Below are 144,179 nucleotides of genomic sequence, written 5' to 3' on the forward strand. Positions count from 1 at the left end.
ATAATCGTCTTCCATAATTGCCACTAGAGGTCATCCAATTACTTTCGAAGATTTCCCGTTATAATTAGGTCTAATCACGTACAACTACATCATGGTGCCGGTTGATATATATATATATATATATATATATATATATATATATATATATATATATATATATATATATATATATATATATATATATATATATATATCGATTCAAATGTGTTAGCGTGTAATTATGTCCTTATCGTGTCTGTAATTTTATAGATTGTTTTCTTCCTCTGTGTTTTGATACATTCCGCACGTTCCTTATATTAATTTCAAATTCAGGACAAATACGTATCGTGTTGGTGTCTATTAAATTGAAAGTGGAAGAAAGAACCCTATTGATATAATGATCTACGGGTTAAGAAAAGTGGACACGCTTGTTTATAGCATGAAATACAATATTCCAGTTCAAGCTCTGGGCGCTATCAAATTTCCTTGTTCATATTTGTAAAATCTTAGATTCGATTATCATTCTGCCCAAACGATCCTCTTTCTTACCAAAGCTCGACGAAGGGAATGACTATAATTTCCATCCTGCTTCTATTCCCTGGTGAATGTGAGTATGAAGTTCGGACCTACAGGATCGTGAGGTGATTGGGAAACCGAACAGGGGCGGATGTGAATCCTGTACTATTTTGTTTGTTTTGTACAGTTTGCTGTTGCTAAATTAACGTCAAGTGCACTGACCAACATGTATTTTAATACCAACAAATTTAAGAACGGCGATACTGACATATCGACGTCGATAATATCGATATCGAATATCAATATAGACATATCGACGTCGATATGTTCGATATGGAATATCTACATATCAAATACCGACATATGGATGTCGATCGAAACAATATCGACGCTTACATACATTTAAAACATCGACTCGATATAGAAATATCGCAGAGTACTAGTTGCAGCTGCACTTACGACACGACTCGCATAATAGTGACATGTTTGAAATTGGAAGGCACAAAACTCATAACTGCCACATCGGACTATAAACGGTTCTTACAGAGGGTTCTTCCATTATGTCAAAAGCAAAACTTGTTTGAAGTCCACTTTATGCTCCGATAGGCCAATCGAGACTGGACCTACAGTTTACATTTAAATCGTCTTGCTTCAAACCTTTTTGGTCACACCACACAGTGGCGGACGATGAGCGTGACAAGAAAAACCCTGGCATTTAACGCTAGAGGTGCTTTCTATTAATATTTCAACGTTAATTAATAGCGGACACGACAGAGAGGAAAAGATAAGAATTAATGGAAAGTAAAGAAACTTATCACTTTCATCTTAAACGTAAAATTTGTTTTTATACCAGATAGGCTAATCATTTCAAAGTGCAATCCGAGCCACGGTACAATATGCCCCACTCTTAATTACAAGGCGACACTGTTAGCCACTACCCTATCTAAGAGGCTTCTTCATGATTGTTATTATTATTTTCGCTGATCATATAGTTATTTTTAAAATTTCAATTTTGGCAAGTCAAATATACCGATGACGACCTTGGTAGCGGATGGTAACGTTACGTATATATTGTGTTATTACTAGACCTCGGATGTTAGGTTTTTAACCTATTTTTTCCTTTACATGTATGTAAGAGATAATAAGTAATGTCAGCGTTTCGTTAAAAAACGCAACGACTGATGAAGTTTTATAGCGCCTAAAAAAACTATTTTGCTTGTTAGAACCTATTTTAGGTTTATGCGCCTAAATCAAGCCTTTTTTAAAAGGTTTTTATATATTTTTAAAAGTTTTACAGGATTTTTATGTCACACAGAGGCATCTGCTTTGTTTGGTCACGAAAGAATTCAATGACGAACGTGTTTGAAACGTACTCTGTCGATTTCCCTTCCTCCAAGCGCATGGTGATTTTTCAAAGCTCTAAACAAAGCAAAATGTCTGGTGTCACTGTTACCTGTGCAATCCAAAGTGGTTTGATCTGTGTGGTCTTGCTCACTTTCGCGTCACTTCGGTGCTTTGTGGCATTCACGCCTTGCAAACTAACATTACAGCACTGACTATGCTTTTGTTGAAAGATTGTTTTCAGCATATAAGATGATCCTCACACACAAAATTGCGGAGTATGACTGTGGATAACATGAAAAAGGATTGTTGCCTAACTATACGGCGAAGAGTGGATTTTAATAGCAAATTTGCAAGGGAAAGTTCTGCCATCGCTGCAGGGTTAAGCAACACACATAACGTTGTGCAAGATAGTGTGTATTTCAGGATATAGGTACCCCATTTTCACAGTATCATTCACGAATTCTGAACTATTTTAAGAACTTTTGAACCTACTTCAGGATTATTCGAGCCTAACTTAAGATGTTTAGGACCTATTTTAGGATTTTTAGAACCTATTTTAGAATTTTAGGACCTATTATAGGATTTTTAGGACCTATTCTAGGATTTTTAGAGCCTATTTTAGGAAACTAAAAGCACACTTTTTAGAACCTAAAAATCCGAGGTCTAATTTAGTTATTACATACGTAGTAAACACTGCCTTGGTCAGCATTTTTAGTATTTTGGCGGAATAGTTAGCACAGCGCGTTACGACGCCATCGGACCCGGGTTCGAATCTCGGTCTGGGAATGGGTGTTCTTTGTGACTGTCCCTTCATCAATCATCCTCATCGTCGCGATCAATCAAAATTAACATAAACGTGACGCAAAGTTATTTTATGCAAGTTGTTAAATCACATTTAATTTGCAGAAGTAGTGTTTATTTTAAGTTCCCTTTATGCTCGGATAGGCTAATTCTAACTGGGCCTACAGTTTAAAGTGGAATCCGAACCACTGTGAAATATACGTTTCACCACCGGGAATCAAATCCTGGAGCACTTGATTGTTAGGCGGCGGCCCGATATTTGTCTTTTGTGTAATTATCATCAAAACTCGTTACTATTGCATTATTGTTACTATTCTATCCACGATGTCTGTCGGATATTTGCATTTTTATTTATTTTTTTGATGAGTCGTGTTTCTTCCACTTTTGTCTAATCACAACGATGAAGATGAGTGATGATATGATGAAATTGATGACGGGACACTCACAAAGGACACCCGTGCCCATGCCAGGATTTGAATCCGGGAACTTCGGTGTCGAGATCGACCACTTATCGAGCTCATCCACCGAACCAGCATGATTCTGTCAGTCCTGAATTTATAAATGACTATGCTGGGCAAGTGCCCAGGCCTTAAACTCTTGAAACTGTGTGTATTCGCTTGATACGTGTACTATATGGTGCGTAACGGTGGTAGCGTCGATGTAAAACAGGGCCTGATTCATCCTCACAGTCGCGATTAACAAGAAGTGGCAGAAAAGCGACGCAAAATCAGAAAAAAAATATGCAAGAAGGTGAATTTGATAATACATCATATTCCAAACACTGCTATATCCAGCTGTTAGCTCTGCTATTTAAATTAAGCCGTTACAGGCAACCAGCTACTGTAATTGAAATGTCAAGTGGTCTTATCACGAAAGATATATACGTCTACACATGGCGTGCACTGTAGCACATGAAGTATGCACATTTCGTTACGCCCGAGTTGAAAAACGTGACCTCGGGCATGCGCATTAGGAAAAACTGTTAGCCACGTAAGGTGCACGTAAATCACGGTAATATGTCGTAGCAAAGCTTTGGTTCGTTGTTCGTGCTGTAGGTGGCAGTGCAGTTCTGCACCTGGGCAGTCATTTTTTTAAAAATAGAAATTAACTTATAAAGACATTAAAGATGATTTCTTGTTGAGGTGCTAGGTACTTGTGTACATTCCGCGAACGGAAAAATGGGAAAAGTAAGCATCCATAAGCACCCACGTTCCCTCGGGATATAAAAATATTATTACTTACTTCCTCAAGTCGTGCTTTTATTGGTAACTCCTTAAGAATTTCATTTCTCTTTTTCTTTACTTGTATCCTAACTCTAGCTTTACATTTTTTTTCTCGATTTCAGTGTATCTTTGTTCGGGCTCACTCTATCTTCGTAAAAGATAACAGTGTGTTGTAGACGAATTTGTTAATTTGAAATTACATTGATTTTTGCTACGAATTCTTTGCACGGCTTAATTGGGTCGAAGAGTTGCTGTTTGCAAACAAATATGACAAAGGGGAGCAAATAAGGATAATAATAACAGCATTTGCATACAACAAGAAAGTAGGCACGAAATCGATTCTCACCCCAGGCGTAGAAATCTCGGAGCTACGACTCTGCAGAACCTTGCTGCGTTCCTGCAGTGTGTGAATTAAACTTTTTCTTTCGGCCGGGGGGGAAGGGGGTGCCGGGGAGATATCATTCATTAATAATATAAAAATTGCATTTTCATATTCACACACAAAATATCTTACAAAATTATTTACTCTTTCGTTGCTTTCTTGTACTAAATTTTAATTCTTCGCGATTGGTTATCGTATTTTTCACACATTAGAAATTTTCTCGACCTTCAGAAAAATTATCTGCCTGTTTATACAATCCAATATTTAAAATATATTAACATTTGTATGTTCTACATAGGCAAGTAGTGGGGTTGGTGCTATAACCAGGACCACTTACAAGTGTAGAAAAGAAGAGGCTATTTGATTGAACAATCAGATTTGCCCACACTTAAAACAATGCCAAGAGGGGCTTATACCCCAATTTTTTAAGTGTGATATGCTTTTAATTTTAAGAAATTTTGAATTCTAGTGTAGAAAAGATGAACCCCCTCAGACAGATTTGCCCACACTTAAAACAATGCCCAGAAGGGCTTATACCCCAATTTTTTAAGTGTGATATGCTTTTAATTTTAAGAAATTTTGAATTCTAGTGTAGAAAAGATGAACCCCCTCAGACAGATTTGCCTACACTTAAAACTATGCCAAGTTCCCATATGATTTTATTGTTTACAGTGTGTTTTTCTGTCAAAATCCCAGGAATCTTGAATTGATATAAAGCTCATAGCTACTGGGTTCTGAGACCCAGTAGAGTGTGGTGCATAGCCCCATGGTCTTTATTGCCTTGTAATCAGGAGGCTTCTGGTTGTGAGTTCTGATAAAATGTGAAGCCTCCCCTGATGGCAAAATGTTAATATTGTTGCCTTGTAAACAAGAGGCTCGGGTTTGAGTCCTGATAAAATGTGTAAGATTGAAATACATGTGGCAAAATAATATGTCCACACGTGAGATTTTGAGAATAATTATTGCTAGTTGATATACAACTGATAGCTCCCAGATCTGAACCCCCCCCTCCTCTCCTCAGACAGATTCGGCCATGTGTGTAAAAGCTATATCTGTGTGATTGTTGTTCATAAACTTGTCAAAAATATGGCCCTTTTGATATTGTTTTTGGCCATATTCCTATGCTCTACAACTTACAGATCTAATTCAATACAAAATGCAAGCAAAATTTGAGCTGGTGCCTGCTTTTTTTCTAATCTCTGATCAATTCCATTGCTCGGGGTAAGCAATTATTTAGCTCGGAAATGCATGAATTGATATTAATCTATCAAAAGACTAATGTTTTGCTTGCATGCCTTGCCGGCACACAAGAGATATAATCTACACAGCTAGAAGGGAGCATTAATGATATTTCTGTGTAATTCACTGAAGGGGCCATTAATCTTTCTGTGCGACAGGGGAAAAATTCTTAGTCATGCAAGACAACATGTAAAAGTGTAACAAAGATCATTGAGATAAAGATACAAATTTTCTGACACAGTGGCAATGAACTGCCTTGCATGCTGAAACCAATTCTAGTTTTGCATTATTCTGATAATACGAGCACAGGCAAGGCTTAGAAAATAATTCATTGTACAGTTCAAAATCCAATTTTGTCTGTATTAGCTTCTGGGTCTCAGAACCCAGTAAAATGTGGATATATTCCATATGGAGAAGTGTTAATATTGCTGCCTTGTAATCAGGGGCTCTGGGTTTGAGTCCTGATAAAATGTGTAAGATTGAAATACATACAACAAAATAATATGCCCACACATGAGATATTCACTGCTAGCTGATATACAGTTGAGGTTTGAAACCTGGCAAAGTGTGTTGTACAACAGCATAATAGAGCAAATATCTTCTAGAATTGCTCCGTGACTCTCTCATTTCTTACATCATAAACATATGATTTTTCACCTATGAGAATAACACTACATATGGTGTCATCGGGGAGTGTATCGTGGAATTCACAGATAATTTTAATATTTGTCCTGTCATTAACCACAACTTGTTTCCTTTTTGAAGTGTTGATTACAAACATGGGTCTCTGTGCTTTGAATTCATCTGGTGTGTAATACATGTCAGTATTGCCAGTAGTGACTCTTTTGTATGATGAAAATGCCTCATATAATTTAAGGAAATCATCCTTGGACATGTCTAAATTATAATTTTCTCTAGGGAATACCTCATTTCTGCCATTTTTAAGATATATGTTCTTGATGTTGCAGCTATCAAATTTACTTGATTTTTTTTCCTGATTGTTGTTTCTTCCAGTCTGAAACAGTACCACCACAAAATCTGGCATGTCATATTGTATACTGGAGAATGAATTTGTAGCATCAAACTCATAATAGGTACCAGATGCGGGCTTCTGTACACATTGATATGTATAACATTGTAAAGGAATCTGTGGATTTTTTAGGATATCTGCTTTGTATTTAAGAGCATAACTGGCTTCATACTCAACAACCGGGATTCTTAGCTCCATAGTCTGAATAATGCACTTGCCCTCATCAGGTAGGGTATTAGGCAGAGCTTCCCCTGTAGAGTTTAATGTACTGTACCTCATCAAAGCATTATTATCATTTGCAGCTCTTCTAAATGTGATTCTTAAACCACCCTTCCACATAATATCTTTGTAATCTGAGAAGAATCCTGGCAACAGGCGCATGGGGAACAGCACTGTGTGGCTTTTAGATATTATTTTAACACGTACTCAACGTGTGCCAGTACACACTATGGGAGTTTCGTCGCCTTGATGAATAGGTATGCTAAATGGAAACTACCACATTACGAACAATCCCATTTAGATGAACACTGAAATTAGTTTAATTCTGCCCACAATTTCAATGTAACCCATTACTCTGGTAGCGCTGGTTGCTGTGTCCGATAATCTACAGGATTACGTATCAATAGGCATACTAAGCAATAAAGTAAAAATTTGCATACATGTTCACTTCATTCAATTACATGAAATTCGTAGAGAAACAAGTAAGTTACACCCAACTGAAATTGTATTTTCTGTGATTGAAGTGCCAATTTACATCAGTTCACCCTATATGTGAAACTGAATAACTCGCATACTATTTACGGTTCATGAAAAACTGAATAGTAAACAACAATTCCCATTCCAATAGATAAAATTTTGATTCACCATACAATTTTACCCTCTCTCTTGGACCTGACTCGCTTGTGTTAATATCAGCTGATGTACAGAAAACTGGGTCTCAAGAAAAGTTACCCAAGGGAGGCTGTGTGCATAGATTATGATCTGAACTTCAGTGAACATAACCCTTTAGCCTGACCTAATTGATAACCCAACTGTCAAAATATTACTGGGCATTATTCATACTTAAGTGACCAGCACAAAATGAACTTCTTCCTGAAAAGCAACATTTACATTAATTCATATATGTATATTCATAATGCACAGAAGGAGCCTTTGTTTTGATAAATGTCAACACAATGAAATGAGATATTAATATATTTTATTATTACTAGAGAGGAAAATAAACCAATAAACTAATTTTCAGTACTTATGGCATTCAAATTACCTACTGTGCCCTATAGCAGGTTACATATTGTTTCATTCAACTTGAAGAAAATTATTACTCCCTGTGACTAAAATAACAAAAGAAAATGCGATACAATGAATCAGCTGTTTTAGGCTGTCATCTCATGACCTAATAATCCAGCACAATTAATTCGACAAGTTCTATCGATTACTTTTGTGGATATAATTAAAGAAATTCAATAACAGAACTTTGTTTATACCTCGCTTGAACCTACATTAATTATTTAGTCCTTAATAGATCGTGTATTCAATATTGAAACACTTCTACAAACTTCAACTTTTCGTGCTTACAGCAGGCATAGTTATATCTATATGCAGCACAATGTTTTACCCTCGTTCAGCTAACAAAACTCTGACAACATAGTAATAATATGAACTGTGTGCATTAAGTAGAATATTCAACGAATATTTACATTTAACGATTTACAGTTTGCAATTGCTGATCAGCTGTATTTTTACGCCAATATGGCTACCCCACGCGCTGCTTTCCCGCTCAAACTAACGGTGCGATGCATACTGATTAATGGCCAATAACGACGCACACGAATGCTAGCATATTTTGCGAAGTAGAAATCTTTAATGCAGTTATTCTTCCAAACGTCTGGGTGCACTTAATATATAAAGTTTGGTACTTACAGCCAATGCCCGAACCACGATCCGTAGATCACTTGCACAACAAAGTTCTCAAATATCGGCTGTATCCTTACTTGGTGAACCGATATTCTTTGCGTTGCATGTTTCCTGAACCTTTATGGATCATTTACGCCATATGGATTGCATGGCAAATTTCCAGATGTTCGGATATTCCTTGATATTCTTGTCCGAACAAAACCTTATGGGCTTTCCATCTTCCTTTTCCCGGACGAACGAACGTACTGAATCGATCTTTTACCCGTTCGTCAACAAACGAGTCCGCTCTTCGATTCGCCGTAATAAGTTCAATGTTTCGAACTCCGCTGCTTCAAATTCAATCGTTAAGTTAGAGTTTTCACTTAAATCCACTTATTAGAATATCACATTACTCACATAATCAACACAACATTTTTTCTGTCCAGAATCGGCCCGGAAACCGTAATCCCGCATGGTATGTGAACCGATTATATGAATCATTCCTTTAACCGTTCCTTACACTGTTGTCTTTTCGTGTACAAGATTTAAACTAGAAAGTCCACCAACAAAATGATGAACGTAGTGTGGCAGCTTTGATGAAATTTACCAAAAGTAAACGTGAATTATTGAAGTACACTAAAATAAGTACATACAAATATGTTCATTATAACATTTCTTGTTATACTAAGAAGCCTCGGTTTTGGATAATTTTAGTGTGGCCAAAGCTGTGGAGGTAATGCCGGGATAATCTACTCTGTTTATAACAACACCATGTTTTCTGATCTCAATTTCAGAGAATAGATGCGGCACAAAATTGTCCACCAATCTTATATTTGAATTTGCCGGATAATCGGTACCATCGAGCTTTACAACATCAAATTTGATGTATAGATCTTCTCTGTGGGGGTGTATAAAGCCATCCCCTACATCAAGATCAACCTCAATCTCTGTGTTGGGTTGATTTAAATTTGCAAATGTCCTCCTGTTTGGAGGGAATGATTGTAGCTCATAACTCTCAATATTTTCCATTTTCTTCTTGTATGTATTTTTATTTAAATATTAATCTCTATGATAGCAGTTGTTGTGGCTCCAGCAAAATCAACTAATTCTTCTTTTTCATTAGTGACCATCAATTCAATGTTATCTATTCTATAATGGCACACAGGAAAATATAATGTTGGGGATGGATTGTAGATGATGGGCTCCATGAATTCAGAGTTAGGTTTGAATGTTGCAATGATGCCGGTTTGTTTGTGAGTGCCTATGCCATTTGATTTGGTGATCATACCCTCGGCCACATTACAGTGAATATTCAGAGTCTCTATGGCTAAGAATTTAGGTATGTTAATAGCAGTGTGTTTGATGCCTGGTTCAAGTTTTGTGTTGTTCTCAAAGCCTAACAGCTCTCCTATAGTACCCAGATTCACTGTTTCTGTAGCAGATACAATCTCTACTCTGTGAGTGACAGAATTTTGACTTAACACTATACCTCTGGGTAATTGAGCATTTAGAGTGGACAGATTATACTGCCCTGGAGTGATGACAATTTTTTGATTCCCTACTGCAATTGTGTTGTTGTGGTGTGTAATATTAGGGATCAAGTACATGCCATAAAATGCTCTGAGAGCTATTGTTTTGGAATACACTATATCATCATGTAATTTGAGTTTCAATATTGAATTTTGGCTGGTGAGATGGAATACTCCCATGATGTTTTAAATACCACAAGGCTTTTTGAAAATCTTCAATTGATGGTTTATTTATTTGAGACATATATCTAAGAACAGATAAACACAAATGTCCGCAATTAACATCTTTGAAATTTTGAACACGGGTATTATTGTAATAAAGATTAGTTGAATTTAGATATTTTATTAAATTTTCAGGTGGAATACCTCCAAATGAATCAAACACAAATGCCTCATTTTTTAAATATTTAAGATAACAGATCCAGTGAGTGCCCTGATTTTTGTACTTATCCAAATTAACAATGCCACACTCTTTGTTGAGTGGTTGTTCTGGTAAAGAATCAGACATGTACACACCTCTAAAATGTTTGATCCCCAGTGGCTTGATTAAAGCTTCAATATCTTGGTTTGTAAGCGGCTCTTGTTTTTTTTTAAACTTATTCATGGCTCTCTTAACACCTTTGCCTTGTTTCTCCATGGCCAGGTTATGGCGCCTCTGCTCATCTAATTCTGCCTTATTCTTTTTGGCATCTATTACTGTTTTTGCTATGGCGGCTGATCCCCCGGCCAAGCTCCCCACAGCCCCGAGAGCAGCTAAGATGGCAGGGATGGTAAATATAAATCCCCAACATGTGATTTTTTTTCTTGATTGCTGTAATTTTTTTAATTGGGGGGTACTAAGCAACAATTTCATACCATGCCCCTTTGCAAGACAAGAATTTTTTTTCTTGCGCTGCTTTTTGGTCAAAAGGCTATCAATAATTTTAAGAGATTTAAGACCTGCATAAGGTATTTGATACATAACACCCTTGGCCTTCATTGTAGGTTTATTATATATATATTCACAGCCCCCACCCCAATTTTTGTTTGGTATTCATAGCTATGGTGGTCCCCAATGCTGCTATTTTTTCACTTAAAGAAGCATCTTTGCTTACAAATCTACCAAATGCAGCCTCTTCTAATTTCTTGTCTTCAACATGTCTCTTGTCAAGATCAGAATATGTGTTGTATGCTATGTCATGGTCTCTACAAGCAGCATCTAGGGGATTAACACCAGGATCACCTCTGTTTAATCTATGGTCCAATTTTGTGCCTGGACCACAATACTGATAGCCTGGAATGTGTAGTTCAAATGGCAGCTTGTTTATAATGTCATTAACCAAGCCCCGACCCTCAGAAATATTCCAAAATTTAGGTGGTAGAGTATTAATAATTTTTATAAGATATCCAATCCCCTTAGTGTCATTTACTATAAAATTAGACAATTTGGTGCTTATCATGTCCATAATTCCAACTTTTTCATTGTAAAAATTGTGGTTGCCAGCATTTTCCTTCCCAGCTATCACCAATAACCTATCTACAAGTTTCCTGACATCATCAACCCACACAAATTCTTTGGGCAGGGTGTTGTATTGTTTGATTTCACTGCCAGTCTTGATCTGTGACCATATGGGCTTGATTAAATTGTTGTATTTTGCTCCACTGCTAGACTTGACTCTTTTTTGTGTGGGATCATTGTTCTGGTATAGAGCATCTGATTTTATTAATATTTCTTTGTAATTTTCATAATCTTGATCTGTATAGCTGCCAGGCCTTTTCCTAGTCATCAGTTCCCACAATCCAGGTGTTCCAGGATACTTAACAAAAGCACCTTTTTCTCCAAGATGAGATTCTGAATATACAATCAGATCATCTCCCATAAATGTTACTCTGAAATTGTCAATTCTATGTATGATGCTACCATGACGCTCTGTGTCAGCATATAAGCCAAAGACCTCATCTTTATTGTCTTTAGGTGTGCTTAAATATTTTTGAGCAAGAAGACCCAATTCAATAGGATCCTGAGTAGCTTCAATTCTTCGAGGAGCAATAGGACTAGGTGTATGAATACTGGAAAGTGGGGTGAATGGATAATCTAATATGTTCCTAGCAGCTACAGGTACAAGCTCTGTGATCAAATTTTGATTTTGCTCTGTAACAGTTTTGATATTTTTACCTAATTCACCAATAGCGTCAATAATAGGCTGTTCTGTTTGTTTGTGTTTTTCATAAATTCCACGGTTCTCTGATTTCCATCCCTTAAATCTTTTTACAAGATAATCTCTTAATTTAAGATCATCAATAATTGGCCTTTTCATGGTTATTTATTTATGTTTCGATGTCTAGAAAATTGTTGATTTTATTTCTATATTTGCCACTATTGGGTTTTCTTGTCATATCAATTGTAACAAACCCATAACTGTCCTGGTTCCAGCACCTGCTGCAAATCTTGGAAAAATCATTGTAGCTCAAGTCCCCACCTACATATTCATCATGTATGTGTTTGAGGTTGGTATGGTCTTGATGAAACACACATATAAAATTGCTGTTGTCTCGGATCAGCTGCTTGGGTATTTTTGAAAAAGTCTGTGCCAGGTAGAAGCAATCAATGTTTTTGTGTCGGCCCTGTGTAAAGAAATTTCTAATCTTGTTTTGATTATCCAGTATAATATCATCAAACACAACAACAGAATTATCGAGACAGTCATGGAGTGGCTTAACATCTGGTTCAAAAGTGGCAATATCCAGTCCATCATATAGCTTCATCAGCTGCTGATATTTTAATTGTTCCAAGCTCTTAGAGAAAACATACAAGTGCCTGTTTTTCCAGTCTAACCAGTTGGGTGCCAATAAAAAATTATCAACCATTAGTGTAGTTTTACCACAAGCAGATGGCCCAACAATAAGACATCTAATATTATCAGGCAGCAATTTTCCATTTCTCTTATTCTGCTGTTCAGGTTCTGGCAGCCTTTTTATAACATCCCATGTGTTCATATTATTATTTTGTTTGCATCGATCCAGCTGTGTTCTGGAAGTCCTAGCCATTTGACAAGTAACTTGTTGCCTTTTCTGCGGATGATTTTTTTCTATGAGATATGTGTCAGGCTGTTTAGTTTTGCTGAGCTCTTCTTCATAAAACCTGCCTTTGAGAATTTCTCCTCGGTGGTCTTTTATTATATATGTGTTAAGGGTCCCAGGTTTAACTTGAACCACTGTAAATAATTCAGTGCTCCAGTTTCTTGTAAAGCCTCTTTTGAATAAGTGCTTATATTTGCTGATTCTTACTTGATCACCCACCCTGTATTTGGCTTTTCTTGTTGTTGGCTGGTATCTAGGAAAATAAACAGTGCTGATCAATTTTTGCTCATCAGATGAAGACACTTCAGAGGGTTTCATGTTGATTGTGGAATGGACCGAGTTGCTATATTTATGTAGAAGTTCTGGAAGAATATTAATCCATTTATAATTACCTTGCAGGGTAAATTGCTTATACATATGATTTTTTAGAGTTCTGTTGAATCTCTCTACAATTGAGGCCTTGAGATCACTGTAACTCGAATAATGTTGTATTGACTGGCTTTTAATAAATTGTTGAAACACTGAATTATAAAATTCTTTGCCATTATCTGTTTGCAAATAGCGCGGTGATCTTCCACTCTGATTGATGATTGTCCTGATGGCTTCTGTAACACATTTTCCAGTCTTGGATTTGAGTGGCACAGCCCAGGCAAATTTTGAAAATGTGTCTATTACAGTGAGTAGATACTTGTAGCCCTTGTTGATTTTGTCTAAGTTTTTCAGCTGTCCACTTGCCATTTCAATCAAGTCGCTCTGCCATAAATCATCTATGCCTTTTGTGACTACTGGCAGTCTCTTAAAATTATGTCTGGCTTGTCTGTGTAATTCATCAACAATAATTTGTCTAGACATAATATGTAAACAAGAATATTGCAACTATAGGGTGTTCAGCAGCTGATACTGCAGGATTTTCAAAATATAATTTGTCCCCTATTTGTATTTTAAATTCCAGAGAGCCATCATCTTCAGCATAGGCTGTTTCTAATGTATTGGGATCTGTAAAATCCTCCAATTCTACACTGGTGATTTTCACTTTGTTATCAGCATTTGTTATTGATAAGGTAGGGTAGTGGTGTGCCTGTGGTTGAAGCCAATATTTGATCTTGATTGGTCTCAATGTGCCCCCAACAAAAAATTGGTAATAAAATTGTGCAGGGAACAGCATATATATTTTGCCACCTGGTGTAAATAGTGAATCATATTCTTTGTTGGGGATGCTGTACAATTCAAGAATTACTGTATGTTTTGGATTCTCGATTATGCCTGTTATTTCTTTTTCTGCTGTAAGCAATCTGCTTGTTACAGATTCAAGGTGCTCATTGATAGTCCTAACAACATCATCATGGCCTGGCTTGATTTTTATGTCAACAACAAGTTTTTTGTATTGTTGCACAATTTCTTGTAGCTGGGTGGCAAAAACAGACAAAGCATTTGCTTGATTGGATTCCATGGTCCCTAGCTGTTGCTTGATATTGGCTACAATTTGCTGTAAATTTTCAACAACTGCCAATTTTGAATTTTGAGCAGTAAGATCATGGACCTGTCTTCTGATATCCTCAAACAGGGCATGCAATTCATTAATATGTTGATTGGTTGGAAGAGTGGCCACTGTCTGAGTGAGATGTTTGATCTCTGCCTGGATATTCTTGATATCTTCTGATTTCAATATGCGATTCACTGCTCTCTTAATATTTTTAAGTTCCTGTGATGTAGGCAGATTTGATACTGTATTTTGCAAAGTTTCAAGTGCCAATTTTACATTGTTTAATTCAGAAGCATCAGCCACATTTTGCATAGCATTTTGGAGCAGGGCTATATCTGCCTGAGAGGGTGTTGATTGTTGTAAAATTTCAAGCTTTGTTTGGATATCATCAATCAAGTGATGAAAATGAGATAGCTCAGATTCAGTGTTGAGGTTTTCAAGCTTTGTGATCTGTTGCTGGACACTAACAAGAGTATCTACAATACCGGGCAGGCGGGATTCTTGTACATTTGCCAAATCACTTTGCACTGCTGCTATTGTACCTTCAAGATGGGTTATGGTACTTTGAATTTTTCCAAAATCTTCATATGTTTCAAGTTGCAGCTTAATATTGGCTACACTCCGAGTTATTGCACTCAAAGCATCAGAAGATGGCAAATTGTTCATAAAATTTTCAAGTGTCTCAATTTTTTCTTTAACCTCAGCTATGGCATTGTTCAGAGGGTCCAGATTAGGTATCTGCAATGATTGAATCTGTTCCTTTAGAGTGGAAATCACTAGATCAAAATCTTCTTGTGATTTTATGTTTTTGACAATTGTTTGGAGCTGTGCCTGGACATTATTTATTTGCTCTTCCAATTGTTGTTTCAATTGCTCAGAGTTGTTAGCCTGGGTCTTAAATTTGACTTGAAGAGCTGCTACAGCCTCTTCTAAACTTTGAAAATTATCCAATGTGGCCAAATCAGTATATTTCTGAAGCAATAATTTGAGTTCAGAATCAATTTTAAGAAGAGGGTCCATGCATTGTGATTGCAAATTTGTAATTTCTAATTGAAGACTGGCATTGAGTGTGGTTTGTAAAGCTTGTAAATCACTTCTTAATTTCTTGACTCTGACATCAAGCATCAGAATCTCATCACTGTGATCTTCATGCCTTGTATGGCCAAATATATCATTAGGCATTTTTGTTTTAGTGGTTATTTATTATTGAATATCTAATTCTTAATTCTATAAAAAAGGGTATAAGCTTGTCATAGGATCCAGGGACCTCAATATATAAGCAGTCACCAGCAGAAACAGTATAAACAGTGCCAGAAATCATGTTTGAGTGCTTAATTCTATAAATATTTTTCCCTATTGAAATCTTGACATTACCCTCAGGGGTTGTAATAAATTGCAATTGTCCACCTACAGGTAATTGGTAATGATTTAAATTATTGTTAAATATGTACAATGTTTTACCTGTTTTATCATCAACATCTGTAAGTATGCTGTTCAGATGAATAATTAACAAACCACTCAGTTTAGATATTATATCAGAAGAGGGTTGTGGTGTTGGCAGCTCCATAATAGCCTGTTTTTTGAACCCAAATAAGTTCATAAGCATGTTTATTTATTTCAAATCATGCTCTGTAATTGGGCATTGATTGCCATTTTTCAAATCACAATGACCCCATGGTAAAGTATGTATGCCACATGATAAAATGCATCTCTTATCATCATGTGGGTCCAGAGCCACTTTTCTTACAATATTTGTAGTCAACAAGTGATCCACACTCTGAATTCTGGATTCTGATGTTCTGATGGTGCTACATGATTTGAGGCAATTTTTGTAATCTTCAAATTCAAGCTCTTTTTCAACAGTCACTCTGCCAATGCCCTTGGCTTTTTTGGCAACAACACCACTACATGTTTCAAAACTGTACATCTTGGCCCTTAAGCCAGCAAATCCCACAATAACATCACCAAGTGTCTCATCTTTTAACTTGCCAGGCACCTTTTTGTTGTGGGGTTGAATCTTTGTATGTTTACTGGTATCAAAATATTCAAGCAATGCAGGCTGGGACATATCTTGATAAACATCTTCTGTTTGAATATCAAGAACAAAACTATCTGTGTCCATGTACATCAATTTTACACAATTACCATAAAAAGGTTTCAACACATCATAATACAATTTTAACATGTGTAATTTGGCCAATTCCAATATTACAGCCCCTACATAAATAGGTTTATCAAACTTAATCTTTGTTTTTTTCATGTTGAAAAGTGCCATATTTTCATCATAAATTCTTCTATAATTGAAATTAGGCTTTGCAACCAATTTTTTGCTCAGGCTGGGGTCAGTAATTATTTTAACATCGGTATGTTTTCTGACATTTTCAATAGTTTTGCCATACACAGAATTGACCATCAATTTAAACAAGGCCTTATCAAATTGGCTCATTGCAGATGTTCGAAGCTCTGTGTTTGTATCAATATATGGCTTCAACCATTTTAAGTGCCTGAACCTCAAAACTTTGCCAACTTTGCTCACTTGGACACCATGATGCATCAGGAACTGGAGGTTTTTGTAATATATGACATAACCCTGTTTTGGCTCTAGAGTCATCATCAATTTCTTTTGTTTAGAGCCAGGTGAGCACTGAACCTCAGGAATTGGGGGCAGATCAGAAAATGTGTTGTGTAAATTATCAGGAATTGTCAGATCAACCTCTAAGAACAGGCCATACTTACTGTCATCAAAATCCTTAAGATCTTCAATATTAAAATCTTCAACCCACTCAAGCCCTGCATATGGCAGTTTATCCATCATAGCATAACCATACAGGCTGTTTGCATCCACATACAATATATAATTTGATGGCCGTGCTGGATCATAATCAGGAATATATTTGTTATTAGCTCTGGCATATCTCTGAGAACATTGCACCATGCCTCCTCTTATACATTCCTCCATAAACAGATACATGTCTTGATCTTGGATCAGATCCAATTGCATTTTAGGGGTTCAAAAACATTGCAGACCATGCTAGACCTGGGGCACTGTAAAAATAAATTGGATCTAGTTTATAATTTTGCATGGAAGATTTTCTGAATGCCTGCAATATATCAGCTAAGAGGGTCACATCAAGTTTTAAATATGCATTGTGATAATCACCAAATGTCTGGCATTTTAAATTGTTCCACATCAACTGGGCATGGTGATAATAATCATCAGTGATTCCAGATCCTCTGATTTTGCTGTAAAACTCTTGTTGTGGTGGCAGAGCACACTCATCAAATTTAGAAAAATCTGTAACATAGTCATATGGATATACACTCTTCCGCCTAATTAATTTCAGGTCCTGATTTGGAAACAAAGCACATGTGATTTTGAATTGATCATCAGATAATTGAGTGGCCAGTGTAGCCAGGCTAGCAGATAAAATTCTGTAGGAATCAAGAAATCTTAAGTGAATAGGAATACCATTAACTTTAATTATTTTGCTAATAGCAATATATTTCTCATCATTTTCAGCTAAAATATTTAAATTCTGCTTGTCAAACCCCTCATACCTGATCAGATGATGGAAACCATATGAGAATGGTGTTTCACCTTGATATTTGTATCTGAAAATTCAGAATCACATACCGGGCATTTTTCTGCATTGTTGAAATCTTCCATCTGTTTCTCTGTTAAAGGCAACATGGGTTTTGATTTTAATAAGATATTAGATGCTATGTCATGGCACTCATTTTCTATTCTATGTGCAAATTTTTTGATAGCATCTGGTCCCTTGTATAAGTATGGTTCACTAGCTACACCATCCCTTATAATTATAAAACAAAAGCTGGAAGGTTCATGTAGCTGGTATGGTGTAATTGAAGATTCTTCAGGATCTGGATTGCAGAATGCAAGAGGTTTGAGATTTGATTCAAAATCACAGACTATATATGCTGGGTGTTCCAACAAGGCTTCAAACTTTTTGAATTTTGCATTTTCACTTGGCATTGGCATCACCATATGAACAGGTTTATAGTTGCCACAGTATTTCAGATGCTCAATTAACTTGTTTTTAGCAATTTCTGCATTCACTTCCCGAACCCCATTCACCATTTTTCTACCATCAAATACAGTTAAACATCTTCTGCACAACTTAAATATTCTATTAAATTTGTCTAGTTGTGTTCTGACTAAAGCTTCAAGATTATGTATCAGAGTATAATGATATGTGCCATCCCCTTCAATTAAGAGCAAATCAATCGGAATAGCAGAATCATCATCAAATATACTGATTCTGAGAGGTGCTATCAAGCAATTGCCACGGCCAGTGGAACAAATAAATACATTAATAGATAATTGTTTAGCATTAATATCCCGGGCCTTTTTTTCAAATTTATCAATATTCTGAACAGACGTTGGATATTCTAAGCCCTTCATTGCTTCATCGAAATTGTGTTCATATTGTTTATAATAAGTTATTCTCTCAGGATGCCTTGAAACTGGATACAAAGCAGCTAAAATACACCACAAAAAGCATTTCTCATCATTATTTTTTATATTAACCACGGCTGTTTTGTTTTTAATATTGGCAGGTAATGGCAAATATGTAGAACCTTGTAATGGGCTGAATTCAGAAATATTAACATAGAGCTTGTGTGGAGATCCGCATAGGCTCCATCCAGACTCTTTTCCAGCAAATTCAGAGTGTTTAATATTCAATTGATCTATCAAACTGCTTATTATTTTGTCTAAATTTGCATTTGAATATACCGGTACAGTTTCTGTTATGTGGGGCTGTGTAAATTTTGTGCCATTTGGTTTCTTATATTGTGTAAACAATTTGAGGGACAGCTTATAAGAGCCATTTTGTGCATTTAGAATTGCCTGCACATCAGGATTTATACTGTTCAAAAAATTCTTAATACCACATCTTGGCTCTGATACAAACCGATAATCCCTTAATTGGCCATTAAAACTGCTATGGATAGGTGGTTCATAGCGTGGCTGCTTTGATGGTCCAGCATTAACAGGTGTTTCATGCTTTCTTTTCACACCAGATGTAGATGGTTGTGGGGGCAATATTGATGACTGTACATAAGAATTACACTTATGCCATTTGTAATATGCCTTGCTTAATATTTTATGGCATCTTGGGCACAATTTAGTAGCTTTTCTGCATTTCTTAGGCTCACAAATATGCCGGTGCCTAGACAAATTAGAACTAGATATATTTTTATTACACTGATTGCAATATTTTTGTTTTGGCATTTTTATTGTTTATTTATATAAAATTTCCTGGTCCAAAAAAACAGAACTATGGACTATATGCCAAAACAATTATAACAGCAATAACTAGGCTCTGGTGATCCCCAATATAAAATAATTTTGCTCTTTTATGCTGTTGTATAACACTTTTTACCAGGTTTCAGATCTGGGAGCTATCAGTTGTATATCAACTAGCAATAATTATTCTCAAAATCTCACGTGTGGACATATTATTTTGCCACATGTATTTCAATCTTACACATTTTATCAGGACTCAAACCCGAGCCTCTTGTTTACAAGGCAACAATATTAACATTTTGCCATCAGGGGAGGCTTCACATTTTATCAGAACTCACAACCAGAAGCCTCCTGATTACAAGGCAATAAAGACCATGGGGCTATGCACCACACTCTACTGGGTCTCAGAACCCAGTAGCTATGAGCTTTATATCAATTCAAGATTCCTGGGATTTTGACAGAAAAACACACTGTAAACAATAAAATCATATGGGAACTTGGCATAGTTTTAAGTGTAGGCAAATCTGTCTGAGGGGGTTCATCTTTTCTACACTAGAATTCAAAATTTCTTAAAATTAAAAGCATATCACACTTAAAAAATTGGGGTATAAGCCCCTCTGGGCATTGTTTTAAGTGTGGGCAAATCTGTCTGAGGGGGTTCATCTTTTCTACACTAGAATTCAAAATTTCTTAAAATTAAAAGCATATCACACTTAAAAAATTGGGGTATAAGCCCCTCTTGGCATTGTTTTAAGTGTGGGCAAATCTGATTGTTCAATCAAATAGCCTCTTCTTTTCTACACTTGTAAGTGGTCCTGGTTATAGCACCAACCCCACTACTTAGGCATTTTCGGAAACTTCGGTATCATGTGCAAGAGATAATAAAGAAGCAAGAACCTTGCAAAATTGTGTTGGCTTTAACTCGTAGTTCTCTGAATGTTAGTGACAATGGTTCTACATTAGTATGCAATGTTAATTGTACATTAACCACTGACTAGTGCTTTAAACTATACTTTCTCCAAATTTCAAATGAAGACGAGAGAAGAGTTTTCTCTCGAAACGCAGTGTTAGAATAAGTATAGTTTAAAGCACTAGACAATGGATAATTAACATTGCATGCTAATGCTGAGTTCACTTTGTCTTGTTATGTAGATACTTCCCCATTCTGTTTATTATATAATTACTCCCTTTTGGCCGAAATTAAGAATTACTTTAAAATATTGTTCAGTATTTTTGATAATAACTTGGTATATCGTAGTCAGATATGTTGTCAATGCCATCTGTTGCAATGATTACATTTGGAAAAGCATAAAGCGATATTTGTATCATGAACAAGTAAAAAGCCTCCGGCAATTATAATGGGACACCTCTAGATCCTCAGATACTCGCTCTCCTGCAAGGCGTTGTGTGTGTTGCCTAACTCCACGGCGATAAGTGGATTCTAATAGCAAATTTTCAATTACAACTTCTACTACCGCCAAACAATTAGGTAACATATAGGCTATAACGCCTTGCAGGGAAACGAGTATTTCAGGATCTATATATCTCATTTCTTTTGCCGCTGATTGTACATTTTTAAAAAACCTAATTTATGTTACGGTATTACTATGGTATCTCTAGCGGTGATGCCGGGGAGGGGTTTTCTAAATAACCCCCCCCCCCCCCACACCTAGTTAATTTACATTCTGTAACGTTCCTTTCTCAGATTGCTTCCTTAGACGGAATAGCAATATGGCAAGCAAGACAGTCTTGCTTGTAATTATTACTGTGATAAATGAAATTACATGTGCGAAATATATAATTTTAGGGAGATCTCTTTGGCCCCAACCTCTCCGGACACCCATGGCATTTGGGGAGAAAATCACACATGCCTCTTTACCTTGTAATACAGTAAAAAAAATCAAACTTGTCAGCTCACTGCAAGAGTCATATATGTTGCCTATTTCATAATCCAATTAGAACGTGTATATTCCTTACTTCTGAGTGGCAGGACATCAAGAATGTTCCCCCGGATAATATTTCATGGTGTGCAGTCACAATTGACAAAAGGTAAGCTGTTGAGGGGAAAAAATGCTAAATTGTGCTTGGTCATGTTGCTGACGGGAACACTGAAGCTAAATGAAAAAGGCATTGTGTTCAACAACATTTATACGGCTACCGTTGTTCATGTCTCTCAGTTATCTGTTCTGAAGACATCCAACCTTTATGTTTTCGTGGTCGAGGACTGCGTGAAGCAACCGATAGGGTGTTCGTGGTGATATACGTACAATAGCTACTGGGTGGCCAATTTTAACCTCGGTTTTTCGTCAACAATCAGGTTTGAAGGATGGACGAACAATGGTGACAAAGAGATAGAATGGAAGACTGGAGATTGTTACTGCTAGAAGGTGAAAAATCTGCTTTTATGACGTAGGTCAGGGAATGTACAAATTTCCGTTGATAGAGAAGCAGAAGGTTATTCACGTAATCTTGAACACAATATCTTCTATTTCAGCATTGTCAGGCGATGTAATGGGTCTGTGTTCTACGAAGCGTTCATAAGTAGCTTTTAGTTCGATCGATACGATTTTCACTGCAACTAATTTTACTCGAACCTAGCAAGGAGAAATAACTTTTAAGCACTTATCTGTCAAGGGCGTAGCTAGGCCGGTACAGCCGGGGCACCGCTCCGGGGCCACCGAAAGACCAGAATATTGATTGACTGAGTTGTTGTCTTAAATCCACTTTATGCACAGTATGGCTAATCGGGACTGGACCTACAGTTTAAAGTGAGATCCGAACCACTATGTGCCTCCATTGGGTATCGAACCCGGGACCCCTTGATTACAAGGCGACGACGCTACCGAAGGACCGGAATACTATTATTGATTTGGTTTATTTTACTTCGCTTTTCTGCCACTTTTGGTTAATTGCGAAGATGAGGATGAATGATGATATGATGAAGGGACACTCACAAATAACACTCGTGGCCGGGATTCGAACCCGGGACCTCTAGCGTCGTAGCTCGCTATGCTAACCAATCCTCCACGGAGACCGGCGGAAAGATTATTACGTTTTCTCCTGACTTAAGGCTGGAGTGGACCTTTGGCCGACAGCAGGGCAGCTGTTTTCGAAATTTCCACTCTTTTCGAAAAATCCCTATGATATTCCAAAATCTGAAAAATTACATGTGCTTAAAATTTATTTTAGGGCATTCACGTCAATCTTCATGTGGTTTGCTTTCGCTGTTGCCTAGATATCCTCAATATAATTATAAAGTATTGATAAGTGGAAGTTCCGCAAGGAAGAGAGTGTCTATTTTTTTTATTTATGTATATTTTTAATGAATATAAGTTCTAATGAAAACGAATTTGCATCGTAGGTATTTAATGATAAAGTACATTTTTTTCAGTGGCACAGGAACGGGAGGCACAGTGGTACTACATTGTATTCCACAAATTTCTGGGAGGGGATAAAGTATCCCTCTAAATTATTGTTTCGATTTGTACCCCTTGTACACCCAACGGCAAAAGAAATAGTAGGTTAATTGTCCACCACCGTTTTCATTCAGTCAGTTTTCCACAATGTGATGATAATGAATTGAAATAAAAACGTCAATGGGTAGAGGACAACATCTTCTTTACATCAACAGAAATTCATTCCTTAAAATAACACAGGATGTGGAATAAAGAGTAATGGAGATAGTGATGGACAATTTACCTACTATTATCTTTGCCGTTAACTGTACCTCCTCAAATAATTTGACAGAAGGAAGATGCTGCCGTTCAAAGAATCAAGTTTTTAATAGATAAACGCAAAGAAAAAGATATTTTGCCTGCACTATCTCTCTAAACACTATAATTAAAACCAGCACAAACCTATTATACTGCATTGCGATACATGTACCTCACTTGATCATTGCTCTCTGAAAATTTTACAAGAAACTAAAAACTGTTTAAAATGAGTGCAAAACGATTGAATGAGTTTCATCGTTTAAGAATTGTATACTTAATTTTAACACTTGTTAAGAACTGTCTTGAAAATAACCGTAACATTTCTTTTTAAAATATGCAAAATTATTTTGTGAATACTGAATATTGCTTATTTTTTATTTGGCATTACCAGTTAGGCAAATTTTATGTGAAACCTTGAGAGTTTTGTTCTAAAATAGAATTGCTCGTATTTATTTATGTAATAGATCGGAGTAAAAACTTGATAACCCAATGAAACCGATAAAAACACAAGTGAAAGTTCGTCCATTGCATTGTGGCTTGTATATTATTATGTGTCATTGCCAGGTATGCGCGAGGGAGGGGGGGACCGTCTTCCCTGCAGGGCATAAACAGAGGTTTTCGAACACCTGTGCTTGAAAATTTTACTCTCAGAAACACTCCACAGACGAAACATTAACCAAGTAAACAAATATATTTTAAAAAAACTATCAATTTAATGATTTTTTTCACGTAATATGCATTTATATGCGCTTACGCAGTAAATATGCACGAACACCTTAAATATGCACTATAAAACCCCCTACTTCGGTTCGGAATGCTCTGAAACAACTTTAGAGCCCGGTTGCATATTAATTAGAGGACCGGAATAAAATATGCAAATATGCAAAATCCGCACTCTAATTATTACCCATATATTCCCGTTTTTTTTTCCGTTACCGGCTATTGAATAGACCTTAATCACTAATAGGTGAGCAACAGGTGACTGTGCAGCAACTATACCTACACGTAAAGTGGTTGGAAGAAGCTACAAACCAGATCTACACTTCGCAGCAGTGGCGGCGATATGGTTCCAAAACTGGGGCCAATGACAGCTTATTTTCCCTTGGTAGTCAAGAGCCACAATGCGGGGGCAAGACAATGCTGAAATGATCGAGCTAGAGTTTTCAAACATATTGAATTCTGAAATTTGAGCGAAACGGGTTTAATTCTAGCAGCTCATCTTCGACCCCTTCATTTTCACTTCTGCTGTCCTCTTTCCGGTGCTGTTCCTGGATCAGACTGAAAATTTTCTTGTGATTGTCCCAAAATTCCCAATGGTAACACTGTTAAGCCTTGTTTCCATGTTAATAAAACATTCAAATGCTGACAAAGGCAAATTTATTGCATAAAAAATATACGCTCCTATTACAGGGTTACGTTATGCTTTTAGTGTATATATTTTATACAATAAATTTGCCTTGTTCAGCATTTGAATGTTTTATTTTTTACCAAAATTCCCGTTCCAACTTTTTAATTCCCTGTTCGATAAGAGTTTCAAACCTAGGATATCGAGCTACTTAGCGCGCTACATTCACTATCCTTCACCCAGCCGTTGATATAGTATATACATTTAACCTATATGATGTCCCATAAAACGCATGTGGTTTTATATAATGCTGTTTGGTAAGTATAGGAACAATATGAGCGTCGGAAAGTGGGATCGAACTGGTCCATAGACACCCCCCCCCCTTTGACATCGTTTATTGCAAGTTACAAAATAGCAGAGCGTTTGTTAGTTTTATTGTTAATAGCGAAACTAAAGTTCAGTAGTTAGTATTCGAACAGAATAAACAAGGACAAACGGCGTTAGATCAAAAAATTGAGGTTACAATACAGGCAAAGAATATCTAACTGGTTCCACAGTTTCAAAATTCCAAAAATTAAGTTTTATGTGAATGGTCAAAGAACATAAACTTTATGACTAAAATTTCACTCTTACTTTTAAAGCTTTTTCTTGAAGGTATCTAAAATTTAATAACAAAATATAATAACTGTGCATTTCAGTACACACTGCATGAAACGTAATAATAATAATAATAATAAAATTTGTGCTGCATATTTACACTTCTGATGGATAGAGTAGAAAAGTCTCCTCAAGGATAAGGACAGCAATAATAATAATAATAATAATAGTAAAAATAAGTTTGGAATAAATTAGTTAATTGTTATGAAATTTTAATTATTATTATTATTATTTAATAATAATTATTATTATTTCTATTATTAACATTTCTTGCGACGCACATGGGAACAATTATGAGTGAACCCCCACCGAAAATTTTTCCTGCCTACGGCCATGCTCACTTGGTACAGTAAATTCTGTTAAGGGGCACGAAGAGTCGAACAAGAGGGAACTTTACACAATCTGGCGTCTAACGGAAGGTAGGATTTTATATGGATCCATGGAAGAGTATTGCTTTTTTATTTACCCTAACAACATGTTGCTTAATAAATCGGCACAAAGCAAATGAACGGAAAGGAGAAGGGTCGAAAAAATAATGTCTAAACAGAAAATCACAAATGTGATTTTGAATAATGAAAACGATAAGTTAAAGGAAGGAGTATGTCCTTACTAGGGATGGCCAGATCCGGATCCTGACGGATCCGAAATCCGGATCCGGTTGGTTCCGGATCCTAAGGATCCGGATCCTAAAATTTTTCGGATCCGGATCCGTGGATCCGGAATTTTCAGATCCGGATCCGGATCCGCGGATCCGGAATTTTCAGATCCGGATCCGGATCCGCGGATCCGGAATTTTCAGATCCGGATCAGGATCCGGATCCAGAACTTTCGGATCCGGATCTAGAACTTTCTGATCCGGATCCAGAACTTTCGGATCCGGATCCAGAACTTTCGGATCCGGATCCGGAATTTTCGGATCCGGATCCGTTTTGCCATCCCACATGCGCTTCTTTGGAAAGTAAGAATGTGCTTATAACATATTGTTACCTGCTAATATACATATGTATATAATATACATACACATATATATATATAGTGTGTGTGCGCGCGTGCGCGATTTGTAATTAATTAATACACTTACAAGGGAGGTCTAAGTCTCCCCCTCCGATTTCCATGAAACTTGCAGGGCCCAAATGAAGAAATACGTGTTTTCTTGTTTCGGCAAAAAAATTGTTCTAGGGGGCAACCTCCTCTCAAATGTCAAGATGAGGACAAATTGAAGTGGGGATCTGACCACTGTGTTCCCCTCCGATTTCCATGAAACTTGCAGGGCCCAAATGAAGAAATACGTATTTTCTTGTTTCGGCAAAAAATTTGTTCTAGAGGGCAACCTCCTCTCAAATGTGTATAGAAGGGCCCAAAGGAAGAATTACGTGTTTTTTTGTTTCAGCTGAAAACTGTTTTAGGGGGCAAAATCCCCTTAAATGTCAAGATGAGGACAAATTGAAGTAAGGATCTGACCCCTGTGTCCCCCTCCGATTTTCATGAAACTTGGCAGGTGTATAGAGGGGCCCAAAGGAAGAAATACGTGTTTTTTTGTTTCGGCTAAAAAACTGTTTTAGGGGGCAAAACCCGCCTCAAATGTCACGATGAGGACAAATTGACGTGAGGATCATCTGACCCCTGTGTCCCCCTCCGATTCTCATTAAATTTTTATAGGTGTATAGAGAGGCCGTATGCCCCTTGTTTCTTCCTATGCCATATTTACGTGGTTTCGGGGTCAGATCCCCACTTCAATTTCTCCTCATCTTGACATTTGAGAGGGGGGGGGAATGAAAACACATAAATGTGAGACATTCCATTCCAGGATGAAACCTTTAACACATATAACAAGATAGAAATGTTATACAAAAATTATACAATTGTTCTACAGTTACAGTTCTACAAATTAAAATAAAAAAGTTCTGGATCTGGATTTCGGATCCGCTAGGATCCGGATCTGGCCATCCCTACTATACACCTGCCACGTTTCATGGAAATCGGATGGGAACACAGGGGTCAGATCCCCACTTCAATTTGTCCTCATCTTGACATTTGAGAGGAGGTTGCCCCCTAGAACAACTTTTTGCCGAAACAAAAAAACACGTGTTTCTTCATTTGGGCCCGTTTGTACACACACCTTCCAAGTTTCATGGAAATCGGAGGGGGACACAGGGGTCAGATCCCCACTTCAATTTGTCCTCATCTTGACAATTGAGTGGGTTTCGCCCTTCAAAACAGTTTTTTAGCTGAAACAAAAAAAAAAACACGCATTTCTTCCTTTGGACCCCACTATACACCTGCCAAGTTTCATGGAAATCGGAGGGGGACACATAAGTCAAATGCCCACTTAAATTTGTCCTCATATTGACATTTGAGGGGGAGGGTTGCCCCCTAAAACAGTTTTTAGCCGAAACAAAAAAAACACGCATTTCTTCATTTGGGCCCGTTTATACACACACCTGCCAAGTATCATGGAAATCGGAGTGGGACACAGGGGTCCGATCCTCACTTCGATTTGTCCTCATCTTGACATTTGAGTGGGTTTTGCCCCCTAAAACCGTTTTTTAGGTGAAACATAAAAACACGTATTTCTTCCATTGGACCCCACTATACACCTGCCAAGTTTTATGGAAATCGGAGGGACACAGGGGTCCGATCCTTACTTCAATTTGTCCTCATCTTGACATTTGAGGGGGTTTTGCCCCCTAAAACAGTTTTTTAGCTGAAACAAAAAAACACGTATTTCTTCATTTGGACCTGTTTATGCACACACCTGCCAAGTATCATGGAAATCGGAGGGGGACACAGGGGTCAGATCCTCACTTCAATTTGTCCTCATCTTGACATTTGAGGGGGTTTTGCCCCCTAAAACTGATTTTTAGCTGAAACAAAAAGACACGTATTTCTTCCATTGGGCCCCACTATACACCTGCCAAGTATCATGGAAATCGGAGGGGGACACAGGGGTTAGATCCTCACTTCAATTTGTCTTCATCTTGACATTTGAGGGGGTTTTGCCCCCTAAAACAATTTTTTAGCTGAAACAAAAAAAAACACGTAATTCTTCCTTTGGGCACCACTATACTGCCAAGTTTCATGGAAATCGGAGGGGGACACTTAGATAACCTCCCTTGTTAGTCTTACACTTTGTAATTATTTAACACTGCATATATTGTAATGTTTTATTTTAATTTGTAGAACTGTAACTGTAGAACAATTGTATAATTTTTGTATAACATTTCTATCTTGTTATATGTGTTAAAGGTTTCATCCTGGAATGGAATGTCACATTTATGTGTGTTTTCATTTCCAATACATTCGAATGAATACATATTCGTTTCAATGGCATTTACAAAATCACCTCTGACATGTGTGCACGAGTGTGTTAGCCGATGCGTAGCAAAGTATTGTAGGAACAACACTTGAAAAAAATTCTTGTAGAACTAACGAAAAATTTCTTTGTAATCGAAGATCATAATACCCTTTAAGGTGTGGTAATATTATAATGGGATTGAGATAGGAAACTCTCGGATCCGTATCCGGATTTTCGAATCCGGACCCGGATCCGGATCCAAAATTTTCGGATCCGGAACTCTCGGATCCGGATCCAGATCAGAAACTTTCGGATCCGGATCCAGATCAGAAACTTTCGGATCCGGATCCAGATCCGAAACTTTCAGACCCGGATCCGGATCCGGAACTCTCGGATCCGGATCCAGATCCGGAACTTTCGGATCCGGATCCAGATCCGAAACTTTCAGACCCGGATCCGCGGATCCGGAACTCTCGGATCCGGATCCAGATCCGGAACTTTCGGATCCGGATCCAGATCAGAAACTTTCGGATCCGGATCCGGATCCGGATCCGGATCCGGAATTTTCGGATCCGGATCCAGATCCGTAACATTTGGATCCGGATCCGAACGGATCCGGATTTTTCGGATCCGGATCCGTTTGGCCATCCCTAGTCCTTACTCCACAAGAAATACACTGGAGTCCAGTAGCAGTTGTTCCCCCGCCCACACACACACTTTTCGTCACTTATGCCACCGCACTATGCCGGGAAAGTAAACTGTCATTGCCCCCTAGTTTTGGCACATTGACATAGGCGCCCACTGCATGAGGCTTGGCGGGGGGCTCGAGCCTCCCCAATGTTAATAATGTGGGGGCAGAGACCCTCAAAAAATTTTGCTTAAGAGGATCTAATGTATTATTTTGCTTCTCTTGTAAAGCTTACTCAGAATTGTGCAACATGAACTTAACTTTAAATACACATTTCAAATGTTCTAGACCATCAAATTTGGGGGGCTGAGACCGCTAAACCATCAACTTTGTGAAGCAGCGGCGTATACTCTGGGTCATCTAGGTAATCGCAGATGACCCGGCTGTATTTCTTCTTTTTTTTTTATAAATATATATACATTTCTTCGCAATATTCTTCCAAACCAATTTCGATGCATACATTTCCTTGCTTCCAGTGCGCAAATACTTCCAATCGTTTACCGCCGAATGTCCGGGAACCTTTCTCCAGCCGGTGAAATGACTTCAGGGAATCTCACCTTGACGTCATTCCTCCCGCTTTCCTTACAACCCTTGGCGAGGAGGGAGGAGAAAGGAAAGAGGGGGAGGAAACACTGCTTCTCAGGCCCGGTGATTCCGTGCCCAGGGTAAGCTCCTTCTTGTGAGAGTCCACCGGTCGCACTCTCAACCTTCAGAGCCTTTACCTTTCCCTCCGCTGAACTAGGGAAAACATACCAGGTAGAGTGCGAAGAACAGGAAAACTGAATAACATGGGCAAACCAATTCTACGCTAATTTTCACTTTACATTTGCTTCTGTCTTGCTGATTTCTGTTACTTGAACATAAATTTATCAAAATGGAAAAGCTTAAATATTGAAGATGAAGCAAACTGAATTAAAATTCAAAGCTTAAGCAATTAAAGCACCTATATGCTGACTCCCCCCATCCTTGTATTTACAAAAATAGTGATTGTTTCTCCTCTCTAATCTTCAAAAGCAGCGAGAATACTTCTTTCACGGAACTGAATATTTTTTAAAGGGAAAGATATCAAAAATAAATATATATATATATATATATATATATATATATATATATATATATATATATATATAAGTATATATATATATATATATATTAGTTAATTTAAGTTGCTATATTCCGCCTCTTTAGATTAATAGTGATGAAGATGAACGAATTAAACATAAAACGAAAAAACACATCAGGCACGTAACCAGGTGGAGGACTCGGGGAGGCTGAAACCCCCCTCCCCGAAATCCTACAAATATCTAATTTAAAACGTGTATAGTGGTAATTAATTTTACTTCAGTAGCAGGATTAAACACTTTGCATAATACGTTGTAATAATCTGAGATTCATCTTCAAGACTTCTAACCCCACTGTTTCAACTTTATGTTGCTAATAAGGGATGATCCCCATCCCGAAATAAAATTCTGGCTCTGATCTGCAATGATTCGAACTTTTAAAAACCTGTCATTTCGAGCTCGGAAAGGGATTTTTTTTATCATTCATAGGGAATTTCATTCTCAGCCAGGAACAACAACAGAAGTTTGGCGCATGAAACTGAATGCGTGTAGTCGTTGGCTTCGTGCTGTGCTTCGTGTTTATTATTTATTTAGGTGTTAGTGTTTGTCGTGATAGTGCTGTGTTAAAGGGTAATGGATGTGATACAAGATTTGCTGGTGAAACCTTTTGGAACAAGATCTTTTCAGGAGAAGTTGCAAATTGTTAATACAGGTAGGCCAGTGTCATCGCTTGAACTTATTTCTACACACAAAGACAAAAATCGGGAATATGTGAGGCATTTTCGCAAGCAAATTATGACAAAACACCATGGTTGACAGGAAGTATAAGTATTAATAAGCTTTGCACTTTTGTTGGCCGTGCTTACTTTTCGGGGTTGAAAAGAATGTATGGACGCGTGGCTGATACTGTAATCTTTGCAACACTTGTGCCAAACATGAAAAATCCAAAAGTCACATAACTTCCTTTGTTAAGCTGCAATCTTTCGCACAGACACGTATTGACGTGAACTGGACGAACAGCGTGCTTTGGATGTGGTACGGCAATCGGGTCCTGGAGTAAGTTGAATTTTGCACTTAAATTAATATTGCGGGTTTTTATTTCACTAGTGCATGTCTTTCATTTTATATCTCACAGGCTGTTTTTTTATAGCTTTATAATACTGTCTTGTTTTATTATTTGAAATTCTACACGTATAGTAAACTGCAATAACGAGAATTAATTGATTGTGATCGTAGCAATAAGACAAACATTCCGACACAATATTGCTAAATCCAATATGGAGCTTGACATAAATTGCACGGAAACTTTTGGAGTTTGAGGATCAAAAGGTTGGAGATTACCCACTCGTTAGAACCAGCATACGCCACTGTTGTGCGGGGGGGAGCCTATGAACGGAGACAGCAAAACACATGACTTATTACTATATACTAAGTATATAATTATGAGTATTGTTAACGGGAACTTTTCTAAGGTTGGAAGCGGCCCCGGCGCCCACCCAGCGTCGAATAACATGGGTACCTGGGGGAAACCCTGGGGGGTAAAGGCGGTCAGGGGCGTGATGCTGATCACATCACCCCCACTCACGACCGGATCAAGAAAGTGTGGAGCGTTACCCCCACACCCCCTATATGCCTTCATGGCGTGGTGCTATGCACAGGGGAGCACTTTACCTTTTTTACCTTTATTGTTAACATTTTTACTAAAAAGAGTTTCAAAATAACGAGCTGATATGACAATTATACCAGTATGTTTGTTGTTTAGTGAATTCTGAACAATTTGAGGTCGTAAACACGACTTTCAAGCAATATTGACATGTTCGATATTTAGTTATCCTCTAAATCTCTTCCTCTAGTCCAAAGAATAAGGGGAAAATAATTCTAAAGTATTTGAAGTTATTTAACACTGGCTTGCAGTAGGAAAGCTTGTGAAAAGTCTGTATTGCAAAAGTGGAAACGGCTATGATCAAAGGCATTATTGCTAAAGCACAGCGTGCTATATGTTTTTTTATTATTGCAAAATTAAATTTAAAAAGTAACATATTGTAGCAAAAACAAAAAAGTAAAACTAATTTTCCTGCGATTTGTGTTAGCATTTATGAAATATTTAAATAAAACTGTTAAATATTGTAAATATTCGCTATTTTTATGGGTACGTCAACACTAAGGTTCTTTGCACCCGTCACATGTCCTTTCTTTACAAGTCTGTTGCGGACATTAAAACACACCCATACCCTCGCCGGGACTCGAATCCGAGACCTCTGGATCAAAGCGAGTTGAGCCGACCACCCAACACGCTCGGATACCGAGGCCGGCATGGAACTGTTATGTTGGCCTCTTAATGTAAATACATAGCCTACTTTTAAATAAAAATGTTAATTCTTATCTAGAAAACAAATGAGCAGACACACGTTTTTCATGTTACATTTCATTTGCATGAGGAATATAATAGCTGCTTAAAAACTGCTATACGAAGACGTAATTTTTATTTTTAAAAAAGGGAGGGAGTGAGTCATTCATTCATTTATTTCAGTGATCAGAGCCCCCCAATAATTTTGACAAGTCGGCGCCCCTGCACATTGATTGCCCCCCTCGGTATTGGAACCAATTGCCACTGCGGTAGTCTAATGAACTTGTTATGGTTATTTTTAATGGGTTTCATCTTCGACATAAAAGAACTACTTGCGACTGCCACATGAGGGTTATACTCCAAAACACATCGGCAACACGTAGGAGAGGAGCTAATGGGGTCACAGCCCCTTCCGAAATTTAGAGAAAATATTTTTTTTTCAAATAAAATCGGTAAAGGACTCGGGGGGGGGGGGTAAATGCAAACCACAGATAGACTAATCATATAATACGTTTATCTATGTGCAAACTTCCCTTAAAATAACCCCCGATTATCATTTTTGTCTTTGAACAACGTTTAAAACGAAGGTTTAAAATTGTTAATTATTATATTTTATGTGTATCCGCCCGTTTAGAACGTAGCTATGAAATATCGATATTTGCAATCCCAGTTCCCTCCTAAAAAAATCTCGTACGTTTGTGAACGGGTGTTTTCCCCCATTGTTCATGCACATTTCCACAAAATTTAAACGATTTACTGAATAAATAACTGGCTAAGTCAATCAAGTTTTTCATTGTCCACCGCTGTCACCCAAACAAAGCAAGAACTAAGAAGTCAAATTGAAGAGAAGAAAGACAAAGTTTTTATCTCGCCCGCCCATCGATTCACTTCTGGTTCTGGACTACTATTGTAAAAAAGGTAAAGTGCTCCCCTGTGCATAGCACCACGCCATGAAGGCGTATAGGGAGTGTGGGGGTAACGCCCCACACTTTCTTGATCCGGTCGTGAGTGGGGGTGATGTGATCAGCATCACGCCCCTGACCGCCTTTACCCCCCCAGGGTTTCCCCCAGGTACCCATGTTATTCGACGCTGGGTGGGCGCCGGGGCCGCTTCCATCGTTAGAAAAGTTCCCGGATTTGAACCGGCCGGGGATCGAACCCGGGACCTTTAGCATTGTAGTCAGACGCGTTACCGACTGAGCCACCGCGGCCACTACTACTATTGTAAAACTGATGAATTTCAGTGTATAAAGTGGAGTATGTGCATAATTATTTTTCCACCTTTGTTTTTAGAAAATAAAAGTTGTGTATGCACTACCGCTACTACTTTGTGGTCCTTTAAAGGATGGTATACGGCGTACGCTTTTAGAAGGAACATGAGTTCAGCCAATACGCTGCCAGCGCGCTTGCGCTGTTGTCAAACCAACTGCTAGCGGAAGGGGAACACAGAGAATTCGTTGTGTTCAATATTCAACTTTTTATATATAATGCAGGCACGTGATATTTGAGTACAATGAAATAAATATATAGTGACGAATTCTACACAGTATTATATCATATCACTGCAGCATATAAGAGAAACTCGTACCTTAAAGAAATTTGGAGGAATTATCGAGGAACTGCAAGGTAATAACCATCGCTCGTTTCTGTTTTCTGGCATGTTTCCCAGGAGATTTGAATAGGGGGTCACCGACTTCTGTGGTAGATACTTTACGGTGTTTTATATTACGCAACACAGTAAAAACAAATACACCACACACTTTAGCCGTAAGTTCTCGACTCTGAGAAAACACTGTTTCAGCACGTATTTCTTCCGACGCCAATTCATTGAACTAAGAATATACTTTAAAAGTAAGATTTCTGTCTTGTGAAAGTAATATTTTACCCTCGGTGCCTGTACTACTGGTACTACGTTTCGAGAGCAACGTTATTAATTTGATTTGATTTGTTTTACCTTGCTTTTCTGTCACTTTTGGCTAATTGCGAAGATGGGAATGAGTGATGATATAATGAAATTGATGACTGGACATTCATAAACATCCATGTCCAGGCCGGGATTCGAACCCGGGACCCGGTGTCGTATCGCGATATGCTAACCACTGCACCATAGGGGCCGGCGCGACATTATTTAATAACATTCACGGAAGACAAACTATTGCACTACTATCGAACATAATGGCTGCATTACACAGCGCGCTACGACGCCAGGGTTCTCGGGTTCGAATCCCGGCCCGGGTATAGGTGTTTGTAAGTTTCCCTTCATCAATTTCATCATATCACCATCCATCCTCATCTTCACGATTAGCCAAAAGTGGCAGAAAAGCGAAGTAAAATAAATCGAATCAATCAATCAATAAGGGCTGTATTGAATCCTCTCATAACTGTTCTTCATGGCGTACGAGTGTAATTATCTTACACTGCCCTTGTTACGAAAACGCTGAACTCAAACTGACTTAACTGCTCGCAATGTTCATGAACGCCCAAAACAATGAAAGGTCATTGTGTATATTCAGCCGAATTTGACACCCATAGCTTTACCAAGACACAACTCAGCGGAGTCAACACCGTGGCAACGAAAAAAAACAACAGACGGAACACGGAAGGAAAACGAAAGGGTCATTGTGTGTGTGTAGAGACGTGTTGTTTCCCCTGTTTCTTCGAGAAGCGATAACTCCGGCTGTAGGCGACGGAAATTCATGGGACTTGGACGGCCATGTTCAAAATGTCGTGCCCCATCTTATGATTAACCTTAAAGTGGCGAGTTTTATGCAAACTTCTTGCGCGCAAGAAAAAATACAGAGCACGGCGTTTAACTTGCGCGCCGCAGTCTCCTAACTGTACAACGTTGCGTTCCTGCCATTGGCTGGTCGGCAAGGACACGCTCTCAGTAGCTCCGCCCGATATCGCTTCTAAAAACGTGCGTCGTATAGTGTCTGCTGCCACGTCCCTTTTCTGCTGTAACCTCAAAAGAGACATGCACGTGGCAGCAGACTCGGTCTTTGTTTTATCGTGATTTCATCATGCTATGTATGCAATATACGTCTGTAACACATACTGTGAAGTTTTAGCGATTACTTACACAAAAATATGTTAAGATTAGGTCCCTTAGCATTCTTCTAATAATAAAGCTAAATGTTCTCGTAGTTAGGTTAGGTTCTGTTAGCATTAAAATAATATCGCTAAATGCTTTCTAAAAAAAGTTCTAAATTACCTGTACACCCAACGGCAAAAGAAACAGTAGGCAAATTGTCCATCACCAGTTTCATTCGGTCTGTATTACACAATGTGATGACAATGAATTGCAATAATGACGTCAATAAGCAAAGAACAATGCCTGCTTCGAACCAACATAGATTCACTCCTTAAAGCAACACAGGATGTAGAATAAAAATTAATGGAAATAGTGGTGGACAATTGCGTACCATTATCTTTGTCGTTGACTGTACATCACTAGTCATAAACTTGCAGGAGCAAATTTGACGCATATTCTTACTGCTGACACGGATGTCCCCACTTCAGTTGACCATACAAAACTCGATCAATGCAGTTAGACAGCTCCTATGATTACGATCGTGCTCAATTATCCAAATTATTTAAAAAAAAAAACTAATTGCGTTCCGTTGTATTAAGTAAATTAATTGAATGGCATGTGTAACTATTAGATTGTAGGATTATTCCTCAGATTTATTTCGGGTAGGGAGAATAGAATACCTTCCCTAACCCTTCATGGGCGACGTCATGTTACTACCTAACCCTTGGGTATTTGTTTACTTGCGTCACGTACAAAAATACCCCACGCGTTTACATTAACCTTGAAATTTGAATAGCTTTGCGTTTGCATCGTGTGGGTAAAAAGCCTGTAAAAAGCTTGGGATGTGGGTGTTAGCCTAAATGTACAACGTATTTCTCATGTCTAGCAATAATATGCATCCATTAACAAAACATTTTTATGTTAATAAATTGTAGAGAATTTAAAAAAAACGAATTGTAGAGATACAAACCATTTGAACCTATATTATTATATGTTTTAAAAATCTTGCTTTAATTAATAGAAGTCACTAGAAGTTTCGGGAATAGGGAAAAGAGCAGTGCAATGCTTCTAAATGTCTTCGTTTGCTGTACGATTAACCAGACGCGCAGCGTGCGCGGAGGTTCCATACAAGCCGAGAGCATCAGATGTAAACATTTGATATAATTGGATTGATAGGGCAGAAAATACCTTGTGGGTGTGATTGAATACTTGAATTCCTGCTCGAAACTGGAGACTACATGTGTTTCTTTAAAAGCTGAAGAAGGCCCAGCAATGGCGAATATAAGATATACAAGGAATTTATTTTTAAGAGGAATGAGTGTGGTGTATTTATTTGCATTTACCTCCCTCTATCTACAAATACCAGGTGAGAAAGCTGTGCATGCTTTAATTTGTGGATATTGCAGCATAATGAATGTAATGAAGTTGCAATATATGAATTTGTTTGTGTAATTTGTATATTGTATTATTACAGCAAGCCTACAATTGAGTAGTACCAGTTAACCACCTTCTCCTATTACTGAAAAAGTTGGTATAATTGAAGTGTCCACTCTCGAGGTCCTAAATTGGAAGACGATCAAAAGTTCAAACTGGCGTCTTATAATATTATTCATTAGTCAATGAATTGATGAGTTGACCATGTTGTTTTCCTTTAGGGCATGAAGCACTTACACTATTGTATTGCACACATTGTCAAGGTTTTGTTGGTTAAATCACTTGCACTAACCATAGAGCATAATAATTTAGAATATTAAAGATGACTATTATTAAAGAGAGCAGTCAACCAAACTCCCTCACCCACACACACTATTTAAATGGTAACAGTATCCTATACGCCGAACGGATTTCTTCATTTTTACACAAGAAAGTACTTACTGGAATGAGTTTTTCTAGCATTTGGATACTTCGTGGAGATATTTTCTGTCATCGTAGAATCTGCTGGAGCTGGTAAATCACGTGTTTTTCACGATATTACTACGACCACTATGTTTGCCTAACCTAACCTTGCCATGAATGGTTTGTGGGGCTATTTATGAACGTTTTGTGGGGCTATTTATAAATGGTTTTGGGGGTTATTATTGACATTATGGTAACAGTAGTATAAGCCGGAGACGGATTTCTTAAAATTTACAGGAGAAAAGACGAGAAAGTACTTACGGAATTGTGTTCTTTCTGAAGCCGGGGAAATTGTTTTTTAGAATCGTGAAGCGTATTTTGCCTGTAAATAAGGTATTTTTCGTCAATCATGCATCTCCGTTGTACGATAGCTCGTGCCGCCATTACCGTCGACTACGTGAATCTAATGTTCCGTTCGTTCGGTTATGTAACCCCCTCACAGTGTAGCAACCACGCGGAAGTTTGACAAGATGACGTGTGAGCGGGTTTTTTTTTTTTCCAATGTAAGGTAAGACTCTAGTTTACGTCCTTTTCCTAAGGAATACGTGTCATATATCGTTGGAAAGCTTATTTTATAAGGAATTCAACAACGTAAATCCCAAAGCGAGCAAACATTTCCTGAAGGAGTAAATCGAGAAAAACCTATATTGTCCGGATATGCGCAATTGAACGTACTGAGGATTTTTTTAAATGATGAAACACATATTTAGGGGTGAAATGAGAGCACAGAAAGTGTAAAAAGAAAGAGGTATTTACCGGAAGAGATGCCGGGTGCCGCACCACGATCGCGCACCGCGAACACAAAGAAGCAATCACCATGCAGATAAGGACGTAAAGTAGAGTCTAGCCTCAATTTTCGCTTAAAAACCTTTCGTGAATAGTTTGTGCGGCATTTATCGGTTCATAATTTTGGAAACACTGCACATCAGCTGATGATACTGCACATCAGCTGACGATACTGCATATCAGCTGACGATAGACTACGTGAGTCAAAATTTGCGCGCCGAATTAGCAACGACCAATAAATGATTATAATGTTAAAAATAACGCTTTTTTCATGGAAAAAAAAGTGATCCCCAGCTTGAAAAATCTTCCGCTATGCATATGAGGTAAGTAGCAATGATTTTTATTTGAAAACAAACGAGTTTAATGTGTCTCCAGCTTATACTACTGTTACCGACATTATTTTAGTCACAAAACGCCAGAAAAGCAATATTTCACCTTAAAGAATGTTTCGCAATGCACAATATGTAAGTACAAATGTAAAAAGTGATTAAATAAACGAGTGAGAGGTGTTCGGCCGATAGACAACATTTTATGAAACTACTTACCAAAATGAGTTTCTGTAGCATTTTGAAGGTTCGTAGAGGTGTTTTCTTTCATCGTTGAATCTGTTTGACTGGGAATTTATGTATTTTTGAAGAGAAATATCACTCCGACGCCCAATTGCCATTGCTTCCATTTGCTTTCTCTAAATGAACCAGATGTTGCACACGTTTCATGACGTAATCTCCTGTCACTGTTTCCAACCATGCCGTTGTTTTACAAGAAAATGACGTCCCTTTTTTAACGATGTAACCTTACCAAGAATGGTTTGGGGGGCTATGCGGGAATGATGTTTGGGGCTATTCGTGAATGGTGTGTGGGGTATTTTCCGGTTATAACCCCAAATTTGGTAACACTTTACTATACCGGAGACTGATTTCTTCAAATTTACAGGAGAAAGTTTCTTACGCAAATCATTTTCTGTAGCGTTGTTGATGTTCGGGAATGTAGTTTTGATCCATTTTCATGCGAATGCATGTGGTTTTCTACGAAAATCTATTTCCCACGTGCTATTGCTGCTGCCGCCATTTGCTTTCTGCACGAGAGCACTATACGCTCTCGTATTGTCCGTATATGCTAAATTGAACGAAAGGAGTGCTAATGGAACCTAACCTAACCTAGTAGGCATACCTCGTCCCCGTGATGGTTCGTGGGGCTATTGTGAATTTTTGGGCTAATGTCAATGGTTTTTGGGGCTACCTGTGGATGGTTTGTGGGAAATAAGGAACAACAGTAAGTACTCGTTAATGTAAGAAATAGACATTATTTTCGTTAGAAATTCATTATTTCACCTAAAGAAATGTTCCGCAATGCAGAATAGTACGTTAGCAATGTAAAAAATTGTGAAATAAATCATTGATAGGTGTCTCCAGTATAGTAAAGTAGTACCCCAAATTTTAACTATGTTTGCCTAACCTTACCGTAAATGGTTTTTGTGGCTATGCGGGAATGATTTTTGGGGCTATGTGTGAATGGTGTGTGGGGCATTTTTCGGTTAGTAAAGTTGGAAACACTACATATCCACTATGCAAGTCAAGCTGTGGAGCCAAGTGTGCGACCATATCGTGTTATGGAAGAGAAAAAAACGAAGAACAATATTCACTGTTAATGTCAGAAATTGAAGTTATTTTCGTGAAAAAGCGAAGTAACACCTAAAAGAATGTTTCCCAATGCACAATAGGTAAGTGCCAATGTAAAAAGTGACAAATGAACGAGCGAGACGTGTTCGGCAGATAGGATACAGGTACCGAAATATCTTACAAGAGAATGTGTTTGTATTATAAAAGAAATCCCCATACAGTGTTGAATCATATGACGTAGTGAAAATAGCACAAAGGCTAGGTTCACCACCTCGTGAAGGTAGTCACTTTGACACACAATTATATTGATGCATAAAATTCAGTCAGAATTCAATGCCTTGCACTATATCTTACATATACATAAGAATGAATAAAATTCTGGTTTTACCAAATGATCATTTCCCAGTGAAATCATGAAAATCCTTTTCTATTGATCCTTTCAAATCATCAGTGGATGTTCCAAAATATTTATGATATTCCTGCATCATGGACTAATAGCAGCGGTCTCTGGTCTTGACAGCCAGAGAAACCTGAAGATGCACTACCACACATCACACAATTAAAAGTTCCTTGGAAGGCAGGCCTTGGCACTTCAAGGGCTGTTGCACCATGGATTTACTTTTAGTTATATTTTTGGTAACACTTTCGTATAGCGGAAAAGGATTTCTTACTTTTTACATAAGAAAGTACTTACGCAGATCATTTTCTTTAGCGTTGTTGAAGTTCGGGAATGTAGTTTTGATCCATTTTAATGCAAAATCATGTGTTTATCTGCGAAAATATCTCTCAGACACGTTATTGCTGCTGCCGCCATTTGCTTTCTGCACGGGAGCACAATGTTCCATGTGTTACATGACATAACCCGCAGTAAGTGTTTTAAACCTCGCTGTGTTTTCACTATAACATGACGTATCGAGTATTTTTAATTTTTAAATTTTTTTTTAACGTATGCTTGCCTAACCTATCCTTACCTTATGGGAAATGGTTTGTGGGGCTAACGTCAATGGTTTGCGAGGTATTAGCATAATTTCAAATCTGGGCACGAAAGTAGGTATTTTTCGGTGAACAAGGTTGCAACACTGCATGCACACTCCAAATCGACAAAACACTGGCACAACGTGCGATGAACCAGTACGCTATCGCCATATTGTGTGTTACAGAATCGAAATAACGAAGAACAGTAAGTACTCTGAAATGTAAGAAATAGATATTATTTTTGTTAGAAATTCATTATTACACCTAAAGAAATGTTCCGCAATGCAGAATAGTATGTTAGCAATGTAAAAAAGTGCGAAATAAATTATTTCTATGTGTTTCACCTATATGAAAGCAGTACCGTATTTTTTATTATTATTATTATTATTATTTATTAACTTAAGAAAACAACTCTGCAATCTGTATATTTATGTGTAGGAGAGAGAAGCACATTTCTTTAAAGCACAGTACTAATCATAAAGGTTATAAAGTTGATGACAAATCATCTTTTATTCTGGGCTTTGAAGACAATGCTAAACCTCATAGTAGTCCCTTTCACTACAGTTAGAAACATTGTTTTTATTTTGCATTTACCGGCCTTTCTTATTTTACATTTACCGGCCTTTCTTATTTTTTCAGAATTTTTTACCGTTTTTATTGCATTTTTATCATTTTTGAAGTTTCTTTTTTCTCCTTACCAACGGGATCTGTTGTCTTTGAAACACACTAGACTTTGATGTTGCCTGGTTCCTCCCTGATGTTGCCTGGTTCCTCCGAGCGTAGAGATATTAACCGTTTGAGTTCCGAGGCCATTTTCACATGTAACCCCCTTGGTCCCGAGCCGATTTTGAGCAAAATGCAGAGTTTCAATTAAATGAGTGTAGGAGGCTAATTGCCCTAAAGAGATGAGTGATATACCGTTGTACGCGGAATGAACCAGAGATTCAGACTATATGGAATTTATGCAAATTCGGCGTATATGTGGCGGTGAGGATGGGGCTAACTTTCAAAATTCCAACATTTCGGGGGAAAAAATGGGGTCCGCCCTCCCCCCCCCCAAGAAATCATATGACCAATGTAACGTGAGTTGTACCCCCAAAAGGAATAGTCGGCACGCCACTGATTCAAGCTTCAAAATGCAGCGGTACCTTGAAATGACTTTAGCTCAGAGACTATTTGCCCTGGAGATATGAACGATATACCGTTGTACGCAGAATGAATCACAGATTCAGACGATATATAATTTATGCACATTCGGCATGCATATGGAGTGGGAAAGGGGGGAAATCCCCTGAAAAATATATATTTTTAAAGAAAATAAGGGGTTTCTCCCCCTGCCCCCCGAAAAAAAGGATATGAAAAGTTCAAAATGCACATAGAAATTATCGCTGGCATGTAAGAAACAGAAAAATATTTTCATCATTGTCATATGACCAATATTACGCGAGTTGTACCCCTGAAACGAAAGGCTTGTACGCCACTGTCTCAAGCTTCGGAATTGAGCGAAATGCAGAGTTACATTGAAATGACTATAGCTCAGAAACTAAATGCCCTGGAGATATGAAAGATATACCTTTGTACGCAGAATGAATCACAGATTCAGACGATATATAATTTATGCACATTCCGCGTACATATGTAGGGGAAAAGGGGGAAATCCCCTCTAAAATACTTTTTTTTAAAAAAATTGTGTGTCCACCCATCCCCCCGAAAAAAAAGAATGTCAAAATGCAAAATTTATGAAAATTCGGTGTATATATGGAGGGGGAAGGGAGGAAACCCCCCAAAAATAATTTTAAAAAATTGTCACTTCACTCAAAAAATGTCTTCGCACTTGGGCACAAGACGACACACCTACGCACAACTTTCACGGACGAAAAGCTAGAACGCAGTAAAAAATGAGCGATTCTTGCAGCTGCTTGAAATTATATTTTTAGACAATGCAGGGTAACATGTGTTGCAACTTGTGGACACTTGTGCTAAAAAACAAAGGTTTCCTTCAGCGCGCTTCGAAATTCCATTCTCACAATGCAGATTCAACAACCAGTCTTCCCCCTCTCCCACCCCCACCCTCTGCTTGCGCCCCCACAGAAAACTTTCATTTTGACATGGGATACTGATAAACAAGCTTCATTCGAATGCAGTTACCAGGTGGGAGTGAAAAGCATTGCTTTAGAACAACAAAGCCCGTCTTCCTTTGTTGGCAAAAATTTTCCCTTGAAAAGAGACTCAAAAGAGAAGTTCCTTTTCCTGCCTTTTCCCCTCCATTTTCATGAAGAAAAAAAATGGTGCAAGAAACATTTCTGTTAAATACATGTGTTAGGAACAATATATATAAAAAGAAATCTAAATTCTAGCCAAAAATAGAAAAGTTATAACGTAAGAACTACAACCTTGACACAGCATCTTGATCGAGACACTTGGGACCCAAAAGGTTAATTGATGTTTTACTGCAACTAATGAGTTCTTTGTAGTCATGTAATACCTCTAAATATGCAAAGCTTCAAATATCTGGTAATGCATTTTTTTTAAAATTTACAGGTCTCTATGGCACTAATGGAATTTTGCCAGCAAGAACTCAATTGGAAGCTAAATCAAAGACAGTTTCAGACCAAATAAATGCAAAACCAACTCTACTTTGGTTTGCTCCATACCTTGGCTTGGATACCGAATATATGATGGACATTCTTGCATTAACAGGGATATTTCTGTCATTTCTTGGGTAAGGATACAATGAAGATTTTTGTAATATTTATCTCTTTTAGAGTGTAAGCAATGATTCTAATCTTTTTTAAAAAGTACTTTATCATTGATATGCACATTTGGCTTAAAAGGCTCAACTTCCAATTGTGTAATTTCTATATCATTAACACACACCCACATTTTCTACATGAATCATATTCTCTACATGGCCTGAAAGGGTTTAGTGATTATATATAGTGCATCTTGATTATGCAGAATAATTTTCCAAACTTTCCTGTGTGGTTTGTGAGCTTTAACCTTTTGACGCCCAAGACCTTTTTCACAAGTAAGCCTCTGGGTACCGAGACGATTTTGAGCAAAATGCAGAGTTTCAATTAAATGAGTGTAGATCAGAAGCTAATTGCCCTAGAGAGATGAGTGATATACCGTTGTACGCGGAATGAACCAGAGATTCAGACTATATGAAATTTTTGCAAATTCAGCGTATATGTGGCGGGGGGAGGGAGCTAACTCTCAAAATTCCAAAATTTCGGAAAAAAAAATTGGTTCCCCCACCCTCCTCCCAAGAAAAAAGTACATGACAGTGTCGACATGCACATGGAAATGATCGCTGACATGTAAGGAACACAAAAATATTTGCATTATTATCATATGACCAATGTAACTTGAGTTGTACCCCCAAAAGGAATGGTCGGCACGCCACTGATTCAGGCTTCAAAATGCAGTGGTACCTTGAAATGACTATAGCTCAGAAACTAAATGCCCTAGAGATATGAAAGATATACCGTTGTACGCAGAATGAATCACAGATTTAGACGATATATAATTTATGCACATTCGGTGTATATATGGAGAGGGAAAGGGGGAAATCCCCTGAAAATACTTTTTTTAAAAAAAAATGGTGTTTCGCCCCCCGCCCCGAGAAAAAAGGATATGAAAAGTTCAAAATGCACATAGAAATTATCGCTGGCATGTAAAAAACAGAAAAATATTTGCATCATTGTCGTATGACCAATGTAATTTGAGTTGTACCCCCAAAAGGAATGGTAGGGACGCCACTGATTCAAGCTTCAAAATGCAATAGCTCAGAAACTAAATGCCCTAGAGATATGAAAGATATACCGTTGTACGCAGAATGAATCACAGATTCAGACGATATATAATTTATGCACATTCGGCGTACATATGGAGGGGGAAAGGGGGGAAATCCCATTAAAAATACTTTTCTTTAAAAAATGGTGTTTCCCCTCGCCCCGAAAAAAATGTCAAAATGCACAAAATGCAAAATTAATGCTAATTTGGTGTATATATGGAGGGGGAAGGGAGAAAACCCCCAAAAATTATTGTAAAAAATTGTCACCACCCAAAAAATGTCCTCGCACTTGGGCACAAAACGACACCTACGCATAACATTCACGGACGAAAAGCTAGAACGTAGTGACAAATGAGCGCCAATTCTTGCAGCTGCTTGAAATTCTATTTTTAGACAATGCTGGGTAACCCCTGTTGCCACTTGTGGACACTTGTGCTAAAAAAAAAAAAAAGGTTTCCTTCAGCGCGCTTCGAAATTCCATTCTCGCAACGCAGATTCAACAACCAGTCTTCCCCCTCCCCCCTGCTTGCACCCTCACCGAAAACTTTCATTTTGACATCGGATACTGATAAACAAGCTTCCTTCGACTGCACTTAGCAGGAGGGAGTGAAAAGCATTGCTTTAGAACAACAAAGTCGGTCTTCCTTTGTCGGCAAAAAATTGACCTTGAAAAGAGAGGTAAAAGAGAAGTCCCTTTTCCCGCCTTTCCCCCTCCATTTTCATGAAGACAAAAAAAAAATGCAAAAGACCATTTCTGTTAAATACATGTGTTAGAAACAATATAAAAAAATAAAATCGAAATTACCAAAAATATAAAAGTTATAACGTAAAAACTACGACCTTGACACAGCGTCTCGATCGAGATGCTTGGTACCCCGAGGGTTACTTTTGGGTATCTCGTTCGAGACGCTTGGGCACCAAAAGGTTAAGTCCATTTTATACACAGAAAGACCAATCTGGACCAGACTTAACAGTTCAAAGTGGGATCAAAAGCACTATGTGCCTCCACAAGGTATTGAACCTGAAACCCTTTGATTACAAGACAAAGTTGTTATACTATGGCATCATGTTTGTAATTATATGAGGAGGTTAGGTGAGCCAAATTTGGTACTCTTAGCAGTATAATTATGCTCCTATATGGTGACAGTGTTCAATTCGATGTTTCTGGAGTTTCCTTTCTCTTCAACATGTGAAATAACTATTATCATGTAAAAAAAAATGGTTTCAACTTATGTATCAAATGGTATCAATGTTTCAAATGGTATCAACTTATGAGTGTGATCACTTACACAAGTTACTTTTCACAACACACTTTGCCACATGTTAATTATTTCTGCAAATTTAACCTTTAGTAGGTGGCTGGTTTCACCCCCCCCCCCACATGGCTACAATTAGCACATCATTTCTTGATGCATTATTTCCTATGTAATTGAACTATCCCACGTCGTTCTCTGGCAAATTTCTTGTTATTCATCAATTATGCTGCATTTACGCCTAAAATTAAACTAAGGGGATTTTTGATGGGTTCAGACACACCACACTACATACCCTGTTTCATACCCATTAATACAATAAAACAGTGAGATAATTTAAAGTTTAGTCTTTCCAGACTGAACTTTCATCAAGTATTTTGCCTCCCACCTCCATCTAATCAAAGGGTCTGTGCATGCCTATGATTTATTGCTACTGTTATGGAGCCAGTGCCAGAAGTAATTTTCTAGATTTGTTCCATAAAATGGCAACACTGATTTTCTTATACATTGCTATTATTTTTCTTCTAAAGAGATATCTGCCTATTTTCAGCATGAATTTGCATCGGTTTAGGAATATATCGCTGCTACATACTAGTTTTTTTGTTCACTTTGGTCTATTGTGGTTGCCACAGAGGCATGCTGAGTATGTGTAAAATTTCAATTTCCTTATTCTACGAACAAATTCTATACGTAGTGTTTCTAACCAGGATTATATGTCACTATAATGTCGCTTTTTTACTTTTCCCACAAAGTCGCTATTTCTAACTCTATCAAGTACTGCACATGACCTACGTATTTTAACACCACTTTTAACTATGATACTGACAATTCCTTACACCTTTTGATCACCAGAACTTACCATTTAAAAAAAAAACACTCTTTGCGTGATTAATTAACTTCTAGAAATTTCTGTAACATATAAACTGGTATTCAAAATATCATCATACAGAGGATGTGATACAAACTGGATTACATTGGCTTGTAACAATTTTGCTTTCGAAGGAATCTTCCCTAGCATCTTATCTCAGAAAATGGTGTAGTACTTCCTTTGTAATGTATCAGAATCTTTGTGTTTTGAAGTTTCTAAAATAATATTTTTTTTTCTTTCTTTCAGATTTGTATCTCAGAGATTTTGCTCATCATCATTATTTTTTGTTATCTGGATACTTTATCAGTCCCTTTATCAAGTTGGCCAGACATTTCTTTGGTTTCAGTGGTAAGTTAAGAATTATAGTTTTATTTTGTTTTTGTATAATTTTTTTATAATCCATTCATTCATTTTTCTCTGCCTTAGAAGGCAAATTTTTTATAACTATTTGCATTTAAGATTACTTTAAATGCTTTGTAAATTTTTAACTATTTGAAAATCAATCATCTATGTTCACTTCGATAATACACAACTTTGTTTAATGTCGGAAAGGCTTTCCGTTAACATGGGTTCTGAATACTTAATTTTTCTTGACACCCACTCATATCACACATGTCTCTCCATGGTTTCACCATTGAATAATTATTTTTGAAGGGCTTGTGAATTGAAACTATGATTGTGTATTTAATACATATCAAAATGTTTTTATTGTATTTCGGTACTGTTAACAGCATTGGCTGCTAAAGAATAATGGGTAAAATCATGAAGTTACAACTTGATTATGAGTTGATGTTTTTATGTTATTTTTTATTATATTTTTTAACAAAATTTCTAGCTGATTTGTATTTGTTTAAGCGAGCACAGTACAAAACTTTTAATTCTGGAAGCAGTTGAGAATTATTTTCTCTGTGTTGTGGTTTTTATGAGAGTTGTAATCAATATATAATTTCATTGTAACTAACGAATGCAAAATTCAGTTGGCTTCATTTCATTATCAGTTGAAGGTAGTCTGATTCTTAACAATAGTTTAAATGTCCTTTTCCATGAATTTCAATGCAAAGCTGCTTTAAAAGTACCATGTATAAGCCCTCAATATGGTCTCACTGTTCACATCACATTGTGCACACTCCCTGAACCAGGAATTATAAGCTTATAATTAAAAGGAAATGTGCATAGTTTCATGGTCAAAAGTAGTACAGGTAACTGTAATATTCATGCAGGTGTTAATGAGTTTGTTATGCATTAGAAATCTGTATCAGAAATGGGATTTTTACATCTGACTTTTGCAGGGACATATTGTTGTTGGAGGCAGGCTTCTTGACCATTTTAGTTGCGCCGGTTTCATACTTCAAGCGCCAGACTTCTCCCAGAGATCCTCTTGTCTTCTGGTTGGTGAAATGGCTTCTGTTTCGCCTGATGTTTGCTTCAGGGGTGGTGAAGTTGACCAGTAGATGTCCCACGTGGTGGGGCTTGACAGGTAAGTTTTCTATTGCATTCATGCTTTCAATGTGCTTCATACCATTCTATGCTCAGGTGTATGAGGGCTGCTGGCAAAGTATTCACCTTTAAGATCGATACACTTTCATACGCTCAAACCAATTTTGAAAGCATTTTTTTCCACTCTGAAGCTGAAACCTCGGAAACTGCTGTTCGGAATGCGTCAACAGCTGCTTCAGGCGACGCAAATCGCTCACCACGCATCTTTTTTTTTTCATGTGTGGGAACAAAAATAAGTCATTAGGTGATAAAGCAGGGGAGTACGGACAATGAGTCATAAATTCGACATTTTTACTAGACAAAAAATCAACAGTTTGGTGTGCTGAGTGGGAACTGAAGTTGTCGTGGTGAAGATATTGCGACGATTTGGGTTTGTTTTACGCAATTCATTGATGACCTCTGGCAAACAAATTGTTGTATACCACTCAGCATTTACAGTCCTTCGACCTTCTAAAGCTATTGTTGCCACATGTCCGGTATAACCGAAGAAACAAGCAACCATTTGCTTGGCAGCATTCCTCGATCGAACAACTTTTGTAGATTTCGGCTCGCTTTGAAACACCCAAACAGTGGATTGCTGTTTAGTTTCAGGTTCGTATGAATAGATCCAAGTTTTGTCCCCTGTAACGATGTAGTACACCAAATTTGACTTGCCTCGGTTGAATTTTTTTAGCATTTCTTTACACCAATTTACATGAGCCTGTTTTTGAGCTTCGGTCAAGTTGTGTGGGATCCAATGGATTGAAAGTTTCCGTACATTCAGATGACCATGCAAAATCGTATGTATTGCTTTCATGTCAATGTTCAAGGATGCCTGAATCTCAGGGTATGCCACATGTCGATCTCTCTCAATCATTTCACGCACAGCATCAACATTACTGGCAACAACAGATGTGGATGGACAACCTTCACGAAATTCATCACTGAGAGATGTGCGACCATGCTGGAATTTGGAAAAGCAATTGTACTGTACACAGTTCTATTGGATGATGCTTCATTCCCAAAAGCCAAATGAAGTTGCTCAATGCATTGTTTCGGTGTTAAACTACATTTAAAATCATAAGAAATCATTGCCCAAAAGTGTTCACGAGAAATTTCCATTTCTCACACGAAACTACTTCAAACTGCTGTGAAAAATAATCGAATAGGCTTAAACTTATGACAGATCATAAGTTCTCTAGTTGAAAATGTTGTATATAAAAATAATCACGCTGTACAAATTACAACTTTGCCAGCAATGTGTAAAAAACTACAATGCCAATCACGCTGTACAAATTATAACTTTGACAGCAAGATACAGAAAAGTGATATTGGCAATCACATTGTATAAAATAGAGGAATAGGAGTGTGGAGATATTCTGTGGCTTGGTTGAATGGAAGCCGGGGTTGTAAGTTTTTGCGATGCATGGGAATCGCATTGTTTTCTAACAAATTCAAGCATGTTTGCATGTAAAACTTAATAAAAATCTGAATTTACTAACATCAGACTTGTTTTTTGACATTTTTCATGAGTTAGCGTATGTGGTTGAAGCCTGAAAGGTAAAAATCCAAGTAAGGAAGTTGGTCCCCTGCGATTCTCCAGTTGCCAGAAGTGCTACGAGAATAGGTAGGCGGTCATAAACTATCAAAGATAATTTAAACATAGAAAAGGTCTATTCTTTCAATTTTTATAATAGCGGAATACTAGCACCACTGTTGGTGGTAGTTTGCAGAGACTTTTCCAGCAACCCTCGTATATAGCCATTCTCGAGTAACCATTAAAACTACGGCCAGTACCATAAAGTAACTGTTGGAATTTGATCACTGATACTCGATGATACTTTTCCAAAGTCTGGGCTTCTCATAGAGTTATAAATATTGTGGAAATTGTGCAAAATACATAATTTTTGTAACAATGTTCCGGGGTGAAATATATTTAGTGATTATGAATATTTTAAAGATAAACTGGAATAGATTGCTATGGTATAGTTCCAATATCAAACTTATCGCTTAACCTTTACTCTGTCGAGGGGGTCGTCAGAAAGTCACTCTGTTTCGCTGATGCCTTTGGAGCAAATTTTAAATTTGTACACTTATTTGACAAAAAATGTTATAACTGTTAGACTATTTGACCAATCTACTTCGGGTAAATTTTGTTTTGCAGCTAAAACATCAGGGCATGCAACCATGCAGAAATCAAAATACCAAAGCCAATAAGAGGGGTTGGGTGGGCCATGACCCCCAACTTTCAATGAAAAAATCATAAAAATGGGGAGTTTTCGTCACACATTTGATAATTTAATGCACCCAGAAACATGAATTAACTTTGATTCGATTGAGAAAGAACCATTCTTTGAAAAAAAGGCTAAATTTGCATCCCCTTCCCAAGATAGCAGGGGAAGAGGGGGCAAACTCTCCATTTTAATGAAATGTTTTCGTTGAAAGTTGGGGGCTGCAGCCCACCCAACCCCTCTTATTGGCTTTGGCGTTTTGATTTCTGCAGGGTTGCATGCCCTGATGTTTTAGCTGCAAAAGAAAAGTTAGCCGAAGTAGATTGGTCAAATAGTCTACGAGTTATAACATTTTTTGTCAAATAAGTGTACGAATTTAAAATTCGCGCCATCTTCCATACGTAAATTTGGAGTTGGTGGGGAGGGGTTGCATCCACATGATGTGCCAAAGCTTCATTTTACCCACTGTAAGTGTTTCCGACATATCAGAAAAGTATAAAGATAATTAAAAAACAGGAATTTTGTAATCAGCTGCATGGTCGAAAAATCGACCAAAATAAGAGTAGCACCTTATTTTTGATGGTTGAGAAATCGACCATAATACGAGTAAATGTTAAAATTTATAAATATTCTCAGCTATTTTGAATAGCTACAATTTTTAAAAAGCAGTATCTATAGAATTCGGTGCAATTATCGGTTCAGCCCTAGTTAAAACGTGCCTTAAAACTCCTATAATTGATATTCATTTTTGGCACACAAGCCAGGTAATGAGAAAAATATCTTTCAATAAGTCAGTGAGAACAACAATCTTCTCCTGATGGTACAATATAATGTGATGGTTTTTAAATAATTTGTTGCATCATAAACCATGTTATTGCTAAATTGAAAGCAGCTCATGCTTAAAGAAATGGTTTAATATGTGAAAAGGAAATTGAAAGGTGATGTTTTGTTTTTGAATTGTGAGGGGAACATTTTCGTACCATGTTCTGTCACAGAGTGATGTGAAATGAACTGAAAAATGCAAAATAAACTCAAATGTACACATGGTTCCAAATTTTTTAAAGTGGGGATACCAACCCCTGAGCATTAAAGGGATTAAACAAAAAAAGAATTTTCAGATGGGAATGCTAGGGAAATGTATTAGAGAGGCGTATGGGGTGGTGAATAGGCTTAATAAGGAATGTCTGCAGCTACATTTGGAGCTTAGCACAATTTTAGATGGGATGGCATGGAACAGGATCGAAGAAAGACACCATAAGTTCGTTTAAGCAGCCAAAAATAACCATAGGATCAAGATTCAAAGTAAACTAGCTAAGATAGAAGGGAAGAGGAAGAGAAATATAGGATCATGTGGGAACAGGAGGGATAAGGAGGGGGGATTTTGTGTTAACTTTAACTAAGAAAGAAATTCCTAGGGATTTAAGAGATCACGGGAAAGGGGCAAAAGTTTGCCATAGGGGATGAAGAAATCGTAAAAGAGGAATTTATAATAGCAGCCGAAGGAATAGGGACAATGTTAGACGATAGGGATGATAAGAGTGAAGTGAAACAAAAAATTCACGATATTATTGAGGAACAGATTAGAAAAGAAAATGCTAAGGAGAAAAGAAGTGAAATCGGGGAAAAAAGATCCATTCAGATAAAGAGAACAAAATGGTTATCATGGATAAGGACGAGTACAAAAGAAAGTTGGAGGATTGTTTTTGTAGTAATGATTTTGAGGTGGTGGGTCAGAATCCGATTAACAAAATCAAAAGGGAGGTAAAGAAATGGGTAGAAACTAGTATTACCTTAGCAAGAGTAGAGAAAAATAAATTAATCGAGAATTGTAAAAAAGGTGATATCCCAATAGCATTTGGGATCCCAAAAACTCAAGAGGGGACCCTTTTAAGACCAATAATCCCTATGTATATGCACCCGGTGTACAAATTAGCCAAGACGCTGCTTGTTTCTAATATTAAGGAGGTTTGGGAAAACACCGAATTTAGTGTTAGGAATTCTTGGGAAGTAAAAAATGAAATAGAAAAACTTGAAATAGCAATTATGGATAGGATTATGAGCTTCGATGTAATCAACCTGTATCTGAGTATCCCTAGGGACAAAGCTGTGGACTGCCTGCAAAGGTGGTTAATGGAAAAAGGCGTAAATGTCTGTATTGCATGAGAGTATGTAAGGTGGTTCCACCTGTGTACAGGGTATAACTATATTTGTTTCAATGGCAAGATTTACGTGCAAAAAGAAGGGTTGCCAATGGGGAACCCGATTTCTAGAATTATATCTAGTATTTTTCTACATTACGTGAGAACCAAATGAAAGGTGAGATTAAATATTTCGGGAGGTATGTTGATGACATTTTGATTATAGGAGAGGAAAAGGGCTTAAACAAGATGTTTAGTATATTGGGGGAACAGGAGGAACGTATTAAATTTACTAAGGAAGAAATGAAAGATGATATGATCAGCTTTTTGGATCTTCGGATTATTAAAAATGAAATTGGCATCAGGATTGGAGTTTTCCATAAAGCCTTAGCTGGGGATTTATACATTAATAATGAATCTGCACACGCAAAGAGAACTAAAAACAATGTTTTTCTAAACTTTTTCATAAGGGCAATAAGGTTATGTAATGATAAGGATGAATTGAGAAGAGAGGAAAATTGGATTATAGTGGCAGGTAAAAAGAATGGATACAAGGAGTCTGATTTGAGGAGGAACCTAAGTAGGGCATGCAAAGTTTGCAAAAGAGAGAGTGGAGGTAAGAATAAGGAAAGAGATACGAAAGTGGGTGAATTGGAAGTGAAGGAGGAGGGAATGAAGTTTAGATATACAGGAATCCCATATTTCAAAGGGGTCTCCGAGAGGGTTGAAAAAGTGGCAAAGGTCTATGGAATTAAATGTGGGATGAAGGCTCCGAGAACAAGTGAAATACATTTCACAGAGTAGAAAAAGGGTGAAAAGGCCAGGGAAAAAGGGGTATATAGTATCAAATGCATGTGCAATAAGGAATATATTGGACAAACGGGTAGAAGTATGGATATAAGATGGGGTGAGCATGATAAAGATATTAGAGAGGGAGTTAGAACGGAGCTGTCAGAACATATTATTGAGGAGGGACATAATATTAAGAAAAGGGAGGTTGTTCGGAATTAAAACAAGCAAATTAGCAGGAATGTATAGGAGGCTGCCTACATTTGCAAAGATAGGACCAATAAATTAAATAGGGATGATGGAAATGTTGACTAGATTTGGATTAGGATGTTTAAAAGATTGGAAAAGTGTGATGTTAGGTGTGAAATATCGTTAGGCTTCTGTTTATGTTAGGTTGAAATATGGAGGTGTCCATTGTGGGAGTTGGATGTTAAGCTGTCTGTCAGTAAATCTATTGTTAAATGTTAATTAGTGGTCTGTTTATATCTCAAGTTTAAGCATGTATAAAACGAGTGCGTATTAACCTGTGTGGATACACGACAGCTTGCAATGTGGCGACGAGAAGGTAAATTTGAGTAATTACAAGTTTGTTACAAGTCTAGTAAAATAGCTTATGTAGTACCTTTTGATAAATAGGATCCTCTAAATGGATTTGTTTCTGCATATTTAGAATGATTTGCTAATTATTGTTGTATTCAGCACGTTGCACAGAGGATAAAGTTCCTACATTGATTGCTGTAATTGGATTTCAACCGTATGAAGTTCTTCGAGAATTGTTTACTCCAGCACTGCCGGAAGTTAAAACATTTAAGATATTTCACAAAGATTAATTTCTTACTATAGTCCTGCTAGTAATTACATTGTGCAAAGGCTAGCTGAAACTACAGAACTGTAAACAAGCAGGCTAATGTAAATCACATTTATCATCATAGGCCAAGTAGTACTTACAATAAGGAAGATGACAGACCACAAAACGAATTAAGTGCAAGGGCAAATCAACATTTCAGCTCAGATAGGATGCATGATACCAACAAAAGGCACTTTACAAGTAAGAATTCTGCTAGGTTTCAAAATACGAGCTCGAACACACCAGGACAAGGTCATTCACATAATTTTAGCAATTATGAAAAACAATTTACAACTTTTCATAAAGAATAGAACACAATGCAAATATTGTTAAAAATATGGACATGAAATAAAGGATTGCTATAAATTGTTGAATCAGAGAGAGAGAAATTATGTCAATTAAAAGAAACCTTATTATTAGGGAGACAAATTTATGGTAAATAAAATGTTAGATCAGCGGTATATACCAGCGGTGGAAAAAAAAATTGGCACACACTTTTTCATTATGAGAAGAAACAACATTCAAAAGAGCTATAAATTGATAAACTACTTTATTTTTATGATAAACTACTTCATTTTTATATACTGCACACATACACAAGTACTTAGCTGTCCAACCAAAAGCAAACATCAACACAAAATCACTTTATTTCTAAATTGCATATCTCAAGTGATTTATTCATTGTATGTATTTAAAGGATATCCTTGCTGTCCAACAAATAAAATAATCACTACTGCACATACACAAACACATGTTGAAAATCACTTGATAAACAAAATTAATTCATGACTGAACACAAAGGACACCATTGTTTGCCTTGATGTGCGGGAACAGACTAATCTTATCGCTGCTACAGCTAGCAAGTTCAATGAAACTGGAAGTTGGGTAGACATTCAGGGGAAGGAAGGAATGCAGCTTGACAGGGAGCGAAGTTTTCGAACTAAGATTATGTGCATGGGAAGTCCCAATTTGCATTGTCTTCCTGATGTGATCCAAGATAAAACGTTCTTCAGCTGCAAGTGGTAGGAAACTTTAGGCAAACGTTTCGTTACAAATCGACAGTTTGCGCGCACAACCTCGATTGCCGGTTTCTGCGTGTTTTCTACTTAATTTGATGATATTTCATGATTAGGGGCATGCATATTTCGTTTTTGACGCAAAAACGAAATGTGAAAAACACATTATAGTGTTAATTTTTCATGTTTTTGAAAGGTGTGAGATGCATTTTGTGACCATGTTTTGTCACGAAATAATGCGAAATGAACTGCAAAAAGCGAAATTAACTCTTAAACACGAAATTTAGGGTTTATTCACCGACGCGACACCTTCCGAGGTCTGAATTATCCTGAGAGTTATGAAATTCCCGGAAAATTGATTAATTGTGCTGTTAATATTGGAGAAGCAAAAATGGACTCCTTTACACAGAAATAAACTTAATACTCTGATAACTACATAAATGTGCTATTAGAAGTGAAATGTTAATTCACTGGAGTAAGTGTAGTTTTAAAATCAAATTTAGGATTATATTCACAATATAACTCCCAAGTTTTCACCGCTATAACACCGATATTTTATTTTATTTACCGCTTTTGAACCTGAAATTGACTCCGTTTTTGTACCGAAATTTTGCTTTTTTATTTACCAAAAATATGTGCCTCTATTCATGATTATTTCGCGAAAAGCGTTCATTTCGTGGAAAAGCACACATTTAGCATTACTTCGCGAATAAAACTCATGCATGTTTCATCATTGGGGGTGTAGTTACGTGCAGGATGTTCAAAATTGCATCTTTTTTTCACATTTCGTGCATCGCGAAAATTCAATGTCCCTACTTATTATACATACAAATCCAATAATGATACAGTGCCAGAGGATCCAGGTTCGAAGGAAGTGCAGTTGGATAAAGACCTAACCGACTTGACATTTGGTATAATTGAAGTAATTCCAAGGAATACACATCCAGTAGATGATGTTACTTCAAGTAAAGAATCTGGAAATGTTACTTCTTCCAATACATCTAATGGTCAAGGACGGAAGCATTCAAACAATTTATTATCTGAGACAAACATTTCATATTGTAATGGATATATAACCAAATTAGCACCTTCATCTGAGTATTTAGTCAATATAAGTATGAATAATATAATGGTAAATTTTGAAATAGACACTGGATCGTATGTGTCAATTATGAGTAAATCTGTTTGTGAAAGAAAGTATTTTGTCTAATGTACAATACGAAGAACCAAATTGTATTCTTTGAGGTGTGAATAATTCTAACCTGCCATCAATAGGAAAGATTGTTGTTAAAGTTGAGTTTCAACAAATTCCACAGAGATTAGACTTGTACATAGTTGATTGTAAAATGAAATATCCTTTAATGGGACGTCAGTGGATTAGACAGATTATACCTAATTGTCATTATTATTTATCTCGGTTAAACATTTCAACTGATGAGAAATGTTGTGAATCTAACTTTATTGATGTGTATAACAACGACTTGTTACAAAATGTCCAAGTTCATGTTATGATGCAGCAGATATTGGATAAATGTAAGCAATTGAACAAAACTAAAAATGTGCAAGGAGTTGTTGATTTAATCAAAGTGAATTACAATGAATTGTTTAATAAAGATTTGTCTCAACCCATAATAGGTTATAAAGCAAAGATACCTATGAAAGCAGGTGCTACGCCTATTTTTAAGAAGTTTACAACATTGCATTCGGTATGAGAGAGAAAGTAAAGGAAGAATTGGAAAAGTTGATTGACCAAAATATTTTGGAAAAGGTGGAATCGAGTGACTGGGCGAGTCCAATGGTTGTAGTTGCAAAGAGAGATGGTAATGTACGCTTGTGTTGTGATTTTAAGAACACAATTAATAGGTTTGTGGAAAATGTAACATATCCTTTGCCAAGAATTGATGAAATTTTTCCTAATGTGTATGGTCACGATACCTTTGTTGCTTTGGACCTGAAGAAAGCTTATTTACAAATAGCATTAGACAATCAGGCGAAACAATTGCTCGTTATGAATACCCCATGGGGCTTGGTTCGACATACGTGACTACCATTTGGAGTTAGTGTATCTTCCCAAATATTTCAGAAGACAATTGAAGATATACTTCACGGTTTGAATTATGTCATACCATATCAAGACGATTTGCTCATTTCAGGAAAAGGAATGCATGAAACGTGTGTACGAACACTGGAAGTTCTGCAGCGTTTAAAAGAACACAACTTTAAGATTAATTGGAACAAATGAGTATGGTTTGTTCATGAAGTAGAATATCTGGGATATGGGCTGAGTAGGACAGGGATTAGACTGTCAGAAAAGAAAATGAAAGCATTATTGCAATGTCCTGAGCCCCGTAACATTTGTGAGGTAAAAGCATTTCTTAGTGGAATCAATTTTTATAGGAGATGTGTGCCCAATTTATCAATAATACTGTCTGATTTATATAATCTGTTAAGGAAGAATGTTATGTGGAGGTGGACTGATTCGTGTCGCAAGCAATTTGAAGCTCCAAAACAGGAGTTGGCAAGTGCTAAAGTTCTGGTGCCATATGATCAGAATCAAGATTTGGTAGTGCAATGGGATGCTGCACAAAATGGTCTAGGAGCACAGTTGTGTCACAAGATAAATGGGCAGCTTCATACAATAGAATGCATATCATGTACGTTAACCAAACATTAATTGCAATATCCTATGCATGAAAAGGAAGCATTGTGCATTGTATTCGCAGTGAAGAGGTTTTAAAATTATGTCCAAGGAAGGTTTTTCGAAATTTGGACAGATTCTCAACCTGCGAAACAGTTACTTACATTAGATAAGCCAATAGTCATTCTTGCGTCACCACGTATTCAAAGATGGTGTTTGTTCCTAGCGTATTTTTCATACAAGCTGATATATACAAAGTGGAGTTGGTTGACATGTGTCTAGATTGCCAATAGCAGATGTATGTCATGAAGATGCTCCAAGAGTAATTCATTTATCAGGTGACACTGATGCCTAAAGTGCAAGAAGTTATGAGAAAATGTACTTGTGAAGACAGAATACTGAGCGCAATTATGAACTTCGTTAAGCATGGCTGGCCAAATGAGATAAAGGGTTATAATGGAGATGATTTAAAGGAATTGATTGCCTTTAAAAGGAGGCAAGCAGAATTGAGCATGCTTGAAGGATTGTCATTTGGGGGTTATAAATTGGTGGTACCCAAAATAGTGCGGAACATAATACTTAAGAAAGCACACGATGATCATAGTGGTATTGTCAAATTGAAGATGATGTTGAGGTAAAAGTATTGGTGGCCAGGAATAGATGCGGCTGTCGAGGCATATGTTAAAGATTGTGGAATATGCGCAGCACTAAAACCAGATAATTCATCGAGAGAATACAGCTCTTGGGATAACTGTAAATATCCATGGGAAAGAATGCACATTGACTTCTTCTCATAGAGAAATAGTACTTACATCATAATAATAGATGCATATAGTAAATGGCTAGACTGTCAGCGAGTCTCTTCCATGTCTTTCAAGGAAGTGAAAGATTATTTAGTAAAAAGTTTTGCTGTATTTGGTTTTCCAAAACACATAGTTTGTGATAATGGACCACCATTTTCAAGTAAAGACTTTGGAGCTTTCTGTGAAAAGCACAACATTACATTATATCACTTGCCGACCTACCACCCAGAGAGCAATGGCCAAGTGGAGAGGTGTGTCCAGACAATTAAAAACTAAATTGGATTGTGCAGTACGAGAGTGCCTAAATAAAAACATGCATTTTGACATCATTCATTTGCTGCAAAAGGTCTTGCTGTCCATGCGGAGTGAATGTAGTACAATGACTGGTAAATCTCCGCAGCAAGTTATATTTTCGTATACCCCGGTCAATACATTTGACGTGAATATGGAGAAGATATCTAAAGAGGATTATGAACAGATGAAGGAACCTCAGAAGAAGGACAATGATAATTTAGGAAGAAATGTAGTGTGGGTGAAATTACTGTTCAAAGACAAAAAGAACGCAATGAGATATGTTCAGGGCAGAATACTGAGAAGAAACAGCGATGTCACTTGGATGGTAGAAGTGGACGGGAAGAGAAGAATGGTGCACTTAAACCAGCTGAAGTGGTCGAATAGAAGAAAAGATACTGAGGAAAATGAAATTGATAAGCGGCAAGAGCTTCCTGGAACTTCTACTGGATCAACGTTTCCAAGATTTTATGACGAACTTTTGATGGATTTCCCAGATCCAGGTGATGTATGACACCCCGATTTTGGATAATGGGGCAGGTTGTAGTTCAGCATCATCCTCGGAGAGACCAGAGCAACATCAGGGAAGCAAAGAAAATGCCATTAGGAGATCAATCAGGGAGAGAAGACCTCCTGATAGACTTCAACATATTAAGGACTGAAAATTTTAAAGGAAGATAGGGGAATGTTAGGTGTGAAATATCGTTAGTCTTCTGTTTATGATAGGTTAAAATATGGAGGTGTCCATTGTGGGAGTTGTATGTTAAGCTGTCTGTCAGTAAATCTTGTTAAATGTGAATTAGTGGTCTGTTTATATCTCAAGTTTAAGTATGTATAAAACGCGTGTGTATTAGCCTGTGTGGATACACGACACGTGAATACAAAGAAATAGGTTTTCATGTCACCCTGGATGTAATTCGCGAGGCTCGGAGACCCGTGTCTTTGAGTACAACGTGACGTAAGTGTGTAGGGGAATGAAAGGGGAAATTTGTGGGCAGGGAGCGGAATCTGACAACTTCCTGCATTCTGCGAGAAGGCAATCTGGATCCCTCACGGGTGAAAGTGAATTGGCGTGCATCTTTTAACTTTCTAGTCGAAATGTTCTTTTAAGATTGACTTTTTAACTTATGTGTTTTTAACAAGGGATGGTAGTGGGGATGGAAGTTTTAACAGGATTGGGCAAGTTTTTAGGATTCCTTTTCTACCATAGTTTTTCCTATATCCTTTTTCCTTGTTTTTAATTCAATTTGACGTGGCTATGAAGCGATCTCGCTAGTCAAGTAGGAACCTGATGAGGGGAACAGTTGATTCCTGAAATGTTGTTTGAAATTGTACATACTCACTAATCGTAAGTAAATTAAGTTTAGTATTTATTAAATATATTTCTTTTAAATATTTTTAAGAATACTTATTATTTTATTTACTAACACAACACTTTCTGAAGTCTGAATCATCCTGAGAGTTATTAAAAAATTATGGAAAATACATTAATTCTGCTGTAAATATTTAAGAAGCACTATCCTATTGATTTATGGTGTCTAGATCTTAGTGCTAACAACAAACCTGGGAATGCAGATGGGAAATTTGTGAGATGTTGAATACCTTGTTAATGTTTTGAATTGTTAGTGTTTGTGCATTTTAAGATTTTAATACATAGTGTAAATGATAGGTGGAGTTTCAAAAAAATATCATCTCAAAACCTCAAACTTTACTGTTTCTTTCCAGCCTTGAATGTCCACTTTGAATCACAGTGTATCCCGACTCCATTGGCATGGTATATCCACCATCTCCCTTCATGGATGTTGCGGCTTGGTGTTGTTGGGACATACGTAATAGAAATAGCTGTTCCATTCCTGTTTTTCTTTCCTAATCGCCGTGTACGGATCATCAGCTTCTATCTGCAGGTATGTAATACTTCTAGCTGAAGGTTGTGCATGTATATATACAAGGAACAGCCAAATGAAAATCTTAATTTGTTTTTGTTTTTTATCTAGTAGATTTCTGCTTGTAGGGTTGCACAAGTATGCTGCATTTTAGTATATATCCATTGCTGATCCACATATATTTTCTTCAAGTATTGAATTAGTGCCTGTATATCTCAGGAAGAAGAATATTTGGGATGCACACACAGTCACTTATGACCCATTACGAAGGTCTTTCCACTCATCTGCCTGCAAACTGAAGCCATTGTCATCCTTCTTCCTCCATTTGTAAACTTGCTGGCATGGTAATCATGCATAGAGATATGAGTTTTCATTTGCTAGAGTTTCTATGAGTTTTAGGCTTCCAGAGGGCAAGAAACAACTGCTCTTCACTCGTGCAAGTGTGTGAAGGAGGCGCCATCTTTAAAAATGACAAAAATGAGTTGTGAAGCTCACTTGATCAGTGTTGCACACTTGAGGTCATTTTGTAAAGAACAGTTGATACCTGATATAAATTTAATACAGTCTGTCATAGGATTTTTATTGGACTTTTAAGATTTTCATGTGACTCTCCCTCGTTTTTAAGTAATAATGCCATCATACATTCTACGCTTTTATACTTCAACTCCTACACTCTACAATGGAAGGTGGGTAACCTCACAGTAGATTATTTTTTGTCCCCAATACAGTAGTTTTAGTAGTTAATGCCAAAGAATTTTATTTCAGGCAGTAAAAAAGAAATGTTATTAATATTACTCCAGCTTACTGTTACTTCAGTGAAGTATTTAAAAAAATATACAGTATATAACAATTTCCTAAACTTTTATTAGAGAAATTATAATATATGAACAGATTTATGTAGACTCAGATTTCTGTGCGTGTAGTTTTCAGTCGCTTATTAAAATTTTAACAAATCAAAGACATTCAGGAAAAAAACCAATTGCAAGAATATTGGCCAGTACTGATATATTGGTACTGTTATTAGCTCAATACTATTAAGAACATTATTCTACAGGTTCATTGCATTGCACATAATCAGTTAACATGCAAGTATAATTATGGAAAAAGGTGCATATCTTAATTTTATTTTATACAAACCTTACTAAATGAACAAAATATTACAAATCAAATCTTGTACTTTTCTTTCAGGTTCTACTACAACTTACTATTATATTGACAGGGAATTATAATTTCTTCAATTTGCTTACCATTGTGCTTTGTATCTCATTACTGGACGATGATTTCTTCTATAGAAAGAAAAAGAAAGGTGAGTTTTCATTGTTCTCATATTAGATGTGTTAATTATGTGTGAACATAATCATCTGTATTTGTAAATTAAAGGAACAGAAAATTTCACTTTTACTGTACACTGTATTGACATGTAAAATTGAATAAAGAAAATAGATTAATTTCTAATTTTTTAAGGTGTTTCAACCTTAGAAATAAAGGTTTCTTTTTTATTACACTAAGTAAAATGGTCAAAATCTTGCTTTTAGGGTGTCAAAGTGAGTTTTTTTTTTTTTTTTTTAATGTTAATTGGTGAATGTAAATTAGCGCCAAGTGTACTGAGATATTGTATATCTTTGTTTAAATCAAGTATGAATTGTGAATAAGCAGTAAAATGTGCATTGTACAGTATGCTTGTATGTAGTAGGGTCCAGATTCTTATATTAATATAATGGAATTTTTTTCTCTCGGTATGCAGTGAAGCAAAACTTATGATTGTTGACAAATTACACTGTTAGGAAAAGTATACATGAATTTCAGGTCACATATTTCGAGGTATATTACGTATTTTTACATAAAATACAGTTTCTGTGCCATTTGTCTATTTGTCTAGTTTTCGTTGAGTAATGCAATTATGTTTGTGGGCCAAACATTCAAAAGTATGATTTTTTTTTCAAGAAGAACTCTTATTTTTTATTGTGACAGAGCAGTGACCTTACTTTTACTTAATTGTATTTTAAACCATAGAAGCCACCACTGATATTAAGTTTCTGCGAGTTCTTTGCAATTCACTACTCCCACATTTCACAAACAGTTAATGCTGATTCTATGAAAAGTGATTGCAAGTCAACAGTGAAGAATGAATGAAGGAAATGATCAAAGACTGAAAAAAATTTTACATATTTCAGTGATTAATTCTGCATATTTATGTATATATTTTGCATGTTTCAGCTATATAAATCCTGTCCTTAGTAATAAAACTTTTATTCATGTTGAGGTGAATAAACAACGTGGTTGATAATATAAGACGTTTATACAGGGTTGTTCGCTTTATATCGGACCATTTGTGACGGGTACTAACCTTAAGAGATACCGCGCCGCCACCACCGATCATGTTCGACCCCTAGCATTGTGGACTATCGCCCGGCATCGCAGTTACCATTGCAGCATGCTCCGGCGCAGGACAGGCATGGGAACTCCGTCCCACTCCTCCCTGCAAGCTTTCCATAGACCATCCAGGGTGCGCAGGCGGCAATGTTGAAGACGTCGTTTCAACAGTCCAAATGCGCAAAAATCCATTGGACTGGCATCTGGGCTTTTCACAGGAATGTCTTCAAACGGAATGACATGAATTCCTAATTCCTCTGCCATTTCCTGATAAAAATGTAGTGATGTTCTGGCAGTATGACTCGAAGGCTTGTCCATATGGATCATCACCTGGTTCGCGTCCGTTCCATACAATTGTGGGATGTCTCTCCGATAGATAGGTGTCAGAATGGAGTCTTGGAAGTATCTGGCATTCACCTTCACGTTTTTGTCCACCTTGTGTATCATCAACTTACCCTCATATCCGAATCCCGTCACAACCATAAAGCCACGAGGGAAACTTTCCCTGCACTGACGAACAAAGTTGCTGTGCCCTTTGCCGTCAATGTCACGGTATGTGATCGCTCGAATGTGACCACCAGCAGTGACACTTTGCTTGCAGCCCTTCTCCTGGTGGTTTTCGTGGGTGAATGTTTCGCAAGGAGAGCCTCTTGTGTGTAATGGGCCACAATAGCTTTCGCAGTAGTCACCCCAAGTGTTAACCCATTCTCCCGACACTGTTTCACAATGCGTACGTATGAAAACTTAGCATGGAAAGGGCCATTACATAACCCTCCCAATACCGGTTGATTTTCGGCGCCATTTGATAACATTCACTACCAACACTCACGCACCTACAAGGTCAGACACAACACTTCTCCCGCCAGCAGACCCATAGTTCCAGGTGGCAGCACCGAATCGAAAATGGTCGGATATAAAGTGAACAACCTTCTGTATTACAATTGTAATGACATCAAACATGTAACTAAATGTAGATTGGACATAGGTATACTAATATAGCTAAATAGAACCAGTAATATCTACTTCAGTACAAATAAACCAAGCAAAGCGTTGTATGGAATGAGTCCCATGTGTAATATTCTGGCCATGTTTGCTGCATCACATCATGAAGAAGTATTGGGTCCTCTTGATTGATAGAATTTTTGTCAAGCCAGATCAGATCAGTATTGATGATCAGTAAGTATGATAAAACGAAATAAATAAAATTGTTTTTGCAGATAACTCTGGTGTTGTAGGATGGTTGGTTGCTATATGTAATCTCCTTGTCCCAATTGCTGTGTATGGTGCCGTGCTCTATTTCACAAAAGAGTACTTTTCTGTAAGAATCAATGCAGCTGGTGCAGTGGATGCAGATATTGGTGAGCATAAAACATACCTTTAGTGTAGTGTTAATGAATCTTGCATTGTAATGTACAAAATAAATATAAAATTAGGGTGAGCAGATACTTATGCACTGTATCAAGTTGCAAACAAGCAGTAAGGCAATCATCTTTAAATCTCCACTGATATTCCAGTTATATTTGCTATATTCGAGTTTTTTCAGCAGCAATTTCATATTTTCATGTCTCTTTCATGCCAGCTGCATGAGCAGGTACTTCAGTGTTGGTCAATAACAGTGGTAACAATATCAGTAGGCTGAAATTATCTATTATTATATATAATATAATATAAATAATTATTTAGGAAAGCATGGGTTGGAATTTATTTACCAATACCAGCTGATACTTTTCAGTGCAGGTGCTGCATGTGGTCAGCAAAAATGCAATGTCACATTTTGCAGAATCTAATTATCCTGAAAATTATGCAAGGTGCATAATGTTCATTACTTTTGCAACCACACTGTGGGGAGAAACTAATTTTGTGATTAAATGTTTATTCCACATTAAATTATGAAAATATTTCAAAGCAAAATTCTGTTAGTTTGATGGGATATAATTCTAATGGAAAGCATATTAATATTTATAATTTAATTTAAGTTGTTATATTCAAATATTGGAATCTGTAAGAGCATCAGTATTGATTCAAAGTGCTGTTAGTTCAGCCTTATATATTGAAATTTAGCAACCACCTTATTGCTAATGAGAATTATAAAAATGGATAGATACACATGTATTTAGTGCATAGCTCACAACACATGCCAACATCTTAATATAGTAAAAGACAAAAATCCACTTTGGTGCATCAGTAAATTGATGTTCAATATTTTGCCAAAGTCATTTGGCAAATTATCATAATTATGAAAGAACTGAGATAAATTTACATGGTAATAATAAACATGTAAGGATAACCTTTGGATAACCACATTTTAACCCCAGGGCCTTTTTATTATTACCATGAATAAGCCAAGTGGTGAAATAATAAACATCAATGTACTGACTGACCAAAGTGATTTTTTTTTATCTTTCACTACACAGATTTTTTACTTCATGTGATAGCTTTCTTATTAGAAAAAACATCTCAAGAGTCTGGTTGTTCACAAAATATTTGGTGCTATTTCATTTTCGAAATGCAACAAAATTTTAACGTAAAATGTATCCCTTTTACCATATGATTGGCACATTCAAGAGATGTAATATATATGAATTACAGCAAAAATGCAATCTTGTCCAGGACTTGAACCTGGGTCTCTGGCATACCAATTGAGCTCCCAAACCAGTCTGTTTTTGCATGATTTTTTTTTCTTTTGCTGTTGCTGTTCATCCTGTGTGTGTCTCTCAAAGCTGCTGTAACAGGATGTGTTGTCTTTGAAACACTGATGATATCAACAGTGCCTAGTTTCTTCAAATGTGCAGCTGTATATTACATTATGATTTGGATATAGGAGATATACCAGATAGAAATTTCAGTGAAAAATGCCAGACTCAACCAGGACTCAAAAACTGAAATTCGTGCATACCTCTGCTTTTTGTTCAGAATTGGTCAGAATATTAAATTATTTATTCAATGTTTACATTTCTTTCAACAAGCGCAGAAGGGGTAGAGAGCTGAATTTTATTGAAGCAGATTGAATGTGAGTCCCACACTGTGGCCGTCTGGTCTAAGGAGTCATGCTTTGGGAAGCATGCAGGTCCGAGTCTCCCAGGGGAAGCGTAACAACTTTTCTCCTGAGATTTTGGCATAGGTATTGGACCGGTGGCCACCCACCTTCATGAAGAAATTGGGGAGCTATGAATGAAAGGCATAACCAGTTATGGAAATCTACAACAGCGACTGGGGGTTCCCCATGCTGACCACACCTCACCCCGTAACTGGTTGGATTATGGCAGGGGGGAGTGAGGCCGACAGTCTGTAGATAGGCCCTGGCCCTCACGGACTGTTGCACCATGGTTTATTATTTATTGAATGTGAAATCTACTTTGTTAGTGGCTGGCATTGTTTAATGAGAGAGGAATCTGTGTAAGCAGATTACATAGTTCTTTCACCGCCAGTAATGTTCCTTCATAGCTGATAGTAATTCAGAAATCAAGTCGTTGACTTTTTTTATTCAAAACAGTCATATCTGAAATGTATGTTTGGATCCCAAATGCATGCTCTACAAACAACAGCCAATCACTGTTGTTGAAAGTTCGTATTGTTACTAATGTGTGTTATGAGAGTATTGTCTTCTACAAATTGTTTCCATCTATTCAGTGCACTTTTCTCGTTTTTAGGTTTCACACAGTATCAGTATGAAGATGTTCTTGGGAAAGTTTTACCCAAAATTATGCTGCTTGGTGTGATTTCTCTGTCGTTGGTTGTAGCACAAGCCCTTACGAGTTCACTTATAGATGTTCAGGGCATTTTCATCAAGATTTTTACGCTTTTTGTAACATTGTGCTATTCTGCAATAACTTTCGTCATGTTTGGAATCAGTCTGGTAGGTAAAGTTCATACTTTGTGTAAGGATTGGACCCATATGCATCTTTTGTCTAGAGGAATAAAGGAACAAAGGAATAGCATGAGGTGCTGCACAGTGTTGGTACAAAAACAGATCCATGGATGGAAAAAGACTAGTACAGGGTGCATTGCCTGTACAGTGGGATGCAACAGTATTGCTCAGCAAATTATCCATGCCTATTTTCATTAATTTTTATCTTGCATCTTACATGTTTTCTAGTAACAGATTTATTCTTAAGCTTGTGCAGAGAATTTGAGCTGCTTGTTTAGAATTTTGTTTCAATTCTTGAAGCTCTCACTGTGTAATACAAAGATAATAAACTTGGTGATGGGCAATTTGCATGGTAATATTTATGCATCCCACTCTACAAGCCATAAGAGATAAAGTGAACACCATCCTCTGGACAATATTAAAGATAGAAACTTGCATATCAAGCATGCAAAATAACAGGTCTGAACTGAATCGTGCAGGTGTGATATGTCAAAAGAAGCATATGGGTTAATCTGCCTCACTCGTGTTTTGTATAGTAAATACATAGTGATTTGAGTGTAAACTTCATGCCCTTGTAATGCACTGTTCCTTAAATTTTAATTACTTTCAGGAACTAGATTTATCCTTCTCACCTTTTCTTTGTAAGTGTCCAGTTTCCTTCCAAGGTCTTCAATCACCCTCCTCAGTTTATCTGATTTGTTCATGCAAGTTATATTCAGGGAATCCATTCTTAGTAGTTAATAATGATCTCTTTTAATAAAACATAAACAATTTCATAAGTGTAGTTGTTATATGTGGCTACATATTAATTTAGGATGTGTGCTTGTATTGTGGAAATTCTTATGAGCTTAGTGAATTTTTTTGTGCCATTTGGTTTAAATGAAAAGAAACTAAGACAAAAAATGTACCTTATTTTGTTAGAATTCTAGCTAGATTCGTTTTAACCATGTATTATCCTTTTTTCCATGCCATGTTCTTTTCTCCCATGCCTGAAGGAGGATTGAGGTTGATCGGAAAATTTGGAATTAAATATTTGTCTTGGTTGTTTGTAATAGATTGACGATGTGTCATATTACCTTTTGTACCTGAAATAAAGCTAAAATTTAACTTTGTTTTCTTGTTTGTGTTTAAAATATAATTGTTTGCTTGTTTTGTTTTGTTTTTGTGTTTAAAATATAATTGTTTGCTTGTTTTGTTTTCTTGTTTGTGTTTAAATTATAATTGTTTGCTTATTCATGTTTTTAAGTTTAATGGTGAAAATATGAACATTGTGAAGTCAATTTCTGATGAATGAATATTGAACAAAATTTGCATATTAGGACTGGTATGTTTGAATCTGTTATATTCTGATATCTAAGTACATTCACACAAAATTTCTTACTTTCAAAAATAAATGAAAGTTCAGATTTAAAACAATATTGTGCTGTATTGTTTTTCTCATAGACCTTCAAATTTTTAAATTTATTTTGCTCTTGTATACATTAATAACACCTTCTGTATCGGAGTTAAATCTCTGAGAATATAATGTACAACAACATTTATAGCATATTTATTTTTGACATGCAGGAAATAGAATTGCATTTGCATTGAATCTGGTTCAGAATTTGTAAATTCTCTACTTTGTTACACCACCACAAGTTAAAATACTAATTGTTTTGATATCATGACAATTTCTATTCCCATATTTGCAGGAAATAAATATTTGTGTGTATTACAATCAAGTATTTATAGTTTTATGAAAACACTAAAAAAAATTGAATTATTGTTGGATTTTAAACTATACATCATGCTTTGAAATTTAATTCTTTTCAATTTCTTTCCTAGGTCCCACTTTCAACATTACATTCAACTGGAAATTACACACTGAAAGCTTACCCACAATTTACGAAGATGTATATGGCAGTGGACCACTTACAAATAACTAACTCATATGGACTCTTCCGACATATGACGGGAATTGGTGGCAGACCTGAAATCATAATAGAGGGTAGCAACAGTGAAGAGGGACCGTGGAAAGAATACGAATTCCTCTATAAGCCTGGAAATGTGAATTCTACCATGCCATTTGTTGGTGTGTAACAAACCGTATTTCTTTTATAATTATCTGAAGATGATAGCTCAGACAGTTATTGAACTGGAATCAGATTTAAAAGTCTAAATTTGAGATACTTAGCTGAGATCTGGCCTCCCTACAGTTACCATAACCCAAGTTCAATTCCTGGTCAAACCACAATGTTCAAATATAGCTAGTTGGGTCTGACATGTTAGGTCACTGCTAATATATTACGTGGATGGATCAGAAAAAAGGTTACAACAACAAATGAGACATTTATCAGAGCGCTGGACCAACTTGTTGACGCCGTCTTGGTAGAAATCATGTCCCTGTTCATTGAACCACTTCGTGGCTGCTGCCTGGACGTCATCGTCAGACGAGAACCAAGTTCCAGACAAGTGCGCTTTCAGCTGGGGAGAAAGGAAAACGTCACTGGGGGCAAAGTCCAAGATGTATGGGGGGAGGGGGGGGGTTCCACACACCCACGCAAATTTACCCATCTGTCGTTCTGAATCATTTTGTCCACTCGCGCCGTATTCACGTCTGTTGTTGCCGAACTTGGACATCAGTCTGTACACTATTGCAACTTGCCACATCCTCCTTTCCCGAGTCAAATGACCTACACCATTTCGCAACATCATGTCTTCTAACACTCTCACTATACACTTCCACGAGTTGACAATGAATACTGCTGCTGGAACATTCCTCACCCACAAGAGGCGTATGACACTTCACACTTCCAGAACAGACCAATTCTGCAAGCATCTCGCCATTGCATCGGCTACTACGCCACTGACGGTAAACGTAAAGTTGTTGAAACTCGCCACGCATATATGATGCCATCTGTTGAAGCTCCGGGTAAACCAACTACTTACCTCCTATTTCATGCATTACAGAATGCTTCTTGTAATTATTTTTTTTCTGATCCATCCACATAGTATTGGCTCTAACACTGATAGAGTACCAATTATTCTGTCCGATCCCTATTTTTTGCATGTCTGTATTGGCGTTTTATTTCTATTATATCTAATTAATTTAATCTCGTAATAAATATATACAATAAATAAGAATTGTTGAAGAATTTTCAGAATATGCCACTGATGTATCTAAAACATTATAAGTAATTTATTTCTTTGACTAATTAATGTTGTTTCAGTACAGAGTGAGTTCAGGTACATCTGAAGAATAATATGAGTGTTAAATTTTTCCTTCTAGCTCCACATCAACCACGACTGGATTGGCAAATGTGGTTTGCGGCTTTGGGAAGATACCAGGACAATCCTTGGTTTGTGAGTTTTGTATACAGGCTCTTGGACGGCCAGCAAGAAGTTTTGCAGCTGTTGGATCAAAAGAAGAATCCCTTCCCTACGAAGCCACCAAAATTCATTAAAGCTAGTTTATACCATTACCACTATTCAAAATGGAATCAAAGGTAAGTGCTCACAGCAACATTATACAGTAGGCTGTACCTAATGAAGAGCTATTTGAACACAGTGTTCTTTGGCTTCTCAGTGTCAATTTTATCCTGATTAACATGTTTTTATCATTAAGGAATTTTTTTCAAAATGCCACAACAATGCATGATTTTCGTCACATGCTGTCAAGCTGTATACAATACTTCCAGCAGACCTCTGTTTTTACTGTAAGATTCACTGCATGTTCATTATTATTGTTTATACTGTAGTATTATAGCCTTGTTTCATTGATAATTTATTAATAATGCATGTTTTTGTTAATTTGAATTTTGGATAATTCAAATTTTTTTCATGTCTCCTTGGACTTTGAATTAAAAAGAGTCCACTACTCTCTGGTAATGGAGATGGTGAGATAGATACTTCCACTCGTTTACTTTTAAAGTAATGAATATCATGCAGTGCAAGTTTTGAGAGTGAATGCATTGTTTCCTTGTTCACAAATAGGTCATCCCCAACATGGTGGACAAGAGAGAGGATCGGAGACTATTTGCCTATCGTTTCCCGAGACTACACACCAATAGTGAACTTCCTCAAGAAAGTCAAAATCCTTGGCAAAAAGGATATACCAGTTACCAACCAGTGGTTGAAAACCGGTTTGGACCACATCAGGTATTGGGCCGCACAAGTGGAATCTAGTATATTAATGCTGTCGATGTTTTCTGCAGGCTGTGCCATAATTGCAACAAAACGTAAATAATAACAAGGACAGTGTGAGCACTTAAACAATGCAATTTGAAAATGAATTCAGTAATCTGCACAGTGCTTTAGAAACTGGTAAGAAGCTAGAGGAAATGAATGCAAGACTTTATTGCAAGTATAGTTATTGACGTCCATAGCATAGGTCCAATATATTAAATGTAAAAAAAAATATACATATTAGTATGGATATTGTTAATATTATCAATGAAATTGACACTTTTCCACAAGTAACTTTTCAACAAATGAAATCTTCTACTAATCGTGACAATCAATAATTATTTTTTCCATTCTTTTTTCTAAATTTTGCATTTATAGTTGTTTTGTTATATTTACGTCAATGATGTTACCATGGTAAGAAGTGTTACCTAATGAATTACTCTTTACTGTATTTTAGTAATTACTGTTGTGTTTAACATTTCATGAAGTGTTTGTCTAAGTATGTTTATATTGCACATCAATGTGTTTTTGGATTTATGAAAATGTTCATAGGGGTCAAGCCAGTAACTTTTTTTTGAGGTGGGTGCAACAAACACACTGTTCTGCAAAAAGGTTGAGGTTAATAAAGTATTATTACCCAGTGATAAGATATAATGTATGTATTTTGCACTAATGACATATTTCAATCTTATGAAATTTGTTGTCATTCTTACAACCCTACATGTGTAAGCTGGGACATATAGTGTATACACGGACATTGTATTGTCCTTGAAAGTCTTGTGTACAATGAGCAGCAAAAGTAAGTTGTATGTACAAAATGAAAGTCACACTTTGTTAGTTATTACAGTTGAACAGTGATGTTACGTTCCATGGTTGTACATTTTTCCACTTTGTATGTCGTACTTGTCTGGTCTCGCGGAATCAAAATGTTATAAAATTTTCCAAGATTATTAATTTTCTCTTATGAGTTTTTTGCCTCAGCACCCTGAAAACGTATATCCAGGTTCCACTGTATATATGAGCTTTTGATCATAGAACTAATTTTTTCCTTAGTGTGAGTGAGCTTGAATATTTATTTTGAGATTCAAAGCTTAAAATTCTACAGAAAATCTGTTTCCTATGACCAATTACAACATACTTTTGCTTGGTACTGTACTTCAGAATTATATCATACAAGAGGCAGCTTATTAGATGGACTGGTATAATTATAGTCAGATGTAAAGGGAATAAACAATTTAGATGTAACTTTTTAGAATATTGTAATATTGATTATTGGTTAACCCTTTGTTAGGCATGCCATTTTCTGTAACATGCATAGGCATGTGGTGTACACCTGTCCCTCAACTCTTTAACTATCTTTAAGGTATGAAATACACCATGAATTATACTGATCGTGCATGCATGTTTTCTTGGTCTTCTACGATCAGCTGCATTTTTCTGCTGCTCTTTCAAAATGATGTAATATTATAAAGTTAATGCCAGTTGCAAGCTTAGTGTAAAGTTGTCCCCCATGCACGTAAATACATAACAACTGAACAGTGCCATGTTCACTTTTGGTCAAGCTGTCACTTTCAGATTCACTTCCGGCACTAATACATAATGTGTCCTCCCTTCCTCACTAACGCACTTCCACATAACATCGGAATCTGCAGTGTGTTCTCTCTTTCTACACTTTGATATTTTTCTCGTTACATATTTAGGCACGTGGGGGATTGCTGTACACAAAGCACACAATTGACGTTAGCATTGTAATATTCCATGGCTTAGAAGTTCATCAATTTGAACTGTACAACTATGCTTAGAACAAAGAAAAAGAAAGAATGTTCAGCTACACAGAAGCACTCAATGTGCAGTATAATTCAGTGTTGCAATTTCGCAATGAATATTGTTGGAGCACCTTACTCCATGTGCCTAACGGAAGGTTAACCATCTGCATGCAAAAGAAGAGAAGAATGATGAAGCAAAAGAACTTAACTCTGAGTCACATGAACTGTGAAGAGTATCAGTTAATTTACATCCTATGCAAATGTGCTAGATAGAAGTTACTGACACTCACGGATAGATACGATAAATATTATTAATTTTATATGTATGTTTCATTCATAATCCTTGCTTTTGTGAAATTTTTATTAACATTTTTTTTTCTTTAAGTAGTTTGTTCATATAATCATAAAAACTTTGATTAAGGTGCATGTGCCATAACATATTTTATTTAATTTGTTGTTTTGAATTTGTGTTTTTTATTTTGTGTATATAAGATTGTAGTATTCACAAAACAAAAACAAGTGTGATTGAATTATTTCTTTCACATAACAGATTGACTAAATAAACAATCTAAAATAAGTAAAAACAAATAGAAGAATAAAGTTACAGTACTCACTCAATGGTGAAAATTAAATTCCACAAAACATTACTTCCGAGTGTAGAATTTATTAGTCACACTGATATATCATGAGGTAAAAACTTTGACCATTGACCGGTCAATTCAGTCTCACAACTGAAGGTTTCAAGTTTCAAGTCTTGGTGTGGGGATAAACATTCGTTCGTGAGTGCCCATTCATCATTTTCATGTAATCCTAATTTATCTTCATCATTGCAATTAGCATGAGGAGCAAGAAAACATCGTAAAAAGACAAATACTATATAGAGCCACCACAAACAAAAGAACCTTCGGCTAAAATCACTCGCGCACCTTCCCCCGATCCATTCCGCTCGGGCCATAAGGAAGCATGGTTCACCCTGCCCCTCCCCACCTTGCGGGAGTACGGTGCAAAGGAGTCACAGTCTGCGCAGGTTTTTTTGCCTGTTGTTCCACCATACAATCCTAGAGCATTTAGATCAAAAGTAATATACATTTATATTTTCGTGTATCTTCATTAACATTAAAATGACCTTTATCTATCACTCAGACTATATTTTATGTATCTTCAAAAATTTCACATTGTAAACCGATAGGTTATCACTAGAAACTAGTGTGCTGCAGCAAGAACTTTTCACTCGAGTGCCCAATAGTTCACAAATGGATGACCCCAGAGAGTGTACAGAATTCAGAGCTCTTTGCTCGCCATAATGTAATGAGTGAATTGCACTCCAACAGGCAAAACAAGCACCATACAAGCCTGATAGTTGTGGCCCTCAATTATGGATCATGAAGTGAATGACTAGTGAAATTGAAACTTAAATGAACATAGTTATCATCCCCATGCTAAAATCTATTTTAGTCTATCTTACCAATACACACTGATATATGAAAATGAAATAGATGATTGTGGGCAGGCACATGAAAATGATATTTGATTGTACATGCTCAAGGCTGGGAGATTCAAGTGAAAGTGCTCTACTAGGATCTCAATTTTTTGCCAGCACAATGACAATGAAAATTTTATATTGTTGCAAAAAAGTGTTGATGTACGTGCAGCAGCATGCTCTAATCACATTTCTCATGCATTTGTAATTGCAAAATATTGCAAGTTTGGTAAAAAATAATAATGTGAATTTGGTCTTTTGTGCAAATTTCAATGCATTTTCTTCTTAAAAAATGAAAAATACTGCAAAAATTCAATGTTCTTGTGTTTTAGGGTTTAAAAGAATAAAATGTACTATATTTGCTCATTTTCCAAAATATCATACCCCTAAAAACTATTATATGTGATATATATTTAAGTATTTTCATACCTTCATGAAACCACATGTAAATGCATGTTTCCCACAATTTTCCACCTTGAGTGTGTACATACAATCACATGGGACCCATAACACCAGTATTTGTCGCTCTAGAAATAATGGAAAATAACTTCTTCAAAAATCTTTTCCAATGTATAAAATTATCACAAACAGGAATAGGTCATATGACCTACAAATTAAAATACTAGTTTCGGAGCAAAATGAAAGTATAATTTTAGATATTTTTGGCAGAAAAGTGCGCTATTATAATAATGCAAATTTTGGTGCAAAAACACCAAAATTTAGGTCCCTAGTTATCACAATTGAAAGCTTGTATCATGTCGAATGCCTGTAAACGTCAGTTTCTTTTCAAGTTCATTTATGTTCAATTAGGCTAATCACGACTAATATGCTGTTTAATGTACAATAGAAACCACTGTGCAATGTGCCTCTACCAGGGCCCTTTTATTATGAAGTGACAGCATTACAGGACCATCCATCATGGAGTCATTTTCAAATGTGTAGAGTAGGTTTTGAGTGGTTGATTGAGTTTTTTCTTTTTTTTAAGTCCACTTTATGCACAGTAAGGCTAATCGGGACTGAACCTACAGTTTTAAAGTGGGATCAACCACTATGTGCCTCCACCAGGTATTGAACTCAGAACCCCTTGATTACAAGGCAACAACGCTACCACTACGCCATCGCGGAGTCCCTAGTAGAGTAGGCATACTTATTCTTTTATGTTAATTTTTTTCCAATATCTTGGCAAAAAAATAAAAACAGATCATTCTCTGCTTATGTGATGTTGACAAGCGAACATATGCAACATCTTCCTTACTCCAGTGTACTTCATTCTACACTGAGATTTCTCACCTTGACATCCTTGTCATGTTTGTACATTCCAGGAATTTACAGTTAATATGAACAGTTTATAAAACATACCACACAAATGCATTACATCATTTCAAAACCAGTCTTATCAGTGTGTTGCACTGTATTTATTTCCAGGATATACAATATTAATGTTGTTTTCTTTTTAAAATGCTTATTTTTGTCAAACTTTCATATATTTCTTTTTGTATCATCGCATTTTATTCTCATCACAGATTGTTCTGACACAAACATGACTATCGTCTCAGCAGTGGTTTGAACTGAATATTTAAGTATATAGTTTTCAAAATGCTTATAATTTACTACAATTATTTGAGTTAATGTTCAACCATCATGTCTGATTGTCTTGGTGTTACAATACGAGAATTCAGTGTGGTGTTTCAATTTTGTTTAATACAAATTCCAGTTCTGGGACCTTTGTTATTTCATATAATGCTTGCTTACATAATTGTATGCTGTGACTAATGCATTTCACATATAAACATTAGAATAAGACTTCATTTTAAGACTTCATTTATGTGTATAAATATATGCAAATGTATCTATTTGTTATCAGAATGACATTAACATTTTAATTTTCATCTGTGTCAAACTTGAACAATATATATTTTTTTTAAATGTTCTCAAAGGGAGTTTTTGTGTCATGTCATTTATAATGCACTACTAAATTTGCATTTATTTAAGTGTCTTAAATTCAAAAAGAAGAATGATAACTACTTTTCATAAGAAAGCCTGAACTTCATGTTACATGTCAACATCATCGTAAGTTGGTTAAAAGACTAATGTCTAAACACATGCCCCCAAAAATTATCTAAATTTACAAACCCACCTGGATTTGAAAAAAGAAAGGTAATTTTTTTTTAAAGATATGTATTTGGACATTAGTCTTTCAACCCACTAACAATATTACTGTGAACTTTGAGTACTCTTTAGTTGTTGTATTTGAGTACTGCTAGTTGCATAGAATAAATAGTATATGAGATTACACTGTGTTTTCTTATGAAGAAGCTAAGTATGTACAAGAACATTTAGTTTGTTCATATGTCAAATGAAAGATAATATAATATTACATGTAATTGCTTTGTATGGTAATGAGTAAAAAGTGGACTAGAGTACATCATTAAAGTAATAGAGAAAAGAGAAAACAAAACTTTCTCGGTAACAAAAAAAATAAGAAGTCATAATTAATATCCAGCAAGAAGACATTAAGACAACCAGGATGTTCATAGATACTTTATTAATGTTTATTGTCTGACAAAATGCTACGCACAATTGTCTATTGCTCGAGTGTAAAACATGGTAAGTGACATTTTGGTCATTTCCGAGTTCATTAAGAAAAAAGGTTATTAGAAGCTATACTGTAGATAAATTGTGTTTGTGTTGTTTATCAATTTCAGAAGGCTTCACTACGTCCAATGCAAATTGTTTGACATGGCAATTTGACACCAAAATTGAAGGATGGCATATTTTACTTTGTAACTCAAAAATGACCAAAATGTCACTTACGGTGTTTTACACCCGAGCCCTTCTATTCATAAAAGATGTCCATGTGATTGACTTGGACTTAAACTCCTTGTCTTCCTTTCATTGTATCTTGTCAAGTGTGCATCATATTTATTGGTTATTTTGAAATTTGTTTCTGTTCTTCTAAAGTTCTTTCTACCCTAATGCAGACTATTGTATACAATTAACTGTAAAGAAAAAATGATCCCTGTAATTAATGGTTAAGTGGAAGAGAAGGCATTAATGCCTTAACTTCGCCATGTAAACAAAGTCGTAAATAAATAAATTATTTGCAAGATTCAAATAAAGAAAGAAGTTAATTAGTTTTGTACAAATGAAACACAAAAGGTATTTGGTAGCTTTTGTAACATATCTATGTAAATTTGCAAGTAGATTGGAAGATTATAATAGAGGCTTGTTAAAATGAAGGCCTTGAACAAAATAGGAAATGATTTGTTGTATTGGCTAAAGTGGACTTAGGAATCAAGTCTTTCAATATATAGTTTAAACCACAATTGTTTTTTCTAACTGAGTGTGTGATAATGGAAACTGCAACCATACCTTGCTAAGTAGACAAAATAATGCTACACCTTAGTTATGTGCTAGATAATATATTTATTTGCCTGCACACATTTGCAAACAATCATTCTTTGAATTGAAACTTCTTAGTTTCTTTATATATAAGCAGAACTGCTTTCTTAACATTGTTTCAGGCAAATAATGGGTCTGCATAATCTTAAAGGATTATAAACATTGAAATGCATATGTGTGCAACTTTTATATGTTCTGTGAGCAAGAGTGCATTTTAAAGGGAGTAGTCATGTGGTATCTCTGTCAATTTTTTTTTCAGGCCAGTTCAAATTTTAAATCCAGGGTGTAATACTTAATAATGACTTTTATTTTCAGGAAGTATTTAAAGCATATCAAATCCTTTGACAACGTAGTTGACAATGTCATAATTCAAAGTATACAAGTCCTTATATAATATTATGTACAGTATATTAAAAATATATAATGTGTCTACCTATGTATTAATTTTTGATGTTTCTATTTTAGCTTTGAACATTGTGAAACATGGTAAATTTAAGTCTGTAGTGATGTTAACGCATTAACCATCATTATATTAGTGTCAGTTTACAGATTTAAATTTCAATTATGTATGAGAAAAAAATGATGTGCTAATTGTAATAATGTGTGTGTATATAATGAGTAAGTAATGTGTTGTGTCATTTTCTGTCGGTTGCTATGCAATTGTGATAATGTTGCTGTATCAGAATGTTGGTTACACAACTCTTCAGATATTTGTGTTATTTTTTTGATATTGCTAATGCATTTTCATTTTCAAGCTTGAGTTAACTTTTTTATTTTTTTATGCTGAGCACTTTACATTTTTGAAATTAACAGTGAGGTAAACTCTGAGTAGTTCTTTTGTACTTTGTTGTGTACGAAGAATGGAAAGTAGGATTTGTATGTAATAAAGTTATCTCTTTACATTACTTTGTTTTGTGTGTGTCTGTGTGTTTCCTTTGCTTGTAATATGTAATAGTGGATGCATATCCATGGAAAATGCTTTTTTTTAAGTGAAATTAAGTGTGTAAAGAACTGAAAAATGTTTTCAGAATACAGCCTCAAAAGAGTTGTGATCTTATTGTACAGGGTCATACTATATTGATTTACTTCACTTTTGTGCTTCAGGTAAAGGGTATTAGCTGCTTGGAGCCATTTTCTGAGTAAACCTTCTAGAGCTGAATGGACTGCCCCCACTGGTGTGGCAGCACTTCACGTGGATAGTAGCTTGCAGTTCATCAGTGTCTGTGAAATGGAATTTTAAAAAACCTAAAGAAAGGGGGCTTTGTTCTTACACTTCGATCCAACATTTCAAACCAATTTCTACATCCTGTTTGGACAAGAAAACGTTCAGGGTGGCTACTCACCGGTAATCCTGCAGGAAATTTACTCCATAGATGTGAGAAATTGCAATGTGTATTATTCAAAATCCCATTGAATCTATACATATTTATAAATGCTCTTTGGGTATGTTTTTCACAATTTTGCTTTTGTGTTTATCGAGGAAGCTATTAAAACAGATTTCTCTCAGTCCGTCATAGGCGTAGTTAAGTAGGGGCTAGGTGGGGTTAAGCCCCCTTCCCCCAGAACCAGCCACAAGCCCCCAAAACGCATGTGACATATGCATAAAATAATTACAGAAAGAGAAACTGCACGCAGAAATTAGATACGTGGGTGAATCAAAAAGTAAGTTAAACCCCCCTGTAAAAAAAAAAACATTAGAAAGAAAAAATTATTGGACAAAAATGCATGAACATTTAACTTTCTTCGACATAGTCACCAAGGTGTTCCAAGCATTTTTCGTATCGTGTGACCAGTTTTTCAATTCCTTGTGTGTAAAAATTCCGTCCAATTTCTTTGAACCACTTTGAGACTGCTTCCTGCACTTCCTCATCTGATGTGAAACGCTGATCCCTTAGGTCTTGTTTGATAGGACCGAAAAGGTAGTCACGGTGCCAAATCGGGGCTATAGGGAGGGTGAGACCACACTTTCCACTTGAATTTCTGCAGTAAATCCTGTGTGACACCAGCTGTATTGGGGGTAGCGTTGTTGTGAAGAACAACAACCCCATCACTCAATCTTCCGGGCCTTTGATCTTTAATGGGTTTTCTTAGCTTCTTTAAAGTCTCACAGTATGTTGCGGCATTGCAGTATGTTGGGGCACAAACTCACTGTAAACAATGTCTTCGGAATCAAAGAAGATCGTCAGCATGACCTTTCGAACCGTTGGACAGGTTTTGGCTTTTCTTGGTCGTGGCGAATCCTTGTATCTCCATTCCATGGATGCCCTCTTTGTCTCGGGAGTGTATTGGTGCAGCCAGGACTCATCTCCTGTGATGGATTTTGCTCAGAAACTGTGGACCATCCATGGAATAATGCCGAAGAAATGACAGCGCAGCATCAAAACGTTGATTTTTATGCTCGTTGGTTAAGAAGCGTTTACGATAACCCATCTGATCACGAATCAGCATAGACGCACTACCATAGGATATGTTCAGTTCACTTGCAATCTCTTTAATTTTCATGCTTCAGTTAGCAACAGTGATTGCTTTCACACGTTCCACGTTGTCGATAGTGTTCACAGTTGCAGGCTGCCCAACACGCAGTTCGTCGTTCACGTTCAATCTTCCCTCTTCGAACATCTGATACCATTTTGCAATCATGGGGCATGACATTGCATTCTCATCACACACCTTGATTTGGCGATGGATTTCACTCCGATTATGCCTTTGTGCCCACAAAAATCAGACAACTGAGCACCCCTTAATGTTGGACGCCACCTCAATACGACATGCCATACTCACACTGTGACTATTCGCATACTAAACCAGCTGAAGCACGGCTGCTTCTGGTGTGTGAAGAAAACATTCCAGACAGTGTTACCACCAATCGTGATTATTTTATCTCTCTTAGTACAGGAACACAGGTCAGGTGTAACTTACTTTTTGATTCACCCTAGTAATTCTCATGAAACTTTCATGTGTTACTCTTGTGGTGTGGCAGTCACAGATAAGCATAGAATTTCGAGTTATGTCCTGATGTAGAATACAATGATAGTTGAAGTTCATGTGCCTTTACGAAGACCATATATTCCGAACAAGACTTCAGTGAAAATATATCACCGATATTTCTTTTGATCTTCCACCTTGGAGCGCTAGGTAAACATTGTTACATTCAAACAATAGCGGCGTTGCATCCAGTATTTACATAAATGTGGCCTTTCAACAATGAGTTCCTAAATTGTGTTTTTTCAAACATGAAAAAATGAAGCCGTCATTGTAGAGACTTAAACAGAATAGCAGTTTTGATAGGAAAAAGGTGCCAGTTCAAAGAAGTGAATTTAGTTTCTGTGGATTTGTATTGCATGGGGGACATTTAAAGACGTATGCCTAAATGTCTCATAAATATGTCTCGATCCTGTAGAAGCGATTCAATTGTGCGTAATTGTTTTATTAAGTGGTGATCACTACAGTTCATTGGCGAAATCCCTCTTTTCCAAGCCTTCTGTGTACATTGCACCATGTCACCAATATGTATGCAGATGTGCCAGGTTTTCTCTTGGAGTCTCGGGATAAGTTTATTCTTCTAGAGGCTTATTTCGTTGTTTCAAGTAACCCACAGAAAGATTATCATGGAAGGATACGTTCTTATGCTGGTTATACTGTATAACAACAAGAAATGTTAATAATCTTTTGGAGATTGGAAATTATTGGAAAAGCATTCTTTGATGTTGTGCTCATACTGTTTGTGAAATTAAAGCACAGCTGACAGAATGAATATTCCTTTTAATAGAGAGTTTTTTAATAGTAAAAAGTCAGGCATCGAGCAAACAATCTTAGACTATTGAATTTCAGAAAGAAATTTGAGGAATGCATAGGCAAACCTGCTTTGAATGTCAATCGGTTTTCTTTTGAAGTCACTTGGCCAGGGTTATACAGGGTGATTCAAAAGTCGCGCGACATAGGACAACTCCGTTATTTGTGCAGATACCGAGAAAACTATATAAGGCAAAATTGTTGGACATATGTTTGAAATCATGACCGTGATGTTGCATTTGTATTATTTTCATTGTGTGCAGGAAACAAGAACAAAATTGTTGGAAAATACGTTTTAAATCATAACCGTAATGTTGAATTTTTCTTTTTTTGCCAGTAATCAACAACAATGTCCCAGTACACAATTCAGGAAAGGGTGGAAGTGGTTCCTATCCATGTTGCAGAGATGAGTCTACGGGAAGCTGCGGAGGAATATCACAGACGGCATCCAGATCAACCACCGCCACATCATGCAACCATTGGTCGTTTACTGGAGCGGTTCAAGGCAACAGGCAGTATCCATGACAAACGACGGTCTGGGCGGCGACGTACAGCAACAGATCATGCAACCTCAGCTAGCGTACTAGCTAAGCTGACAGTCAGTCCAACACGATCAACACGAAAAGTGGCTCAAGAATGTGGCATCAGTCAAGCATCCGTGTCCAGGATACTATCCAGAAATCATTTCCATCCATATCGTGTGCATTTTGTCCAGGGACTGCATGGAGATGACACAGATAGACGGGTGCAGTTCTGTGAGTGGTTTACTGAAAGACGAACGCAGCAGCCACACCTTGAAGCTGATATTATTTTCAGCGATGAGGCCTGTTTCCATCTGAACGGAACAGTTAATAGACATAACGCTGCGTATTGGGCCAACGAGAACCCATACATTGCTGTAGATGCTCATCATCAGACTGACCCAAGATTAAATGTGTGGTGTGGCATACACGGGGATGTTCTCATCGGTCCCGTATTTCTTAACAACAAGCTCACTGCTGAACTGTACATAGAGCATCTCGAGATGACACTCCTGCCCTATTTGGATAATCTACCCCTAGCAAAACGACGGGGGGTTTTCTTTCAGAAAGATGGAGCACCGCCGCATTTCGGACTAACAACTCGCGAATTGCTGAATGAAGCTTTACCTGGACGTTGGATAGGTCACAGGGGTCCCGTAGAATGGCCGCTTAGGTCGCCAGATTTGTCACTACTTGACTTTTTCCTCTGGGGCCATCTCAAATCTGTCGTGTACGGAAACAGGACCCGAACACTGCAGGAACTTCAGAAAAAACATCGGAGGAGCCTGTGCAGCAATAACACCTATTGTGCTACGTAATGTGCGCAAGAGTTCTGTGAACCGTATTCGGATGTGCCGTCAACAGGATGACAATCAATTTGAACAATTCCTCCGGTAGTGTCCCAGCGGTGCAGCTGCTGGACATGTCAGTTCAGGTCGTTTCTTTGTATCAGTTTGCCACTCCGTACGGTTGCTATTGCTATTGCGATTGTCAATTTTGTTGTTCTGTCGTAAATGGAGTATACGGCTATGACATTGATTTGTTTGTGTTTCTTTCCGTTTGCCATTTTAACAGTCATTTTGTTTTGTTTTGTTTGTGATTTCAAGCAGACTAATAAATGGTCCATCTGCTGTCGCAACAATTATGCTCATGATTTCCAACAATGTATTTCCTACACTTATGACCTCTATCGTTTCTTCGGTATCTGCACAAATAACGGAGTTGTCCTATGTCGCGCGACTTTTGAATCACCCTGTATAAAAGTTATTTGGTCGACGATCCTCATTTAAAAGCCTAGTTTTCAGGATAATTAAATAATATTTCGCCTATAGATAACAACTTTCTACATCCTTCCTTATTTCGTTGAGCATTTTTTTTAATACCTATCTGCTCATTAAATATTGGCAAAACTTATACATTGCTGTTCATTCTTATTTGGTTTCGGATTTACCAATATACGATACTGGACTATAATCTGAATCAACAAAACTTAGAAAGGCATTGGTTTCTGTTCGATTAGATATTAAGCACAAGGACACGTGAAAGACAGCAGAGTAAGTGCTTATGCAAATCCTTGTGCTGGAGATGCTATTTAGAATTCTCTTAACTGGGGGAAACCATCACCCCTTTCCTCCACTTTAAGTACTGCAGCCTTGATTAAGCAATTAATGTCCAATTATAAGAATGGGTAGTATATTGGTAAAAAAGAAGATCTGCATGCATAGGTGCAGACTCCATGGGGCTTGGGGGGCTCAACCCCCCCCCCCCCTCCCAAATGTTAATGATGTGGAGGCAGAGCCCCTCAAATAATTTTGCTTAAGAGGATGTAATGTATTATTTTGCTTCTCTTGTAAAGTTTACTCTGAATTGTGCAACATGAACTTAACTTTAAATACACATTTGACCGCTAAACCATCAACTTTGGGGGGGGGGGGGGGATGACCGGAGACAGCAAAACACGTGACTCATTACTATATACTAAGTATATAATTATGAGTATTGTTAATATTTTTACTAAAAAGAGTTTCAAAATAACGAGGTGATATGACAATTATACCAGTATGTTGTTTCATGAATTCTGAACAATTTGAGGTCGTAAACACGACTTTCAGGCAATATTGATATGTACGATATTTAGTTATCCTCGAAATATCTTCCTCTAGTACAAAGAATAGGGGGAATATAATTCTAAAGTCTTTGAGTTTATTTAACACTGGCTTGCAGTGAAGTACGCAAGGAAAGCTTATGAAAAGTCTGTATTGCGAAGCGGGAACGGCAATGATCAAAGATTATTGCTAAAGCGCAGCGTGCTGTGTTTTTTATTATTGCAAAATTAAGAACAAAAAAGTAAAACTAATTTTCCTGCGATTTGTGTTAGCATTTATGTAAATATTTAAATAAAACTGTTAAATATTGTAAATATTCGTTATTTTCATGGGTACATCAACACTAAGGTTATTTGCACCCGTAACATGTCCTTTCTGTTGCAGACATTAAAACACACCCATGCCCTCGCCGGGACTCGAACCCGAGACCTCCGGATCAAAGAGAGTTGAGTCGACCACCCAACACTTTGGTTACCGAGGCCTGCATAAAACTGTTATGTTGGCCTCTTAATGCAAATACATAGTCTACTTTTAAATAAAAATGTTAATTGTTATCTAAAAAAATGAGCAGACACAGAAGACATAAAGAGAGTTTGAAATATTTTCTAAACGTTTCTCATGTTACATTTCATTTGCATGAAGAATATAATAGCTGCTTAAAAACTGCTATACGAAGACGTAATTTTTATTTTTAAAAAAAGGAGGGAGTGTGTCATTCATTCATTTATTTCAGTGATCAGAGCCCCACCCCCCCAATAATTATGACAAGTCTCAGCTCCTGTCTGCATGTGAGGTTTAAATTAATGGAAACTAATTACAGCCTACTAAATAGTATTCTGGGGAGCTCTTTGCAAACATTTACAAGATTATTAAGATAGCAAACCAATTAAGTTCATCCCCTCTCTCCTCTCCAAATCCATCTTAAAGTTTTCTTCATGAATCTAATCAACATTGGACTACTCGCTAATCGTAAGTAAGCACTCTTAGTGTTTTTAGAAAAAAGGTTTCTTTTTAATGAAGACATTATTTCGTTTATCGCAAGTGGTTCTCAGTTGTAGTAAAATTAGGAAAATGTGAAGTTTCATTGTATAGAAATTAAGGAAAATTTAATTTTTACTATTCCGTTACCTATGTAGATTGTGCTTTTAAATGCCTTGCAGCATTATAATTTGCTCAGTACCATGAACACAGGATTACCCATTAATATTGTCACATATTAAAATTTTACCTTCTTTATTCTAAAGAAGAAATGTGTTTTTTTAATAAATTTGCAAAACCATCTATAATAGCGTATTTATTCCTTTTAAAATTCCATTTCTTTTGATTAAGATGATTTGGGGATCACCTGTCTCCCAAGGAGAATGATTTTTGTAATGGATAAAAGCATGAATAAAGTTAGCCCCAGCTAGTCCCCCCCCCCCCCCCCAAGCGGATGGGCAAAACTATGCCTATGCTGCGTTTAGCGTCAGTTCATTGTCTGTCTGGATATGTTGGACTCGCAATTACCCTTTATATCATTAATATATTTTTGGTGGAGGGAGGGGAGGGTCGGTAATAAGTAAGGTTGAAGTAGAGGAAACTTTTACTTATGTCCTTGAATTTTTAGAAAGTTCACCTTAAAAGCTGGGAATTATATTAGTTTTATCAGGGTCTTCGAGTAGCCACCCTGAAGTTACATGATATAAACACTTGTAAGTACAAAGCCTTTTTATCATTTTTTTTCAAATTATGTTCACATTCAAGAAAGTGTTTAATAACATCCCGTGCATAGTTTGTTCTCATGACCTCAAACAGCTGACACTCACTAGAGGCCAGGTCAGGGTGGTACAGCATATGGTAGCACATGGAACATGTTGCAAGAACAGATCTTCCATTTTCTGGCTGCTGCTGAATGGCAGGATACATGCTCTAGAGCAGTGACCTTCAACGTTTTTTTCTCTAGCAGACCATATTTACATTCTATAAAGGACTGACGGGCCACACATTCATAGATGAGTTTCCCAAATAACTGGTTTCTGTTGTTCAATATGCATTCACTTACTACACTCTTTTCTCATAGAAGAATATATCAGTTGGTTCTTCAAATTTGATTCCACATTCTTCATTTTCAAAAAAGCTGTTCGTAATCAACAATGATGAGGACATGATTGTACAGAACAGGAAATTCTGACTCTCACATATTTTGAATTCACTAGTTCACTTTTTTTTATTATTTGATTTTATTATGGGCTTTAATGGCCCACTAAATTACAACCACAGGGCCATATGCCTGCTGCAGTTTGAAGACAACTGGTCTAGTGTGTCATCACAGTAGAACCGGTTCTAGCCAGTTGATGTAGATGGTTTCCTTTGTGTATGATTTTGATTAATTAATTTGCTGTTTTAAGTCCACAGTAGGCTAATCAGGACTGGACCTACAGTTTAAAGTGGAATCCTAACCACTGTGAGTCCACTGGGTATCAAACCCGGGATCCCTTGATTACACAGAGAAGACTCTTCCGTCACACCATCTATCTACAAAAACACTGTTGCAATGTGCTTTGCAAGAAAGAAAAACTATGTGACTTCCATTTTATGGACATAGATGAACTACAAGCAACTGCCAAGGTCAGGGTGCAATGCACCTCCAAAGTGTAGTACCAGGATGCTACACAAGTGGTGTAAGTGCATTTGGCACCAGGGGATTATACCAAGAATGTAGACTTATCATCAATGTGTAAGTGCCCTGCATCTGTAGGAATAAGTAAATAAAGTGTAAATCATTGCAGTATGTCCCCTTGTATTTCCCAATAAAGTCATTGTTTCATACCAGTTACTTTGTCAGCAGAACAATTTGAATGGCTTTATTGTTGTGCGATTATTAGTTCAGTACTAAGAACCAATCAATTGGATGTAATACTTGCATCCCACAAGTATGAGGACTAAATAAAATTGAAATATCATTGAAATAAGATAACCCAATCACAGACAGAATCAAGATGATATAAAGTTAAACTTCTATTTTAACAAGTTTTTGAAGAATGATACTGGTGACAAAATAAAAGAAATCAATAATTGTCAGACAATATACTCAAAGTAGAATATTATCTAAATAGAATATCATACAATCAATTAAGACAGAGTTGTTACATTCTAGAAGGTAATCTCACCAGGATGTGAATTAATTTGATACCAGAACACCTTCCCCCCTCCTTTTCATAAAACCAAAACATCCCTGCGAAAGGTGACTATACTGTTGTAATAGTCACATATTTGAACCCAAATGTATCCATTAGATTCTAAAATGAAAGCTTATTTCCGATTCCATATTGTTTTGTGCTTTCAAATGGCATCAGTGCAATAGCTGACATTGCAACTGAGTATTGTGAAACAAGAAACAATAGACAACGTAAATATTTGTTTTTGTTGAATATTATTGAATTAACCTTACATTTAGGTAATTTGTATTTTTAGAAATAAAAATTTATCTTTCTCAAAATTCTATGAACAAATAATAGTATATGATGTATATTTCAAGTGTTTACAAAAAAATATTTTATTGAATCACCAATAATAATAATTATTATTACTATTATTATAATTTTAATGTCCTTTGGCAAGTTAAACCCCATTCTTTATTCACAAACCTGCTGTGGCAGATTAAGAACTTGTTGTTGGGAGGACAGATGACTCGTAGCTGTCCTCCACTAGTTTCATTGCATATTTATTGTTAAGTTTAGACATTTTCTCCAGGGAACGATTCCTTTATTTTAGATATCAAAAATTGGAGATGCAGTTTTTACTATATCCTCTTATATTCATTGACAATTTGTTCAGGAGTCAAGGGAAGGGAGGGGGTAATCGTAATTTCCTCTTAACTCATTGTTAGTTTTAAATGTGTTGGGGACAATTTCCCCTCCATATTCTCCTTAATCTACCTGTGATTTAAGTATACATTTCTCATAATATTAAAACTGTTATTACCGACTTAATTTAGAAAGTGTTTGTTTCATTGTCACAGCAAAAAGAGCTAAATTTCTAGGATCCCTTGATGTAAGTATGATACGGAGTGATGCTTTTGTAATGACCAATAAACACATTCCTACAAGTTATGATTGAACCTTATTAAATAAAACTTCAAATTCCCTCATGTGCCAGATGTTGATCTGGAGCAATGTCTGGCATAAACTACACACAAAATGTATTTCTAAGAGGCATGAGTGGTATTTATTTGATTGCATTTGCTTCAATTTATCTACAAATACCAGGTGAGTCAGTAATTGCTTATTTAAAATTGAATGTGTAGTTTTGAGGAAAGAGAATGGGATGGTGATATTTTCTGTCACCTTCATGTTTAAAACTTAACAATAAATCTTAAGTTTAATATTTTCCTCATGCAGTCTAGTGCAAGTGTATGATAATTTTCCAGCAGGGAGGGGAGGAAATCCAGTAAATTCTTCGAGAATTACGCATGTCATTCACCAATGATAAAGAAATTGTAACCAGAGGGGGAGAGGTGAATTCCCCTCATCCCCATACAAAAATCTGCCAGCTCTCTTGTGAACATTATATGAAAATGGCAATTGATAACAAATTACCTTTTTAAAAAGTTAGCAACAAATAGACCTACATCTTTCTCAAACGCAAAGAAAAATATTTTTGAAAGAAACTTATTTCATAAACATTTGTGCAAAAGCATATCATGTCCCCTCCCTTCCTCCATTGTAATAGCAGTTCAAATAATCAAATTATTGCTACAAATTTTTGTCAGGGATCATTCTTGGTAATTAAAATCATGGTAAAAGTTCGGTATATCGGAGACACATTTCTTCATTTTTACACAAGAAACTACTTACGGAAATGAGTTTCTGCAAACTTTCCAACATTCATCGAGGTATTTTCTTTCATCGTGGAATATATTTGACCCGGAAATCATGTATTTTTCAAGAGAAATAACTCGACGACGCACAATTGCCATTGCTTTCGCTACGTGAATTGCATTTTTTCACTATGCTTGCCTAACTGAACCAAACCTAACCTAACCTTATCGGAAATAGTTCATGGGGCTATCTGTCAGCTACCGTGCATTTTCACACGTGACGAACACAATAGTAGGGTGAGTCATAAGTCTCCATACAAATGGTGAAAATGGTGACTAATGTTTGGTTCACCTGCCTGAAAAGGAAAAATAATGAAAAAGAGATGCCACTAATGAAGGAAGAATGGATTGATATCATTCTGTTGGCTGGGAGTGGTACCACCCGTCATGTAGCACGTACATTCAATGCAACCCACAGAACGCAGACAACCCATGACACCGTGGCCAAACTTATCAAGAAATTCAGAAGGACAGGTTCCGTTGCCGATGAAAGCAAGCCTGGAAGACCAAAGACAGCAACAGATGAAAGGAGGGTAATGCAGGTGCTGACAGTGATGACCAGGAGTCTGACAAAGGTAAAGTTCCCTGTTGCATTGAATGTACGTGCTACATGACGGGTGGTACCACTCCCAGCCAACAGAATGATATCAATCCGTTCTTGCTCCGTTAGTGGCATCTCTTTTTCATTGGTTCACCTTCCTGAAAAGGAAAAATAAACATTAGTCACCGTTTTCACCATTTGTATGGAGACTTATGAATCACCCTGTAGGTATTTTTCAGTGAAGAAAGTTGGAAACACTGCATATCCACAACATGAGTCAAAATGTGCCCGCCATAACGTGTGTTTTGGAAGCGAAGAAAGGAATAAAAAAAATCACTCTGTATGTGAAAAATTGTCTTTGTTTTAGTGTAAAAAGCATAATGGCACCTTGAACTATGTTCCGCAATACACAATTGGTAAGTACGAACCATGCGAAACACAAAATATCCGATTTTAATGTGTCTCCGATATACCGAACTTTTACCAAAATCATTAGCTAGTAATAAACTTGAAATTGTACCAAGATATCTATACATATAATATTTAATTAAACTATTAATAATGAACTTATTTAATTTGTAATATCTTACTATTGAAAGTATAGGAATGCATACTTCTCAATGCATATAGTTGGAATGGATGTTAATTGCCCGTTGATGACTTCAAACTCCACTTTTTGGAAGTGTTGGTTTGGTGCAAATTAAGTGAGGAGTTCAGAGTGAAAGTTTCCAAACTCCACTTTTTAAAAAAATGGAGTTATATTTACATTTGGAAGTAAAAAATCTCCGATTTTCAGACTATTGAATAAAATAACTCCCGAATGTAGAAATTTGTTCGACTACACTTGGTTGGTTAATGCTTCCTTCATTGATCAAAAGAACAAGGGAATCAACTCCATTCCCTTACTATGACCCTTGTGATCTGAACCCCTCATGTATGGGAGGTGACAAACAAGTTTACATATGTATAATATGAAAAACATTTCACACCTAGTTTCAGTATCCAGGTACTGCTGCCAACTTTGTGCCAAAATGCCATGGTTGTGATACGAGGAACTCATCCACCACGACACACATCCCTGTTGTCCAGAAAGCTATTCAAGTGGTGAAAGAGGTAGTGATCAGTTTGGGAGATGTTCGGTAAATATGGAGAGCGAGGAAGGGGTTTCAGCTCATGACGATTATCGCACCAGACTCACTTTCATCACTAGTGGCAATGCTTTATTTACTTACTCAAGAGTGCTTTTTTTTGCACACACACTCACCACATTAGAACTAAATGTTCAAGAATGTAAATAAAATATAATCACACAATAATCGTATGTTGTTGCTTTTGTAGATAGATATATTCACTTCAGGGGTGTAGTCAGATTGAGGCCCACTCAAAATCAGATTGGCCTGCCCTGTCAAAATGTAATTGGTAAAATTTGTGATAGAAATTAAAAGTATATAGATGGTGTTTAATATGATGGTAAACCTTTGAAGATTCAAATCCAAGTTTTCTAGTTTTGAAGCATGCTCTACTAACCTCTGGATCATGGGGTTATGAGATCTGTAGTATAAGAGTATTTTTCGATATTTCTAGGGCTGACCAGATACTACTTGGAACCGATGCCCATACAGATACCAATAATCTTACCAATTCTCACTGGTATCGATGCTTGAAATTGAAATAATTTAGAGTTGTTTAAAATATTGATTAATGTTAATATTTAAGTATTGCATTCCAATTAAAGCATCAATTTATGGAAGTTTTGCTTCAAAATATTCAAGATTTACATCAGAATATTAAATTACCTATTATGTAATCACCAAATATAGATTCCACACAATTTATCCAAAATAAATAGAAACGTTCATAATTTCGAGGATAATTAGACTCCACAAAAGTGTTGCATGACATTTTTGCCCACCTGTGCAAGTGTGCCACGGCATTTTTGCAGACCCATAAAAAAACAATGCTGAAAGTATCGGCTGGTATTGGTGAATAAAATCCAACCAATATATTGGCATGAGCCCTACATATTTCCCATTTACACATTATGCCATTAATTTGTGTGTAATTTTCAAGTAATACTGTATCATGTTGTTCAATGTAATGGAACCTAACATTTAACACATTTTCAGCGCAACATTTGAATTTCTATAATTTATTTTTAACCCAGTATTAAACGTCCTATTATTGGTTAATAAATCCTTGTTTGGATCACATGATAATGTGAATATCAAAATGGTACATTTTTAAAAGACATGGCCCATCCTAATCTTTGACAGGCATCCAGTGACCCAGAAATGCCAGAAAGTATGTTGCCACCACTGATTCACATAACAATATCAATTTAGTTTATGGAGAAGATCCAAGTGATTTCAGCACCAAGAGCTATTAACTTCTTGGGTTGATCCTGTACATCATATTCATATTTTTATTGCACCACACACATTGTACCATGTGGAAAGTTTGGTGTCAGGCGTCGCTGCATGATATAAATCTAAAATATAAGATGAGAAAACATAATTCCTTATGATATTTATTTCAGGTCTATTTGGCAGTAATGGTATTTTACCAGCAAGAACTCAGTTGAAGTCACTCCCAGGTTACAATGTGCTGCAGGTAGCTCCATACCTGGGTGTCAACACTGAGTACATGATGAGTCTTATTGCAGTGATTGGAACATGCTTGTCGTTCCTAGGGTAAACATTTTAAAATCAATAACATTTTTTTTTTTTCAATTTTAATTTTAAATGATATACAGGGTTATTCTTTAATGATGGTCCACACTATGAGGGGGGAAAAAGAATGCACTACTAGAATAATAAAATTAAAAAGTCTGCAAACATGGGATCCTTAAAAGAACCATTTGCCAGATAATTGAGGATGCATTTTATTAGAATCTGTGACTGATGTGGTTTATGCACGGTGGTGCACCAGTACATTTTGCTATTACCGTGCGATGACATCAAAATTGAAGATATGGTTCAACAAGGGATCTGCTTAGGTGGTCTTGTACCCTGCCTTCCCAGATCACCTGGCTTGAATCCTTTGATTGTTTTGTCTGTAGTCATGTGAAAAGCACTTTCAGATTTGCAGCAGAACTAAGGAGGCTTTCACCAATTAAGAAAAGAAGCTGGTGTGTTTGAAAGAATTCAAAACTCAGTGTTGAGAAGAGTACAATGTTGTGTATGGATGCAAGGATAGCATTTTGAACACCTGCAAAACAGTGTAACATATAACATCTTGCTTTGTACAGTCATCTACACTTGAAATTGTATTTTTAATAAACACCATTCTTAGCAAGATGTGCATGTTTTTATTTGGGTTCTCCCAACAATGGCATGTCCTAACAATACATTCATCCATTCTCGCAAATGGTTAATTTGCAGACCCATCTTCATACAGACTTTCTTGCTTCTACTGGTGCATACTTTTCACCCTCACAGTTTGGATTATTACTTATTAATCATGCTGTATTTGTTTATTAATGAGTGTGTATTATATTTTGTGCACTTTCATATGATACTGATTTCAAAATTGCAAAATCATTTAATTTTGCTATTACTTTCTAGATTTGTGTCACAAATGGCATGCAATTTTTTTGTATTTTCTGCCCTTTGGCTGCTGTATCTGTCTCTCTACCAAGTTGGCCAGATCTTTATGAAGACTCAGTGGTAAGTTTACTGGTTTGAAACATTTTTTATTATTTAAAAATGTTACTTGTGTTTTTTATGGTATAAGTAAGAAGAGATGTGATAATTTGTTTCACTGGAAAATATTGGCATATTTAATTATTTTTTAATAAAAGGGTGAGTTCTTATGTTTTATTGGAAGGCTTATTAGTGTTATGTATGAGATTTTGATCTTTTCTACTTTATGTACATTTCATTGTCAATTAGAGAGAAACCAAATGGTTTTTAAAAAATATATATAATTCCACTTTCTTTTTTTGCACTTAATTTATGTTTGACAGTTATGTTTCTTCTCATTTCTGCTTGCTTATAATACATAATTAATTTTTAGTTGTTATTATTACAGGGACATGCTGCTACTGGAATCTGGGTTTCTGGCGATGTTAATGGCTCCAATCAGTGGTCCATTTTCAAACCTGAAGAGTTCAACATGTGATTCATTCATCTTTTGGATGGTCAAGTGGCTCCTGTTCCGTGTAATTTTTTCATCTGGTGTCACAAAGTTAACCAGCAGAAGTCCTTCCTGGTGGGGATTGACAGGTAAATGCGTTCACTTACATGCAATCACTCACTCACTCTCTCTCTCTCACTCATGAACTTATGAATATATATGTATCTTACATAATATTCCCATTTGTGTTGCTAATTCTGCACATATTTTGGATACCAATAGATCACTCCAGAGGTGTGTTCAAACATTGGAGGAGTTCTGAATTATAACAGTTATCACAAGCATGCTCATCTTTACTTTTAGTTGGCAATTTTTTATTTATTTATTGCCCAATTTAGATTCAAATAGTCTAATCAGGGGTGAACTTACAGAGCCAGTGCATATTTGCCTCCTCTGATAATTGCACCTGGGACCCTTTCATCATCTCACTATACCATTGTGGAGGTCTGTTCAACAATCTTGTTCCACTAATTGACTGAAACTGAAGTATTGAATAAACTTTGGTTTGAAACTTCCTTGCTGTTTATTTGTAAAACAACATTTATTTAATTTTGATGACTGCTGCTATCCTTTTCAAATATTCATTCCAGCTTTCAGGTCATGAAGATAATACTGAATGAAATGGATTCACTTTACATTACGTACAATAACATTTTACACAATAGAAGAATTCATGCTTGCCTCAAAAAATTATTTCAATTTTTGGCAATCTTAACACATGTAATACTGTCTTCTCTATACTCACACATACCATATTAACCCCGTTTTATCATACTACCATGTATCCAAAAAAGTTCGTGCCGCTGGAACGAAAAGTGAAAGTCAAACGGCATGTGTCGGCAACCCTGTCTGGATGACATCAGAAGTTTACATTCCCGGCAATCGTCAGTCAGTGCAGAGTTGGGAGGCGTGTCGGTCACGTAGGCAGCAGGTCTGTAGAAACTACAATCCTGAAGGGAACATGTCAGTGTCAAAGGACGTTTTACGGCCGTGTTTACTGTATGAGTTCAAATTTGGCAGCAATGCTGCAGCCGCTGCTCGAAAGATATGCTCCGCGTTTGGAGAGGCATCAGTGAGTGAACGCACAGCGCGAAAGTGGTTCAGTCGCTTTGCATCGGGCGATGAGAGCCTCCAGAACAAGCCTCGAGCTGGACGCCCCGCCACTATCGACGAAGTACTGCTGAAGGAGATCATCGAGCGCGATCCACAGCAAACGTGCAAAGAACTTGCACAAGGGTTTGGAGTGTCAGAGGAAACCATTCGATTTCTTCTGCACAACCTTGGGAAGTCTTGGAAGCTCAGTAAGTGGGTTCCTCACGTTTTGTCCGAGGAAAACCAACGCCAGCGGCTCACCATTTGCGCATCATTGCTGTCACGCCACAAGAAAGCCCCATTCCTGGACCAGATATTGACATGTGACGAGAAATGGGTGTTATACAGTAACCGCAAAAGAAAACATCATTGGTCGTCCCCTGGTTGTGTTGCATTGACCCCCAAAGAAAACATTCATCAACAGAAGGTTCTGCTCTGTGTTTGATGGACCAGCGCTGGTGTTGTGCACTTTGAATTGCTAGAGCATGGCAAAACCATCACATACGAGGTGTACTCGTCCCAGTTGCAAAGGGTTGCAGCTGCACTGCGTCCGAAGCAGCCAGCACTAGTCAACAGGAAAGGAGTAATCCTTCTTCAAGACAACGCTAGACCTCATACGGAGAAAGCGACCAAGGAGGTAATCAACACACTTGGTTGGGAAATTTTACCTCTTCCTCCTTATTCCCCGGACATTGCCTCATCTGACTTTCACTTGTTTTTGGCCATGGATAACCATTTGCGTGAGCAACAGTTCCTAAACCGAGATGATGTCACGCAGGTCATAGGACAATTGTTTTGCTCCTAGGGACCAGAACTTTTGCAAATGCGGGATTTATAAGCTTGTATCTCGTTGGGATAATGTAATTGAAGCTGAAGGAGCTTATTTTTCTGAATAAAATACGTTTGCCAGAAATTACAGTATCTTTATGTCTCACTGCAAAATACGGCATCAACTTTTTTGGATACCTGGTAGTTGGACAAAATGGGAAGAAACTTTTCCCCCTAAAAATGTCTTAAGAAATAAAAATTTGAAATACAGCTCATAATAAAAAAAATTACAATGTGTATTCCACAATTTTTGTAATTTGCAGAAAACCAGTAGTTTCCCTGTTTTGTCCATCTTTCCCTTAATTAATTGTTTGGCAACATGCTAAGTAGCTTAGTAAAATTTTAGTTATGTTTTCAGGTTTGAGCACTCTACTTGAACATCAGAGTACTCCAACACTATTAGCATGGTACGCACATCAGCTTCCCATGTGGATATTGAAGCTTGGAGCTGTTGCTACTTATTTCGTAGAAATAGGACTTTCGTTATTGTTTTTCTTTCCACATGGCTATGTGAGAAGAATTAATTTTTACATTCAGGTAATTGGATAAAGTGCAAACATCTCATATGAAGTGTTTTTCATTCTTCTTAATAGTAAACTTATACTACAAAACAGTAAAGTCACATGTGTTACATAAGCAAGCAATATTCAGCAACGTTTCAATACACACACATATTTTTGTCACCATGCAATTGATATTGGCTACAGCACCTTAAATCTATTTCAAATTCAACATAAAGTTAATGAATAAGTACTAGTTTTTGCTAATAAAAACTAGTACTTAAAAACCATTTCAAATTAATTTGTTTGCATTACAAACCAGTTTGTAAGGGAATCTATTTGCTGGTTCTTTCAATGTAAAATCTAGATTATTTGCATAATTGTATAAAGTTGCTTCAGTAATACTCAATTTAATAACAATGTGAGATCATATTTGTCAGAAATAACATTGTTTACAATTTCATTACTGTCATTTAACCTTTTGGTCTACAATCTGGACCTTAAAAGCCCTTGATATGTCAATATATTGAATTTAAAATGCAAAAAGCATGTGAATATCTTTTGAACTTTTGGTGCCGCCTCTGACCAGATTTTTAAGGCAAGATTCCATATTTGGAAACATATTCTAAAAATCAATGGACTGTAGTTATATAAATGTAAATCAGAGAATATAGAGAAGAAAAGCTCCTATAGGGTGAGCTCTTCTTGCTGTGGAAACAGTAGATGATAAGTGCTCATGAAACTGCCACTCATAGACCACATATTTTGTCCACTTTTTAAATTAAAATACCATCTACAGAGGATGAAATGTTTAACAAATGGTATTTCCCTGCAAATCTTAGAGGTTTAGTTTTATTAGCATTAATCTGCATGCTGTTTCACAATATTGTTTTTAAACTCTGGAAGTAAATTGCTATGCTAACCTAATTGTAATCCAACTTGTAATTATTTCTGAAGCCTATTATTTGTCTTTTTAGGTGGTATCTCAAATTATTATCATTATGACAGGAAATCATAATTTTTATAATGCGCTTCCTATAATGTTGAGCATATCGCTATTGGAGGATGGTTACTTCAGTAAATTAAAAGGTAAAGCATAAGTTATACAGGATGTTTTGAAAGTCTCTCAATAATTTTCATTGATAATAATTTGAAAACTGTAACTGATTTTTACTTTTTGTTTGTACCTTGGCATTTTTTAAATACTTTATTTTGTCAGCCTATTCTATACATGAAGCTCCATAAATTAATTATCGTGTCTGATGTCATGCTAATCTGTGGTCAACTTTCAGTCTCGTCACCCAGTAGCAGCTCAGAACTTTTCAAAGATGCATGCTGCAGGTTACAGGTGCTGCTGTTCTTTCTAGCATTTACAATGACCTGCCCCCCCCCCCCCCCCCCCCCACCGTCCTTGCCTCCCAACACATACTCACTTGAAACAACAAACACAAGTAATCCTTCACAGTAAAATGACTGCATCACATGCCATGCAGCTAACACAATGAACTTCATGAAAAATGTTTGGGTTTGAAGCCAGTTAGAGCAGTGAACATTTGTTTCTTCCTAACCACTGAAGTGGTTCACAAACATTAGGAAATAGTTTTATAGCATTAAGAAATGTAATTTAGATCAAATTAAAATATTCAAACATACATTTACACAGCAGAAACCACTTTCAGAAACCAGAAATGCATGGATTATAGTTTCATAGTTGCAATCTTCACAATTTACCACCAAAATACAGAATAGATTGTAAAGCTAAGCAGTATTGTCAATTTGTGTTTAATTATTTTAGAGCTGGTTCTAATATATGACACATTACAAGCATTACACAAATGTACACTAATGACATACAAAATGTCTGGAAATGACATTAAAATATGTTGTTCTGGCAGAAGTGATAGGTTTGGCATAAACTTTCTTCTTTACTTACCATACTGCATTTGTTTGCAGCATGCTAGCAGGCAACCATCTTGAGCTGAGAGCCTACATCCTCCCCAAGAACTGAGGATGTATTAATACAAAGAAGTCAATCACATGGTATTTGTTACAGCTTAACAGTGTGCGGAAAATATGTAGCATATTGGGAAGATTTTGAGCCTCTTAATGCAAGAAGTTTGTTTCATTCCACTTCTTACGTGTATGAAATTTGTCCTTCATTTTAGCAAATTGAGTAATGTGCTATGGGATGGTAGCGTGTATTAATCAGCTGCCACTGTTTCCACCGAAGTTCCAAGATTTGGGTAATTTAATCATCACTCATCTTCATTGTCGCAATTACCAAAAAGTGAAAGAAAAGTGAGGTAAAATAGCAAGAAGAAATAAATTCAATGAAATGAAATTTCATGAACTCTACCATTCATAGGAACATTTTTTTTTCACTTATGAAATATGGACATTCACGTGGATCAACTGCTTGTCCTCTCTTGCCTTCCTTTAGCATGAGTCAGTGCTCGAAGTAGAGGGGGATGCAGGGGAATGGTACCCTCCCCACTAGGAAAAATTACCCAAAGCATACCCTCAGCTGTCCCATTGCCCTCATGTTAAAATATAGGAGCATATTCCTCTACTTCCTAGACTCAAGCAAAAAATCCCAAATTAACAATTTTCTCTTTGAGGACTGGCATGAGTTGTTAATTTTTCTGTTACCGTGAAATTGTGTTTATCTGACATGATGAAGAAATTTGCAAGAAAGGAAGCAAGAGGATTATGCATGAGATAATATCATCATCTGCATACAATACATTGCAATGTCTTGCGCTTCGATTGCTTTATCATATGTAAAAAGTTGTTTCTGCTTTCATGTAATACCCAGTTACTATGTAAAATATACAAGGAATGTACAGCACATACAATGAACAAATTTATCTTATAAATATTTTCAATTTTTAAAGTTTAGTTTAGTTTAGTTTATTTGCGTCCGAGGACTACCGGTGTGTACAAATTACAGTACATGGTAATATAGGACATGTCAATACTTACATTACAATACAGGTACATTAATAGATTTTACAAATACAAAATATATAGCCAAAAATTGTAAAAAATTGGGTCTTACTCTGCTATTATATCAAAATCACAAAAAAATATAACATGAGAAGATATACTAATTACCCACTTTCATTTGACATTTAATTTTACAAGAATAATATGTGATTATACTACATTATGTACATTTGTCTTATGTAAAAGTCGCTTCCATGTATTCAGCTATAGAATAAAAAACATGCTTCAGAAGTATTGATTTTATCTTGTGCTTGAATATCATCAATTTTGGTTCTTTCCTCACATCTTGTGGTAGTTTATTGTAGAGATCTATGGAAGAATTTAAGGGACCTTTCTTACATAAGTTAAGGCGGCAGTGTTTTATGTGAAGTTTGTCTTTATTTCTTGTGTTTAGGCCATGTATTTCCTCATTTGTGGCAAAGTTGGAAATATTTTGCTTAACATAAATTAAGCATTCATAAATATATATGCAGGGGAGAGTTAACACATTAAGTTTACGGAAAAGAGTTCTACATGAATAAGTTTTCTTTACTCCAGCTATAATTCTTATAGCTCTTTTTTGAAGCATAAAAAGGACATTGGAGTGGCCCTTGTTACCCCAAACCATAATACCGTATCTTAGTAAAGCATCAAAGTTTGCCATATAAAGGCACTTTACAGTTTGGGTGCTTGAGATGTCTACCAATATCTACCAAACCAATATTGTGTAAATGGCACAGGTATACAGTTTTATTGTATTTTTCTGTGTATGATATTGCAGGAATTTTGCACTAACAAATTGTTTTACATGAGTTTGCAGGTCAGTCAACAGTTATCAGATGGCTTTCAGCTACATACAATGTGCTGGCATTAATTGTGGTGTATGGCAACATGTTATATCTTGCTCAAAACTGCTTTTCCATAAAAATGAATGAAGTTGGTGATGTAGATGTTGACATTTGTAAGTATTTCTGGCTAATCAATCTGTTTGTGGTAGCTAGTAGAGAAAAATTATAACAGGAAATGGGTAATATTAGCAAAAATTTGGTTATGGGTTGTAGAATGTGGTAAAATTTGGAAATAATTTGAATGCATGCATTTGATTGTATGTGACATGTCCACAGATATAAACAAGTATCCAAGAATACTTTTAGTATTTATTCTTTAACATGAATATTATGTTAGAATGTTAAGGGAATCAAATTTACAGCCACTAAAAGTGAAATAATGTTATTTTGTGTGACAACAATTAATCTACTGTTACTGATATTCAGTTAACACAGTTAATAATAATATAAATATCAGTATTTGGAAATTAACTTTTTAGATGTAGCTGAGATACAGTTACTCATTTTAGAAAGTAACTATTACAGTTCCTGTTACCTTTAAATAGTAACTAATTTACTTTTGCAGTTTCTTTATTCAGGGTAAGCTATAAGTCTTCTAAATGCATGAATTACAATTGACCTTCTCTTTTATTTCACTGATGGCTGTCCAAAAATTTATGTTAATTTTAATTAAATTCCAATTAACCTATCCTAATATATTTTGATATAAAATATAGAAGTAATAAAATTCAAAGTTATCTACTTTCTTTTAAAAATTAAGATTAATGTTTTATTTCTTTTTTAAAAAAATCATAATTTTGTTACGCATAAGTTTATCCAGATTTTTCCATCTGATAAAAGTATAATATTTTCCCCACAATGTTAATAAACAGCCCATTCCTTCAGTTGAACATTTGCTTGAAGGCTTCAAAGTAGTGCAAAAATCTGGTTAAAGAAATGTCCTTCCATAAGAAAACATAAAGGAAAGTGACTGTAAAACTGACTGGAACTCAGTACAGTTACTGTTACTTTACAAGTAACTCGTTACTTCCAGATGCTGAGAAATATAGTAATTGATAGATGGGTTTCCAGAGCAGCAAAGTAAGCAACTTCTCTTTCCCTCAAAGTTATGATTTAATAAGGAAAATTTTATCCAGACTGTTCCATCTCTATAGAATGTGAAATATTACAAATATCTATGCCCATTTAACATAGCATGTAGCGAATACAGAAAAATAAATTAGAGTGGAGGTCAAGGGGGAGAGTAGCAGATGGGGTGCACAAAAATGCTATGAAGCAGTAGCGGCTTTTGCCTATTCGCACATTCACACGTGCACACCCAAATAAATCTGTAATGCAAATCATTATTATTATTATTATTATTATTATTATTATTATTATTATTATTATTATTATTATACTTATTTATTGAACTCTATCTCCTTCGAAACATCAAGTGTTCCCACACTGCTTCACCAAGAGAGGTAGTGGAGAAGCGTGTGATCAGTGATATCAACGTGCGTAGACCGAGCCACCCTCGCACAATGCGAGTTTCGTTCCCTCTGACGCTGTTGCAGCAGTTGTGTTGATTGGGTCTTGTGGCTTGGGTGAAGTGCCTGGGGATGTTGCATCATTTAGGAAACCCATGAACACAGCTGTCTGTGTGTAATGTAGTGTTGCAAACCCATTTCATTGAAGACCGTGTGAAGGAGTTGAGGGAACCCATACACTATTGCAAATTGAGGGATTTTTTTTTAGAAAAGGGAAATTTCGATGGTATATTGTCCCTCTCATTCTGTCCTTTGCATGGCAGAGGCAAGAAAGAGGGGAAGGGGAGGAGGTAACTGAAAGTGAAACGGGTGTTTTAAACATGCCTGACACTGCCTTTGCTTAGTGCATCTTGGCCGAAACATACAGTCCCTGTTGCACAGTAGCCAAATTATCAACTCATACGGAGGGAGCGAACATCAATCAGTCAGCTGTTTTGCATTGTGTGCCTTTTACTGCATTGCAAAATTGTTTAGTGCTGCCAATAGGTCGTTCCTGTTTCAGTGCAAAATGTTTGATTTCACGATGAATAGGGAAACTGTACATAGCGAAAGCAGAAATTAATATTTAACATTGTTGAAGTTTTGGGAGCGAAGTTTGCTACAAAGTGTACAGTGACTGCAGTAATATATGGATATGGTGGAAAGGAAGGAAAAATTCTGAAGTATGAAGCAGGGCTGTGTGGACTGAATAAGTACTGTAATTTTGTTTCTAATATTTATTATTCTCTCGTTTTCACTTGACTTGCTTGGTTTGATCAATCTCTCATTAGAAATAAACAACAGCTAGATAGATTACAACTGATTTCCTCCATGTGATAGTTGGATCAGCTTCTTTGGTGTACGCCAATGTTGTTATTCTCCTTGTTCATTAATATAAGCAGAGTGGGGGAGGAAGTTTTTACAAAATATTTTTTAAATCGACAATAGTATTGATATTGTAGATCGGTATGTCTATGTTGTGAGTGATTTTGTCAAATTATCGAATGCTGAATTACATATTACACAATAACATCGCTCTTCTCATGATTGGCTGGATAATTTTCGAAATATTTTTGAATTTTGTAAAAAATCTGTGTTAAACAAAATCATGAAATATAACTCTGTCATAACCTCCTTTTCAGTAAAAGGTGATCAAAACTTGAGTTGCTAATACATTTATCATCATTATGTATGCAAAAACGGGTATTTAACAGGGGTGGTATAACACTTCTGGACACGAGACTGAAGTGCACACCCATAGAGCCAGACCACCAGCCGCCATTGCTATGAAGTATAGTAATAATAATAATAATAATGCCATTTTATAATTGATAGTCAACATAATTTTATTATAGCCAGGGAAGGGACCATGGTGGAAGTGGCTTCTTCTTTAGGGGACTGTGACCCACCTGGTTCCTTTTAAAGTCACCACTGCTCCTTCCAAAAGTCTTTTTAAAGCATGTAGTTCATATAAGAAAATTTACAGATATTTTTTTTTTGGTCATCCAGCACAAGTGCCAATATCCCACCTATGTATTTAATGTAAGAGTAAGTTAAATAATCCATTTACTCAGCAAGCAAGGTTCAGCCAATATTTATTATACATATGCAATATTATTATTAATATAAAATATCTGATTAGTTCCTCACTTCATTTCTTTTGAACAGTATTTACACAAGAGCAGTTCGAAAGTGTGTTGAAGAGAGTGCTACCAAAGATTATGCTGTTTGCTGGGATCTTGTTTGCCATAAGATGTTCACAACTTGGTTATCATGAAATAAGCCAGAAAGCTGCCAACATGACATTGCTTATAACAAACTTCTATGCGATGATAGCATTCACTATATTCGGCATAAGTTTGGTGAGTAGCCTTTATATGTAATGATTTGCTAGTTAGCAGTATTGTACCCATGAATTTCATGAAGGTGGAGATTTGAATCATTTCATGTTGACCATGATAAGAGGGTGGACTTTTGGCCTATTTATCGATTATATTCCATTGTTTTGTATGTAAATTAATTTCATGTTTAATGCCGTTGTCTTGAAATCAATAGGGCATGGGGCACGGGTCACGGGACATGGGGCCTTCCCAATGGTTCAGTGGTAGTGCCGTTGCCTTGTAATCAAGGTGTCCCAGGTTCAATACCCAGTTGAGGCACATAGTGGTTCGGATCCCACTTTAAACAGTAGATCCAGTCCCGATTACCCTTACTGTGCATAAAGTGGACTTAAAACACCAACTCAATCATTCAGTCAACCAGGGGAGGCAAATTGTGCAGTTGTTCAGGTCCTGCTTAAAACCTAAGGTTCAATCCAGTCCAGTTAGCCTATCTGTGTATAAAGTGTACTCAAACAAAACTCTCCCTCGTTTCATGTTGTTTCGAGCCTCATAGCACATTTGTATAGTGCCTACAGATGCCTCATTTTAAGAATTGTTTTGCTTGCTTGTACTTTTATTTACAACTTTGGTTTTCTGTATGCAGAGGAAGAATATGAATGTTTTGACAGGACTGCGCTTGACTCTGTTGTTATCAGCATGATGCATTACAAAGATGGAGGCTGCAGGTTTGAACCTTGACCAGTCATGGATGTATCATCGTGTTTGTCTCATCACCTTGTCATCAGTTCATCATTCATCCTTATTGTTACAATGAACTCAAGAGTTGGATGTAAAATAACTGAAATTGCTATACCCACTTTACTATAGCCTCCGTACCATATATTTGACACTACAAAACTAGGGGTCTTAAGTTCGAATAATGGGAAGGCACACAGTTGCATTATTTTGGTTCTACATGTATTTCATCACTTAATTGTCTCCGTTAACTGAGAGAAACAGAAAAGTGGCTTTAAATAGTATTTGGTACGGTCAATAAATAACCTGATTAATGCCGTGAAAAAGCGAAATAAAGTGACAGAGCGATGAAACTTACGGGATATGTAGGGAAGGGGGGTTGTGTATGTGCAATTTGCATCCAAGGTGCCAGTCAGTCATTCAGTGAGGTGGGTCATGGCATTCAAAGTGTGCACCCAGGCTGCACACACCTTCCAAAGATGCTCACAGAGGAGCAAAATGCTACATGGATGGGGAAGAGTCTCAATGTTCATGGTACAGCATACACTATTGTTCATGAACACCTTCAATACCAGAAGGCGTGTGCACACACTGAATGCCATGACTCACCTCACTTAATGACTGACTGGCACCTTGGAGGCACATTGCACATACACAACCTCTCTCCCCTGCCAGTGCTCCCACTTAGCGATGTGGTCTGGAACTCGTCTCACAGACATGTGGCGTACCCCTGCCTGGCCTACATATCCCGTAAGTTTCATCACTGTCACTTTATTTTGCTTTTTCACGGCATTAATCCGGTTATTTATTGACCGTACCCAGAGGTCATCGGAAGATGCGGTGATGACTAAGCAAAGTAATAAAAATATTGCATTTTAAATATTTTAGAGAAGATGTAAGAAAATAAGTCAGATTACTTGCATATTTGTGCGAAATAAGCCAAGCGACCGCATGAAACAGCTCAAAAAACGTAAGAGATTCGCTAATCTTAGCTCATCAAAATGAAACCCCAGTACTACACGTCGCGCAGAACCCTCCTGCCAAGTTTCCTATTGAAGGCAATGGTGTTAGAAGGTCCAGCTCATGGCAGAATGGTGTGAATCCCTCTGGCCTCTGCAGGTGCCGAGAACAGCCAAACGCTTCCGAACAGGCAGACACCCTACAAGATCGAACGACCTCTACTTTCTCCCACTCTTGAAGGTCTGGATCATAACAGGTCCCCTTTCCAATAGTCATCACGATTCTTCAGTGTGTCCAGTGGCGTGCTTAAGGTTGTGTTGGTGAGGGTCATAATCCCTGCTTAGGCTCAATAATAATAATAATAAAGGTCAAAGGCAGGAAAATATGGCAACGTGAGGAATTGAGGAATGACTACTACTAAAAAGTACAAATACCCCCCCCCCCCCCCTTTCCGAAAATCCTGGGCTCACTACTGCAAATGTCTGATATTTTCACTTGTTAAGAGGAAAACACACATTGAACGATATGAAATCTGCTTTTCATTATCAATACAATTTGTGACAGATCATAAAGTTCTTACCTTTAAACACGACAATTGAGGTGTTTGCATTTCAGTTTCGATCAAATTTATTCTAAACGCATGGGATAGAATTATGTGTCGTTTGTAGTGTAAGGCCTGTGGTATGAGCTTTTCCATTGAATTGACAATGACCTTGGAGTATATCGCAGAGAAATATTGTGCCCCCTCCCCCCCCCCCCCCCGTTGAAAGACCCTGACATTTGGCAAATCTTGCAATGACTACATTAAAATGTCATGCTTTGCCACTGACCGTACCAAATAATAACGTGCAGAAATCAACTACAGATGGATTTACAAAAGGAGGATGGATAGATATGAATAGATATATAAAAGTTTGTTATTTTAAGTCTGCTTTATGCTCAGACACACTAATCAGGACTAGAACTGCAATTTAAGTTATCAAGAAGAATTTTAAATGATATCTCAACATTAATTTAAACACTAGAAGGAATGTTATGAGAGTCATTACATTAAAATTGTTTCATTTTTTTTTCTCGATTAGATTTCAATGTCTACATTGAGCCCAGGAGGAGCTCCTGTCTTCACACCACATCAAAAAATTCTCAAGATACATGCTGCAGTCGATCATCTCAAAATAATAAATTCCTACAGCTTTGTTGGCAATAAGGTGGAAGACAGTGAAAGACACGAAATTGTGATAGAGGGTAGTTACAGCGAAGACGGTCCCTGGCTGGAATATGAGTCCCTTTACAAACCGACCAATGTCAGTGCTGATCCACCTTTAATAGGTTAGTATCCATGTAAAGGCAATGACGCTATTGTGTTCAAAGTAAAATATATGTAATAATTGATGAGATTTCAAACTTTATGAAGATGAGTCTTGCTTTATGAATCCTTTCCCGACATAACGTTTCTTTTTACACTAAATTACAACTGCTTCAAACAGTCTTCATTGCTGATGAATAGCATCAGTTGGATACCAAGCTGAATACCTGCAGTAAATACTGATGGAAATATGTAAAAATATTGTTTTAAAATCAGATATTTTGTTTGCCAATATACCAATAAAACAAAATACAGTGGAACCTCAATTTTACATTTTCCAGGAAACCAAACTGGAAAAACTTAAAATATGGAAAAACATAAAATAGAGGTAAATTTTATAACATTTTGCTATATTGGGACCATCCAGATTGAATGTATAATGCAAGAAAATGTAAAATCCAGGAATGTACAATTGGGATTCCGCTGTAATAACTGTGATTCATTTATTACTTAAAATAAATAGTACAGTATTTTTTTAACTAGATACAAATTGAATCAAGCATAAGTGAAATATTGCCCATAATCAATAACTATGGATTCCTTGTCATCATTATCATTACCATCACCATTATTATTGTTGTTATTATTACTATTATTAGCTCCTATTTATATTAGTAAATTGCAATTTTTGAATCTGTGGAGGTATGTACGAAGGACTGACTAATATCGACTTTGTTTAGCTCACGGAGTATTTATATTTCATTTTCAGTAATTCACCAACCACGACTTGATTGGCAAATGGGCTTCCCAGATTTTAAAAATTATGAAATGAACCCATGGCTCTTAAGCTTAATGTATAGATTGGTGCAAGGCCACCCACAAGTTTTGGATTTACTAAAAACTCCGTTTCCAAACAGAGTGCCACGTTATATTAAGGCTAGCTTGTACAAGTATCGCTTTGAACATGCGTAAGTATTTTTTTTTTATTCAATTATATAGCTACGTATTAAACACCTCAGCAGGTAAGAGCATTGTGTTAATAGCATATTCCTAATTTTTCAGTTAAGATTAAGAATATTTACTGGTTCATCTGCAAAGAAATATGACACACACATTAGTTATGGATAACCCTTACATAAAATATTCCAAGTACATTTGCTGTGTGGCACGTGATTGCATTAATTCAGTGTCTGAATGCATCTCATTTATACAGTGTACTGCTTATTTTAACTTGTTATCTGTTTTATATTTTTCCAATGGCTAGCAGAGATATATAAAGCAGCCATGAATTTTGAGTTACATACGAAATTGCTCATAACGTTTTCTAATATTAACTAACTGAAAAATTTGGTGAGAAATATTACAATAAGCATTCTTATTTTGTGCAGTGGTGGGCTAACAACTTTCTTGTAGGTGGGAATAGGGTATTTATAAAGTTGTTACCCACTATGTACACTGGAGATTGTTGTCAGTCTTGGGGAGTAATTAATTAATTTTATATGTTAAAACTGAACAATGACTCTTACATATGTTAATTGAAGATTTGTGTAATTTTTAGAAGCCAAGGAAGGAGCTACATGTGACCCTCCATTCCCCTTATCCCATGATTTTGTTTTGCATAAATGTATACTAAACTGCATTTTTATTGATTAATTGTATTTGGTCTAGGAATTAATTCGTGCGGTTGTTATGCACACATTGAAGCTGTAGTTCAAACACAAAATACATAAATATCTTAAGAAAAATATTGTCCATCGTGAGCCACCACTTTCGCCCATCTGTCAGGCAAGTTACGGATTCCGTGGCGAAAGAAGACCCATTTTTCGATATCTTCTGAAGAAGTGAACCGCTGTCCAATCAAATCGTTATTCATGCAATCGAACAAGTAGTAGTCCGAAGGAGCAACGTCTGGTGAATACGGCGGGTGGGGTAAAACTTCCCATCCGACATTTTCTAAATAGGTTTTGACCGGTTTTGCAACATGTGGGCGAGCGTTATCATGTTGAAAAATAAGATTATCATGTCTCTTCTCCTATTCTGGTCGTTTCCTGGCCAGAGCTTGCTTCAAACGCATTAATTGTCGTCGATAACGTTCTCCATTAATAGTTTCACCCGGTTGCAGCAGCTCATAGTACACCATACCTTTCATATTCCACCATATGCAGAGCATAACCTTTGCACAGTGAATATCTCGTTTCTGTTGTGATGGACCTGCTTCACCTGGCTTCACCCAGGCCTTTTTTCGTTTCGGGTTCTCGTAATGGATCCACTTCTCATCGCCAGTAACAATGCGATGCAAAAACTCCTTTCTTTTCTGTCTTTGAAGCAGAAATTCGCAAATGGTTTTTCGTCTTTCAACATCTCTGTCTTTCAATTCATGTGGAACCCAATGTGACATCTTTTGAATCATTCCCATGGCTTTGAGGCATTTGGAAACTGTTGTTTGATCAACGCCTAATGCTTCTGCAAGTTCTTCCTGCGTTTGACATGAATCCTGATCGAGCAATGCTCTCAATTCTTTGTCTTCAAATTTTTTTGGCTGTCCAGGTCGCTCTTGGTCTTCCACGCCGAAATCACCACTTCTAAACCGTGCAAACCACTTCTGACACGTTCGCTCAGCTAGCACATGGTCACCATACACTTCCACCAAAATACGATGACTTTCGGTAGCACTTTTCTGCATGTTAAAGTAATGAAGCAGAACACCCTGCAAAAACACTTTATCTGGCACGAACTGCGCCATGTTCATTTGACTACAAAATGCCCTATACTACGAACGATGCATGCTGACAGGAGTTTTCAATGCATGTGTGGATACACGGAACTGTGGGACGATACGCTCATTATGCCATCTCTTGTCCAGGCACACGAATTAATTCCTAGACCAAATATATTAACCATAAAGATATCGTCATTGTTTGACAATCGTATTTATTAGCTAGAATTAATTCCAACATTAGTCTTTTAATGAACTTACAAAATTAAAAACTAGCCTTATTCATTTTCAATAACAGCAGTGGTTCTAAAGTTATTTGATAAAAGCACTAGACAATTTATTATTATTATTAAATGAGTTTATGAACAGTGCCTAAATGAGGATGTTTGTTCAAGCCGTGGGGAAAATATTGGATAGGTAGGGGAATGCTTGGCTCCTACATAGCTGAATGCTTATTATTCTTGCCATGAAGATCTTCCAATGGAGTCGTCACCTTGTAAGCAAGGGGTCCCATGTTTAATACCTGGTGGAGGCACAATAAACGTACCAACAATGATAATAATAATAATAAGAAGAAGAAGAACAATGACATTTATTATTATTATTATTATTATAAGTGGTGGTAGTAGTAATAGTACTAGTATCAAAAACGTTATTATCGTCATAAATTATGCAAATACGAGGTAGAAGTCAGTGCTAAAGCATTTGTTTGGAACAAACGATTTTAAATATATTTTCAACAAAGTCAATTTCACATTATCTAATAGTGTAAAACAAGCACACAAACTGTAATTTTTGAATGGCAGAAAATGAATGGTAAATGCATTCCGTAGCTAATAATTTTTGTACATATTACATGTATGGCTTTTATATCTTATATACATATACAACATCCACCATGGGTCCCGGGTTCAAATCCCGGCCTGGGCATGGATGTTTGTTAATGTCCATTCATCAATTTCATCATATCATCACTCATCCCCATTCTCGCAAATTAGCCAAAAGGGGCACAAGAAGCGGAGTAAAATAAAGCAAATCACTACATATGCAACATGCTAACAGTAATCGTGTAGGTATTGAAAGTTTATTCATTACATAAATACACAAATATTATTTAACTACAACCTTAGTGACAATGAAGTTCGACCAGTCGCAAATATAGGAGTGCGTTGTGAAAGAAGGAGAACACATGCATATGCTGAACATATTTTATTCAGCAGGCTACATGGAACAAAGGGAAACATAAATTTCCGCTGCAACGCAGCAATGTATGGTGTCCACACAAAATAAAACATTTTCGTCCATCTACACGTGACATTGAAGTTCGACCACTGTTATAGGGGATCCTGTTTACCATGGTGTGACGCCGCCCCGTCGGCGAATAACTGTGGCAATGCGTCGGGGCATGCTGCGGACGAGTCGTTCAAGGTATTCCACATCGATGCGGGGCCATTCCTCCTGCAGGCAGGCGATAAGAGCAGCCACTGTCGTGGGTCCCCTCTGTTGCACACGTCGCTTAAGAATACGCCACACATTCTCAATGGGCGAGAGGTCGGGACTCGATGGTGGCCATGGCAGAGTTCGCACGTGATGGCGAGTCAACCATTATCTCGTCAGCCGTGCTGTATGAGGCCTGGCATTGTCATGTTGAAAGATGAGACGCCGCCTGTGGAACAGGTGCCTTCGCACTGTGGGAAGATGCCGCTCCAGTATGCGTGTATAGGCGTGTGCATTCACAATGCCCTCACAGACGTGTAGTGGGCCAACCCCAGATGCCGTCATGCATCCCCATACCATCACTGACGCAGGTTTCTGTACCCGACGTGCATAACATTTTGCTTCATTCTGTTCCTCCTTCCGACAAATGACTGTTTTCCGTATTTTCCCGTACACAACATTGAAAATGGATTCGTCCGTCCACAAAACCCTGTTCCACTGCCGAAATGTCCATCCCCGGTACATTCGTGCCCACCGTAGTCGATTGCCTTTGTTCAACATGGAAAGGAAGGGTTTACGTTTCGCCTTGTACACTCGGTAACCGCATCGCTGTAGGTAAAGGTGAATGGTTCTTGTTGACACTTCAATGTGAAAGCATTCTCGAGTCCACAGTCGTAATTTGGCCACAGAAACATGATTGTTGGTCTGGGTATAGCGCCTAAATATCCGTAGGTCACGCACGCTCAGCAGGCGTTTTCGACCGGGGGCCTTACCTGGCTCTGTAGTACCCGTATTTTGGTGGTGTTTGATGATGCAGTGGACGGTTGACTAGGGTAAGTTCAGTTGGCGCCCTATTTCCCGTTCACTGAGTCCATCCCGTTGCAACTCCACCACTCTTCTCCTCACGGTGTTCTCAATAGGTTTTCCCCTGCCCATGGTGATGATGCACTGCGGTTCCTCGGTGCACAGCACGCGCTTATATACGGCGGACTCCCTTATCGTGTCCGTGACGTCATGCTTCCGTCGAATGCGCCACTATCTGGAATTTACCGTATGGGTCTGGTGCCTGGTCGAAGTTCAATGTCACGCGTATAGTTCCCCGTTTTCGTTCTTTACGTGACCTTTGGTGCAACATGCTGGGATCACGATTCTTGCCTGCTCACACGCCTCCTCTTACACACATGCGTCACTTCTGCGGGTCACCCATTCCACCGCCTATGCCTCTGTGCATTTAATCACGTATTCCTTTCTGGTCGAACTTCATTGTCACCAAGGTTGTACATCACATCACAGAAAAGAACTATATTGCGAGCAAAGCGAGCAAGAAAATTTTTAGATCCAAATTTTGCAATTTGAAACAATATTCATTTAATAGGGCACAAATAATTTCATTGGATGCAATGGCATTCTCTGTTATACAACTTTTTTCATATAGATCGCTCGGCATCCATGGCCGACTTCCGCTGTCCCATAGCTAAGGCTCTGAACTTGACGAAACCGAGAAAAGTGTGCTTTGCGAGGGAAGGGAGCAAGAAAATTTTACGAAATGTATTTTAATTTGCATAAAATTTGCATCCCCTTGCAGGTGCCCTTGGCCGTCAATGTTTGCACTCCCCTTGCCCCCTTCTATTTGCCTCTAATAGGGTACAAATAATATCACGGGGTGCCAAGGCATTCTCTCTTTGACAACGCCTTTTTCATTTAGATCATTTGGAGCCCATGGCTGGCTCGAGCCGCCACCTAGCTAAGGCTCTGAACTTGACAAAACCAAGAAAAGTGGGCTTTGCGAGGGAAGGGAGCAAGAAAATTTTACGAAATGTATTTTATGTGCATAAAATTTGAAATCGAAGGCGGCAATTCTCCTCTCTGCCACCTCCCTCTGCAGGTGTCCTTAGCCGTCAATGTTTGCCCCCCCCCCTTGCCCCCTTAGATTTGACTTCCGTCAAAGGTTTGGGGGCCAATGCCCCCTTGCCCTCTCCTGTGGTTGCGCCACTGTAGTAGTTCGGATTCCACTTTAAAGTAAACTGTAGGTACAGTCCCTATAAGCCTATCTGTGCATAACCAAAACTCAAACAAACATTTTTATAACTTTGTGATGGTATTGATCCAGCATTGTGAGGTCAGTTGTTCAACCTTTTACAATGGAAGAGGCAGTGGACTACGTCTAGATCACAGGTAAAAGTGAGGGAATGCTGCACATCAACTAAAGTTCAAATCACAAACCCTGAGACCTTCTGTAAACAAAACCACCTGCATGCAGAAAGCATTGCAAACTCATAGAAGTAAAATAATCCACACGAAAATCCAGCGTTGTTACAGGATTCATTACGTAAGGTAAAACAATGGCCAATTTGTAGTATGGGATAAGCTGCCTCAAATGACGTCTCACTTTAGACCCAATGCTCTTTCTTTTTTTACTTATTGCTTCACCTTTATGGTTAACTCTTTGCACCAGTAATCATTTCCCATAAATTTGGCTTCTTTCTTGCATGCGAATTGAATATATTTTACTTGCATTTTTTTAGACAAAATGATATAACATGGTAATGTATATTTCTAAGGATGATATAGATAGGAGTGTATTTGAAATTTGTTTGTAGATTTTATGTAAATTGTATCTTATGGAAATGAAATATATAATGGGCATAAACAGCCATATGCATTGCTGTAAGTCCAATAAATATATATATTGATGATGATGATCAAAACAAGACAAACAACGTTCGTAAATTTATTGCAGTTGGAAACTTTGACAAGCATCCTAATAACGATTTTTGTTCCGCCAAATATAGTGCACTTCGTAAAATAACTTGGTGACATGGCAAGGCAAGATACGTGTGAACATTTTGTAGTAATATGCATTGTAACTTTCAATGAGCTTAGAGATTTGTGTACATAATGATATTTTATAGCATTGGTTATTTTCTAAAAATAATCATGTGAACAGCAAGGAAGTAGTGCAACTTAGTAATATTGCCTGACTTATCCTTAGAAAAATAACATGCCGAGTTCTATGCGTGCGGGAAGGTCTCCGTGTTCTCCGAGCTTGTTTTCAAAACACCAACAAGGACAGCCTTTGAAAAGGGGTGAGAAACAGATTCTACTCGATATTTATGTAACGTTCTGTCAGTGGTATCCTGAGAAACCAGTAAATGAAGTGGTTAAGTTGGTATCCCAGTGCAGTGGTGTGTCAGTGTCTGCAGTTTTAAGGGTTATGAAAGAGAGAATGACTGGGAGAGTAACAATGTATGCAGCTGTATATTCGTCTCATGTTTTGAGAGCGGGTTCTCACATTCAGAGGCTCTTATATAAAATGAATAGGTGCGGCGAACTATGAGTGTAACAGCAGATGATTGCGGTCATGAATCAGCTGACGTGGAGTGATACATCGAATCGGTGAGACCGTTTGTTTACAGAAGGTCTCAGGGTTGGTGATTTACACTATAATGAAAACTCTCAGGGCCGTTCTCTTCAAAGGTCACTTTGGTTTAGTTCGATGTGCTCGAGTGTATAGAATCAATTATTGTTTCAGTATGACAATAATCATAAAAATATGCTGTATGTGTAAAATTCTGCCTTGGTAATTTCAGCCCATAATCATCCATTTCATTTTCATATATCACTATGTATTGGTAAGATAGACTAAACTACATTATAACATGGAGATGATAACTTTGTTCACTTAAGTTTCAATTTCACTGCGTCTTTCACTTCATGATCTATATTTGAGGGCCCACTGCCACAGCCAAAATACAGTTTTAAGTGAACTACTGGGTTTCGAGCATATACCGATTGTTTTGCCCATTCGAGCATTATTTGCTCTAGCAAAGAAGCTGTCAATTCGGTGCACTATCTAGCTTCATCCGTGTGAACTATTAGATGCTCGAGAAAAGAGCTCTTGATGCAGCACTCTAGCTTGTATGGCTTAAAACTGTGATGGTGAAACTGGCAGTGGTGGTGAAGGGTGAGAAGGTTAGGGGGAGTAGATCTGCATTCCTTCTATCAATTTGAGCACTGCTCAGAAAGTTGCATAATGTTGCACAAATTTACATTATGCGGCATTAGGCAGAACTCTGTCAGATATCTGCCACTCTGTGCTAAGTCATGTTGATGTTTTTGCCGAAACACTTGTGTCATGTGCTGCATTCAGAAGCAAGCAAGAAAGCTGTGGTGTGCCTTCCACATTGCAAGAATTCTATTCATGTTGAGGGGAATAAACCACATGGTTGATAATATAAGACGTAAGCGAGTTACTAAAGATATATCCGCGAAAGTTACTTGTAAATGTTCTATTAATTTCGGTGGCCTCTGCCACCATCCACTTGGTTTTGATTGATTGATTGATTGATTTAGTTTATTTTACTTCGCGTTTTGTGTCTGTTGAGTTGAGTTGGTGTTTTAAGTCCACTTTATGCACAGTAAGGCTAATCGGGACTGGACCTACAGTTTAAAGTGGGATCCGAACCACTTGTGCCTCCACCGGCATTTTGTGTCTCTTGGCTAAATTGCGAAGATGGGGATGAGTGATGAAATGATGAAATTGATGAATGGACATTCACAAACAACCAAGCCCGACCGGGATTCGAACCTGGGACCCTTGGCGTCGCAGCGCGATGTGCTAACCACTCGGCTACAGGGTCGGACACCCTCCACTTGGGAACTCGAACTTACTTGTAAATGTTCTATTAATTTCAGTGACCAAAATTAATAGAACATTTACAAGTAAGTTTCACGGATATATCTTTAGTAACTCGCTTACGTCTTATAAGAATTCTATGTACAGTGCTTTCTTGATTTGCTTTTACACATTCACCATTGTCTTCCATGACAAAGTCCTTCTAGAAACTCTAACACCACAACAAACATAGCTACAAACAAACCTACCATATCACACAGGTATTCTATTTTGGGCTACACAGGTCAGTAAGGAGAAAAAATCATAATATTCCAAGGCTGTTGGCCCTTTCAACAGGGTGCAGCAAACTTTGGCAATGGTGGCTGTTTCACCAATGTTCCTTTTTGCTGACTCAGGCCTGGACTCCTGCATGCCCATTTTAGGAAGGCAACAGAGTTACATCTCTTACCCTATAGTGAGATATTGCTGTTACTTGTTTGAGATCTAACAGTAATACAGTCTGTCTTCATTTTCCATTTTAAATTTAGATCACCTTCAGAATGGTGGACAAGGGAGAAAGTGGCAGAGTATGTGCCTGTGTTTAGTAAATATTCAACAGAGCTTGTTAATTGTTTGAAAAAGAACAGAGTTATTGGTGCACCAGAAGTACTCAAGTACCACAATGAATGGTTGGTGGCACTTTTGGATTACATCAGAATCTGGGTTTCTCAAGTGGAAGGAAATATTCTGCTCCTATCGCTTCTTGTTACAGGGTATGCTGTAATTGCATCAAAACCCAAATTAAAATCATGATTTCTACCAAGGAGCGTAAGATATTAGAAGAAATAAAGAAAGAAAGTTAAACATAATTATAACATCTTTTGTGTTTTTGAAAAATATAATAGCGATACAAAGGCAAGTTTAACAGTGTTTTTATATTAAATTGAATTTCCTAGTTCTGAATGTCAACAAATGTAGTATTATACTATACATGTTTTATTGTCCTTAATATCCATCGAGAAAATAAACAGACTGATATTAATGCTTCCTTTTATTATTATTTTTTAATGCTAGTTTTTAGTTTTAGTCTTTGGCTAAATATTTAATGGGCCACTAAAGGGAAAAGGTAAAGCTACCCCTTGAACATTGCAACATGATGCAAAAGTATATGGGGGTGATGTGGATATGAGACTCTATATATTACGGGCCTCCTTGGTAGTGTAGTGGCAGCGACAGCATTCTGGGTATGCAAGGTACACAATGCATACCCACAATGCAGTAAGGAAAAATTAAGTATGTTTTTTTAGCTTTCCCAGAACACTTGCACTTCGAGACTGTATGCCCAGTTCCAATTAGCCTATCTGTGCATGAAGTGAACTCAACAGCTCGCTCACCCACATACTCACAATCTTAGCTATTTATGGAGACGGTGGTCAGCACCTTGCTCTGGCTACAGGGTTGCCCCAGGTACCCACTTTTCAGAGGCTGGGTGAACTCCGGAGTAGATCCATGCAGGAACATGACTGGAAAACTCCCCTTAAATCACTCACCATGTGAATCGAACTAGGGTCTCCCATGTGACAGTCGGACACCCTACTGACTGGACTCTGTGAATTTGGGCACTACATATTTAAGTGCTTGAATGGGTATGGAGAATTTGTGGAAAAGTAGAGTAAGGTATGTAGTTTCTGTACCATAAATTTTTTGCACACATCATTTGTCGTGTTTTATGCCAAAATGTTCCTTTTTTCTGGATGACCCTTGTACAATAAATAGAATTGAGGTAAACCAGGTCAAATTTTCAGAATATGTCACTGGATGTAACCAGTTAGGTTTAATTGCTGTTCGAATTGAAGAAAATCACAGAAAGTCAGAATGACATGAAGAATTTTGTAAGCTAATAAAACCTAGAGTATGCAGATTATTGTTAAAAACTTTCTACATACCTTGTTTTCTTCCTTAAGTGAGGGGTGGCTTATTCTGCATTCAGCCATGTGATAGCGGCAGATTCCCTCCTGGATACTTCAAATTCTATCTTGCAACTTCTGCCACACACACCCACAGTATATAATGATTTCTGTAATCTGAGACAGGAATGATAATTGTTTCGAACAAGCTTCAAAAGAAGCAATTACGAGTCCAGCCCCAAGAGAGTATGGATATCTGGCACCACTTACAGACTATTGGGTGTAATTTTCACCTGGTGGAAAGGAAGGCAAAGTACAATAAAAGGCAATAAAACCATTAAGGGCAGCTTCTGCCATTCGATCTGTTAGTTTGGACAGGCAAGAAGCTGCAAAATAAGTTGTAGAAGGAAATGTCTTGGGCTGGAGTTCATTCAATAAAAATTTAAGAGCAGTGTTTCAAATATACTGAAGAATTATTTTACAATATTTATCATTGAAGTAAAATTTCCAGAAAATTAATACATACAGGGTGAACATAAAGTCCCAACCCATTTTGCAGAAATAATGTATTCATGAATGTGATATTACAACATTAGTATACAGCATATCAGTGCTGTTCAACGTGATGTCCATCAGTTTCAAAACACGTTTCCCAACGGGTCAGTGTTGCTCGAAACACTGTGTCCAACATCGCCCCGGTGATGAGTTCGCATGCGTTCCTTATGCGTTGTTTGAGGACTGCCACATTTGTAACCTTACTCTTGTAGACCTGTTCCTTGATAAAACCCCATGCAAAAAAATCCAATGGTGTAAGGTCGGGGGACCGCGATGGCCAAACACGTGTGGATCCTCTTCCTATCCATCTGCCTGGAAACATGTTGTTGAGGTATTCCCGCACAGTCAAGGCGAAGTGCGGTGGTGCGCCGTCTTGTTGGAAGATCACGGAATCAAGAATCCCATCATCTTGTAGCTGTGGCTGGAGGAACAGTTGCAACATTTCGAGATAGGTGTCTGCTGTGATGGTGTTTTCTGCAAACATGAATGGCCCATAGAGTTTTTGTTTCGTGAAACCAAGCCATACGTTCACCTTGGGTGTATTCCGTTCCCATTCGATAGTAGCATTCGGGTGTTCAGAAGCCCAGATACGACAGTTATGACGGTTCACAGTTCCACAGGTTTGGAATGTCGCCTCATCACTGAAAAGGATGTTTGTTCTCCATTAATCGATCCTGTGCTGCAGCCGCGCAGAGTTCGTAGCACACGTCTTTCCATGCACATGTTCACCCTGTATTTATTGGGGCCTCATGGATGTTGGGGGAGGAGCAATGCTCCCTGGCCCTCTCTTAACGGCATCCCTGGTGTAGAGAACACGAAGATGAATTGACTTGAATTCAATTCATTCAATGATTCTTTGAATCATAAATGAAGAACTTGGTGATGTAACAGCAGCACTTTTTTTTTTGGGGAAGAAAGGTTCTGGTAGTTACATTGTGTAACATCAGGAAAAAATCACTGTGAAACAGTATAGAAAGAATACAAACTCTGCATATCATCATCGTGATTAGTCAGAAGTGGCAGAAAAACAATGTAAAACAACCAAATAATTATGTATATCTCAGCTAATATGTGGGGGAGAAGGGTAAACATTTGAAGTATTTTTTAATAGGGGACAGTGTTTTAATTTTTTTTCTTTCTTTCTTTCGTGTAACCACTATGTTATCGATGAGAACAAGGCAAGACCAACATTACCACTATGTTATTGTGTTGAAGGGGATTTTTCCATTATCAATTGTGTTCACACACAAAACTTAGTGCCTGTCTGCATCCATACCTAGATCAAAAGATTCGATCCATGTCTCAGAACTCTTGTAACTTATTTAATTATTTACGCTTGTGCTTGTATTTGCTCTCTTCGGGTTTAAGAAGTCCAGAGAGTTAGTTAGTTAGTTGTTTTCCACTGCACTATTTGCATTTTGAATAATCACATGTTAGTTATAAACGCATCGTTGACATCCTGTCTGATCATGTATGTATTTGGGTTGAAGCTTCGTATCTGACCAAAACATTTATTTTCTTCTTTTTCTTGTTATCTGCTTTCTATATAGAATATTAGAAACAACACATTTCCATTAACAGTATTTCATGTTATGCAAAACATTTAAGTTTATACACCATCAGAAGTGTGATTGCAACAACATTACCACTACGTCATCCGACAAAAAGCCAGAATCTGTATTGTTGTATTTTATTGCTCAGGTCATTTCTTTTTTTTAATATGTACAGCTATAGGTGAACATAGTAACTTAAGCCCTCAGAGTTGTAAACCAACAAAAGTACACCTCTGTTAACTGCCTTGTGTTGGGGGTAGTGGGGGACAATTGTAGCTGTTGGTGCAATACACTTTGAAATTTTGTTTTCTAAGTGCCACACATCGATTTCATCATAATTACCATTATTCATCCTCATCGTTGCCATTAGCCAAAATTGTCTCTTCTTTTTTACAAATTTTCGTACTGATATCCGTACACCCTGGGTCTTGGCAGATTAACAGAAATCGTCTGAAGTTTGAACTCGTGACCCCTCCCAATACCGTTGCAATCTTATTTGTGATTGTTCTCCTCAATTATTCAAAGTACCTCACTTTCATATTCAAATACACACAAGTGAAGGGGGTTCATATCACATTAGTGATTTTAAATTGTATTCTTGGGGCCATGCACTTTCTTTCTAATATTGTTGCCTGATATTAAAATAAGCGAAAACATGCTGCTATGCTTAATAGAAAGAAACATCCATTCATTGCCAGATTGTACAACTGTATAGGTCGAGGTTCATAAGCCTCGTCCATCTCATTCCAGGGACTGCATATTTTGTATACAGTTTATAGTGGTATTCACAACACAGGTTATAACTCATTATTAAGTCTGTTAAAAAAAATCGTCAGTCCATATGAGAATTCTTGCTGTGAAATTTTTATGCTGTTTAACCTAACAGGATTCAAATCCCTGAGGGAGCCAAGTACTGAGATTTTGCATTCCATATTAGCAAAACCTTTATATTTATAACCTCAATTTACTAATCGGGAAATTCCCCTTAGTCAACCAATCAGCACATTCACATAACCTCCTATAGAGAAAGGGGGGGTCATGACATTCCTGAGCTAGTATTATTGATGTAACATTCTTAACAGGTTAATGCCCACACATAGTTGTAAGTGCATCAATCTTTACGCACACACTTAGGAATATTTGGAATGCAAAGAATTCTCGTGACAAAACAAGTAATCGGGAAATTCCCCTTAGACAGCCATTCAGCTCAAATCACATGACCCCCTCTCTCTTTTTTATAGAGAAAAGAGAAGGGTATAACATTCCCGAGACAGTATTATTGATGTAACATTCTTAACAGGTTAATGCCTTAATGTTTACACACATACATAAGCGCATCAATCTCTACACACATACACACAGGAATGTTTAGAATGTTAAGAATTCTCAGGAAATTCCCCTTAGCCATGCAAGTTACATGATCCTCTCTCTCTTTTTTTATAGAGAAAAGAGAAGGTCGTGACATTCCTAAGCTAGTATTATTGACGTGACATCCTTAACAGGTCGACGTCACGTCTACACACACTCGGGGAATGTTTGGAATGCAAAACTATTGATTTTGTCTGAGTAAAAACAACTAGGTTACATGAGAATTCTTGCCAACATTTCTGTGTTGCAGAAGTTTCTTTGGAAAAATCATTGTAATTAAGAAATTATTAGCCCCGTCTAGTTCGCTACACTTTTAGACATATGGTGGAGTGCAGGTGCATCCCAGCGCCAGGCAAGTGCAGTAGAACTGTGTTTTTTGAACTTCTGCAACTATAAAATAATTTTTATACAATAAAATTGGAATTTAAGCTCTTGCGTAAAACAAATTTTCAGTTTTTACACTTGGAAAATCAGCTAAAATCATGATTTTCAGTTAAATTACACTAAGAGAGCTCACTATGAAATTGTTAGATATTTTGGGGGGGTTGCTCGTACCCCCTCTCTGACTACTAATTTTCTCAGGGAAAAATACAAGACACACAACCAAGTCAAAATTCAATCTGTGTGAAAAACGACTTGAACCACCTTCAAAATAAAATAATTGTAGCTATTACGATAAAATTTTCAGCTATGTTATTTATACAGAATTTCCGGAGACAACAAGTAACATCTGATCACACCAAAACTCAATCTGATCGAAATTACTATGAAAAAAAAATCACTTGATACACTTTTTAAACTTAAAATAATAAAATAATGAAACATGATACCACGAACGACAATCAAAACATTGCGCATACCTCAGGTCATTATCGAGCTTATCACAACACGTCACTCCTTCAATCTTACCTGACTGTACATCACAATGGTCACCATCGTGAGAATTACTACTATTTAAGTAGGTTCCTTCATATGTAACATTAGATTTTAGCCTACGTGAATGTCTAGGCTTCGTTTCTTTAGATTTATCTGCCATGATTTCACAGAATAATAATAAACTTTAGAAATAAAATATTTAGGGTCGCCAATTTTGTCTTCGCAACATGTTCAACAAATTGCAAATCCAAGACAAAATACAATTTTAAAAGTCTATAACTACCATTGCGCAAACTTCAAACCACGCATCAGAAGATTGTCCTTTTTTCTTGAATCCTGACTGTAGGCGCCAAATTATTGAAGCAAGCCTTTTACTTGAACTTCAACGAAGCATCCTAGTATTCACTTTACGAAATAACAATTAGGATTTTGATAACTTCAATGAAACTCGGACGTCACTATTTTAAAATTTCCATATATTTTATAACTTATTGATCTACTGTGTTTTGTTCCTTTTTCGTTGATATGGTCAAAAATGTATATGGAAATGTATACATCGTAATTTTACATTATGAAGAATGTGATTATAATTAATTATACATCATATCAGTGGCGAAGATATAGTACAAGCAATGCAAGCACTGCTTGCACTATTAAAATAGTATTTAATGTATTTAATGTTGAGTGCCTTATTTAGTTTCTATCGCACTCGATTTCGCGAAATTTTACGGCCGCAAACTCTCTCAGCAGCCCGTTGGCAAGCACCAAACTCTCTGCTTGCAGCCACTGCGCGGGAAACCAACGCTTCTGAAGTATCATATGGCGAAGGGTAGATGCTGGTGAAGGTACGGTCCCCAAACCACTAATAAAAGCTCTGCTTTTCGGAGCTTTTCGGCTTCTCGAAAACAGTCGAGCCAAGCAGACAGCAGACACTACTAGCAGAAAGCATATAAGTGTTAACACGATATCGAAGATGGATATTTGCTTTATTATAAACACAGAATTATTGAAATAAATCATTATAACTGTACCAATTCCACGTAAACATACTTTAAAGCATTACTTTAACTTTCACGATTTGTAAAACGTGCAGATAAACATGTTGTCCCCGGCGCTGGAGAGCACTGGAATCTGCAGAACAGCTGGCTATTGTCCGCCTCACACTCTCTCATCTCAAATTGCAACGCCACGCCAGTGTTGACAACTACTACCAAATAATTTACACGATATTTTTCGTGAGTTTCCATACAAACAAATTCAATAAACTGGTGTTTTTTCGATAACACTTATGTCAAGAAAGCAATGAAACACTCTTCTGAGACCTGCAAATAGCAAAAACGTTAAGTCCTAAATGCTATCAAACTCAAAATACTATTTTTATTAATATGATACATAGTCAAAAAAAAGAACCGGCGTATTTTATTCATGTTCTAATGACTTATTATTCCAATGCTTCATATAATTTTAAGTATAACACCATTAAGCCTTGTTTCCATTATTATGAAAAAATATAAATATGCTGACCAAGGCAGTAATTTATTTTATTAAAAACATAAACTAAACGTAACGTTTCAACCTTCTAGCAAGGTCTTCATCAGACTCTGTATCAAGTACAAAAGTAACAAGATACCAAAAACAGGGCATTATATACACAAAACATTACTCCCTCAAGACTAATAGAAAGTTGTTTTGGAACTTTCTCGCAGGTGGCTTTCACTATACTTTCACCTAAAAGGCGAAAAATATATACTTTCATATAGAATGTGGATTGGGCTTTATATATCACGCTCTTTTTCCTTCATTTTCTTCCTTCTCCTCTCCTCTTTCTCTCTTGTCCTTTCCACTCTTTCTAACACTTTCTTCCATTCTTTGTTTAACTTCAGTCCCCCATTCCAGTTCATAATTTTAAGCTTCAAGTCAGTTATTTTATTCTACCGTGAACAATAATTTTTACAACGAAGTTGGTATCACTTTTCTGTTAGTTTCGGAGCTTTTCGGAACATTTTCCATTTGTGTGGGAAGAACGAGTGGTTGAAGTAAGAGTTCTCTTTTGTTTGGTGTGCTGAGAATTTACCAAAACAAACATGGATATTTCAAATTGTGTACGGGAAACTGTAAGTAATAGCAAGATATAGATATATCAATAACGTGACCAAGAATTTGAACTAACAAGCATGGCTGTTGAGAGAGGAGTTGGGGATTATTATTATTATTATTATTATTTAAAATGCCCTTTCTCTCCTAGAAAAACTGGGACAACAACCCCCTCTCCCACTCTTTCGGAGTACTGCATTGCTTGCCTTCCCCTTAAGACCAAGCTTCGCCACTGCATCATATTAAGGCAACAACGTTTTCCAAAATATAACAAAACAGAAATTGATAACATAGATATATCATTGTGCGTATTAAGCACAAAATTAAACAAAACATAATAAATTAAATAAATGAACATCTTTGGGTCAGTCACAAAACCCAGGCACATGGCGTTAATGAAGTAAGGGGTTATGCTTTAACTTCCTGCACAAATAACTCGCAATGCACTAAATCATGTTTGTGGTACTTTTGATATCAATTGACAGACCCTGTCTCGGGAATCTGTGGGGCAAGGCCGTGCATAACGGTTGAGAAGGGTAGTGGGCGTAGGAAAACAGCTCGATTTGCAGCAAACGGCTGGCAGCTGCAGCCGCGTTTTCACCTCCATGTACTCGCTTCGCCTCTCACGGATTCATTGGTCAAGCCCTCTGGAATCCTACTTGCGCAGAGGACTTGTTTTCTTTCGCTTGCTCCAGAGCATCCCGGGACAGAGTATAAACATGTATATTGTTTTCTTGGAAAGGATTGTTTCTGATCTCAATTTATGCATGTTTAGTGCATCAAACGAAAAAGCGGTCGATATGATTACATTTTATGCATTTGTCCATATACTTTGGCAGTTTATGCACATTGATATGTTACTACAGTGAACATATTTGTGTAAAATTACACATTTAAAAGTTTTTATTCTCTCCTTCGAATATAAACATATGACTACAGACAGACATATTATATGCTACCAACGCAAGGAGGTATGAAGCTGTTCACGATTTTAAAACGCCATGCATTTTTCTTTAAATGAATATATTTTCAGTTCTGAAATCTTACACATTTACCACCTGTTCTGTGAAACCAATATGCAAATGTAGCATTCAGAGCTGCTGAAGCTAATATATTTTTAAGGTTCTTTTATTCTAAATCTCTAATTTATAATTACTGTGACTGGCATTACATACATAACCCATTATTAAAATTTTCTCAAGTGTTGCCATCTAGTGTACGATAGCTGCTTCAGGTGATTTCACAGTTTGTCAATTCCTGAAGATCTGATGAAATGGAAGAATGAACGAAAAAAGGAATATCAAGCTCACGCCGAATCATAGGCGTAGAGTAGTGGGGTTGGTGCTATTATAAGGACAACAAATGATGAGCCCCCCTCAGGCAGATTTGGCCACACTTAAAACTAGCTCAACATGCCCATATGAGTTTTTTGCTCAAGTGTGGAACCCTGTCTAATCCAAGATTTTTGTAAAAATGCCCTCGGGAATTTCCCGAAACTACAGTGTACAAATGATGAGCCCCCTCAGATTGATTTGCCCACACTTACAAAAGTTGCATCAGCCAGATTGTTGTCCATAAGCTTGTTAAAAATTGATATTGTTTTGGATGCGGTGGCTCAGTCGGTAACGCGTCTGACTACCATGCTAAAGGTCCCGGGTTCGATCCCCGGCCGGTTCAAATCCGGGAACTTTTCTAACGATGGAAGCGGCCCCGGCGCCCACCCAGCGTCGAATAACATGTGTTACGTACCCAATAGGACCAAGTAATGTGAATAGTTTGCCAAAGACGAATAGAGATGGCAGCACCAGGCGTGCAAGGTTAAGAATTGGCATAATATATGTGAATAACTTTTATAATAAGAACAAAGCAAATTGGAAAGATGAAAAACAATAGAATATATTATAAGAAGACAAAGAATAAATATGAAAGAAGTAAATTAATATATATATTTTATAAATCAAAACAGTGATCACATGTAAGTTAATATGAAAATTAAATGAAGTCAAAGCACTGATACAAGTTTGTGTCTTTGAACAGATATTGCATCTGTATGATTGATTTACCATTCCTATAGGGGAAAATTTTGTTTACATCAGTGGCGAGCGCGTTCTGATCGACGCCCCACAGCACTTTTTGGTTGCGCAGTTTAACTGTAGCACCTACTTGGATGCGCATGTCAATCGGCTGCACCAAGTATACACTTGGTTGTACCTAGTTAGTGGTGGCGCGTTCCAATTGCAGCCCCAAGGGAGGATATTAGTATTATTCCCAAAGCTTGGAGGAAAAAGTTGGAAAAGGATAAAGGCATTCGTTAAATAGTCAAAACCTAAATTGAAATCCAGAGGGAAGTTTACAAAGAAGATAAGAAGGAAGTCCCGATCCAGAACGTCCATTGAGAAGGAAGTCCATATCCCCCATATTAAGAAGGAAGTCTAGATCCAGACCGTCCATTGAGAAGGAAGTTCCGATCCAGGCCGTCCATCAAGAAGGAAGTCCCGACCCAGAACGTCCATTAAGAGGGAAGTCCAGATCCTCCATATTGAGAAGGAAGTCCCGATCCAGATCTGCCCATTACGAAGGAACAATATTGAGATGAAAATTGACTGGAAAACGAGAAAATTATAGAAGAATGTAGCTTATCATGTAAAATTCTTACTCCATGTATCCTGTGTTTAAATAATATATTCGTTTAAACGTCTCCATTGGAAGGCATCCTGTCTGGTTTCGTTGTCTACAAAGAACCCTACCCTGTAGATAAGCTAGCTGAGTTGTAAGATTAAGGTTTATGTACCTTTGCACCAAATGAAGGTAGCATTAAATAAATGGCGACCAACTTTTGGGGCTAGAGAATTAGGAACCAGACAGCGAAGAGAGAAAGAATAATTGAAAATGGAGGAAAAGGATAAAGATGGAAATGAGAATGGAGAAGCTACAATGAAGGAAGACGGAGAAAAAAGGGAAACTTTCATTTGTTGCGGAGAGGAAGGAAACAAGGAAGAAATTATTTTCTGTGTCACATGTAAGGAAATGAAACATTGGACGTGCGAAGGAATAAGAAAGGAGAAATACATATCAATAAGTAAAAGGGAAGAAGACTATACATGTAAGGAATGCAAGAAGGAAAAGCTAAAAGAAAAGCAGAAGAAAACAGAAGAAATAAACTTGATGGAAATGTTCCAAAAGCTGTCAATGCAGATAAATGAAAATAACAGAGAACTGAAGAAGATTGAAGAAAGTAATAGGAAGGCGGAAGAGAACAACAGAGAAGTAAAAGAAAAGTTAGAAGAAAATAACAAGGAAGTGAAAGAAAAGTTAGAAGAAGTAAGAAATGAAAGCAAGAAAATGTACGAGAAAATAACCGAAACATGTGAAGAAAATAGAAGATCATTGGAAAAGAAGATAGAAGAAACAACACTGCTAATTGAAAACAAAAGCGTGGATATAAATAGGACGATCAAGGAAGAAGTTTCAAAACTTAGAGAGGAGAATATACACAGAACCGACAGTATGGAAAGAAAAATTGTTGAAAATAAATCGCAAATAGAAGCAGTATCTTCCAGAATAGCAGAAAACGAAGATAAGATAGAAGTAGCAGTTTCAAGAACAGAAGAAAATGACAGCAAGACAGAAGTAGCCGTTTCCAGAATAGAAGTAAACGAACACAAGATAGAAGAATCGAAGGTCCTGATAGAAGATAGAAGTTGGAAGATGAAAGAAGAAAGTTCCAATGACAAGTATGACAGCAAGATAGAAGAAGTAGCTATAAAGTTACGAGAAGAAAACACTCAGGAACTTAAAGAGGTCAAAGAAGAGGAAGATGAGAAAATAGAAGAAGAAGAAAGAGGAATAGAAAGAGATGAAAAATTTAGTTGTCAATGTAATGATGAAGAGATCAATGTCGAAATGAAGATGAAAGAAGAAAGTTCCAGTGACGAGTCTCTGACGGAGGAAGAAAAGAAGCATACACATAACCGAAGAAGTAAACAAAGAAGGAAGAAAAGTAAAATGAGATTTAGATATATTCACGTAAAGACATGGAAGAAGAAGAAGAGAACGAAATTAAAAATAGAAAAGAACCTGAAGAAAGTTAATAATATGCTAAGAAGGGTCGACATAGATCAAATGGATTTTGATGCTACTTCGCCAAAGAGAAGGAAGAAGAAGACGAGACGGAAAAGACAAGGAGAGCATGCATTTGATGAAGATGTAGAACATAAGAAGAAGTCTTGGCAGAAACCAGATTGGAAGAAGAGAGAAATGAAAGTAATTCCTTTACTGGAAGAAAGTTGGAAGAGGAGGAAGAAGGATCTTGAGAAGAATAGAAAAGAAAATAGAAGAAAGAAAAGAAAAGGAGGAAGAGAAAAAGAAAACAAGATAGTGACAAGCAACGAGTATTTGAAAGAATTGGAAGAAACAAATAAGACTGACTAATGCAAAGGAAGGAAATATTATGATTTATAGACTGACAAGCGTACGTTTCTAGAATTATTAAAGTTCTCTGAAAAAGTTCCAGTTCACCAGAAGAAAAATTGGTGGAATTATTAGTTTGGGCAAATATTAATGATCTATTTGGAAGAAGAAAATTTTAGTTCTTTAATGTTAGTTCATGTAAAAGGATATATAATACCCATCGTTTAAGGAAAATCTATTCTGCAAGTGATATCTTAAGAAAGAATGATAACTGCTAATTTATGTCACCACTCGATTGAACAATGAGACTGATAGTGAAAGATCAAACCTGTAAAAGAAGAGATGCCAAAGAAAGTAATATGGAAAATGGATGTAAACTTTTCAATTGTACGAACAGAAGAACGAAGAAGATAGAACAGTTAGGCATAGAAGGAAGTTAATTACGAAGAAAACTCTCAGGAAAAGGAGAAGAAAATATGAAAGAAGATCGAATAGTATCAGTAAAACATATTCTTTGTAAGCTTAGACGATTAAAAGTCATCGTGTATTTAGAAAAGTGCAAATGAAACGGGTTGTAATCCCAGAAGTTAAAGAAGAATCGGTCGTATTCCGAGAATTGGGTTGTAATCCCAGGAAATAAATATATCTAGATACATGCTGATATGAAAGTTCAGGCTGATGTGAAGAATTATTGTAGCTGATGGAAACACTTAGATAGTCAACTTAGAGAAGAGAGAGAGTTCTTTGAAACGAAAAATCTGAGCTAACTCATAATCTGTAGAGAGATCGCTGAAAGAAGAAAAGTGAAACGAAAATTACTATTTTGGCAGGCCATCGTCAGGTAAAAACTATCTTGGATAAATTAGACGAGCAGACTTGCAGGAGATGAACTATTGAAGAATTATATTTTGTATCTAGAAATAACTTAAGATGTCACGAATATTTCAGGAACGTGGTGATAAGATACCTAGAAACGAAAATAGAAAGAAGAGAGAAATAGAGAGAATTTAGACAACATTAGAAGATATAATTGTACAGAAGAGAAGAAAGAAAGCGTCAAGAAGAAATAACAGACTTGTACATATATAATTTGAAAAAAAAAATTGTATCTGCATATATATATATATATATATATATATATTACGACAATTTTTTTTTATGGCCAACGGGGGGAATATTGTGTTACGTACCCAATAGGACCAAGTAATGTGAATAGTTTGCCAAAGACGAATAGAGATGGCAGCACCAGGCGTGCAAGGTTAAGAATTGGCATAATATATGTGAATAACTTTTATAATAAGAACAAAGCAAATTGGAAAGATGAAAAACAATAGAATATATTATAAGAAGACAAAGAATAAATATGAAAGAAGTAAATTAATATATATATTTTATAAATCAAAACAGTGATCACATGTAAGTTAATATGAAAATTAAATGAAGTCAAAGCACTGATACAAGTTTGTGTCTTTGAACAGATATTGCATCTGTATGATTGATTTACCATTCCTATAGGGGAAAATTTTGTTTACATCAGTGGCGAGCGCGTTCTGATCGACGCCCCACAGCACTTTTTGGTTGCGCAGTTTAACTGTAGCACCTACTTGGATGCGCATGTCAATCGGCTGCACCAAGTATACACTTGGTTGTACCTAGTTAGTGGTGGCGCGTTCCAATTGCAGCCCCAAGGGAGGATATTAGTATTATTCCCAAAGCTTGGAGGAAAAAGTTGGAAAAGGATAAAGGCATTCGTTAAATAGTCAAAACCTAAATTGAAATCCAGAGGGAAGTTTACAAAGAAGATAAGAAGGAAGTCCCGATCCAGAACGTCCATTGAGAAGGAAGTCCATATCCCCCATATTAAGAAGGAAGTCTAGATCCAGACCGTCCATTGAGAAGGAAGTTCCGATCCAGGCCGTCCATCAAGAAGGAAGTCCCGACCCAGAACGTCCATTAAGAGGGAAGTCCAGATCCTCCATATTGAGAAGGAAGTCCCGATCCAGATCTGCCCATTACGAAGGAACAATATTGAGATGAAAATTGACTGGAAAACGAGAAAATTATAGAAGAATGTAGCTTATCATGTAAAATTCTTACTCCATGTATCCTGTGTTTAAATAATATATTCGTTTAAACGTCTCCATTGGAAGGCATCCTGTCTGGTTTCGTTGTCTACAAAGAACCCTACCCTGTAGATAAGCTAGCTGAGTTGTAAGATTAAGGTTTATGTACCTTTGCACCAAATGAAGGTAGCATTAAATAAATGGCGACCAACTTTTGGGGCTAGAGAATTAGGAACCAGACAGCGAAGAGAGAAAGAATAATTGAAAATGGAGGAAAAGGATAAAGATGGAAATGAGAATGGAGAAGCTACAATGAAGGAAGACGGAGAAAAAAGGGAAACTTTCATTTGTTGCGGAGAGGAAGGAAACAAGGAAGAAATTATTTTCTGTGTCACATGTAAGGAAATGAAACATTGGACGTGCGAAGGAATAAGAAAGGAGAAATACATATCAATAAGTAAAAGGGAAGAAGACTATACATGTAAGGAATGCAAGAAGGAAAAGCTAAAAGAAAAGCAGAAGAAAACAGAAGAAATAAACTTGATGGAAATGTTCCAAAAGCTGTCAATGCAGATAAATGAAAATAACAGAGAACTGAAGAAGATTGAAGAAAGTAATAGGAAGGCGGAAGAGAACAACAGAGAAGTAAAAGAAAAGTTAGAAGAAAATAACAAGGAAGTGAAAGAAAAGTTAGAAGAAGTAAGAAATGAAAGCAAGAAAATGTACGAGAAAATAACCGAAACATGTGAAGAAAATAGAAGATCATTGGAAAAGAAGATAGAAGAAACAACACTGCTAATTGAAAACAAAAGCGTGGATATAAATAGGACGATCAAGGAAGAAGTTTCAAAACTTAGAGAGGAGAATATACACAGAACCGACAGTATGGAAAGAAAAATTGTTGAAAATAAATCGCAAATAGAAGCAGTATCTTCCAGAATAGCAGAAAACGAAGATAAGATAGAAGTAGCAGTTTCAAGAACAGAAGAAAATGACAGCAAGACAGAAGTAGCCGTTTCCAGAATAGAAGTAAACGAACACAAGATAGAAGAATCGAAGGTCCTGATAGAAGATAGAAGTTGGAAGATGAAAGAAGAAAGTTCCAATGACAAGTATGACAGCAAGATAGAAGAAGTAGCTATAAAGTTACGAGAAGAAAACACTCAGGAACTTAAAGAGGTCAAAGAAGAGGAAGATGAGAAAATAGAAGAAGAAGAAAGAGGAATAGAAAGAGATGAAAAATTTAGTTGTCAATGTAATGATGAAGAGATCAATGTCGAAATGAAGATGAAAGAAGAAAGTTCCAGTGACGAGTCTCTGACGGAGGAAGAAAAGAAGCATACACATAACCGAAGAAGTAAACAAAGAAGGAAGAAAAGTAAAATGAGATTTAGATATATTCACGTAAAGACATGGAAGAAGAAGAAGAGAACGAAATTAAAAATAGAAAAGAACCTGAAGAAAGTTAATAATATGCTAAGAAGGGTCGACATAGATCAAATGGATTTTGATGCTACTTCGCCAAAGAGAAGGAAGAAGAAGACGAGACGGAAAAGACAAGGAGAGCATGCATTTGATGAAGATGTAGAACATAAGAAGAAGTCTTGGCAGAAACCAGATTGGAAGAAGAGAGAAATGAAAGTAATTCCTTTACTGGAAGAAAGTTGGAAGAGGAGGAAGAAGGATCTTGAGAAGAATAGAAAAGAAAATAGAAGAAAGAAAAGAAAAGGAGGAAGAGAAAAAGAAAACAAGATAGTGACAAGCAACGAGTATTTGAAAGAATTGGAAGAAACAAATAAGACTGACTAATGCAAAGGAAGGAAATATTATGATTTATAGACTGACAAGCGTACGTTTCTAGAATTATTAAAGTTCTCTGAAAAAGTTCCAGTTCACCAGAAGAAAAATTGGTGGAATTATTAGTTTGGGCAAATATTAATGATCTATTTGGAAGAAGAAAATTTTAGTTCTTTAATGTTAGTTCATGTAAAAGGATATATAATACCCATCGTTTAAGGAAAATCTATTCTGCAAGTGATATCTTAAGAAAGAATGATAACTGCTAATTTATGTCACCACTCGATTGAACAATGAGACTGATAGTGAAAGATCAAACCTGTAAAAGAAGAGATGCCAAAGAAAGTAATATGGAAAATGGATGTAAACTTTTCAATTGTACGAACAGAAGAACGAAGAAGATAGAACAGTTAGGCATAGAAGGAAGTTAATTACGAAGAAAACTCTCAGGAAAAGGAGAAGAAAATATGAAAGAAGATCGAATAGTATCAGTAAAACATATTCTTTGTAAGCTTAGACGATTAAAAGTCATCGTGTATTTAGAAAAGTGCAAATGAAACGGGTTGTAATCCCAGAAGTTAAAGAAGAATCGGTCGTATTCCGAGAATTGGGTTGTAATCCCAGGAAATAAATATATCTAGATACATGCTGATATGAAAGTTCAGGCTGATGTGAAGAATTATTGTAGCTGATGGAAACACTTAGATAGTCAACTTAGAGAAGAGAGAGAGTTCTTTGAAACGAAAAATCTGAGCTAACTCATAATCTGTAGAGAGATCGCTGAAAGAAGAAAAGTGAAACGAAAATTACTATTTTGGCAGGCCATCGTCAGGTAAAAACTATCTTGGATAAATTAGACGAGCAGACTTGCAGGAGATGAACTATTGAAGAATTATATTTTGTATCTAGAAATAACTTAAGATGTCACGAATATTTCAGGAACGTGGTGATAAGATACCTAGAAACGAAAATAGAAAGAAGAGAGAAATAGAGAGAATTTAGACAACATTAGAAGATATAATTGTACAGAAGAGAAGAAAGAAAGCGTCAAGAAGAAATAACAGACTTGTACATATATAATTTGAAAAAAAAAAATTGTATCTGCATATATATATATATATATATATATATTACGACAATTTTTTTTTATGGCCAACGGGGGGAATATTGTGTTACGTACCCAATAGGACCAAGTAATGTGAATAGTTTGCCAAAGACGAATAGAGATGGCAGCACCAGGCGTGCAAGGTTAAGAATTGGCATAATATATGTGAATAACTTTTATAATAAGAACAAAGCAAATTGGAAAGATGAAAAACAATAGAATATATTATAAGAAGACAAAGAATAAATATGAAAGAAGTAAATTAATATATATATTTTATAAATCAAAACAGTGATCACATGTAAGTTAATATGAAAATTAAATGAAGTCAAAGCACTGATACAAGTTTGTGTCTTTGAACAGATATTGCATCTGTATGATTGATTTACCATTCCTATAGGGGAAAATTTTGTTTACATCAGTGGCGAGCGCGTTCTGATCGACGCCCCACAGCACTTTTTGGTTGCGCAGTTTAACTGTAGCACCTACTTGGATGCGCATGTCAATCGGCTGCACCAAGTATACACTTGGTTGTACCTAGTTAGTGGTGGCGCGTTCCAATTGCAGCCCCAAGGGAGGATATTAGTATTATTCCCAAAGCTTGGAGGAAAAAGTTGGAAAAGGATAAAGGCATTCGTTAAATAGTCAAAACCTAAATTGAAATCCAGAGGGAAGTTTACAAAGAAGATAAGAAGGAAGTCCCGATCCAGAACGTCCATTGAGAAGGAAGTCCATATCCCCCATATTAAGAAGGAAGTCTAGATCCAGACCGTCCATTGAGAAGGAAGTTCCGATCCAGGCCGTCCATCAAGAAGGAAGTCCCGACCCAGAACGTCCATTAAGAGGGAAGTCCAGATCCTCCATATTGAGAAGGAAGTCCCGATCCAGATCTGCCCATTACGAAGGAACAATATTGAGATGAAAATTGACTGGAAAACGAGAAAATTATAGAAGAATGTAGCTTATCATGTAAAATTCTTACTCCATGTATCCTGTGTTTAAATAATATATTCGTTTAAACGTCTCCATTGGAAGGCATCCTGTCTGGTTTCGTTGTCTACAAAGAACCCTACCCTGTAGATAAGCTAGCTGAGTTGTAAGATTAAGGTTTATGTACCTTTGCACCAAATGAAGGTAGCACATGGGTACTTGGGGGAAACCCTGGGGGGTAAAAGCGGTCAGGGGGGTGATGCTGATCACATCACCCCCACTCACGACCGGATCAAGAAAGTGTGGGGCGTTACCCCCACACCCCCTATACGCCTTCATGGTTCATACCAGGTTCAATTTGTTTATCTAATATTAAAACAATGTAATATGCAGAAATCTTCTAGAATTGCTCTGTGACCCTCTCATTTCTTACATCATAAACATATGATTTTTCACCTATAAGAATAACACTACATATAGTGTCATCAGGGAGTGTATCGTGGAATTCACAGATAATTTTAATAAAAGCTCTCGGGAAATTCCCGTGAAAAATATGACCCCTTGGGAATTTCCCGTAAAAAAAGCCCTCGGGAATTTCCCGTAAAAAAAACCCTCGGGAATTTCCCGTGAAAACAAAATTCACGGGAAATTCCTGTTTTTTCTTCTCGGACCGGCTTAGGGTATATAAAGAGATTTTGCATTACATATCAGCCAGTATTGTGAGAGTGGCTGAGGAGTACAGATGTGTTGTTACAGTGCTTTTCATACTACAGGCCTGTTTGGTTTAATATATAACATTTCTTATTATTCAATTTCTGATATATTGAACAAAAGGGCTTATATTTTGTATAAAAAAATCTGATATTTGTTACATCCAGCTTGTTTGTTGTAATCCACTCATATTTAGAGTCAGGCTTATATCTGTCCTAGCCTGTTATACAAAAATCAATACATAACACAGTGTAAGGTCATTGCCTTTCTAGGACATGCATGTCTGTGCAGTATTTGTGCTACGTCAGTGTAGATCAATATTTATTCTCTTTTTCCACTTGTAGGCTATTAGCTTTACAACCTGTCATAGTAAGCATAGAGTTTTGATTTAAAACCCAAAAAATTTTATATAATAAACCGAGGATAAAAATTAATAATATTAACATATTAAATATATACAAGTAATATACAAAGCACACAGCTGAACAAAATTTATATATATATATATATTAAGTACAAAATTTTGAATTGAACCCCAGGAAATTTTATATAATAAACCAACAACAAAAATGCCGAATCAAAAATATTGTAATCAATGCAATAAGAATATATCCAGCCCCAATTGGGTTAAGCACCAAAAGAATTGTAATCCAGATAAAAGCAGAATACTCACAAAAATATGCCCCAAATGCCATAGAGAATATAGCATGCAATACTTCACATATAAACATACAGATACTTCTTCTGCACAGTCATCATTGCCAAACAAAATTGATTGGAAATATTTGTGTGATTGCCCTGTATAACTTAGATTGGAAGGCCAAATTTTGTAATTTTCTGAGCTCCTCACTATTTTTCTCCCCTTTGCAATAGGGTATATCATGTATGTGTTTCCGGCATAATCATACTGCATTTCTACAAGAAATTAAAAATTTACATTAAAACAGGACATTAGATACAAAAATATCTCGTTTCTGTCAGAAATTACATCAAAATTGTCTGCAAAACTTATGTTTCTTTTGAAATCATTAGGGGAGCAGATGTTGTTGCATCCTATAGTTAGGAATGAAAGATTTGGATATGATGTGAGAATTCTGCTTATGTTGTCATGATCTGGTTTGTATGGAAAATGAACCCATTTAACAGCATCTGGGTTCTTGGATAGACCTGTGTAATTTGTCTGTTCCAGAACAAACTCATCATGATCCAGAATGTAATTAAAAGTTAAAAATTTGCCAGTTGTTCCCCACAGTTTAGTTTTTATACACGATTTTGTAAAATTTGGAAACAGGTGTGTGAGAATAACAGGGCAAAAATAATTGTCAACTATTTCACACCCAACCCAATATCCAGAATAACAATTATAGAGCCACAGATCCTCAAGTGTTATTTTACCTAAATCTAAATATTGTATGTGTGTTCCTCTAGATCCGATACTTTCTATTGTTGCAACACCATTCTTCCCAACATCATTAAACTCATCAACAAAATAGCTAAGCTCCTCAGATTTAACAAACTTGCTCATCTACAAAAAAATAAGAGTTAAGCATAAATGCAAAAATTATTGTGATTTCCACTGAATTCAAGATATACCCTAATAAAAATATATCTTATACCCTTGGGTATGATAATTTTACGGTTCTTGCCCGGGTGAATAGTTTCACCTACAAATACACGGTTGTTGAAATACTCAACACCAATATAGTGAATTGTTGGGTTTTGAATGCAAATTTTGACATAATTTGTTTTAAAATATTTTCTGTCTGTTCTTCTTATTATTCTTGTCCCATATCCCGTTAGTGGCTTATAAGATTTTAATTTAATTCCTCTCCTATTATACAACTCAAAATGTGTTTTGGGATCTCTGCTGGGCATCTACAATTGAAAAATTGTTAATGTTATCACATCCAATCTCATATTCAATATCTTCCTGACCATCTATTATCAAAAAATTAGATTCGGATGGGTAAATTGTAACTCTCATTACTTCCCCAAGTTCAATATTAAAATATGACAGAGTTCATTTCTTGAAGAAGTAATTGTTTTTTGTGATAATCATAACATATGTCTCTTCTGTGTCTTTATTCCTAACAAAACCTCTTCCAATGCCACGCATTTCAGATAAAAATCTAATGGGGCGATCCTCATAAGAATAAACAATAGCTTGGGTTAATGGATCCGTGCTACAAAAGAATCAAAAATAAACTCCAAACCTATACATCAATCCCAAAATTACCTTATTCTTGTATCTTGTATTGATGGCTCTTAAAGTGATTTTATTTTTCAAATCATACAGATTATATCCTATGGTGATATATTTCAAGTTTGGATAATATTTTAGGTTAGTGTATATAGTTTTGTAACCACCAACAAGATCAAAATGCATCCATTTTGTACTGTAGTCCATAAGCAAATCGGGGGAAGCATTGCAGAATAATCTTAGAACTTGGCCATTGTCGATTGGGTTGAAAGAAATATCAACTCTGTGATAACAAATTTTATTGTTTGTTTTTGTGACAGAATACCCTATTAAATTTGGAATGTATGACCCAACCTCAAACTCAAATACATCGACATTGCTACATATGTCATCTGGGGATGAGTTTGTGTTAATTATGTAACAATGTATGTATTTTGATTCTGATATCTCTGCAATTTTTTTAAATTAAAAAAATTGCACTATGCCAAGGTCCAGGTATTGTATCCTGGAAACATTTTGGGTGAGTATTTTAATTTGCTCATCACACTTGACAGATAGGATAGGAAAATTGCACAGAGACGTGCTAACAATATTTTTTTTGCTAACAATTTCAAGTTCCTTGAGTGGGAATATGTTGTTTCTAAGATCAGCATTGATTCTGTAGTACAGCATTGCTGTGGAACATGTTAAGTCCTTGGATTCTGTCACACCCATTCTAATACAATTAATATCACAAGTACCATTACAAGGCACGCACCGCATAAAATCATAATTCCAAGCGATGGCATGGAGTAATCATTTTTCCACGATTCCATATCATACAAAAAAATTAAACTGCAATTTGAGCTTCAGCAGTTCGGGACTGTGCAATATATTGTCTACAAATGTAGGAAAAATAATATAGTACGAGTTGCAAACAAAACTCCCAAAGCTTATGTATTTCAGGTTTCTTAAATTTGAAACAGAATCCAAACTGTCTGGAAGTTCATAAAAGTGAAGCCATTCTACAAGCGGGTCTATCTCAGCTTCTGCATGATATATTTGAGCAAGAGGTGATGTGTTTATAATATTTGTTGGGTTGTAATATGTTATTCCATAATTTGACCTATACTGGTGATACCTGGGAATGGATATAATTTTTGAATTTTGGCTGAATGAAAATATATCAATGTTCTGTGTGAAGTCTTTCAATTCTCTAAATTGATCCAATCTTGTGCTTATAATTGTTGCCCTTACAAGTTTTGCATATTTTATTTTATTTACAATCTGTGATAACATCTTAAACCTAATAGGACCTAGCTCCATTATATCATAGGTTAAAACATCCAATGCGAGCAGGGATTCAATATTGTTTTTAGCAATAAATATGCTCTCTTCTATATCCATCATGTCCATAATTGATAAGGAGACACAAATTTACAACTATTGTAATTGATTGAAGCAATGCGGTGAAACTTGATATTGCATTGATTACATATTTGTTCTGATCAAAGGCATGAGCTATGGCACATCCAGATTGAATGGCTGCATATATTAAGTATAAGCCAAGAAAAACAATCATCTGTAAGAAAATGCACTGCATTAAATACAGACACCATATGTTTCATAATCCTCTGCTGTAATGCCGAGACTCATGGCCTCATGGTTGATGTGATACTCATTCATCATGTACAAATATAATTCATTTACACCTAGATCCTTCAAATCTTTACAGAAATCTGGAATATTACAAATATCTTCTGGTGAGCACAAGCTGTGATACACAGTGACATATTTTAAATTTGGAAATTTCTCTATGAGGATTTTCCTATCCTCATCTGTGGGGATACTATCAAAATGGATCCATGTGACTGTTTCTGTGTTTGGGATCATGTCATAATATGGGGAGAGAAAAAAAGTGTGACCCACATTTGTTACACATTGCAGGAATTTCTCACCGTACAAATTTAATCTGTATGCATTTTGATATTGTTTCACAACGAGCCTCCCATATTTCAGTGAGAGCTTTTGTCTCAATTCTGGCCTGAGCTGAGACCTGACTTTCTCAATATCAACTTTGTCGTCAAAATAGAGATCAAATTTTTTTATGAATGGGTATATCTGAATTTTCTTCCATTTTTTTCTAGATGCTCCAATCTCAACAAATTTTATGGACTGTGGTGGATCCTCCATTGCTTGAAAAGGCAAAACATACAAATTAAAAACTAAAAAATTGAACTACAGGCTCGTTGATATTATAGATGTTATACAAAATTGGATGTATTATCTTATAATGGAGCATGAGTCTCAACTGATCCCTAAGGCTCACATGTATTTTCCTATTATTCCCCCCAACAAACTGAACAATGTGCAGGTTTTTAAACACCCTTTTGAATTGCCTGCTTTCTGAAAAATCTGTATCTTGTAAAAGCCACTTGACCTTTGCACTTTTAGTTTTGGATCCCCCAATAGTGTCCAGATAATCATATGAGTATGCATATACAAATTGCTTGTCTGGTGAGGAATAATTGTGTTTGTAATCAGATCTGTCCCAGTACAAGTGATCACCCCTAAACATTTTCTTAAACCCATCCATAACATCTTGTTTTGCAGACAGATTATATATGCACACCAGATTTATGTTTGATATAAATTCCAGATCCTCCAGGGTTGTGTGATCATCAATAAATTCATTTTTCAGATGCACTATGAGAATTTTCACAACAGTGTTCAATTTTTTAATCTCCTCAGCAATATTCCTGAGCGAATCTGGTTTAGAGAAATATACAAGCTTGGTGCTCAACATGTCTCTGCAATCAACATCCAAGTATAATCCCTCACAAACAAAATCCAAATTTTGCTTGCCCACAAAACTCATGTTGTGTTCAAGCAGAATCTCTACACACTGATGTGATAGGGGTGTAACACCATGGTCAAGACCTAGAATCTTATTCTTGCTGTGAATAGTGTTTTTGGAATTTTGAATGGAATCAAATATAAATGGTTGCCCTTCCTCATTAAATACAATAAAAGATCCTTTATACTCGGCCCGTGTAGACATATGGTCCATAAAATGAATTATAATCAGGTGGGGGCGCCATATCTAAAAAAAATTTATCAATACATTACTTTGCATGCAATAGGTATTTCTATGTTAATAGCATATAATTCTACACACTAAGCATGTACAGGGAGGTTATTTCAGTCGTTCACCGCCAGCGTGGCGGCCGGTCGGCGGACTCTTCATGCAACAGGTCCCGGCAAATTGCATTACAGGAAGTCCGTAACAGAAACCGCTTGTTTTCTAATGTTTCCACTTTTCACAATTACAGTTACAATTACAATTGAAATAAGCACGTACCTTGTCGCAAGGATGCTGGAAAAGGTGTCCTCGCAATTACAAATATTTCTGGCACATTATTTCTGACATCTAATCTTAGATTAGTCATCGCTACTTTATCCTCAGTTGTCGCGACAGCGCCGGCAGCTTATCGGAGGTTGGGTGAGTTGTCAGCCGCGAGAGGGCGCTTCATACTGCACGTGTCGGCAGTGATGCCAACCGTAGGGACATGTCCCTACGCATAGGGACTTTTCACTAAATTTCGCCCGCGTAGGAACGTAGGGACAGATTTTGCCAAATGAGGGAAAACGTAGGTACTTTTTTCAATCTTGGTAAATTACATTTTATGAATTTGTTTATCTGGATACTTTAGCGAGGAGGAGAAAAAAGAACTAACTAACAGATCTCCATCAGAATTTTGGAACATGTTATCGGTTACCAAAAACTTTCAAGGCAAGTTCCTTTTGAAAACATTTCCACTCTCGCGAAAATAGTGCTAGCATTGCCGCATTCTAACGCGGAAACCGAAAGAATATTTTCAATGTTAAGTGATACAAAAACAAAAAAGGGAAATAAAATGGGACCAAAATTGTTAAAGAATGCAGGAAATACAGCATCACCAACCAACATCCATCTCTTCACAGCAGCAGCATGTATGACTTCAAATAACATAATCAACAGTAAACGACTCAACATTATTCATTAGGGGTGTGCTGGATTCTTTACTTTAAAAAGTCGTTAATTCTCGACGTTTTCTGCCTTGTAAGTTTCTGGAACTTATCGAAAGTTGTAAGTTTTTATTCTAGAAATGCAAAAACAATCACTTAAAGTGAAAATGACTTGTAAAATTCGAGATTTCCAGTGCTTCGGGAAATTTCGAACATTTCCCGTCCCGAAAATTTTCCGACTTGGTCGGGAAATTGCAAATTTTTCAGTCCCGAATGTCGGGATTTAAAAAAAATACCGTCCCGACCCAAAAAATTCTGTCCCGCACAACCCTATTATTCATTAAGGCAAGAATTTACAATACCGGACCCTTCTGTAATTTCTATGCTACGTCTTATACTCACGAAATAATTATTCGTGATGATTTATCTCAAATTAACATGTTGGGGTGAGGGGGAAAAATGTTCATTAACGTGTAGAAGTTGTAAAATAAGCTTTTCAATTCTCGCAATGATTCTCCGTATACAAGTATGGTAGCCATATTTGTTGATATGAACAAATTAAAATTAGTTACGCTGTCTACAGCGTTGCCACACTGTTGATTTCATACTTGGAGAGCATGGATCGTGTAAGAATGGCGGAAGAGAACAGTAAAAAAGTTGTTAACGTTGTACAGATTGTTAGGTGGAGTGTGCAGGAGGATGCTAATTAATAAACTTATGGATTTCAGTATATTGCCCAAAGAACGTGCTTACATGTGACAGCGACAATCACGATGTAGAAGAACTGATTTGATTACAGGTAAATTTGGCAACAGTACATCAATCATAAAATTGCAGGATACGAAAATAGCGTCTTCGATGATGAACGTTTCCCGTTAAAGTGCTACGAAAATAATATTTTTTATCGGTTCGTAATCACAATTACCGCAAAACCATTCAGGAATAGCCCCACTGACCATTCTCGGTAAGTTTAGGTTAAGTTAGGTTAGGCAAACATAGTTAAAATTTGGGCTCGAAAAAAACATGCACGGGTAGCCCAACAAACCATTGACGGATAGCCCCACGTACCATTCAGGTACGGTTAGGTTAGGTTAGGATAGGCAAACATAGTTAAAATTTGGGGTCGTAGTAATATCAGGAATGTATATTTCGTTTTTTAAGTATTGGAAACACAAAATCTTCCGGTAAATAACAAGCAATCGTGCCGATCGCGGACCACTCAATGTCACTTATTTTGCAATTTCTACACGTGACCCCCCAAATCTTAACTTGAAATTCGTGATTAGGAGGCCTCAATTAGTGAGTATGCAAAATATTACAAAAATCGGGGAGGGGTCATGTATTGTAAATTCGCTCCTTCATTAATTGTGGAAGCACCGAGCAGAAAGATTTGGTAAGTAAATGTGTATATTTTATCTTCTGTTTTGCATGCTAATGAGGTGTTGTTTTTTTAGTTACTTTACTTGGCGTAGGGACATTTGGTCAGTTGTAGGGACATTTTGACTACGTCTGTAGGGACATTGCTGAAAAATGGTTAGCAACACTGTCGGCTACCAGACGTCAGTGTTCGTTCATGTTCAATTCTGTTTGTGTTCAACAGTACGCGTGTTGCTTATACTGTGTTATTGTAATGTGCTTCTCATGGCCAGTGCTTTATTGTGTGTTAATTGTTATTCATTCATTACTTATGTCGTTAAACAAATATAGTCTTGAACAGAGAGTTTTTATGTACGATAATTACGTGAAAACGAATTCTTGCAGAAAAGTGGTCAGGCAATTACGAGACACAGGATCTCTTGAACCTAAGAAACGTGTTGTATTGCTGTTGAAGTAGGTCATTTTCACCATCTCTTATAACACAGGAGGTTAGTGATCATCATTATTATTACTTTTAAATATCATTTTACGCTTTCGGTTTGCTTTATGCGCCGGGATGCTGTCTTCCTTTCTGTCAACTGAGGTTAAGTAGCGATGTCTAATCTAAGATTAGATGTCAGAAATAAGGTGCCAGAAATATTTGTATGTGGGAGGACACCTTTTCCAGCATCCTTGCGACAAGGTACGTGCTTATTTCAATTGTAATTGTAACTGTAATTGTGAAAAGTGGAAACCTTACAAAACAAGCGGTTTCTGTTACGGACTTCCTGAATGCAATTTGCCGGGACCTGTTGCATGAAGAGTCCGCCGACCGGCCGCCACGCTGGCGGTGAACGACTGAAATAACCTCATTAAAACATGCAGCATAAGAAGAATTGTTGAATTTTACATTCATGAGGCATTTGCCCCCATCATATATATTCCCCTCCCCATCTGTTATAATGTCTGCACCATTAAATCTAAACCAACCCCTATTATTTATATGAAGTTGGGGTATGTAGAAAAATACAAAAAAATTATTGTGCAATTCAGCAGATGCCTTGCTGAACCATATTACATAGGATCTGTAATAACAGTGAAGCATGAATGCATCTATTCTATAGTGATATACCTGTGATTCATGGTAATGTATGCAATCACCCAGCCCTATGCTTACATACCCAAAACTATGATCCCTGTCAAGCAACCACCTAAACTCTGTCTCATTCCTAACTGCAAAAAAATCATACTCTGATAGAGTTGAAAATTCATGCCTTATAGAATCAACAAGAATGTCAGATTTAATGTACTGTGCAATGTTTCTTCTGTCAAAATATGTTTGCATTTTGGCACCCTATAAAAACAAAATGCCAAATTAATTTACATAGCATATCCCCAAAACAGAATCAATACATTCATACCTGCACTCATACATATTAACAACTGATTGGGTCACAATTAAATTGGCATCTTATAGATTCTATATTGTTATCAGATGTTGTTCCTAATTGTTAAATCTTCAAGCATAGATTTGAGATCTGTCTAACACAACTGCTTCCAGCAACTGCACTGGGAATGAAATATGCCATTCTGCAGAACAATCACTAGGCAAGAGGCATTGCATTTTTGAAATTTTCTGCACATAAAACACATAGATAGTTCGTTCATAGATATAAGATTCTTATCAAAATTGTAAAAGGTT

The 144,179-nt window shown here is 36.7% G+C and overlaps 2 protein-coding genes across 2 annotated transcripts; both read left to right on the plus strand.

Moving 5' to 3' along the window:
• Nucleotides 1–37,006: 37,006 nt before the first annotated feature.
• On the plus strand, nucleotides 37,007–77,939 carry LOC145994854 (lipase maturation factor 2-like). The gene is made up of 11 exons (XM_083131249.1): nucleotides 37,007–37,251; nucleotides 43,703–43,883; nucleotides 47,325–47,426; nucleotides 48,368–48,555; nucleotides 61,033–61,211; nucleotides 62,379–62,496; nucleotides 64,781–64,921; nucleotides 67,214–67,419; nucleotides 69,256–69,502; nucleotides 70,700–70,916; nucleotides 71,404–77,939. Exons 1-11 carry the CDS (start codon nucleotides 37,158–37,160, stop codon nucleotides 71,654–71,656), a joined length of 1,926 nt encoding a protein of 641 aa, XP_082987375.1. The 5' UTR covers nucleotides 37,007–37,157; the 3' UTR covers nucleotides 71,657–77,939.
• Nucleotides 77,940–88,781: 10,842 nt separating this feature from the next.
• Nucleotides 88,782–116,558, plus strand: LOC145995283 (lipase maturation factor 2-like). The gene is made up of 11 exons (XM_083131873.1): nucleotides 88,782–88,908; nucleotides 92,597–92,750; nucleotides 93,624–93,725; nucleotides 94,090–94,283; nucleotides 96,473–96,651; nucleotides 97,592–97,703; nucleotides 100,420–100,560; nucleotides 103,624–103,817; nucleotides 106,574–106,820; nucleotides 107,567–107,765; nucleotides 116,114–116,558. The coding sequence occupies exons 1-11, from the start codon at nucleotides 88,815–88,817 to the stop codon at nucleotides 116,376–116,378; spliced, it is 1,881 nt and encodes a 626-aa protein (XP_082987999.1). The 5' UTR covers nucleotides 88,782–88,814; the 3' UTR covers nucleotides 116,379–116,558.
• Nucleotides 116,559–144,179: the final 27,621 nt, after the last annotated feature.

This window comes from Lepisma saccharinum, chromosome 11 (assembly GCF_977018435.1).
Source record: "Lepisma saccharinum chromosome 11, izLepSacc3.1, whole genome shotgun sequence".
NCBI classification, from domain to species: domain Eukaryota; kingdom Metazoa; phylum Arthropoda; class Insecta; order Zygentoma; family Lepismatidae; genus Lepisma; species Lepisma saccharinum.

Coding starts and splice junctions, on each gene's coding strand:
- LOC145994854 (XM_083131249.1), top strand. CDS start 37,158: ATGGCGAATATAAGATATACAAGGAATTTATTTTTAAGAGGAATGAGT. Junction 47,427..48,367: donor ACATTTCTTTGGTTTCAGTG/GTAAGTTAAGAA, acceptor TGACTTTTGCAG/GGACATATTGTTGTTGGAGG. Junction 62,497..64,780: donor CTATAGAAAGAAAAAGAAAG/GTGAGTTTTCAT, acceptor TTGTTTTTGCAG/ATAACTCTGGTGTTGTAGGA.
- LOC145995283 (XM_083131873.1), top strand. CDS start 88,815: ATGTCTGGCATAAACTACACACAAAATGTATTTCTAAGAGGCATGAGT. Junction 97,704..100,419: donor TTACTTCAGTAAATTAAAAG/GTAAAGCATAAG, acceptor ATGAGTTTGCAG/GTCAGTCAACAGTTATCAGA. Junction 100,561..103,623: donor TGATGTAGATGTTGACATTT/GTAAGTATTTCT, acceptor TCTTTTGAACAG/TATTTACACAAGAGCAGTTC.